Genomic DNA, 144,179 nt, shown 5'->3' with positions numbered 1-144,179 from the left:
CACTGTAACACTTTATTGATTATATACTACAAAACAATTAATACGACGGCCGCTTTTGACGCTCTACTGGCACGCATCGTGATTGGTGGAGTTCTTTGTCTTTGCCGTCTTCCTGGCTTCCATGTCGTAAAATGAGGGTGTGTCTGAAGCGGAGTCTGAATATTTATGGACGTGTTCATTATAATTACGATTGTTTTCACCCACCGCATTTATCAAGGTCACGTCAGGCGTACGCCGGAAATGGGCAGGTGCGCACTGCTTGATACATGTCACAGCAACTTTGGTGTACTTCAAATTTACACCGTAAATTTACGCCACAAGTGCGCAACGTTGATAAATGAGGCCCATTCAGTTCAAATCTGGAGCAAACATTTTTCTTCTTCTTATAAGATGGGCATGGGCATAATCTGGTGAGGGATGGGGGGACATGTTCCCCCCACCTTTTCAACCAGGGGGGACAGAATATGGTATGTCCCCCCGCCTTCTGACATATATGTGTGTACTTGAAACATGCTATGCCAGTCTTGTGTGCAAACCATGTCAGAATAGTATCTTTGTTTCTGCAAGTTTGTATTTTTAGCAGCATTGACTTGTTTACACCTGTTTCTTGTTTGTCACATTTGGAATTTTCTGGGACTGCATTTGCCCAGATTTGAAACCAAAATAGTTGCCTCTAGGGACTAATGTCTACACATAAGTATCAATGGACCATATGCTAATTTACTAAATTCTGAAAGTTAGAAAAGGAAATCAGAAAAGCTATCTGGGACCTCAGAAAGCCCATCTGCAATTATTGCTTGATCTCCAAAATTAGTCTATGCAGTTGAAATTATGTTCAGTATGAGTGTTGTCATTAGTGCCACTTCAAAAATTAAATTCATGATAAGTAATTTATTTTAAACTTATGATCTGCTGTTTTTTCAAACTTATGCAAAAATAAATCTTGAGAAAAAAATACAGTATGCGATAGTTAATAATTATTATTCTTTTTAAATTACTATTCTTTCATATTTATGTATACATTTTACCACATTGCAGTTATTTTTTAATGAAAACTCAACCTATCATTCTTTTTGAGTTCTACACATGTGGTGATACCTTATTTACACCAGGATGTTAATAAATCAATGCTGGCTATTCTCAGAATAAAGTACTTATATCCACAGTTTCAAATTGCATAAGTCAAATGGTGTCCACTTTATGGTTTTCTCAAAACATTAAAATTACTGTTCTGGATGCTAAGAATGCATCTGAGCTTATCTAGAAACCGGTGTCCCCCAGACCCCCGGCCTATGGGCTTCGGCCCTGCGGCCCTCGCATTTTGTCCCCCCCCCCAATTTCTAGTTGTAAATTGCGCCCTTGAAGGTGGATTAGAAGTTTTGTGGTACACAGCACAAACTACTGGACAGGAGGAATCTAGCAGTCAATGTGACTCACTAATTTGAAAATGCAAGTCTTTCAATCAGATGTGTGGTGCTGTGACATGTCAATCATCTGTGTCCAATCAGATTTTAGGAGAGTCCAGTGAAACCTCAGCCACCGTAGTGTGGAGTTCAGTGTGCTCCACCCACGCCAGGAAGTGTTTGACATTTGAACATTTCCTGTTTCACTGTGACTGAGAATTCGGTACTTCCTTGTTTGAGTGTGAGCTTGCCACTGAGTTCCCGTGAGATTTCATGGGATCTCGTCTGTCAATCCAGGAAGTGTTTGACATTTGAACATTTTCTGTTTTACTGTGGATTTGAAAATTGGCACTTCCTGTTTAGGCCGCCCTGTACCATGAGTGAGCTTTGCGCAGCTGCACGACATTTCGCTCATATAAAATAGGTAGTGAAGATATATCTGCTATTTTGCTCATAATTAGCTTTGCATGCTACCAATGATAAAGTTATTAATTTGTATAAAATGTTTTGTGTTTATTATTTTGAAAAAGTAACAAATGTTTAGAAGTATGTGCACCATCCGGTTCTAACGAATTAGGTACTGGATGGATTGAATAAAGTTGATTTTAGGTTTAGGATTTTAGATATTTCTGCCATTCGCCCTATTGACATTTCAAATCCCGCAAAACCTCGGAGAGTTCGCCGCGCTGCGAGATCTCAGTAACACTGAGAATTGCATTGAGATGCTCTGATCACGCTGCACTTTAACTGCTGCACACAGACAACACCATTAACATCGCAACATAAAACTATTTTTATATTGTGCCTAAAATTCTCGTGAATATATTCTCTGGGTTTATAGACGTTGTTATTGCGTTTGTTTTATGTAAACATGCGAGAATCACAGGTTGTCTCTCTGTTATTTTCAATGGGAGCTGCTGTGAGCTACGCTCGCTTCCTGATCATGTCGTTAAAGTTTGCTCTTTAACGTCTTGATTATTGTTCTTTACAACACTGTTTGTCCTCTTTGTTTGAGACTAATATATATAATATGTCTGAAATTCGGTTTGCATTAATAAATTCCACGCAGATTAAACATAACAGATACGGATTATTTGTTCTAATTGTTTTAGCAAGTTTTCAGGGTATCATGCAGCAGTCTCTTATTAACGTGACGAAAAGCATAAAAAATACATTTTTGTAGTATAATATTAATTTACAGCTGTCATTGTGTTGATTCTCTATATGTTGTTGACTGCAGCGACTCTCTGGCATGCAAGGGATTAAGGGATACGTCAATAGGGCGAATAATGTGTTTAAGGGATTTATCATGATGCCAAGTAAATGAAATGTGTATGCTTATGCTTTGATGGGTGTTTAATTGATTTATGATGATTTTGAAATGATACAATATTATATGGTTTGATTAAGGATTGTGATATGTGCTTATGATGAATTGTATTGACCATGCGTAACTGCTGATGTGTTGTTGATTTCCTGTAGGTAAGCCTGGCATTGACCACTTTGAATAAAGTCATTATTTGATGCCAGCATGATGCTTATGCTATAATATGTTTAAGGATCTGATATTTTGCTAAAGCGCACGTAATCTTTTGGAAATGCTTTGGATAATTTATCATGTAGTTGGAATAATGTTTCATCATTATAAACTGTTCAAATGTATTACTGTTGTTGACTGAACTTTGATATGATCTTTTTCTGTTGACTACCTGGAACTGAAACTTTTTTGATCAAATATTTTATTAAATTATATTATTTGAGGCAGAAAGAAAAAACATTGTAATGAGTCAAATCTATTACATTAGCCAATGGTAAATACCTATATATCATCAATTGTCATAATATATACATACATAAAATATATACATACATACATAAAAGAAAACACATCAACCCCCCCCCCCCACAAGGTTTGTTACCTTGCAACAAACACACACCCCATACCGCCCCACCCACCCTAGGACCGTTGAGTGATCTATGCGCGCTCTTTCAATTGCTCAATTGCTAACAACCATAAAGCAATCTTAGACTCCATCACACCAATCACACGGGCAGTGGACACCTCTAGGTAGATGACATCAAGGAATGTGAGAAACGAAATGGTCAGAGAGAGTTTATCTGGGCATTTCCATCTTGAGGCAGCCAGTTTTTTACCCGCTGTAAGCCCAGCCAGAATAAGTTTCTTTTTATGTAGAGGGGCATACATTTTGGATAAGTCATTTAAAGTAGACCTGCATTGAAATAAATGCAGTCAGATCTTTGGACCAAAAAATGACTTATATTTACACATAAGATCCTTCTGAATGTAGTAAAGTAAATCTGCAAGCCTAGATCTGTCATTCAACGGAGAAATCTTAGTTTTAAAATGACAAATTTACAGCTAAAATTTAGCCCTCCGCAAAACTGTCAGCACATCTGGGACGCTGCCGAGACGTCAGAGAGAAGACTCTATCCCAACATGCATTGCGCGTGCCAACTGTAATTTGTGGATTTACGTCAGTTTGCATCTCTTACAAAAGCACCTTTTTATTGTCTTATAGAGGGTTTTCATGTGACGTATCGGTCACGTCATTTTGTGTCCCGTGGCCATTCTGGATTACGATGCAGTGGCCACTGTGATTACCGTATTTTCCGGACTATAAGTCGCACTTTTTTACATGTTTTGGCCGGGGGTGCGACCTATACTCCGGTGCGACTTATAAATGAAAAATATACCGGTAGGATCTCAATTAATTTACTGTAACAAAACAATTTTACGTGACAGAGTCGATCTATGTTTTAAAATGGCCACCGGAAAAGGAAATGCAATGCATCATGGGCACTGTAGTATGACGGCCATCCTATAGTTCACGCTGGTCGCGATAACCAATCAGAGAACAGAACTTTGGATGCGTATTCCTCACCTCACCCACAGCGTGTGAAGCTGACGAACTCTGTGCTTGCTGTTATTCTGGCTTGGCGAACAGAACAGCTTCAACCCTTGGATATCAATGTGAGCAGAGTGTTTAAGTTGACGCTGAGAGCTGCGTGGGAGCATTGGGTGAGCGACGGCGGAGGATTAGCGTGTGCACTTGGAAGGAGCTGGCGTCGATGATTGTGAAAAGCGTTTGAAGCAGACGAACATGGTGTTTATTCCGGGACGGCTAACAAGACAGCTTCAACCCTTGGATATCAGTGTGAGCAGAGTTGATGCTGAGAGCTGCATGGGAGCACTGAGCGACGGCGGAGGATTAGCGTCTCCACTTGGAAGGAGCTGGATCGACACCACTGGGAGGTCATGAGCTGCGCAGGTAGGTGCTGCATGGTTCGGCTCGCAATGTGGTCCGCAAAATACAAACATATCCGTAGGTAAAATGCAGCTCACGAGAGGGCACTCGAGGCTTGTGTGACTGTTCCTGCGACTTCTGACTACCATAGAAAAATAAAAATTTTAACGTTACTGATAACATAACAAGACAACGGAGAAGGCCCGAAAAAATGCCACCAAAAGAAAATCATACTCTGCAGATTACAAGTTGCGACTGGTGAAATATGCATCCGAAAACGGTAGCCGTCACAATATTATCATCTGAACATTTCATGTCAACATACCTGTATGTCCATGGGACTTATAGTCCAGTGGACCTTATTTATGGTTTATTTTTCTTTATAATGGATAAAGTGGCTGGTGCGACTTATACTCCGGTGCGACTTATTTATGGTTTGTTTTTCTTTATAATGGATAAAGTGGCTGGTGCGACTTATACTCCGGTGCGACTTATAGTCCGGAAAATACGGTACACTTCGTGCATTTGGCGAACAATTGCAGAAGTTTCAACGTCGGCGTGAAGAAGCCTCACGGCACCGTGGCGCTATGAGAGATCCGCCGCTAACAGAAATCCACTGCTCCCAGAATTTTATTTTATTTTATTCAGCGATAAAATTATATAACAATACATAAAAATACTGCAGAGGATAACACAAGAACGCTTCCAATACGGATGCTTATTTACACTGTGGTCCTCGAGCACCGAGCTGCTGATCCGCAAGCTGCCCTTCCAGCGCCTGGTCAGAGAAATCGCTCAGGACTTCAAGACCGACCTCCGCTGTCTTGTGGCACGTTTGGTGAGTATACATTTCTTTTATTGTTGCTTGAAAATGATTTTTGGGGACTTTTTCCATACGCCCATTTGATTGAGTGATGTCGCATTGAAAATGTACTGTCTTTAGCCTCCGGTGATACCGTCACGGGGTACGGATGCAGGACCTGCAAAGAATTCAAGTCATTAAAAAGATATAAGCCTCTCTCAGCGGCCACGGAGCTCTGTGGTTCCGATTACCGAGACCGTGCGGCGCTGCGGATTTTTCCGCAAGAAGCCTGTCCTTGCAGGCAACAGGTGTTACTGGCCGCACTGCATCAAAACAGAGAAGAACGGAGAAGAACATCGCCCGCTGTCGATGTCGCCGCTGATCTGAGCACGCAGAGCTGTATCTCGCATTCATTGCAGCTTATTTTTGGATGTTGAAATCTGGACGTGTATAACAGTAACATTAATCAATTTCAATGCGGGATCGGCCTGAAGGCGTTTTTTTTTTTTTTTTTTTTTTTTTTTGATCGGACTGAAGGCGCAAGTGCATCGTCTTCTCCCCGACGTCTTGGAAATGACCCGGATGTACAAAGTGTTTTCACGGAGGGATAAATTTTAGCTACAAATTTGTCATTTTTAAACGAAAATTTCTCCGCTGAATTACAAATTTGGGCTTACAGATTTACTTTACTGCATTCATAAGGGTCTTATAAATACATATCAGCTATTTCTTTCTGAGATCTGACCACATTTATTTCAATGCAGGTCTACTTTAACAGTAAAACAGGTACAGTAGTGTTCAGAATAATAGTAGTGCTATGTTACTAAATGGTAAATGGACTGCATTTATATAGCGCTTATCCATCTGAATCAGACGCTCAAAGCGCTTTACAATTATGCCTCACATTCACCCCAATGTCAGGGTGCTGCCATACAAGGCGCTCACTACACACCGGGAGCAATAGGGGATTAAAGGCCTTGCCCAAGGGCCCTTAGTGATTTTCCAGTCAGGTGGGGATTTAAACCCATGATCTTCTGGACTCAAGCCCAATACCTTAGCCATTAGACCATCACCTCCCCCACTAAAGGGACTAAAAAGATTAATCTAGGTTTTGAGTATATTTCTTATTATTACCTGGGAAACAAGGTACCAGTAGATTCAGTAGATTCTCACAAATCCAACAAGACCAAGCATTCATGATATGCACACTCTTAAGGCTATGAAATTGGGCTATTAGTAAAAAAAAAAAGTAGAAAAGGGGGTGTTCACAATAATAGTAGTGTAGCATTCAGTCAGTGAGTTCGTCAATTTTGTGGAACAAACAGGTGTGTATCAGGTGTCCCCTATTTAAGGATGAAGCCAGCACCTGTTGAACATGCTTTTCTCTTTGAAAGCCTGAGGAAAATGGGACGTTCAAGACATTGTTCAGAAGAACAGCGTAGTTTGATTAACAAGTTGATTGGAGAGGGGAAAACTTATATGCATGTGCAAAAAATGGAACAAACAACCATCAAAATGGATAGAAGAATAACCAGAATGGCAAAGGCTCACCCACTGATCAGCTCCAGGATGATCAAAGACAGTCTGGAGTTACCTGTAAGTGCTGTGACAGTTAGAAGATGCCTGTGTGAAGCTAATTTATTTGCAAGAATCCCCCGCAAAGTCCTCTGTTAAATAAAAAACATGTGCAGAAGAGGTTACAATTTGCCAAAGAACACATCAACTGGCCTAAAGAGAAATGGAGGAATATTTTGTGGACTGATGAGAGTAAAATTGTTCTTTTTGGGTCCAAGGGCCACAGACAGTTTGTGAGACGACCCCCAAACTCTGAATTCAAGCCACAGTTCACAGTGAAGACAGTGAAGCATGGTGGTGCAAGCATCATGATATGGGCATGTTTCTCCTACTATGGTGTTGGGCCTATATATATCGCATAGGCCTACCAGGTATCATGGATCAGTTTGGATATGTCAAAAATACTTGAAGAGGTCATGTTGCCTTATACTGAAGAGGACATGCCCTTGAAATGGGTTTTTCAACAAGACAATGACCCCAAGCACACTAGTAAATGTGCAAAATCTTGGTTCCAAACCAACAAAATTAATGCCTTGCAGATGTGAAGAAATCATGAAAAACTGTGGTTATACAACTAAATACTAGTTTAGTGATTCACAGGATTGCTAAAAAGCAGTTTGAACATAATAGTTTTGAGTTTGTAGCCTCAACAGCAGATGCTACTATTATTGTGAACACCCCCTTTTCTACTTTTTTTTTACTAATAGCCCCATTTCATAGCCTTAAGAGTGTGCATATCATGAATGCTTGGTCTTGTTGGATTTGTGAGAATCTACTGAATCTACTGGTACCTTGTTTCCCATGTAACAATAAGAAATATACTCAAAACCTGGATTAATCTTTTTAGTCACATAGCACTACTATTATTCTGAACACTACTGTATAGATAGAGGAACGTTCAAACCAAATATATCAGATAACTGGTAGGAGACCTTCTTCCAGAAAGATGCTACAGGCGGACACCCCCAGAACATATGAATAAATGTACCAGGCACACCAAGTGGACACAGCAAAAATCTGGTAAAAGACCCATCATGTGCAACCTTCAGGGAGTCAGATAAGTTCTATGAGCAAAACTGAAATGAATTCGTTGGTGATCTGGATTATGTGAGGAGAGCTGTATAATACCAAACCAAATCCCAGTCAAACTCAGGGTGAAGCTCTGGGACATCCCTTCTCCAAACAGAGTCCAGTGGAAAATTGGTATAAGAGGACTCAAGTAATTGACGATAGATCTGAGTGACAAAACCCCTTGACGTATCCTTATCATAAAAAAAAATTATGAAATGGGTGTCGCTGCAACGGTCTATCCCAAGGTACCCCATAAGCTTTCAATGCTGTCCGAAGTTGAAGAAAAAAGAAAAAAGAGGTACCAGGGAGCTCATACCAGCTTGAAAGATCCTGAAAAGACCGCAGACCAGTAGTGTTAAAAATATCACCTAAGGTATGATTGCCTTTCTTTTCCCACTGACGAAAAAAGATAGGCCGATCAGTAGTTTATTTTTAAACAGCGGGGTGTTACAGTGCCACTCACATCTCACAGCACAAGATTTGTGAATGTCACGCCATACCTGAATAACGTGCGTGATCAGGGGGCCAAACCGCAACTGGCATTGCTTAACAGAAATGTTAGCATAAACAATATCTTGGAGCCTATGGGGACACACGAGTGACTCCTCCAAAGACTGCAAAGAAACCTTTGCCTTTGGGTCAAACAAGTGATTAGAGGTCATAGTGAAAATGCATAAAAATATAATTTAAAATTTGGAAACGCCAAACCGCCAGCCTTTTCCATCCTCTGAGCAGTGGACATCTTTAACCTTGACCGCTTATTGTTCCAGATAAATCTGTATGTTGCTGATTGAAGTTTTTGCCAGTAACCAATAGGGGGAGACACAGGGAGCATTGAACTGATAAAATGAACCCTTGGTGATATATTCATTTTAATGATTGAAGACTGGGCCTGTAGTGAGTTAGGTAAACCAGACCATCTGTTGATGTCCCGAAGAACATTTTCATACAATTTAGAGTAATTATACTTTATAATCTGGTTTATAGTGGGAAATATTTCAACACCAAGATATTTGAAATGCTCAATCATGGGGATGTTAGCAGGGAGGGTAGCTGCTCTAGCAACAACATTAAGAGGCAGATAGGCAGATTTCGATCAGCTGACTCTAAAGCCGGAAAGATTCCCAAAGTCCTCCACAGCTCTTAAAGGGTGCGGGACTGAAACAGAAGGATTTTGCAGAAAAAGGAACACATCATTTGCATATAAATTCAAGTGGTGAACTTTACTACTAATAAGAATAGGGGAAATTTTTTGATTGTCTAATAAATTGTGTTAATGTTTCCATGGATAGGGCAAAAAGGCCCGGACTTAAGGGACAGCCGTGTCTAGATTACCTTGAAACAGGAAAAAGCGAAGAGCAGATCTTACCGGTAAGAACCATCGCTGAAGGAGTTGTATAAAGGACTTTGATCATATGAATAAACCTCTCTCCCAGACCCATCCTTCCAAGAACTGACCATAAATATGCCCATTCTAACTTGTCAAAAGCTTTCATGGCATCCAAAGATAAGATAGCTGTGGGAGTTCCACTGTCTTTGCATGCATCAATAATGTGTAGCAAATGCCTAAGATTATCTACTGCCAGATGGGCTTTTATGAAACCAGTTTGATCACAATGAACCAAAGACGTCATATAGTTCTGTAAGTGGTGGGCTAACATCTTGGCATAGATTTTAAGGTCTGCACAGAGCGAAATTAACAGTCTAAAGCTACTACATTCAGTCGGGTTCTTCCCTTTCTTAAGTAACAAAGAGATGAGAGCTAAATTGACGTCCCTAGACAAACAACCTTCCTCCACTGAATGTAGAATCACTGAGTGTAACAGAGGGCCCATCAGATCCCAGAAAGTGAGGTAGAACTCAGGTGGTATACCATCCCATCGAGGTGCCTTACCCTGCCACGCCATGATGTTTTTACATATTCTTGAAGAATAAAGAAAGTTTTTTCCGCATGTTGTCTTTGTTTTTTTTTTTTTACCATAAAATTACACTGAACAAGGATTTAGACATTTCGTTACCCATCTGAGAATTTAAATTTACCAGCCGATGCCACTCATGATCGCGTCTCCTTCTCATATCAGGGTCAGCTTTGCAGGTAAGTTGTCTATGTTATCTCAATAACACCCTAACTTTCAAACAGCATTTTGTTATGTATATAAGCTTTATTATTATTAATTTTGTTTTAACTTCTGTTTTAGGAGTTTGGTGGCAACCCTTCATTTGAATGAAAATGCAGGGAGACAACAAAAGCAGACAAAGCAAGAGAGACCAAGGCTCAGAATATACTTTCTTTAGTGGAAAAGAGGAGGATTCACAGTGAGAAAGTTAGCCACATATCCAACATGTAATATGTGGCAAATGAAAAAAAAAAACAAAACAGATTGTTATTTGTATATTTTACAGTAGTGTTCAGAATAATAGTAGTGCTATGTGACTAAAAAGATTAATCCAGGTTTTGAGTATATTTCTTATTGTTACATGGGAAACAAGGTACCAGTAGATTCAGTAGATTCTCACAAATCCAACAAGACCAAGCATTCATAATATGCACACTCTTAAGGCTATGAAATTGGGCTATTAGTAAAAAAAAAAAGTAGAAAAGGGGGTGTTCACAATAATAGTAGCATCTGCTGTTGACGCTACAAACGCAAAACTATTATGTTCAAATTGCTTTTTTAGCAATCCTGTGAATCACTAAACTAGTATTTAGTTGTATAACCACAGTTTTTCATGATTTCTTCACATCTGCGAGGCATTAATTTTGTTGGTTTGGAACCAAGATTTTGCACATTTACTAGTGTGCTTGAGGTCATTGTCTTGTTGAAACACCCATTTCAAGGGCATGTCCTCTTCAGCATAAGGCAACATGACCTCTTCAAGTATTTTGACATATCCAAACTGATCCATCAAATTTCAAATCAAATTTATTAATTTATATAGCGCCAATTCACGACAATATCGTCTCAAGGCGCTTCACAACATAAAAACAGTTAAAAATTTAAAACACAATAAAAACAACCATAAGAAAAAAAACAGCAGTAAAAAAGTACAAGATTAAAAACACATCATAACACTAATGATAAAACAGGGAAAATAAATGAGTCTTTAAACGTGATTTAAAAGTCTCCACAGTGTCCGACTGCCGAATGTGTGCCGGCAGATCGTTCCACAGAGCTGGGGCACGATAGGGGAAAGCTCTGTGACCGGCAGACTTCTTATTCACCCTGGGAACACACAGAAGTCCTGCACCCTGAGAACGCAGGGCCCGAGCTGGTACATAGGGGATTATCAAGTCAGCCAGATAGGGAGGTGCAAGTCCATGAACAATTTTATAAACTAAAATCAATACTTTAAAATCCGATCTTGCAGAAACAGGAAGCCAGTGCAGGGATGCCAAGATTGGCGTAATGTGGTCAAACTTTCTACTCCGTGTCAAAAGTCTGGCAGCAGCATTCTGAACCAATTGAAGACCCCTGATCCTGGACTGCGGTAAGCCAGAGAATAGAGCATTACAATAGTCCAATCTAGAAGAGACAAACGCATGAATCAAAGTCTCAGCATCAGCCATAGACAGAATAGGACGAATCCTCGCTATATTTCGCAAATGAAAAAAGGCAGTCCTTGTAATGTCTCTAATGTGGAGATCAAAGGACAATGCAGGATCAAATATTACTCCAAGGTTCCTCACTTTATCCGTATGATGTATAACACACGGACCTAAGCTAAATGCTAGCTGATCAAATTGATGCCGATATCTCGCTGGACCAAAAACCATAACGTCAGTCTTATCAGAACTTAAAAGTAGGAAGTTACTAGACATCCAACTTCTCACTGATGCAAGACAATCCTCCAAGGACTTTATGTGAGTAAGATTACCAGCAGTTATTGGCATATACAATTGAGTGTCATCAGCATAGCAATGAAAGGGAATCCCAAAACGCCGCAATATATTCCCGAGGGGTGCTACATAAAGAGAAAAAAGCAAGGGGCCCAAAACGGATCCCTGAGGAACCCCAAACTTCATGTCTCTACGATCGGAGGAGGTTCCATTACACAATACACAGTAGGAACGACTAGACAGGTACGACGTCAACCATGCAAGAGCAGTTCCAGTAATCCCAAAGTGATTCTCCAGCCTATTGAGTAGAATATGGTAATCCACAGTGTCAAATGCAGCACTAAGATCCAGCAGCACCAGGACCGTAGTGATATCCGAGTCCATTGCTCGCAAAAGGTCATTCACTACTTTAGTAAGTGCTGTCTCTGTGGAGTGAAATCTTCTAAAAGCAGACTGCAGTGGCTCAAAAAGATTATTCTCAGTGAGATAGTCCACGAGCTGTCACGAGACCACTTTTCCAGGATTTTAGAACAAAATGACAGATTTGATATCGGTCTATAATTCTTCAATACACTAGGGTCGAGATTAGATTTTTTAAGTAATGGTTTGATCACTGCAGACTTAAAACACCTAGGAACAGATCCAGAAGTCAATGAGAGATTTACAATTTCCAGCACAGTTGGTCCAAGAATGGGCCACAAGTCCTTAAACAATTTCGTTGGTATAGGATCAGTTAAACAGGTTGTGCTTTTAGTAGACATCACGAGCTTTGTCAGTGCGCCTAACGAGATACCGTCAAAATCTGTAGATCTGGATACCACCTCAGTGGACGCATCCACCTCCACAGCAGTATGCAGTGGTTGGGCCAAAGCCTGCTGAGATATACTCAACCTAATATCCTCAATTTTCTTCTCGAAGTAATCCAAGAAGTCCTGTGCTGAGAAAGGAGAGTGAATAACAGGTGGCTGTCCATGAATAAGAAATGCTACAGTTTCAAACAAAAACTTGGAATTATGCTTATTTTTATTAATCAATTCAGAATAATAGGCACGCTTTGTAGCCAGTAGTGCCTGCTTATAATCCAACACAGCATCTCGCCATGCAAGATGGAACACCTCTAACTTAGAACTACGCCATTTCCGTTCAAAACCTCGAGCCTTCTGCCTAAGGTCACGCAGGTAACCATTAAACCAAGGTGAGCATGCCTTGGGAAGGCGTGTCCTCAAGAGAGGAGGCGCAACCTTGTCCAGTGTGGCCTTGAGCGCTGAGTTCAAGCCATCCGCAAGACTATCTACTGATTGAATATTCTCTAACCCTGAGGCCAAAATTTCAGGCAGTCTGGCCTCGAGTTCTATCATAATTAAAGGAGTAATGCGTCGCCGCAAAGAAAGACAAGGCTTTCGATCCACTAGGCGCGGCAACATAAATGCACACTTAACAAATGAGTGGTCAGAGATCACCGAGGCAAGAGGCAAAATGTCAATGTTTGTGACAGCAAGGCCACGTGTGAGTACCAGATCAAGGGTATTTCCACTAATATGTGTTGAATCCTGAATACATTGCTGGAATCCCAGCGCATCCACAAATTCCATAAATGACTTACAAAGGGGATCAGAGGGCTTATTTATGTGAATATTAAAATCACCAATAATCAAAATGTTGTCCACACTAGCTGACAGGCCAGAGATGAATGCACCAAATTCATCTAAAAATTCAGAATATGGGCCAGGAGGCCTATAAACAGTGACAACATGGCATGACTGATTTCCGTACCATATCCATGATACCTCGTATGCGATATATAGGCCCAACACCATAGTAGGAGAAACATGCCCATATCATGATGCTTGCACCACCATGCTTCACTGTCTTCACTGTGAACTGTGGCTTGAATTCAGAGTTTGGGGGTCATCTCACAAACTGTCTGCAGTCCTTGGACCCAAAAAGAACAATTTTACTCTCAGTCCACAAAATATTCCTCCATTTCTCTTTAGGCCAGTTGATGTGTTCTTTGGCAAATTGTAACCTCTTCTGCACATGTCTTTTATTTAACAGAGGGACTTTGCGGGGGATTCTTGCAAATAAATTAGCTTCACACAGGCGTCTTCTGTCACAGCACTTACAGGTAACTCCAGACTGTCTTTGAAAATCCTGGAGCTGATCAATGGGTGAGCCTTTGCCATTCTGGTTATTCTTCTATCCATTTTGATGGTTGTTTTTCATTTTCTTCCACGTGTTTTTTTTTTTTTTTTTGTCCATTTTAAAGCATTGGAGATCATTGTAGATGAACAGCCTATAATTTTTTGCACCTGCGTATAAGTTTTCCCCTCTCCAATCAACTTTTTAATCAAACTACGCTGTTCTTCTGAACAATGTCTTGAACGTCCCATTTTCCTCAGGCTTTCAAAGAGAAAAGCATGTTCAACAGGTGCTGGCTTCATCCTTAAATAGGGGACATCTGATTCACACCTGTTTGTTCCACAAAATTGACGAACTCGTGAACACCCCCTTTTCTACTTTTTTTTACTAATAGCCCAATTTCATAGCCTTAAGAGTGTGCATATCATGAATGCTTGGTCTTGTTGGATTTGTGAGAATCTACTGAATCTACTGGCACCTTGTTTCCCATGTAACAATAAGAAATATACTCAAAACCTGGATTAATCTTTTTAGTCACATAGCACTACTATTATTCTGAACACTACTGTATATAGCATGATAAAATGAATAAAAATACAATTTCACATAAGTTTCACATTGTTTCATTCAAATGAGAAGTGTTTTACAATTTGTTAAAAAAACATTTTATGCAGTCTATATATGAGTGACTTAGCAAAAGAGGTTCTTCAGATCTGCAAAACACCAAGCCGACCAGAAATCCCCACCAATGATCCTCCTCCACTGAGCAGCCAACGTGAACGGACAAAGCTGAGCTGATGCTGCCAAGCGGACCAGGTACCACCGATAAGCCCAACCCCTAACTCCAGAGGAGGAAACTGGAAGCCAGTGTAGTCGGATGATGGTTATAGAAAAGTACTCCTTATTTTGAATACAACACAAGCTGGTAGTAGCAACCTTCTGTGCCTTCCCAAGTGTCCCCAGCACAACCGCACAAATTGCCGATATGCGATATGACAATACTTTCTGCAACAAAAAATAGCATGGATTTATGTTCAAAACACCAGTTCATTCTTTTTATATTTTAATATTTTTTTTACTTTTTCTATAAACCATGTAAATTAAACTTTCTATTTCATGTGCTGTGGAGCATCATGTAGGCATAGTGTGCCACTATGAGGACATCTGCATCCAAACACACTATCGAGAAACTAGCCAGCTGTGTGACACATTGAGGATTTTCGCCACCACACTGCATCTCCGCCAAGACTGCAGAAATTTTGTTCAGACATCTGTTCATTCAAAGTAGATTAGATGTGATACAATTTATGATTTATGATTACAGATGTTCTGTATGTGTATTTTAGACAGGAAAGTCTCAATATTATGCAATATTATACAATACAATATTATGCCTGATAAAATCTGACAACAGACATAGAAGTAAAATTTTCTTTTATTTAGAAATCTTTTTTCCCATCACATGTGGGTCTACAACATTTCAGATAAAGATTTGCGATCATTTGCTTTGAATATAATGTGAAGAATTAGCAATCACAAGAAACTGACTTATAAATGATTAAATATATACAGAATGTACAGAAACTTTATTTTCAGTGATTTTAGAACAAACTCCTGAATTTAAGCACAGTGTGCTCCTCAAATAATTTTTTCATACATAAACACACAGAGCCAGGAATAAATGATCATTTATAAGAAAAGGTGGTGAGTGAACAAACCATTGTGTTTTGTAAGCAGCTAATATCCGACAGTGTTGTTGTCATTCCCTGACAGCTGAGCTTCACATACTCTTTCTGTCGTGTTCGGCTGGAACATACACGGTCTGGAGCCATTATTTTTACCATGGCTTCCTTTCATCAGAAACTTCCTCAGCTTCTTCAAAAACAATCGATATGTCACTTAAATCTTCGCTATAACTGCGCACTATGCCTTCGCTGTCCGTGTCTGTAAACAGAGCCGCGCTGCGACACGTTTACTCGAATGACGTCACATCCGTCACAGCGAAAAACTAGGTCAACTCGGAGGCGGTAAATTCAAATTCTCAGATGGGTAACGACACGTCTAAATCCTTGTTCAGTGTAATTTTATGGTAAAAAAAAAAAAAAAAAAAAAAAGACAACATGTGGAAAAAACTTTTTTTATTCTTCAAGAATATGTAAAAACGTCATGGCGTGGCAGGGACCCTTTAAGCTCAATTAAAGTAATTGGTGCAGCTAATTGCTTAACATCATCTTCTGACAAATGTGGCAAATTAATTCTATCAAAAAGGTTTCAATTTTGCATTTATCAAGGATGACCTCTGAATTATATAATCTGAATAAAAAGAGTAAAAAGTTTAATTAATCTTTTTAGGGTCTGTGGATATCTTCCCCTGTTGGTCTCTGACAGATGGGATATGAGGGAATTGCTCACTGGCACGAATCCTCATAGCCAACAGATGGCTCGGCCTTGAACTATAAAAATAATAATGTTGTCTCGTCCTGTGCATCAAAAACTCAGATTTTTGTTTAAGAATAGAGTTAATTCCTTTTTTAACTACTTTAATCTGAAGATCAACCTGATTACTGTAATTAGCCTGAAGAGAATAGACAAGAGAACTGTAGAGGTTTTCTAGACCTTCCAATTTAGAGAGTCGTTCTTTACGTAAATTGGATGAAAACCACGTTGTGTGGCTCCTGATAAAACCTTTCACTGAGTCCCAGAGTGCCCTAGGGTCCTCAACGGAGCCTGCATTAAACTCTAAAAATTCTGAAAATTTATCCCTAAATTTACAGCAAAAATCCTCATTCGTCAGCAAAGCTGTATTAAAGCACCATCTATGGGCACGGGAAGAGAGCCTACCAAGAGATGCCATGAGAAACACACCTTTATGATCAGACAGAGCTATAGGTAAAAAGGCAACATCAAAGCTATCAAACAGACGGGGGAAACTGTCATGCTTGGCCCTGGCTCGGGTTTTAGGTCTTAGCCCTTGGCATATTTCTTTTGTGATTTTCTGGTTTTACTTTTCATTAGTTCATACTTTATCATGTAAGTCTCAGTTTGATTCTATCATTTTGCTTTCTTTATTATTTAGTCACTGTTTTCATTCAGCACCTCATCATTTAGTTTGTAGTCTTTCAGTTATTTGTTGCTTTTCCTTGTGTTACACTTTCATCACTGGTTCATTCTTTGCTTATCATTTATTGTGCAATTTGTTACTCTGGGTCTTTTATGTTACTTTAGTCTTAATTTAGTTCTGGTTATCACATTTGTTGTATAATGTTTAGTCACAGGTTTTTGTTATTATTTATCTTTGGTGTTGCTCATCAGATTATGTTCCATTTGTTATTCATTGCATTTTCTGTTTATCAGTTATCTTGTTTTATTCTTTGCATTATGCTGTGTTCACTGGGTTTTGTTTATTTGTGGATTAACCGATAGATTGTTTTGCCATTTTATTGTATTCACTTTTCTGTACCGTTCAGTTAGTCCATTCAAGTTTTAGTTTCCTGGTTTTCCCCCTTTTGATTTGTTATGGTAGTTCTTACGTTTGCCCCTTTTGTTTTGTTCACATTCATTTTTGAACACGTCATGTTTCTCAGTTTTTCTGTCACTCACTTCTCTTGTTTTGCACTGCTTTGTTTTGTCCTCTCGCACACTCTTGCCTTTCTTCTCTCCTCTTTGTTCACTTCACCACACCTCTCTCCACACATCTGCTTCACATCAGCCTGATTACTTTGCTCCTCTTTAAAACCCTCACAGTTCCACAGCTCACGCTGCCCGATTGTTGACTCTGCTCACTTTCTCGCCTTTTGTTCTTGTCTCGTTTTTACTCTTCTGTGTTTTTGACCTTGCTTGTATCCTCCGACCTCCGCCTCGCCGTTGCCCTGGACTCAGCCTGTTTTTTTGACTCTGCCACTGTTTTGCCCATATTACTCCTTGACGCCGGTTGTATGAACTTTGCTCGTTCCTGGACCCTGACCCAGCCTGCATCATGTCTGATACCTCTGCCAGTAAGGTTGACTACCTGTGTACCGAATCCTATGCCTGGTCTTCGGATAAAGCTGTTTACCAATCTAAGCCAACCATGCCTGTGAGTCTGCATTGGTCTCCTCCTGTTTCATGTGTCAAGCCATCACCAGTCCTGTCAGAACAATCGGGCCAATACCAGGAGGCCGCAGACTCAGCCCCTGAACAGATTTTGCCCAGAATTAGAGATTTTTGCTGACCTAAAATTTTTTTGTACTTGTTTCCGCCACATCCACACTCCAAGAGAGAAGTTTGACTACTTGGATCAGGCTTGGGAAGTGGTGGAAACGAACACCTGGCTGTATCAATACTTTCCTGAGCTTGAAGAGCTGGACGACTTATTTGCCGCAGAGAGGCTGCCTGATTGGGTAAAACACCCTGAGTCATACCTGCAATACGCTCACCCACCACAAGACAATGAAGATTACTGGATTGACCTGGAAGAAGATGCCTCATCAGAAACGGAGGAATCATCACTCCAGAACAAGGCAGAATTTTTGTTCAAACTTCAGGACTTATTTTTTGAGTACATGGACAGTCCAGGTGAGCGGAGCAAGTGGCACATTCTTTCTACAGTAGATAAACTTCTCCTCGATGCACCAGAAATGGTTACTGCATTTCCTGAGCTAACCAAAATAAAAGCACTGTTTAAGCAAGGTCAGTTACCTACCTGCATTGAGGATCCAATGGACTTCCTGTTTGAAGCAGACATCATTGGTCGTGTTGACACACCCAGCTTCATTACTCTGTCTGCTGAAGCAGTAGCACCTCCACGGCCGTGCGCTCCTCCCTCATGTTGTCTGCCTCCCACACCTGCTCCTCGGAGATCTTCCACAAGAGAACTGACGGAGCAAAATCAGCCTGGGGAATCAGATACACGACCGGGTGCCATTACAGAGCCGGTGCCATTTTGTCAAGGTCCAGTGCCGGTCCCCCGGAAGCTCCGTGCACCTCTGTGCCAACCCACAGCCACCACGATGTCCACACCCACGGGAACCTCAGTCCCCAAGTTGCCCGACCCCTCTGTGCAGGTCATGCCTCTCCCAGGTTTCACAGAGTCACCGGGAATGAGTACGCCTCCTCAGAGCACCGCCACTTCACCCAAGACTTCCACAGTGCTCATGCCTCAGGAGCAAGAGGAACCACTCATGACGTCACAGCTTGTCCCGCCTCCCGCTACATCGTCTGCACATCAGGTGACAGTACTAGCTGAAGCGGCTACAACATGCTGCTTGCTGCCACGACCAGCAGCTGAAACAACTAAAGCACACACCGCTCCTGGGCCAGACTTGAAGCCAGCTGCTTCACCTCGCTCAATAGAAGCACGCACCGCTCCTCCGCCAGCCGCAACGTTGGCAGATTCCGACACCGTGCATAAAAGACCATGTCCCGCAATTACATGCCCCACGCCTCCACTTACAGCCAAGCCAGCAGATTCAGACAGCGCTCCATGCTCTTCTGCTAACCTAGCTGAGATGGCCCCGGCAATTGCCGCACCTCAGTTCTCAGTCCCACCAGCAGAGACTTCCATGGAACGCTCAACGCAGACAATCATCTCATCACATCCGGCACGCACCTGTTCTTCTGTGTTCTTCCCAACTGGAATAGCAACAGCCATAATAAACAGGACAGTGAGTGTATTGTCATTCTATTTTTTGATCTTATGTTTCCAGTTTACATGCTTGGTTGAAAGTCTGTTCTGTGACGTATTTCTGGATTCCACATGGGCCTCGACCTCCTGTTTTGCGAAGTGGTTACCAGTTTTGATATTAATCATTACTTTCGAAGCTTGTTCATTTTTTTCAGTCTCCTCAGAATGTTCATTTTCCTTGGAAACTGGTCAGCACTCCTTTTTATGGTTTAGTAAAATTTTCTTCCCGCTTTACAGATGTGTTTTTGGGACCAGTTAATTTTCCCCACAAGTCACCGGTTTATTTCTCTACTTTGAGCAAGCTGCCCCATGTTATTAGTTCTGTTGTCAAGCATGCAATATTCTTTTTTTGCGTCAATGTGGTAAACTGTTAGGTGATTCCAATCTCAACCAGGCCCAGTCCCTGCTTACATACGTTACCCAGCTAGTGGCAATCAGGTTCCTTGTATGGTGGTTCTGGGAACTTTTGTCTCTCCAGTTCCCACACTGCTTGAGTTTCCAACCTATTGTCCCTCAAGGTCAGTTTGAGGTTGTCTCCACCAGGTCCGATGTGGGATTGTCTATAGCTGATAACTCACCACTCTTATTGGGTAATCTGGATTTTAGTGGTGACCCTTCTCTGCCGCAGGTTGTTACTCGGGGTTTGAAAATTTTCTGTCCTGCCCATGTACTGTCTGCTATTGATCGGGAGAGAGGTCGTCCTACTAGCCTGTCTTATTTTGGTCCTGTTCCCTGTCCCGCCTCTTTTCCCGATGTCACTGCTGGCAGACCCCCTGATGTGTCATTGCACCTGAATTGTCCTGGTGGTAGACCTCCTGACCCTCCCGTGAGCTATGGTGGGGCCCCAGACCGGTCCCCTGGTGTTCGCTTGTCCCCTGGTCAGCCATATAGTCGCCTGTCTGGTAGGTTTCATTCCTTTATTTGCCCATTTGGGTCTGTGTCTCCTGCTCCCCTTATTTTTGTTTGGGGTCCTGCACCGTTAGGTCACCTGCCTTATGGGCATTTTTTAGGGGTCACTGCCAGCTTCCCATGGCCTTGGTGCCCACCTCCGGTCCCCCTCCATCCCTCCCATTGTCAGGTGTGTGCGGGGTTGTTTTGGCAGCCCTCAGTGTTGGCTGCCTTGAGGGGGGGTTCTGTCATGCTTGGCCCCGGCTCGGGTTTTAGGTCTTAGCCCTTGGCATATTTCTTTTGTGATTTTCAATCAATTTCAATCAATTTTATTTATATAGCGCCAAATCACAATAAACAGTTGCCCCAAGGCGCTTTATATTGTAAGGCAAGGCCATACAATAATTACGTAAAAACCCCAATGGTCAAAACGACCCCCTGTGAGCAAGCACTTGGCGACAGTGGGAAGGAAAAACTCCCTTTTAACAGGAAGAAACCTCCAGCAGAACCAGGCTCAGGGAGGGGCAGTCTTCTGCTGGGACTGGTTGGGGCTGAGGGAGAGAACCAGGAAAAAGACATGCTGTGGAGGGGAGCAGAGATCAATCACTAATGATTAAATGCAGAGTGGTGCATACAGAGCAAAAAGAGAAAGAAACACTCAGTGCATTATGGGAACCCCCCAGCAGTCTAAGAAACACTCAGTGCATTATGGGAACCCCCCAGCAGTCTAAGTCTATAGCAGCATAACTAAGGGATGGTTCAGGGTCACCTGATCCAGCCCTAACTATAAGCTTTAGCAAAAAGGAAAGTTTTAAGCCTAATCTTAAAAGTAGAGAGGGTGTCTGTCTCCCTGATCCGAATTGGGAGCTGGTTCCACAGGAGAGGAGCCTGAAAGCTGAAGGCTCTGCCTCCCATTCTACTCTTACAAACCCTAGGAACTACAAGGAAGCCTGCAGACTGAGAGCGAAGCGCTCTATTGGGGTGATATGGTACTATGAGGTCCCTAAGATAAGAAGGGACCTGATTATTCAAAACCTTATAAGTAAGAAGAATTTTAAATTCTATTCTAGAATTAACAGGAAGCCAATGAAGAGAGGCCAATATGGGTGAGATATGCTCTCTCCTTCTAGTCCCCGTCAGTACTCTAGCTGCAGCACTTTGAATTTACTGAAGGCTTTTCAGGGAACTTTTAGGACAACCTGATAATAATGAATTAGAATAGTCCAGCCTAAAGGAAATAAATGCATGAATTATTTTTTCAGCATCACTCTGAGACAAGACCTTTCTAATTTTAGAGATACTGCGTAAATGCAAAAAAGCAGTCTTACATATTTGTTTAATATGCACTTTGAATGACATATCCTGATCAAAAATGACTCCAAGATTTCTCACAGTATTACTAGAGGTCAGGGTAATGCCATCCAGAGTAAGGATCTGGTTAGACACCATGTTTGTAAGATTTGTGGGGCCAAGTACAATAACTTCAGTTTTATGAGTTTAAAAGCAGGAAATTAGAGGTCATCCATGTCCTTATGTCTGTAAGACAATCCTGCAGTTTAGCTAATTGGTGTGTGTCCTCTGGCTTCATGGATAGATAAAGCTGGATATCATCTGCGTAACAATGAAAATTTAAGCAATGCCGTCTAATAATACTGCCTAAGGGAAGCATGTATAAAGTGAATAAAATTGGTCCTAGCACAGAACCTTGTGGAACTCCATAATTAACCTTAGTCTGTGAAGAAGATTCCCCATTTACATGAACAAATTGTAATCTATTAGATAAATATGATTCAAACCACCGCAGCGCAGTGCCTTTAATACCTATGGCATGCTCTAATCTCTGTAATAAAATTTTATGGTCAACAGTATCAAAAGCAGCACTGAGGTCTAACAGAACAAGCACAGAGATGAGTCCACTGTCTGAGGCCATAAGATCATTTGTAACCTTCACTAATGCTGTTTCTGTACTATGATGAATTCTAAAACCTGACTGAAACTCTTCAAATAGACCATTCCTCTGCAGATGATCAGTTAGCTGTTTTGCAACTACCCTTTCAAGACTTTTTGAGAGAAAAGGAAGGTTGGAGATTGGCCTATAATTAGCTAAGATAGCTGGGTCAAGTGATGGCTTTTTAAGTAATGGTTTAATTACTGCCACCTTAAAAGCCTGTGGTACATAGCCGACTAATAAAGATAGATTGATCATATTTAAGATGGAAGCATTAAATAATGGTAGGGCTTCCTTGAGCAGCCTGGTAGGAATGGGGTCTAATAGACATGTTGATGGTTTAGATGAAGTAACTAATGAAAATAACTCAGACAGAACAATCTGAGAGAGAGTCTAACCAAATACCGGCATCACTGAAAGCAGCCAAAGATAACGATACGTCTTTGGGATGGTTATGAGTAATTTTTTCTCTAATAGTTAAAATTTTATTAGCAAAGAAAGTCATGAAGTCATTACTAGTTAAAGGAATACTCGGCTCAATAGAGCTCTGACTCTTTGTCAGCCTGGCTACAGTGCTGAAAAGAAACCTGGGGTTGTTCTTATTTTTTTCAATTAGTGATGAGTAGTAAGATGTCCTAGCTTTACGGAGGGCTTTTTTATAGAGCAACAGACTCTTTTTCCAGGCTAAGTGAAGATCTTCTAAATTAGTGAGACGCCATTTCCTCTCCAACTTACGGCTTATCTGCTTTAAGCTGCGAGTTTGTGAGTTATACCACAGAGTCAGGCACTTCTGATTTAAAGCTCTCTTTTTCAGAGGAGCTACAGCATCCAAAGTTGTCTTCAATGAGGATGTAAAACTATTGACGAGATACTCTATCTCACTTACAGAGTTTAGGTAGCTACTCTGCACTGTGTTGGTATATGGCATTAGAGAACATAAAGAAGGAATCATATCCTTAAACCTAGTTACAGCACTTTCTGAAAGACTTCTAGTGTAATGAAACTTATTCCCCACTGCTGGGTAGTCCATCAGAGTAAATGTAAATGTTATTAAGAAATGATCAGACAGAAGGGAGTTTTCAGGGAATACTGTTAAGTCTTCTATTTCCATACCATAAGTCAGAACAAGATCTAAGATATGATTAAAGTGGTGGGTGGACTCATTTACATTTTGAGCAAAGCCAATTGAGTCTAATAATAGATTAAATGCAGTGTTGAGGCTGTCATTCTCAGCATCTGTGTGGATGTTAAAATCGCCCCCTATAATTATCTTATCTGAGCTAAGCACTAAGTCAGACAAAAGTTCTGAAAATTCAGAGAAACTCACAGTAACGACCAGGAGGACGATAGATAACAACAAATAAAACTGGTTTTTGGGACTTCCAATTTGGATGGACAAGACTAAGAGTCAAGCTTTCAAATGAATTAAAGCTCTGTCTGGGTTTTTGATTAATTAATGAGCTGGAATGGAAGATTGCTGCTAATCCTCCGCCTCGGCCCGTGCTACGAGCGTTCTGGCAGTTAGTGTTACTCGGGGGTGTTGACTCATTTAAACTAACATTCATCCTGCTGTAACCAGGTTTCTGTAAGGCAGAATAAATCAATATGTTGATCAATTATTATATCATTTACTAACAGGGACTTAGAGAGAGACCTAATGTTTAATAGACCACATTTAACTGTTTTAGTCTGTGGTGCAGTTGAAGGTGCTATATTATTTTTTTCTTTTTGAATTTTTTATGCTTAAATAGATTTTTGCTGGTTATTGGTAGTCTGGGAGCAGGCACCGTCTCTACGGGGATGGGGTAATGAGGGGATGGCAGGGGGAGAGAAGCTGCAGAGAGGTGTGTAAGACTACAACTCTGCTTCCTGGTCCCAACCCTGGATAGTCACGGTTTGGAGGATTTAAGAAAATTGGCCAGATTTCTAGAAATGAGAGCTGCTCCATCCAAAGTGGGATGGATGCCGTCACTCCTAACAAGACCAGGTTTTCCCCAGAAGCTTTGCCAATTATCTATGAAGCCCACCTCATTTTTTGGACACCACTCAGACAGCCAGCAATTCAAGGAGAACATGCGGCTAAACCATGTCACTCCCGTGTCAAATCATTTTCTGGTTTTACTTTTCATTAGTTCATACTTTATCATGTAAGTCTCAGTTTGATTCTATCGTTTTGCTTTCTTTATTATTTAGTCACTGTTTTCATTCAGCACCTCATCATTTAGTTTGTAGTCTTTCAGTTATTTGTTGCTTTTCCTTGTTACATTTTTGTCACTGGTTCATTCTTTGCTTATCATTTATTGTGCAGTTTGTATTTGTTACTCTGGGTCTTTTGTTACTTTAGTCTTAATTTAGTTCTGGTTATCACATTTGTTGTATAATGTTTAGTCACAGGTTTTTATTATTTATCTTTGGTGTTGCTCATCAGATTATGTTCCATTTGTTATTCATTGCATTTTCTGTTTATCAGTTATCTTGTTTTATTCTTTGCATTATGCTGTGTTCACTGGGTTTTGTTTATTTGTGGATTAACTGATAGTTTTTGCCATTTTATTGTATTCACTTTTCTGTACCGTTCAGTTAGTCCATTCAAGTTTTAGTTTTCTGGTTTTCCCCTTTTTGATTTGTTATGGTAGTTCTTACGTTTGCCCCTTTTGTTTTGTTCACATTAATTTTTGAACACGTCATGTTTCTCAGTTTTTCTGTCACTCATTTCTCGTTTTGCACCGCTTTGTTTTGCCCTCTCGCACACTCTTGCCTTTCTTCTCTCCTTTGTTCACTTCACCACACCTCTCCACACACCTGCTTCACATCAGCCTGATTACTTTGCTCCTCTTTAAAACCCTCACAGTTCCACAGCTCACGCTGCCCGATTGTTGACTCTGCTCACTTTCTCGCCTTTTGTTCTTGTCTCGTTTTTGCTCTTCTGTGTTTTTGACCTTGCTTGTATCCTCCGACCTCCGCCTCGCCGTTGCCCTGGACTCAGCCTGTTTTTTTGACTCTGCCACTGTTTTGCCCATATTACTCCTTGACGCCGGTTGTATGAACTTTGCTCATTCCTGGACCCTGACCCAGCCTGCATCATGTCTGATACCTCTGCCAGTAAGTTTGACTACCTGTGTACCGAATCCTATGCCTGGTCTTCGGATAAAGCTCTTTACCAATCTAAGCCAACCATGCCTGTGAGTCTGCATTGGTCTCCTCCTGTTTCATGTGTCAAGCCTTCACCAGTCCTGTCAGAAACAAATATATAATCAATCTGAGAAAATTATGTCTTATGTCTCGAGGAATAACAGGTGAAGTCTTTGTGAAGGGGGTTAACTGAACGCCAAAGGTCAATTACACCCGTGTCATGAGACCACATCCTCAGCGCAGCAGTGGTCTGCATCTGGTCAGATGTTTGTTGCCCCCGATCTGTCCAAAACTGGGTCTCAAACGGCATTAAAATCAGCCCCCACAAAGAATGTATATTCAGGCTTAACATTACTGTGATGAAGTCATTGTAAAAAGTTGAATCATGAGAATTGGGGGCATAGATATTAAAGCAGTTTTCTGGAACTGAAACTTTTGACTGTTAAGAGGACAATCAGTTAGCCCCAGACACCACCACACCTCCATATGCAATCTTTCCCCTCCCAATTTCCCGAAGACCATTTATGTCACACCCCGGCCTTGCCCCGGCCTCCAGTCAGAAGATGGTAACACCCCAACTGAACTAAACTGAACTGTATAAAGACTGTGGGTTTCCAGATTTTGGGGTTCTTTGCTGACACACAACCTGTTGGTATCGTTGTTGTGTAATAGTGTTGCATTGAACCCACCCTGTGCTCGGTTGTTGACAATCTGCTGATCTGTTCTGCTGTATTCTTCAATAAACCCTTTAAGGTCTGTATAAGTGTAAATTGAATTCTGAGGTTTTTGTGTCTCATGGTTCACGAACACTCAAGGAACACTTCCAGGTCCTTTGGGACGTGAGGAAAGGTGTTATCCTCAACAAAATTGGTGACCCCGACGTGATTGTGAGTTAGTTATTCGTAAAAGAAATTGTAATTGTGTTTTATCTTTGAGAATTCTAACTGGAGTTACTGCAGAGTCTTCTCTCGGATCAAAGGACGCCCTACTTCCATCATCAGACACCACTCACACCCTTGGGTAGCCATACTTAAAGGTAAGCAGAACCTTTTCTTAATCTGCACACTGGCGATTTCAAAAAGTGTGTGTGTGTGGTGTCCGCAGGAAGGCAGGTATCTGTTTCGTTAACACCAGAACAGATCAAAGTTCTGAGAACGAAAAGTACCATTACAGTATAAAAATACGGAGTTAGAGAAACAGAAAAATAAGAGCAAGTCACAGAGAAATAGAAAAATACAAGTAAGAAGAAATAAAGAAGTAACCGGTATACTGAGAGGAAATATGTCAGAAGTAGTTTAAAAGTTTAGTAGTAAAAATAGTTACCACATAGAAGTAAGACGGCGAAGACAAAAAAGTGCACAGAGATTAACCTTATGGGACAAGGTCACAGTGTTTGGAGTGATGATTGTCGGTTTTATTGTACAAATATATTGTGGGATTGTGAAGTGGGGTGGTTCGGTTCTGGTCAGTAAATCCCCACAGTGAAGAAATTCCGGGTTTGAAAATTCCTGTGATGCTGTTCCACGGATGAAAATTCCAGTTCTGAAGAAAAGTCCATGGCAGTAAAGGGTTTGACCAGTACTTTCTGTGGGGTAGATACGAGTGGGAGGTTTGAATTTTTGATCTACTGGCTTATTTAAAACCAAAGTGAGACTGTGAATTAACACCCTGCATCAGTCCGCCGTGTGAAGAGGTACACCTCGTTGCACTAGCACGGTAGAAGGTTGGCTGGTGGATCTCACATTGGGCCACGTGAGCAATAAGTCAATAAATTCAGCAACTGTGTAATTTTATCGTGTGTTTTCTGTTACATATTCTGTGTTCTCCGTTTCAGTATTTCTATTGACAGTGTCTGAACCAAAGTCAATGATGGACCTCTGGTCCTCATTTAAAACATTCTATCTCAAATCAGTGGATCAGAAAAACCAAAAAGAGGAAAAAATCCTGATGTCAATTTTGACAGAAATGCAGGAGGGCGGAACTCTTAAATGGCCTGATATGAGTGTTATCACCACCAGGCAGAAATTACTTACTGCTCGAGAGGACCAGTACAGGACAGTGTTAGTTGATAAAGCAGAGGCACTTAAAGCCCGAGGACAGGACAAAAGCCTGATCAAAGCTAAAACTGTGAAGGCATTAAAAGATGCTGAGGAAAAAATACGGTCATTACCACCGTGCTGTGATTCAGAAGCGTGCATGTCAAAACTGGGAGGAAATAGTGCAGGAGAGGAAAAACTCAAAAAAAAAAAAAAAGATGCAGATCCAATTAAGGATCAAAGTGTAATATCTGATATAGAACAACCTAATGATGAAATCAAGTTACAAATTAAAAGAAAAATCATTCCTCTGGTAGAAGGGAAAGGCATGTACCCCTCCCTGGAGGAATGTAAACAACCGCCACCTTATAATTACACGGTTGTCCGAAATCCGCCACAGGTGCCACCTGCTCACTCAGAGCCGGCCCAAGGCATACGCCAACTACGCGGTCGCTTAGGGCCTCCACGCCACCAGGGGGGCCCGAGAGCACCAAGACGTTGTGATAAAGTAAATATATACATGAAATTAAAATATTGAAAAATTTAAACGAAATTGTATTACACCCGAAAAAAATTAATTCATTTTGACAAAATACCAATACTAGGTTAACTGATGCCTCCTGTTGGCTGCTGCCACCATTAGGCAAATTTAGATGCACCGCTTGGGTCAGGTGGTCAATGACTAATAGTGAGGAATGAAGTGAGTGCAAGTCATGTCTCAGAAAAGAAATTATACCTCTGGAGCGAAGAAAAGAAAAAAGTTGGAACACGAGAAAAAACAAGACAAAGGTAGGTTTGCATGTCCAATATTACAATTTTTGTTATTATTTGCGAAATGCTCCGTTCGTTTAGTGTAAAGTGCTTTAGGTGTCTTAAAGTCAGAGGCGATTGCTCTAAGACTGCAAGGGAAGCTCAGCTTCCCCAAAAATGTCAAAACTGTTGTGTGTACATATCATTGACTAAATATGCGCTACAACGCGCTCACTTTTGTTCAGAATCAGCTTCTTATCACTGGTAACGACGCTGCTTTCCTCTCACTCAAACCCACAGCTTCACAGTGCTTTAAACAGTGTGGACGCTGAGCGAAGTGCCTGTTGTTAAGCCAAAGCAGAGGTCTCCACCCAAGCTATCATGCAAAGAGAGCGAAAATGTAAATGATGAGGAGGAACTGAAAGATGTAGGACTTTCATGCATTCAAAGGTGACCTTAATGACCCAGATATACTCAGACTTGCACAGCAAACAAATGTTCAGAGACGTCTAGAAAGACAAAGACGACAGGTTATAGAAAGGGCTCAGCGCAGGGCTGACCAATGGTGCAGACACAGGGACACCCATATGTATGATTCAAATAAAAATGATTGGAGGAGTGATGAGCACAGTGACTCTGAACCAGATGACTCTAGCCACGGACAGAATCACTGGATTCGGAGGCTGCTGTTAGAGCAGAAGTTGATGCGGAGCTGAAAAGACTAAGAGAGGGTTTACAGAGACAGAGGGAGAGGCAAAAAGGGGAAGCTACTGAAATGCAGCGCTTTACACAGGAGCTGCTGGTACGTAAACAGGAACAGGCAGAACAGAAGTCCGTACTTCAGAAAACCACAGCACAGGATGGCATACCTGAAGACACATCTGCTGTAATTGATAAATGCATACGCCAAGCCAAAGACATAATTCAGCAGATGAAAGATCTGACATTGCATCAAACCACACCCTGAACAGATTATATGAATCTGGAGGATGAGGAGGTGCCGTATCCGGGAACATCTACTCCTGAACCATACGTTCCACCTGTAACTAGGCGACAGACAAAATTGTATGCCCAACAGGCACTTGGGAATTATCCACTAGTGCAGCATTGGAGCGGGCACCCAGAATGCACTCCCTGGAAAACTAGGGATATGTTTACAATTAGAGACAGGCTTCCACTGTTAACTGATGGTGCTGGACCCTGGATAAGACAACTGGAAGACCTCACAGGAGGCACCCAATTGGCAATGGGGGACATCAGGGCACCTGTAGCTGCTTGTTCAACCAGACTTGACCAGATTGGTATTGAGGAGGCTGCACAGGTGTCCACCGCACCAGATGCAATGCCATTTGACGAATGTAGAGGGCAGTATTATGCAACCCTCAGAGATAGATTTCCGTATTCAATCACAGCAGGAGCAGCGTCATATGCTCCAAAAGAGGGGGAATCCCCTGAAAGTTTCATTCAGCACACTATGTCAAATTGGCTGGACCTGACGGGTAAACATCCAGGCACTGGTGATACCGGTGCACAGATCCTGTTTAAACAGGTTTCCCAGCTGCTGTGAAGGCAAAAATGGATGATACATCAGAAGTGGCGGTTATGCCACTTGACCGCTGGAAATTACATGTGATCCATTTGCTGAAAGGCTACAATGCAAAACTAGCTGAAGATAAGGGTGAAAAAATGAAAATGGAGCTCAGGGTCCTAAAAATGCAGCTCAAAGAAGCTGAAAATAAAGTGAACAATAAGGGATCTAAAAATACTGATCCCTTACAACTGGCTCAAGGTCAGTTTGGAACTCAGTCAGCAAAGCCTTTCTTTCCACCATATGTGCCACCAACTCCCTGGTCTGGACAACCCCAGTGGCCACAAAACCAGTACCCTAATTTCATAAACAGAGGTGGAATGGGCCGAGGCCGCTTCCAACCTCGAACTAGACGGAGGCGTCAGGGTGGACGAGTAAGGGGGAGAGGGTATGGTCCAGGGGGACCACCTGCTGCTGGATGCTTTAACTGCGGTCAGCCTGAACATTGGGTCAAGAACTGCCCTCATGGGGAACTACCACTGCCCACCCAGCAGGGAGCGCCATAAGGAGCACTGCCACCCTCCCAAGGGAAACCCTTTTGGAACCGAGGGGGTCAGTTTCCTCAATAGGGAGGCCTAGAGAACCCCAAGTATGGAGCTTTAGCCCCTCCAATGCTTTCTGGGAAGTGAATGAGCGGACTGTAGATTTCATGGTGGACACTGGTGCTACATACTCCACCCTGACAAAAGCTGACTCCAAGTTACCGCTGTCTGCAAGCTCAGTGACAGTAATGGGGTTCTCTGGGAAACCTGTGGCTATACCATTGACTGTTCCAGTTCCAGTGTGCATGGGGACTCAAAAATTCATGCACCAGTTTCTTGCTTCTCCGGACTGTCCAGGGAACCTGCTGGGACGAGACATCATGGTCAAGTGTGGTGTGGAAGTATCCTGCTCTGACAGAGGAGCTGTGGTTCATTTGAAAGATGGTCAGACTCTGACATGTGATGCCCATCTGGAGAATGGGATGTTCCTACTCCAGCCTGACTCCACACCATCAGCTGCAACAGACCATGCTGAGATTTATTGGGGATTGCTCTGCCCAGAGACTGCAAAGATGCATGGCATCCTCTCTTTCTACACTCAATGGAAGCCCTGGATACAGTCTCTCCAACCCTATATTCATCCACCTGATCCTTTTCATGTCACCCTAAATTACACCAGACAGACTGATTTAGTCTATGATAAAGCTTTCGAGGAAGAGCTTGATCACACACACTGGTTTATTGTGTCCTTGGGTATTTTGTGGGACAGGAAGGTGTGGTTGCAGTGGTGGAATTGGAGGAAGATCAGAGAGTGGTTTGCACTCTCAGAAATTTCTTATCCTCATATTTCACTGGCTTTGCATCCTGGCCATCAAGCCAAGGAACTGGGTTCTATGACCAAAAGACTGAAAGCAGTCACAGATTGGCGACCTACTGGTTTACCCCAGGTGCAGTATTCACCATCGTCTAAGGCGTATTGGATACCTCATGTGTTGCGCGATACAGTCAGCTTGGAGAAACAGTTTTTGGAAAGACATCGTGGTGCAGAACAAACTGACCATGAAAACACTGCCACATTGCTGGAGACTCTGCCCTCAACTTTGGGCAGCCTCTTCAACGGATGTTGGTAGAATTCAAGTACCACCTGTCACATTTGAAGTGACACCAGGACCACCAGTGTGGGTTCCACAGTATCCAATCTTGTCCACAGCAGCTCAAGGGATCAAAAATACAATTGATGGGTTAATACAAGCAGGACTACTTACTGAGATACAATCTGACTGGAACATGCCAATCTTGCCTGTTCTAAAACCAAACTCTGTCAATAACCGTATGGTCCATGACCTACGAAGAATAAATGACAGAAACCAGACCACATGTTTGCCAGTGCCTAATCCTCACACTACACTTTCTTTATTGACACCATAGCACAAGTTTTTCACAGTAATTGACTTGGCTAATGCCTTCTTCTCTGTTCCTCTAGCCCCAGACTTACAACATATTTTTGCATTCACATATTTGGGAAAACAATACACATCACTACCACAAGGCTTTGTTTTGTCTCCAGGTCTAACTATGCCCTCAAACAACTCCTAAAGGATGTAGTACTTCCTCCTGGAGTTTTGTTGGTTCAGTATGTTGATGACATTCTCATAGCTGCGGACACTGTTCACTTATGTCTGGATGCCACAAAAGTGGTTTTGAATGTCATGGCTGAAAAGGCGTTTAAAGTCAGCAAGGCTAAGCTACAAGTGGCTAGGCCTCAAGTCTCATTCCTGGGCAGAGTTGTTTGTGCAGCAGGGAAATCAGTGTCGGCCTCTCATTTGGATTCCATCCTCCATTACAAAAAACCTGAAACAGTAAAAGACATGCTGTCATTTTTGGGTTTAACTGGTTACAGCAGGAAATATGTACCATCTTATACTGAGAACATTGCATTGAACCACTGAAGCAGAAGCTCAATTCATCCTGCTCAAACAACAGCTTGCACAGGAAACCTCACTAGCTGTTCCAAACTACAGTGAATCATTTTTTCTGGATGTTTCTGAAAAAAGAGGAACAATTAATGCTGTCCTTTTTCAGAAAAAGGGGAGAAGACAGAGAGGAAGGTACTGATGTACTACAGTTCAAAACTTGATTCAATCGAACAAGGACAACCACCACACAAAACATGCTGCTGCGGTAGCCAAAGCCATCATGAAAACGGCACATCACATCCATTGACAGTGTTGACCTCACATACGGTGGCATCTTATGTCTCATCAAAAGCATTTACAATGACAAATTTGAGACAAACCAGATTGGAGGCAATTTTGCTACAGCCAAACATCACATTCAGCACAGAGGTGGCAGGTTCCATGGATCCTGTCCCGCCACATAAATGTGAGGAAAAAGTAGAAACTGATGTGAAACTCAGGACTGATGTACAAGCAGAACCACTGCAGGGTCCTGCAAGGATTTTGTTCACAGATGGATGTGGTTTCAGACATCCATCAGAAGGACTGCATCCGGGCAGATTTGCAACAAACCATCTGCACAAAAAGCAGAAATGGTTGCCTTACCTGAAGCCCTAAAGCTAGCTAAGAGGGACAGAGTGACTATCTACACTGACTCAGCATATGCTCACGGTGTAGTTCACTATGAGCTCTCCAGATGGTACAGAACTGACTTTCTGACCGCTAGTGGACAACCATTCAAACATTACGTTATAGTGACACATCTGGCAGAGACATTGATGATGCCTGACCACGTAGCAGTGGTCAAGTGCAAGGGACACTCAAAGGGCCAAGACCCTTTTGTTCATCAGGGATATCATGAACCTGACACTGCAGCTAAGGCAGCTGCAGGATATAAAGGGGAGCTAATAATGGCTATGACAGAAGAAGACAGTGAAGTGGAATTACCTTCCTTGACTAGAGAGGATGTGGTACAGTTGCAGGAAAAAGCAGGTGTGTGAGAACACTGTCTGGAAGGACTATGGTGCAATAAAAAATTAAGGTTTGTGGAGAGCAGTAGACGGGAGAGTAGTGCTACCAGCTAGTTTAGCACATGTTGTCATCTTAGGAGCACATGGACCATCTCATCTGTCTAAGAGACAGACGGAGAAAATGGTCAGTGAACATTGGTGGCACCTGAAGCTGAAAGCAACGATTGCAGAACATATTGAAACATGTGAAACATGTCTAAAATTCAATCCAAGATCAGCTATGACTCCAACAATGGGATCATATCCAGTTCCCACAGCCCCATTTCAGGAAATTGTGATTGACTTTACTGATATGGGTCCAGACAACAGAGCTCAAGGGTACAGGTACTTATTGGTAGTTGTGGATGCATTCACTAAGTGGGTTGAAGCAATTCCAGCAAAAAAGGAAGATGCAGCAACTGTGTGCAAATTTTTTGATTAATCAGTTCATCCCAAGGCATGGGTTCCCATGAGCAGTAAGATCTGATAATGGCTCTCATTTTAAAAATGAAGACTTGGCCAAAGTGGAACAAAGTTTCGGGATTAAGCACAGATTTGGCTCTGTTTATCATCCACAGTCCCAAGGGCTGGTGGAAATGGCAAACAGGATGCTAAAAGAGAAGCTGGCCAAAATTTGCGCTGATTCTAATCTCAGCTGGGTTCAGGCACTGCCAATAGCTTTAATGGCTATTAGAGCCTTGGTGAATAGCTCTGTGGGGTTTACACCGTATGAGCTGTGCACTGGTCATGCATTTCAGAATCCTGCTGCTATTGGCATAAGGGGGACGCCTCTTGATGTCAATGAAATACAACATTCTACGTATTATTCATTGCTAACTGCACTGGTAGCATCGCTCTCCTTGCAGGTCTAGCAACGAGAAGGGGACCCTCCGCTGGGACCAGTGGGGAGCAAAGTCAAACCAGGAGAGTGGGTTTGGCTAAAGGTGGTGAAGCGTAAGTGAACCAAGCCCAGCTGGACAGGTCCATTTCAAGTGGTAAAGGCTAACTCGCATTCTGTACAGGTGGCAACTAAGGAAGGTACTTGGTATCACCTGTCACAGCGTGCGCCAGCTCAGACTCCTGGAAGACATCTGCAACAAGTCAGGCATGATTTAGAGGAGTTAAACCTTGACAAGGGGGAGTTGCAGGACGTTTCTCAAATTGATTGGGGAAAAGATAATAGATTTGTGAGAACACCTCCTGACAGGGAACAACTAGAGAGAGATTTGGAGGATTGCCCTATTGTTGGTCGACATAGTGGTGAGATTCACCTACTGATAGGATGAAAACCTTGGGCCTATTGCTAATAGTCACCTGTTTGGTAGGGGCAGATAAGATGCTGCAACAACAATTGTTAAAAAATAATGCATGGTACCAATTTACTACATATACTGCTAAAGGCATGGGCGCTTCTTTTATGACCGCAATGCAGATGCCGTGCATGCGCAATACAACCGCTGTTTCCGCAACACATGCGCAATGCATTCTCAATACAGCCGTAATACTTCCGTGATCACGGCAATGTGTCCGATCCTTTCCTCAATACATGCATCATACATCTATGATTGTTCATCATATATTTGCTATACATTATTAATATATCCGTAATTCATGCCGAGGTATTTGTCATTTTTGTTGCGAACGACAACGAACGCCCAAAATTTGTATACTCAATTCATGTGCAATTAATCCTCTCCCTAGTGGGACCGGGCTATAAGCAACGCTTGTATAGTGAGTTGGAATGCCGTGTGAGTCCAGAATGTTTTTAGAACTCAACCCTTTTATTTCCTGTTAATTATGTAATGTTGGAATGTTAATTTACTGTCTTAATGTATTTAGAAATTGTTTAGGTTCTTGTTATCATATGCACGCTATTATTATAATCAGCATTTTGTTATTTATTTGTTATACTTCTCTTTTGTCAGAAGGCTCCTCTAGTGGGTAACTCAGACCACCATGTGGAGAACACACAAGATTTTGTGAACAAGATCAAGGACCTGCAGCTGGAGGCAGATGAAACTATGGTGTCATTTGATGCGACTTCGTTGTTCACCTGCATCCCCACCGCTGAGACCATCTCAGCTGTGAGGCAGAGACTGCTGGAGGATGTGTCTCTACCTGAAAGGACCAAACTCACACCAGACCACATCTGCCAACTCTTGGAGATCTGTCTTAACACCACGTAGTTCCTGTTTAGGGGGAATTACTACAGGCAGATCCATGGTTGTGCGATGGGTTCTCCGGTATCTCCCATTGTGGCCGATCTGTACATGGAGCGAGTGGAGAAGACAGCCTTGACGTCGTTCACGGGCATCTCTCCCAGTCGCTGTTTCAGATATGTCGATGACACATGGGTTAAATCAAGCAACAGGAGGTCGAGGACTTTACAGAACACATAAATTCGGTGGATTCCAATATCAAGTTCACACGTGAGGATGCCAGAAACAACCATTTAGCCTTCTTGGACTGTGATGTTACGATTGGAGAGAACAGGCAGCTCCAGACAGAGGTTTACAGAAAACCCACTCACACTGATCAATATCTGCTCTTTGGCTCAAACCACCCCCTTGAACACAAGCTCGGGGTGATCAGGACGCTTCAACACAGAGCCCTACAGGTGCCCACAACTGCAGAGGGAAGGGCTAAAGAACAACAACTTGTACGGAAAGCCTTCACAGTATGTGGGTACCCACGATGGTCCCTGGACAAAGTGCAGAAGTCCCAGAAAACAAAGAGACCAGATAGACAGGAGACAGAGACAAGAAGAATAGTGTCTCTCCCTTATTTAGCAGGAGTAGGGGAAAAACTACAGAGGATCTTCAGACAGCACAAAATCCCAGTTTACTTTAAACCGGTTAACACCTTGAGTCAGAAATTAGTTCACCCTAAGGACAGGATCCCTAGTTACAAACAGCAATGTAGTGTATTATATCAGATGTCAGGAAAACTGTAATGAACACTACATAGGTGAGATTAAGCAACCTTTAAACAAGAGGCTATACCAGCACCGCAGAGAGGTCGCCAGTGGACCTCAGTCTGCAGTTCATCTCCACCTGAAAGATACTAACCACATGTTTGAGGACAAGGAAGTTAAAATCTTAGCCAGAGAGAAGAAATGGTTTGAGAGAGGTGTCAAGGAAGCATTTTTTGTAAAACAGTTGAAACCCAACCTTAACCGGGGGGCGGGTCTCAGACACGCTTTGTCCCCTGTTTACAATGGGGTACTCAGGTCAAAGCAGTTTCAGTCTTTGGTCATGGTAATGAGTCATTCACGTCATCAGGAGAGTCGTCAAGGGAGCCATCAGGGGAGGCTTCCATCCCATCATTAGGAGAGTGCACAATAGGTGCTAATTAGAGCTATTGTTTAGTCACTAGCCTATAGCAGGTGGCCTCTCGGTAGGAGGGGTCTGGTTAGGTTAAAAACTCCAGCTTTTGTTGGCTTCTGGGTTATTCTTCTCTACAAGAGTCAAGACAGAAGTCAGACTACCAGAGCAAGAATTTTAGCTGAGGAAGCTTCTGTGATTTGAAACGAAACATCCTCACGTCAAGCAACCCAGTCCAGTCGAAGATTCAAGCTTCTCTACTATTCTCTTTTGTCATTTGATTATTAAATGGACCACAATGGAAATAAGTGTTTTCACTTGATTGTGTCATCCAGGTATTTTTAATGTATTTACAATCATATCATGTACTTGCATTGAAATTACTAAATAGAATCACACATGCACGCATGCACTCATGCAGTTATGCTTTTAATATAAAGATAATTTACTGCTCCCTGCTGGAATAGCGTGTTAATCCAAAATGTAATTACCAACATTAGCTAATAACCGCAGTTTCTCCAAAAATATTAGTCCCCAATCGTATGCATGCAGAGCTTTTTGGGGTTTTTGTTTCTGCATTCTGCTGCAAGCAAGTGCTTGTAATTTTTACACATGCACAAACAGAGATGATGGTAGAAGACATCAAAAGCAATACTCTTTTCACTCATGGTAATGACAAAATGACACTTAACTAAACTGACTAAACCAAATAAAGTACAAAACCCAATAAATCAATAAAGCTAGAAACACTGTTAAACTAACATGAACCACAATAAAAACATTTAAAACACCAAAACCCCGAACTCCCATTGTGCATTGCAGCGCAATGTCCATTGTTTACTGGTTAGCTAGAATTGGTAATTTCTCCAAAAATATTTGTCCTATCAACTTTTTGTTTTTGCAGCATTCATCCTTGACCCAAAATTCATAAGCATACCAAATGGCAAATGTCAGCTCTCCTCGTTTTCTGCATGATCAAAGCCATATGGACACACGCACACAAGATCAAGGATGGACAAGGGTCAAGGATGAACGCTGTGAAAACAGAAAGTTGATCGGACAATTTTTGGGGGGAGAAATAACCCATTTTAACTAACTATTAACCAATGGACATTGCGCCGCAATGTTACCATGTTACCTGTGTTTGTGAATAAGAGGGTTCCTTCGTGGAGGAAGATGGGAAGAATCACTCTTTTTCATGCTCAGTATTGACAATTTTGAATCAGAATGATATTTTTTCAGTGATCATGTCTATGTATATGTCTAATTTAATGTGAATGATTGAAAATCCTGCAAAAGGCAATGCATGTTTCATGTGACTTTTGATGTATGATAATTCAATACACCACTGGCTCAAAGAGAAAAATCAGTTTATTCATTAATGAGAAAAAAATATATATATTGATTTTATTAACTGTTACGGGTTTTGCATATGTATGAATGTATTTTTGCCAGTGAGTATTCTGTTGGGCCACAATGGAAACAAGCGTTTTGTTTTTGTTTTTTGTTTGTTTTTTGCTTTTTTCTGTTACCCTATATTTTATGTATTTGTAGGTGTTTGGTTAATATATTTTTGTATTATTATTTTTTTTTTTGCATGTTTACATTCCATGCACGTGCTATGTTAAAGATTGGCCAGATGTCGCCATATTTAATTGCTTCAAACACTGAACCATTTCAACATAATTGCTTCATATTGATTTAGTGGTTCAAAACGCTTTAACAATACATCAGCAACCACACGTTTTCAGAGCATGTGCAGACAGACTTACAGTCATTACTTGCTAACCTGGACATTAAATAACGTATGATAATGTTCTTTAAATTACCTAGTCTGTAGCCGACTGTCACAATTAGTCTGATGAGGCCCCGTCTGTACTGGCAAGGGACCCAAAGTTAGGCTTTTGATGGGCTTACCTTGTTATGCAAACTTTTTATGCCGCCTCAGTGGCTGACTCAAAACCAAAAGCTCCGAAGCTTTGCTCGAACTCTCTGTAAAATCTTCACAAGGCAGCTGACGTATCAGTTGACAGGTTTTCAGCGAATCAGTGATCACAGAATACTGCAGTCAGAACACTGTAAGCAGATGTTAACAGCTGCTTCGGGTGCTCGTCTTAATCCTCTCTTTTCATTAACAAATGTGGTCTGGTTTAATTTAGTTATCAACAAAAAATAAACAGGAGATTTTTTATTTTGGTGTGACATTTCTTACTTGAGCATGAGAGCGTGAGACTGATCCTAAAAGCGTGGATGAGAGTTGGCAACCCTGCAGAAGCACGTGCTCCGACCCTCTGTTCAGATCTCCATGCACACGTTCGTGGATCCACCTGCTTTGGTTGCTCCTCCAGAATAAAAGAGGGATCATCTCTTTCAGAACCAGAATCCTGACTGTATGTTTCAGACTCTGATGAGACGCTGCATGCTCCGTCTTCCTCCAGTTCAAAAAATAACTGAAGCGCTTGCTCCACATTCATAAAACGACTAATTTTTTACAAAAAAAAACAAAAAAAAAAACCCAAAACAACAATAAAACACTAACCACACACGCTTTCCATCAGTAATAAAGAAAAAGTGACCACAAAATCAGACCCACTTGGGGTGGGTGGGCTGTGATCAAACACACGTGGAGTTAGTGACTTCTGCCTGGTGGAAAATTCACGAGCCAGCCAACCAATGAGGAAGAAGGAGTCATATTTCTTCCCACCACTGTCACTGCTGCAGTAGAGAAGGAAATTATCCTTTTGGCTGCGTGTGTGTACATAAACGAACAGCTTAAAATGACAATAATATTCATGAAAACGCATGGCGTAAAACTATTCATAAGTAATGTACTAGGCCTATTAACAAAAATTAAAAAGTTCTATAAAGGTTGAAGTCTCCACGTTCAACACGCATTTAAAGGGAGCCTCAGAGTGCAGCAGATTGAGTCACTTAAGTCTGCTTAATTAGGTCATGTGACTTTTTACACAAGGGCGTGCCATTCAACTCCAGAGGGTTAAGTAGCAAATGTTTTGGTCATGTTAAAAACACTTGCCACACCCTGGTGAGTGCCAGCAACTGTGTGACGTGTTTGTGACGGGTAGTGGTGAGTTAGGTGCTGAGTACTTCATGTGCCTCTAAACACCACACACTGACACCTTTTGTGTGAGAGGGGCTTCAGCCTCACTCCACTTCATGAACATGTACAACAAACATGGCTGTCTGATCAGCCCTCACTGCTGATGCAGCTGTAAACCATGTAGAAGTAGCTAGAAGACCAAACAGCACAAAGGGACACACCCAACGCAGTAAACTCAAAAACGGATTGATTAAAGAAAATGTACACGTCATCCCCATTTGTCTTAACAGAAGAGGGAATAATATGAAATTATGATGACCTCAGAGAAGATTTTTCTTCTCTGATCTGATCTGAAATCTGATTGAGTTTCAGTCAGGGTTTAGAATTCATCATAGTACAGAAACAGCATTAGTGAAGGTTACAAATGATCTTCTTATGGCCTCAGACAGTGGACTCATCTCTGTGCTTGTCCTATTAGACCTCAGTGCTGCTTTTGATACTGTTGACCATAAAATTTTATTACAGAGATTAGAGCATGCCATAGGTATTAAAGGCACTGCGCTGCAGTGGTTTGAATCATATTTATCTAATAGATTACAATTTGTTCATGTAAATGGGGAATCTTCTTCACAGACTAAGGTTAATTATGGAGTTCCACAAGGTTCTGTGCTAGGACCAATTTTATTCACTTTATACATGCTTCCCTTAGGCAGTATTATTAGACAGCATTGCTTAAATTTTCATTGTTACGCAGATGATACCCAGCTTTATCTATCCATGAAGCCAGAGGACACACACCAGTTAGCTAAACTGCAGGATTGTCTTACAGACATAAAGACATGGATGACCTCTAATTTCCTGCTTTTACACTCAGATAAAACTGAAGTTATTGTACTTGGCCCCACAAATCTTAGAAACATGGTGTCTAACCAGATCCTTACTCTGGATGGCATTACCCTGACCTCTAGTAATACTGTGAGAAATCTTGGAGTCATTTTTGATCAGGATATGTCATTCAATGCGCATATTAAACAAATATGTAGGACTGCTTTTTTGCATTTGCGCAATATCTCTAAAATTAGAAAGGTCTTGTCTCAGAGTGATGCTGAAAAACTAATTCATGCATTTATTTCCTCTAGGCTGGACTATTGTAATTCATTATTATCAGGTTGTCCTAAAAGTTCCCTGAAAAGCCTTCAGTTAATTCAAAATGCTGCAGCTAGAGTACTGACAGGGACTAGAAGGAGAGAGCATATTTCACCCATATTGGCTTCTCTTCATTGGCTTCCTGTTAATTCTAGAATAGAATTTAAAATTCTTCTTCTTACTTATAAGGTTTTGAATAATCAGGTCACGTCTTATCTTAGGGACCTCATAGTACCATATCACCCCAATAGAGCTCTTCGCTCTCAGACTGCAGGCTTACTTGTAGTTCCTAGGGTTTTTAAGAGTAGAATGGGAGGCAGAGCCTTCAACTTTCACGCTCCTCTCCTCTGGAACCAGCTCCCAATTCGGATCAGGGAGACAGACGCCCTCTCTACTTTTAAGATTAGGCTTAAAACTTTCCTTTTTGCTAAAGCTTATAGTTAGGGCTGGATCAGGTGACCCTGAACCATCCCTTAGTTATGCTGCTTTAGACTTAGACTGCTGGGGGGTTCCCATGATGCACTGAGTGTTTCTTTCTCTTTTTGCTCTGTATGCACCACTCTGCATTTAATCATTAGTGATTGATCTCTGCTCCCCTCCACAGCATGTCTTTTTCCTGATTCTCTCCCTCAGCCCCAACCAGTCCCAGCAGAAGACTGCCCCTCCCTGAGCCTGGTTCTCCTGGTTCTTCCTGTTAAAATGGAATTTTTCCTTCCCACTGTCGCCAAGTGCTTGCTCACAGGGGGTCGTTTTGACCGTTGGGGTTTTTCCGTAATTATTGTATGGTTTTGCCTTACAATATAAAGCGCCTTGGCGCAACTGTTTTTTGTGATTTGGCACTATATAAATAAAATTGATTTGATTTGATTGAATAAAATGGAGCTCTCGTGAAATTATTTAACTGCTAAGAATAAATGTTAACAATTAATAAATAAACAAATTAATAACTGGAATGATTTTTGTAAAATAAAAACATCATGAATTAAAATAAATTTTGAAAGTAAATTTTCTCATTCTAACAAGAATTGGTCTGCCAATATGTAAACCTGTGTTTGCTGATCAAGTTTCAAACACAGGTTTACATATTGGCAGGTTTACAGGTTCACATGATTTCCTTGGACAAGACACTTAATCTACATTGTCTCAGTACACCCCGCTGTAATTGAGTACCAGCGCTGGCTGGGCACAAGTAACTTGTGACAGACTGGCGTCCTGTCCGGGGGGGTTGCAGACACTACCAAATCCGGAACCCTAAGACTGGAAGCACTGTCACCAACAGGCCTCAGGGCCTATATAGGACTTACTTCTTCTAAAGTATCTTGTCACCTTGCCAACTTTGAAAAATTCAAAACCCAGGCGCAATGCTGGCGATGCCCTGCGAGTGAAGCGAGGGAAGAGCGCCACCCAGGAAACACCATGCAAAATCAAGCAATTTCCCCTCGCCGTTTGCAGGTTGTCGCAGCCCAGTGAGATAGGAACCTAAAGGTGCCTTGACACTTGCACGCATTTTGGCTCCCCACTTCAGCGCAATTCATCGTGACAATGCCACCCACTGTGTTCCCAGCTGAATGCTGCACTTTGTGCCGCTGGACTCTGCGTATATAAAATAATTATTGCATAGTGGATTAATCATTTTCTCTGAGTTTGGCTGATGAAAACACATCTAATTGCTTCCGGAATCACAGCGGACTGTTTCAGCAGCAGCATTTTCTCTCTCTCTCTCTCTCTCTCTCTCTCTCTCTCTCTCTCTCTCTCTCTCTCTCTCTCTCTCTCTCTCTCTCTCTCTCTCTCCCTCCTGTGCTTCATGGCGTGGAGAACGCATTTGGAACAGTCTAACTATTTGTAATATTTATATAGCTTGGTAAAACAGTTGCATGTTCATTCCTTCATATGAGTAGCTGTAAAATTATGTTTATGATAGCTTTAAAATCTCATTATAATCGTTCAGATGAGCTGCACTGTGATGCGGTGTGCTGACGCAATCACTCACACTTACAGTGTTTTTTAATTGTTAGTGCAATGTTCACATGAAGTTCCCATAATTAATGCGTGACAGAGATTTTGAACATTTAAAAATTTTCTTTGCACACTTGCACAAAGCCGCGCACAGTTTACAATGGTTTACAATGAGTTTACTGTCCTGTATGGCAGATTGTGTGCAAGTGCGTGCATCAAATTTGTGCAATGCCAAGGTGCCTTAAGACTGGAAGCATGTAAAGACTTAGATCTGAAAAGTTATCAACATACACCGAATGACACTGTGGAGATAAGCAAATCTCTTGACAAGTTTGACACTTTAACTACACACAGACACACTTTTGATGGCTGAGTCCAGGAAGCCACTGAAAGCAGATCCTTATCTTGATCCAAGACAATCACAAAGAACAAGAACAACACATACGAGGTCTGTCAATAAAGTATAGGTCCTTTTTATTTTTTTCAAAAACTATATGGATTTCATTCATATGTTTTTACGTCAGACATGCTTGAACCCTCGTGCGCATGCGTGAGTTTTTCCACGCCTGTCGGTGACGTAATAGTATTAATTTTTCGACCCGTGTCCACTTCGATGTGCCTCACAGGTTTAGAAAAAATTTTGATCAAACAAAGCGCCAGTCTCTCAGCAACTTCTCAGACAAAGGAATTCCGACGAGGGGCTGGACGACTCCTCCCACAAGGAGTGCTCACAGGCGAATGACGTCACCGACAGGCGTGGAAAAACTCACGCATGCGCACGAGGGTTCAAGCATGTCTGACGTAAAAACATATGAATGAAATCCATATAGTTTTTGAAAAAAATAAAAAGGGCCATTACTTTATTGAAAACCCTCGTAAGTTGCTGGCTTCCACAGTTCACAACTCCCAGTTGGTGTGAGCTCAGTGGATAAGTGTTAAAAATGGATTGATGGATGTGGACTTTTTCCCCCAGTCCTTCTCAACAAAGACCCACCACGGGTGCTCTGTAGTGCAACACACGCCCCCTGACCTGAATGCTACTCACACTCCTCAGCAGCAGGTGGTGATAATGAACCAAATGTTGACGCTAGCTCCCAGTATGCTTTAGAATACCAGAAGAAGAACGCCCATTTTGCTCACAGATCCACAAAGTGTGACAGCGAGGACAAAGAGCTACAATGGACGGGTAAATGTGCTCGTTTTTTTTCCTCTGAACATTCGGTTTTTTTTTTTGTCACTGTTCATGTGGTGTACTCAAAATTTGTCTGTCCATTGTGCTTATTTCAAAGGTGTAACTCACGCTTTATTACGTGCCACATGACGTCGCTATTTGTCTAACGTCAAGCAGCCTCCAAATATGCAAATATTTCGAGATAAATGTTTTTTCTCCATGTGATCTTTCTCCTACGTCACTATTTCATAAGGTTTTATAAGAATAGGAATTTCAGATATGTAACATGTGGTTGCTAACGAACGCCCAGAAATTGAATCCTTACATTCACTCGGCCGTAAAATCGATGCTAACGCTAGCTGGGTCCTAAAGGGGAACTCGTGAGAGTTTTAAGAAATTACATTTCCCATCAGTTAAAGTGTATCTGGATATCTTGTACGATGCTTGCTACGTCAAAGGTGTGTTTATTTACTTGCCATATATTTAATGCGAGTGTTGCAAGACGTATTTGTACCTAATATTGTGCTTAAAACTAGTGTTGAATCAAATACACTGACCCATTATGGTTCAGCTCTTATGGAGAAAGATTGTACATTTTGTGGCAAAAGCATGAAAATACGTATATAACCATTTTTTGACATGGTAAATCCAATAACAGCAGTTGGCACGAGATCCATTGAGTGCCATACTAAAATACGAAATGGGGAGCGTAAATGTCACGCATGTCGCCGACCGAACGGTCCCTCCTATATATCCATCCACCATGCCTTCACTGCTCCTGTGTCATTTCGGAGCAGTCAGCACCGTCATTTCTGAGCGTCAGCTGCGGTTCACCAATTATCACCTCCTTTCTACTTAAAACTGGACTCCAATCATCATTTCCACATACATTCAGCATTATCGCATAATAAAATATGGGGGAAGCGATCAGAGCACAGTAGCACATCTGCGTTTGACATGCACTGCTGCTGCGCCTACGTCATTTTGGAGCATCAGTAGCGACTCACTGATTATCGCCTCGTTTCTGCTTAAAACGGCATCATTTCTGATTAAAACTGACTGAATCAATTAAGAGGCTTTTATTTTGTAATCTGATGGTTAATAATCACTTTATTCCCTTTGATTGCTTTGGGTGTAGAGAGTCAGACTCAGATGTGCTGCTGTCGTCTGAAATGACTCAGATTTCTGAAAAAGAATAACGCATTTCAATGTCTTAAGTACAATGTATTGATTTGATTTAAGTGCGTTGTAATGTCCCGTGGTTAATTTTGATATTTTTTTGAGGGGGGGGGGTCTTATTTTTCAGTGGTATATTACAAAATAATATAAATTATAATACAATATTATTATAACATTATGATAGATAATTAATGGTGTTGCATGATTTATAGGCAATTTTAAATGTTTAGTATTTTTAATTTAAGCCAGTATATGGTCGGCGCAGCTCTCCACCTGCACTGTTTACGGTGCGGGTGGGGAGCTGTTGACCCTGACTGGGGATGTTGTCGGGCGGTGGAAGGAGTAGTTCGAGGATCTCCTCAATCCCATCGTCACGTCTTCCGAAGAGGAAGCAGAGACTGGGGACTCAGAGGCGGACTCATCCATTACCCAGGCCAAAGTCACCGAGGTGGTTAGAAAGCTCCTCGGTGGCAAGGCTCCTGGGGTGGATGAAATCCATCCTGAGTACCTTAAGTCTCTGGATGTTGTGGGACTGTCTTGGCTGACACGCCTCTGCAACATCACGTGGCGATCGGGGACAGTGCCTCTGGATTGGCAGACCGGGGTGGTGGTCCCCCTGTTTAAGAAGGGGGACCGGAGGGTGTGTTCCAACTATAGGGGGATCACACTCTTCAGCCTCCCCGGTAAGGTCTATTCCAGAGTACTGGAGAGGAGAATTTGACCAATGGTTGAACCTCGGATTCAGGAGGAGCAGTGTGGTTTTCGTCCTGGTCGCGGCACACTGGGCCAGTTCTACACGCTCCATCGGCTGCTCGAGGGTTCATGGGAGTTCGCCCAACCAGTCCACATGTGTTTTTTGGATCTGGAGAAGGCGTTCGACCGTGTCCCTCGGGGCACCCTGTGGGGAGTGCTCTGGGAGTCCGGGGTCCTTTGCTATGGGCTGTCCGGTCCCTGTACAACCGCAGCAGGAGCTTGGTTCGCATTGCCGGTAGTAAGTCAAACCTGTTTCCAGTGCACATTGGCCTCCGCCAGGGCTGCCCTTTGTCAACAGTTCTGTTCATTATTTTTATGGACAGAATTTCTAGGCACAGCCAGGGTGTAGAGGGGGTCTGGTTTGGGAACCACAGAATCTCGTCTCTGCTGTTTGCGGACGATGTGGTTCTGTTGGCTTCGTCAAATCAGGACCTTCAGCATGCACTGGGGCGTCCCGGATGAAAATCAGCACCTCCAAATCCGAGGCCATGGTTCTCGACCGGAAAAAGGTGCTTTGCCCTCTTCAGGCCGGTGGAGTGTCCTTGCCTCAAGTGGAGGAGTTTAAGTATCTCGGGGTCTTGTTCACGAGTGAGGGACGGATGGAGCGTGAGATCGATAGACGGATCGGTGCAGCATCTGCAGTGATGCGGTTGCTGTATCGGACCGTCGTGGTGAAGAGAGAGCTGAGTAGGGAGGCAAAGCACTCGATTTACCGATCGATCTACGTTCCGATCCTCACCTATGGTCATGAGATTTGGCTCATGACCGAAAGAACGAGATTGCGAGTACAAGCGGCCGAGATGAGTTTCCTCCGCAGGGTGGCTGGGCGCTCCCTTAGAGATAGGATAAGGAGCTCGGTCACTCGGGAGGAGCTTGGAGTCGAGCCGCTGCTCCTCCACGTCGAAAGGAGTCAGTTGAGGTGGCTCGGGCATCTTTTCCGGATGCCCCCTGGACGCCTCGCTGGAGAGGTGTTCCGGGCACGTCCCATTGGGAGGAGGCCCCGGGGAAGACCCAGGACATGCTGGAGGGACTATATCTCTCGGCTGGTTTGGGAACGCCTTGGGGTTCCCCCGGAGGAGCTGGGGGAGGTGTGTGTGGATCGGGAGGTCTGGGCCTCTTTGCTGCTGCCCCGCGACGCGACTCCGGATAAAACGGAAGAAAATGGATGGATATCTGGTCCGTTATAAGTATAATATATGCAATAATGTTGTGTGTGTGTGTGTGTGTATGTGTCTGTATATATATATATATATATATATATATATATATATATATATATAGATATATATATATAGATATTCTCCACTCAGATTGCAATAGCCAATCACAGATTAGCCTTTCTGTCCATCATTTACCTGTATTTTGGCATGCTTGGCACCAGAAAGTTATGTTGGATCCAAAAAGGCTAGGACCAAAAGTTACATTGGATTGGTTCCCACTGACCAATAGCATTAGAGCTTACTGGCAATAGCTAGCCAGCAGACAGATATTGTGACATATTGAGTGTGTGATTCCATCCAATATCCGTGAGGAACAGTTTCCAGTTTGCTGGGAGAATTGCTGTAATCTTAGTGTTTCTTTGTGTGGAAGTCTGTAGTATGATCTCTTGATCCCAAGCACCTTATCTTTCCTATATATGTTGCTGCACAACGGAGCAGCATAAAACTACCTGTATTACTACAAAAACTACCTGTACTACCACTTTACTTCTTTTCAGACCAGTTTTTTGGGTGAATCACTCAAATGGGCATCTTTTGTGCCCACCGTTTCTCGTCTTTACCTGTTATATGCTGATTTTCACTCCAAAATTCATAGTGCATTGTGGGAAAATTACAGTGCATTTATGGAGAAGCAAAGCCATTGGATGAAAAACTGGGTTAACATATTAGAGGTTAAGTGTTTACTAGTTTGTTACTATTTATGTACTTGTTTGAATTCATTACAAATTCTTCGTTTCCAAAATGTCAGTAGTTTGAAAAATTGAGACATCTTTTACATTGATATGTCACATTAATTTGAGGAAAATTATCATTTAGATTGCAAATATTTATTCTGTTTTTCTTTCATTTCTTCCCCACTCATTTTGTAAACCCCTGACAGTGATGTTGCAGTTGGTGTGAAGGTAATCTTGTCTATTCCTGTTACGTAAACCTAGTTGCCATGTCATTTTCAAAAAAATAAAAATAATGTCTAATACAGTATATGATCATTAATTGTGATATGTAGGTAAATTAATTATTTCCCACTCTTCCCCTAAAGAGAGGCTCAGATGAGCTCAACATGTATGGAAACAGCCCCAGCTCAATGGCAGGTGAGTTTATCTTTTACTTGAATGGGATTTGTACATAATTGAATAGCTTCCAAAGATCAGAAACATTTGTCTACTTGGGTTTTTTGTTTGTGGGGGGGGGGGGGGGGGGACACTTGTTTTTCCAAGTTATTGCCTTGATACTATCACAGGAATGGTGTGGTTGCAATGAATATGGAGCATAGTACAGAAATTTTGGGATTTCCTCAGGTTTTGGATGGTTTGTACAGGGATGTTTTGTTTTTGGCCTGTCTGGGAAAAGTGGGTATTGGGTATCAAAAGCCAAATTCTTCATAGGTAAACATAGTGTGTGGTTTAGGCATAAAATTAGTAAAAATTGTGGATTTAAAAAAAATTGCACCTTCATATAAAACTAAATTTAGCATTCCATCTTTAACATGGTTTCCCTTACCAAAAAGTAGTATGCAAGTATGTTTCAAGTGTACTTCTAGTTTACTTTTTATATACTTATCAGTACTATTTTTTGGTAAGGGTTGTTTTGCAAAAATAACAATGACGAGTCGATTATCAAAATAATCGTTTGTGGCAGCCCTAGTCACAGCTCTCTGCTTCACTGGATTAAAGCTACTGTGTGTAAATTTACATTTACACTCTCACTGTGTTAAATCATTTGACATAACTTTGCCTCATGGCATTAAAGCTGTTGTGTGTAAATTTACATTCTGTCTCTCAGTGTTGTTCTCTGACTCGCTGTATTAAAGCCACTGTTTGTCAGTTTTGAAAAAGGGAGCAAATGCTATGTCAATCAAATATAACAGAAATATGTATCATATTAAAGTTAAATTGGCTCAAGTTGTGGCTCTTACATAGGGATGGGTATTGATAAGATTTTATCGATATAGATGCCATCATTGATCTGATTCTTTATCGATTCCCTTATCAATATCTCCTGTGAAGTTTCTGTGTACTAAAAGTAGGCTTTGCAGGTTTTCTATGTCAATAACATTTTATCGAGTCTTAAAGTAAATAAATGTGAAATTGGTCACTGGATCCTTGATCTCTGACATAAATAGAAATAAACAAAACCTGTAGTTTTTGTCAAAAGCATTTCCTTTCAGGTACTGAGACAAATGTAATGCCATAGCCTCTGAGCTGAGCTCTTGCAACCGGCTGCGCTGCATGTCAGGATGTAACATGGTAAATTTATATAGCGCTTTTCCATCTGCATCAGACACTCAAAGGGCTTTACAATAATGCCTCACATTCACCTCCATGTCTGTGCTGCCATACAAGGTGCTCACTACACCCTGGGAGCAACTAGGGGATTTAGGACCTTTCCTAAGGCCCTTAGTGATTTTCCGGTCAGCCTGGGATTTGAACCAAGGAACCTCTGGTCTCAAGCCCAACGCTTTAACCACTGGACCATCACCTTCCCTTTAATGTAATTCATAAAGAATGGAGGACATCTCATTTTGTGAAAAAGGGTTTTTGTCTGTTGTAGTTTGTTGTCTTTATTAGAACATTTGGAAAGAGGTGTCATTTGATTTAAAACAGCGGTTCACTTTGAAGTTATTAATTCTGACCAAAATCGTATCTTTCCAACTTTCTCATCAGAGAGCTGCACAGCATTTGGAGCTGTGCAGTTAGAGCCACAAAACAGAGGATATTATTATTATTTCCTTTACCTGAGCTTCAGTTTATCAACCGGCAAAGCTGGTCCAGCTCACACCAGAGAACCATCGCACTCCGGTGTGGAGAATGATTCTCTTTTCTTGCCTGCAACAAGACTAGAGTCCCAGTTAGTGACTTCAATCAGCACTAAAGTCACTCACGATTAACATCTTTAAATGGCTTTGAGGTTGATGAAGAAATTGCAGACCCACTGCTAGCGCTTCGCTGCTTCAGAGCGCTTCACTGTTGCTTGCGCTGCGACCCGCTGCTTCTCTTCGCAGCTTCTCAGGAACTGCGGATCCGCAATCACTGTTGAAAAATGATCTTTTCTCCGATACACACCCTTGAAAAAATGGCTGCTCCGGCGTGATGTGAACTTAAGAACCGTCAAGTGAATCGTTAAGCAAAAAGGTTATTGATGTCAGTGGATCGAATCACTTCTTACAGATTCTTAATAGGAACGGTTTTCTATACCCATCCCTACTCGTACAGTTGATTACAAAACATTACAAATCTTGAATTACTCTGCTTCACATGGGCCCATTGATGTGTGAGAAAGACCCATTGTATCAGCACTTGGCCTATCAGCACTGAGGGGCTATTAATCCATACCACTTTTTAAAAATATGCATCTCTGCTTTGTGGTTTGTAGGAAAATCCCACCCACAGCACTACTTGATTTGTCAGACATCACGAGTTCAGCCTGTCAGTGCTGAAGCCTGCTGTTCCACAGACTGACATAGAAGAAGATAGCAGTGTGCAGAGTGGAGCTGTGTTAGCTGTATTTATTTGTTCAACTTCCTAATAATGTTATTTGTAGGTCCTTGCACTTTTTGTATGAAGGTCATGTTGAAAGGTTGTGTGAATTTAACGTGCTGTAAAATATTTAAAGAAAATTTTGTGTTAAGAGTGTGTTATACTACATTTTTACACTTTTTACTGCAGACAAATATCGGCCTCAAATATCTCCAACCTATGCCTATAATTGGTATCGGTAAAAATCCACAGCGGGTTGACCCCTATTTTGTGATATGTATTGAATCTGCACCCAATTACTGTAATGTGTGGTGAGATAAGAGTATCAACCCAGCCCTAATTCCTACTACCCCTATCCTATCAAATCTAGTTAAATAAAATTGATTACACTGTGTAAAGTGACTTAAAGTGTTGGTTAAAGGTTTAATTATCTTTGCTTGTATGTTTGCCCATCTGTGTTCAGCAAACGGGAGCGACAGTAAGAAACAGCGTCTGGATGAGTCACCTCCTTCCAGAGTTCTTCACATCCGGAAACTTCCTAATGAAGTGTCTGAAACTGAAGTCATTGCTCTGGGCCTTCCCTTTGGAAAGGTTACCAATATCTTGATGCTGAAGGGAAAAAACCAGGTAAGTGACACATCTGTATAAAGGATATGTGATATTGTACATGTACTAAATTGTGCAGAATAATGCACAAGTTAGTACAGGAGAATCATGTCCTTGCAAGATTTAGGCTCAATCCCATTGTCCCTCCTGAACCTTCACAAGTCTTAAAAGGTCCTACTTGGAAAGTGATTAAGTGCAAGAGCCTGCAAGCATTTTAAATTATATAAATGGTATATTGCAGAAAATCCTGTTACCTTGACAGTATCATGTTGCTTAATATTATGTATTCCAAAAAAAAAGCTAGTCCTTAAAAGTTGTTCCTGAAAAGATGATCTAGTGTGGCATCTAATAGCAGGGAAAATCAGTTATTGCACCTTCAGTGTGAGGCATGTGTGTGTTAATTAAACTGGTTCCTATGCATTTGAAACAAATGAGATTTATTTTAATTATGTAAACCGGGTTATGCATTTTAAATGCATTGAGATTATTAGTAGCCTGGATTACACAAATCTCATTCTTACAGTTTTTTTTATGTTTTACAGACATAAGTAGGCACACACACACACATTTGTGTGTGGATTAGGGCTTTTTTAAATCTTTTGTTTCTTGCTATCTTAGTTTCTTTATGGTGACGGCTTTTGAAACTCTTACCTGACAGAGTTGTTGAGGTTCTTATGATGTAATTGATTTATTTATAAAACAGTAGAAATAACTTTAATATGCCATATGCTTGCATTCCTCTAATTTCATCTTAGTATCTTAAATACTTGTTAAAGTAGTCTTTCTTTGTAAATTTAAGCATACCTGCCACCCAATCTGCCAGGCTTTTAGTTTCTTTTTTTATGCCTCCAGGTAACTTCATGTTTTAAGTCACAATGTTGTCAATCTAAGGTAATTTACCTTAGGCAAAATGTCCAAAAATGCCAACTTGCAGAAAGTGGCCATAAAAGGCTGAAAACCTCTGAGTCTTTGAGTGTGAATGTTGGGATTGGGCCTTTGTGTGATGCAACATAATTCAAAATGCTGCAGGTAGTTTGTTTCAGAGATTTTGATTATTGTTTTTGTTAGGCTTTTCTGGAGCTGGGTACAGAGGAAGCTGCCATTACTATGGTGAACTACTACGCCGCTGTCACCCCCCAGGTTTGAAAGACTCCAATTTGTATTTGTGTTGTGAACATGAGGATTTTCTGTTCTTAATGTTAGGAGATTTTAAATGAGATGTACTGCACGTTTCTTCACCTCTTCAGGTGAGAAATACACCCGTCTTCATCCAGTACTCAAACCATAAGGAACTGAAGACTGACTCTGCTCTGAACCAGGTATATTTATAGATGTGTCCTTATGTCATGGTTCTTTATCTCATACTAGATTGGACTGGATGTTAATGCTTGTGGCTACAAATCCAGGTTGTATAGTTGTCTTAGGACTCATGAGAATGAGACACCTTGAACAAGGCTGTTCTTATTGAAAAGTGGCTGAAGCAGGATTTTCGCTTTGCCTTTTCTTTGTGCTGTGTTATTATTTTTGTTTTTATTTCTCTGATTCAGAGGGCCCAAGCAGTGTTGCAGGCAGTGTCAGCAGTCCAGGATGGAAGCTCTCCCTCCTCAGATCCAGGGGTTTTGGATTTGGCTCCACCCCCCAGTCCCGTCTTGCGCATTATAATTGACAACATGTTTTATCCTGTGACACTAGATGTTCTCCAGCAGGTAAAAGCTGAACGCTATATTTAAATTTTAAGATTAATGTACACCAGGGGTGCCCAAACGTTTTTGAACCAAGATCTAGTTTTAAAGTTAAAAGTGTATCGAGATCTCCCAAGCCATATCAAAAGCCATAGTGTAGCCACAATATATTGTGCACCAATATGATAACACAGTTTTCTGACACAAAGATAAAGTTTTAACAGTAATAATACATTATTGAAGTAAATGTGCATGGTGCAAAGAATAACCACAAGTAGGCTTAAGACTGACCCGTAACAGCACAACAACAAACAACCTAAATAATACAATGCCTAATTCAAGTTGGAAAAGTTGTTCCCTACCTTAGCTGGACCTCTGGCACTGAGAGGAGGTAGATAGTTTCTAGGGCTGGGTATTGATTAAAATTTCAAGAATTGGTTCAGTTCCGAATCTTAAGATTCAGAATTGATTATTCCGATCCAATATTGATTTTGGTTAGTGTTATTAAAACCCTTTTTTGAGCTGTTACCTGATTGTCTAGTTATGCAGCATTTAAAATCAGCGAGTCAAGCTTTTCAACCCAGGACTACTAGTCTGTCATACACTACTAGTCTCTCATAGTTCGGACAGTAGGAGCTGAGTGCCAGTCGTAAGCAGGACGCAACGTGGTCTTCAGTCATGGTGGATCGTTGTGCTTTAGGGTGTATGTCAGAAAAATGACATGCGTTGATTGCAGACCCTGCAGTGGGTCTGTAAGCCAAACACTATAAACCTTATAGTGTTTGGCTGGGACATGAAAAAATTCATTTGATGACCTATTGTTAAAATTGACCATGTTTTTCTGGTATTCTCTTCTCTTTAGATCTTTAGCAAGTTTGGCACAGTGATGAAGATTATAACATTTACCAAGAACAACCAGTTTCAGGCTCTCCTGCAGTTCAGTGACCCCGTCAATGCACAACAAGCCAAGCTGGTAGGATCCCATGCATATCCCATTGATGACTAGCTTGAATATTCCAATTGTTTTGAATAATACTACTTAAAATTATCTATGTGAGAAATTACTAGCTTGTGTTTTCATCTTTTTCTATTCCTGACATATTTCGTGTAGCACATCCATTCTTAATTTAGGTTGTTTGCAGGGTTTGTAATATGATATGTGTCCTATCTGAAGGCATATTCATGGTTCGCCTTTTGCGTATATTTAGATATGTAGGTAATTTATTCTTTTGGGCTCTATCTGTATGTCATATATGTGTGTTATATGTGTTATCTTGATTTGGACAAAATCATTCTTATCCTTTAGCCCACCCTGGCTGAACAATTTTAGGGAAAAAACCTGCAATTTTTCAAACAAATAATCCTATTTGATTTGCAATATATTTTTTAAAATCAAGCTTTTTTCACTCTTCACTATGCATATTTAAAACACAATGAAGCATTGCCAGTTAAGAGAACATTAAAATATTACTCACTTATAGTAATATTAATTTCTAACTGGTGAGCATGCGTCAGACGTGACAGTTGCGACACTTCTGATTGGCGAACATGGCTGTGTCACGCAGGAATGGCACGAATGAATAAGGGATAGGTCAAGCCTTTGAGTACCCTGAAGTTTTCTTTATTGAGTTATCGAGCTGACACGAGCAGTAGACACAATGCACATACAACAGACGACAACCTGACAATCCTGAGAGAGCATAAATTGTCATGCGTTGTCATATTGTGCAGCCACAATGTCTGACTCCATTAAACACATATATGAATACATAGATTTAACCATTGTCTTTTCGTTTGTTAGATTCCAGATCCTGTGGGTCACAGAGCACTGTGCGAGTTTGGTTGCAGAAAATAACTTTTTGTGACCACACAATTCATGTAACCCCCCCCCAACTTGCCTGCCATGAGGGTGTGGGTGTGTGGATAACAGAATTTTTCCTTCTCTTGTTTGGAGTGCAGCTGTCTTGACAACATTAGGTCCACAGGCTGATGAAACTTTTTCCATGTGTCAGGCAGGCTGGTCATGAATAATGTTTGAAAGGTTAAAAATGCAATAATATTGGATGGTCATGGCATTTGTTACCTTTTTCAAAACTTAAAAAGTGTAGCTTTAATCTAGTGGGGCAGAGAGCTGAACTGTGTCAAGCCTGTTTTTCCACCATGTTTTACATAAATCTTTTTGAATTGGATTACATCTCTTGTCATTCACGTTGGATGAAGTTACTGTGCCTACAGCTCAATAAAGTTTTTTATCTTTTTTTTTTTTTTTTTTTTTTTTACTTTGTTTGAACATCATGTCAGTCTGCCTTCAATAATTTGGCACCATTAAGGTTTGTTTGATTTTTGCACAAATGACAGCATTTTATAAAACATCACTCTGTACAGCTTTAAAATCATTGTAGGCAGTGCAGCGATTTGAGGAAGGTCCCATCCATAAAAATCTTTTTTGCCTGATAAGGCAAAAAAGCTTGTTTGCCTTATCAGTATTTCCAAAATGTGGATCGTATGCTTTAAGGTTAATAATTTGGAAGAAAACTGCAAGTTATTGTGATGGGGGGCCTGGGAAATCTAGTGTTGCATTTAAGGACATGCTTTGGAGCTTTTTGGTGCATTATGAACCCCTCGATTAAAAAGACCAAGCAGATTGACTCACCTCTGTGGCATTACCAACCTTTGACTTCCACGTTTGCACACTGTGGGTCAAGTGTTAAGTCGAGATTAAGTCATCAAGCACCTTTTGTTAAATATATGCAAAAAGACAAAGAGTTGAAAAATAATCACAGTCTTTGCAGGAATGTGGGAATGGACCGGTTGTCTGCCTGGGTGGTTGCCATTTAGGACCCAAGGCAGTTCCGTGGTGTTGAGGATGCGGCAGTGCACAACATCAGCGCATGCTCCCAGACTTGACGTGACTTGACTTTGCTGTTTGCTGAGCACATTAGTTTAAATTGCAATTAAGTATAAAACATATACAGTAAAACTCACCTAAACCGTCATTGTATAAACCGGATAGTTGCACTCACCGGACAAAAGCAAAAGTCCCAATGCTTTTGTATGCTTTTCCGTATATGACGGATTCTGTTTTAACAGATTATCACTCACATCAGACAAAACATCCCGTCCGATCGCAATGGATTTTCATTAAAAACTTGTTGCATATACCGGACAGAGAAGTTTGGACGTGCCCAGTAACAGAGGTACGAAATGAATTACTGCCACTCACCGATTCAAGGAAAGTGGACACCATGTTTCCATGATCAAAAGCCTGGCCGTTTATTTTTTCAAACTGTGCCCAGAGCTGATGCCTAAACGAGGCAGGGCATCATTCAGGGCCGGTGATTATTGACAAACTCTTGCTTGTTGCCTGCACTGTAATATGTTGTTAAGTTTCACACATATCCCTGAGTGTGATAAACAAAACTGCTTTAGATCAGAGCCCTCATGGATGAGGCCTCATCCATGGATGAGAACCAGCGCACTTGATAAATCTCAGACTGCAAAGGGCTGTGATTTGTCACTTTTCAGGTTTCACGCCGTCCTCTCCCATCATATTTTAAAAGTTTTTGCAATGCACACACTGATTTCATTTCAATCATGGATTAAATATGTTTGGCAGATAAGTGAGCAAATATGACCAGCTTCAGAACACAGAGGCAGAAAAAGATCCTCAAATGACCAGCAATTCATGAATAAAATTGTACACCTTGCCTTTGGTTTGGAGGTTAATGATTGTATAAAGAAGCTTATTGAGGGACAGATCAATCCATAAAAAGCCACTGTTCCTGTGGCAGATTGCATAAAGACGTGACGGAGAACTTTTTGAAAGATTAATGCGTACATCGACATCATTGCATGGCCACGGATTTCCAGAGTTGCAGAAGCATAGATCAGGCTTTGGGATTTTGAGGTACCACTCCGCAGTGGACTTAGGAAAAAAAGAGTGGCCCGTCCAAATGTAATCTTTTTAATGCACATCATGTCTGACGTTTATTTTTTTCAGACGAGGTTTTGACTCAGTCATTAAATGAAGTAAATCCCAGTTCAGGATTCCCTGTAGATCATTAGGTGCCTCCTGACTGTAACTAATCTGTTACATACATATAACAAATTTTGTCCGTTTTATACGTATAACGGATTTAAATTATAACTGACAAAATTCGCTGGTCCACCTGAATCCATTATATGCACGTTTTACTGTAGATTCAGAAGATATTATGGACAATTAAATACATTCTGTTAATGATGTTTTCTTATTTTCTGCCTGTTTGTACCAAACCATTCAAAGTAGGCCATTGTGTTTTGTTTTTACACTTTTATTCTGGGCATAAATCATTAAAATGTCGATTTTAATTCTGTCTCCTTTTCCCGCAGTCTTTGGATGGACAGAACATCTATAATTCATGCTGTACTCTTCGGATAGATTTCAGTAAACTGGTCAACCTCAATGTTAAGTACAACAATGACAAGAGCCGAGATTACACTAGACCTGACCTTCCTACTGGAGATGGAGACTCAACCACCAAGGATCATTCTTTACTGGGTAAATACACATTTTCATTTGTGTACCTGTAGTGTCTTCTAGGGATAATCATAGAAGTGACTGCTGTAGAAATACAACTATGATGTATGCGTGGCCCTTATCCATCAGCCTTACTCCATAGTTCTTGGGTAGCGTGAAGTAAATATAAAGCATTTTCTCAAGGAAAGACATTCCATTAAGCCTTATCCAGCAAACCCTAAACTTCTCTTAGTCTCCATCTGTGTGTCACTTGTATGGGAATCTTAATTCAGCTGAAGTCATTCAGCCCATCCATCCCCAGCTACATTGCCCACTTAGGAATTACAGGTATTATTATAATCATTCTTCCCTTTTCAGTGGCTGTAATTTGCCATTTGACTGACAAGCAGTTTCATGGCCAGATGTTGCCTGTTCTCATTATTTCACAACAAACTGAGTGGATAAAAGATCTGGTTTTGATTCCAAGTGCTGAAATTTGCATTTGATAACTTCATTGAAACTTTGAACATTATGATCCAAAAAGCAGTTGATGCAACCTAAGAGGACTTAATTTGGTTGAAAATGTGAAAGAAATTTATCAGCCAGATGGCAGAAAGTTGAGTATTTGACCTGGGCTCTGGTCTTTGCATCCTGGATGTTCTTTTGGCCATTTGTTATTGTAAACACTGGACTACATAGAGTTGGTTAGCTGTAATATTTATATCATGCTCTTACTGTTTTGTGTTGTTTTGATAGTGTCTCCAACGCAGATGATCAAACCACTGTCTGGTCTGCTTAATCTGGTTTTAAAAAAGAAGAAGAAAACGTGTCTTGGGCCGTGCCTGAACATGACTTTTCCCACTCTCTCGCTTGATATCATATAAAACAGTACTACTTAATAATCAGACCAGATGCATTTCTAAAAAAATAAATAAAAACACAATTAAGCTTCTTTGTTTTTTTTTGTTTTTTTTCTCTTTCTTAGCTGTGAACGAATGGATCCATATAGATGGTAATTTTTTTTCATAGCTTCTAATTTTCTGCTTTTTTTATTATCCTCTGAGCACTGGCGTGGGCTGCTTGAGATTGATTTTTCATAAAATAATTGGTGGAGGTAATGATTTGGAAGTTGGAGGAGGTGGTGTTTGTTTGTCTGTTCGTGAATAGCCTGGAACCCACAATTTTTCATATATTGTTACAACATTTTTACTGAAGGTTCATATCCTGGTAGGTAAGAACTACTGAATTTTCGCGGTTAAAGGGCAAAGTCAGGAAAATTGGAAGAATTCCTATTTTTAACATTGAATAATTTTCAAAAATTCATAACTGTCAAAAAGATCAAATTTCTTTCATATTTGAGAAGGTTGTGTATGACTGTATCCTTTATCGCCCAACAAAGTTTGAGCCCAATCTGATCCAGATTACAGATTTTGTGGCCATTTAAATTTAACATTGAAAACCCCATTTCATGTATATTTTACATTATATCTTAATCAAGCTTGCCGTAATCACGCTGATGATGAAAGTGAAGTGCAGACTGGCACTCACTATCACCTGACAAAGTTTGATCCAGATATGATCCGGATTGTGGATTTTGTGGACATTTGAATTTAATATTGAACAGCCCATTTGATGTACATTTTGCATTATGCCTCAGTCACTCTCATTTGTGACAGTGAGGTGCTAACTGGCACTCTCAATGAATAGACTAAGTTGGATCCGCATCGTATCCGTAGTGATGATTTAGCAGATATTTGATTCTTTTAACATTGAAAAGCCCTTTAGATCTGTATTTTGTATTTTAGCTTATGGGAAGCCACTTCCAATCTTAAAAGCTTTACTTATCATGGAGGTTGGCTGACATTCAGAATATGAGAAGTATTGCAGTCAAAGATCCTTTGTCTGAAGACTCTCAGCTCTGTGCATGGAAAAACTAGAGGATATACTGTGTAGTAGACAGAGGGGACCACAAAAAAATAAGAAATTTGTAAATGCAGGCTTTACTCTCAATTTCCAGTTAATTCTACAGTACTAAATTGTGTGAATTTTGGATTGCATGAATTAGGGTTTACATCCATGTGCAGTGGTAACAATATTTGCATGAGCTGAAATATGGAAAATGGCCCTGTGATGGACTGGCGTCCTGTCCAGGGTGCACCCTGTCTCTTGCACTATGGCTTTTGGGACAGGCTCCAGAGATTTATTGGGCATTTGTTTTTTATATATATATATATATATATATTAAGTTCACTCAAGTTATTTGTATTTTTGGTTGATTTGAGATAACTGTAAGGTATGCAGCTATGCATGGTATGGCTTGTCCATGTTTTCAATAAATTGTAGCATTTCCTGAAGACATTTTTTCTCGTGTACAGTGAGGTACAGATCTGGGCTATTTGAGCAAACTACCGGCACACGGTGCAGAACTGTATAAAAAAAATTGAATATGTCTAAGTTGTCAACCGACTAAGTCGTAATATTCAATTTTTTTTTATACAGTGCCTAATCATAGCGTAAGTCATCGCTAGGTGCTGTACACAAACAAGGTTTGAATAACCCCCATATTTCATCCACATGCTATGTAATCATTTTAGTAGTGTAAGTAGGTTTGGTAAATCCATACATGAATAGCCCTGACATGGCTACAGAACTGTATGCTGACAGTAAGTTATTTTACTGCTCAGTGTTTTTTGTGTTGTTTTGAACTGAAAGGCACAATGGATTTGGATGTCTCTTGGAAGTGGAGGAATTTAAATGTTTGTGTAACCTATGTAATGACCCTATTACATTTGCATATGGTGTGAAAACATCATTTTTCATGAACTAATTCACCATTACTGTGGATATAAGGTATGTGATGGGATGTAAGCCAAACATATCGTCATCTTATGATCATGTTTCATGTTGAGCGTGAGTGCGTGGGAGGTTGGGTTAAGTCAAGTTCTGTGGCAATTAGGCAGGTGCTTCCAAAAGTTAAAGTAAGTCCCTTTGGCTGCTTCCTTGTTTGCACTCAGGGTCACCACAGCAGATCCAAGGTGGTTCTGCATGTTGATTTGGCACAGGTTTTACACCGGATGCACTTCCTCACACAGTTCCACATTACATGGAGAAATGTGGCAGGGGTGGGGTTTGAACTGGGAATCTTCCACATGGAAACTAAGCACCACCCCTGGGGTTGTATTCTGGTGAGGGTCAGTCCACAGTATTTTACGAGGTCTGTCCGTAAAGTATCGTACCTTTTTATTTTTTTCAAAAACTATATGGATTTCATTCATATGTTTTTACGTCAGACATGCTTGAACCCTCGTGCGCATGCGTGAGTTTTTCCACGCCTGTCGGTGACGTCATTCGCCTGTGAGCACGCCTTGTGGAAGGAGTGGTCCCGCCCCCTCGTCGGATTTTCATTGTCTGGAAATGGCGGAATGAAAAGGACTTTTTTTCCATCAGAATTTTTTCAGAAGCTGTTAGAGACTGGCACCTGGAAACCGTTCGAAAAATTTATCTGGCTTTCAGTGAAAATTTTACGGGCTTCACAGAGAATAAGGACTTTAACTACAGGTTTAAGGACCCCTTTAAAGGATGGTCGGTGCGCCGCGCTGCGAGCTGCGACGACGCGGCACAAACCACTGGATCATTTCTAAGCTGATGGCTCTGTGGATACGAGACCGTCGTGTGCTCTTTCTCTGGTTATCACAAGACCTGGACATCAGCCATTTTCCGGCAGATTTCACTTTTAACAAGAGATTTTGTCATGGAAAGCCGCGCGGAGGCTTCGCGCGTCACAACCGATTCGCTGATGAAGCGAGACAAAGGAACACCTCCGTTTCGGCGTGTTAGAGGACAAGTTGGGACATGTCTATCTCGGCTTTCAGTGCTTACCAGTCGAGTGAGTATAAAAGAACTTGTGGAGAGCTGGACATGTCCCAACTTGTCCTCTAACACGCCGAAACGGAGGTGTTCCTTTGTCTCGCTTCATCAGCGAATCGGTCGTGACGCGCGAAGCCTCCGCGCGGCTTTCCATGACACCAAACTCACATCACACATCAGTGAGCTCCTTCTAGTTGTACTACAGCACTGAGATTGGAAAAAGTTACTATTGTATAATTTCAGCAATTTTGTTTTATTGTAATAAATTTGAATGGTTGTACAACAACACTTATGATGGGAAAAAATAAACTTTTGTAAAATTTTGGGGATTTTTTTTTTCATTCCAATAAATATGAATACAATCTTTAACTTTTTATTTATTGCTTGTAGTGCAACCAAACTCGCATCACACAACACTGAGCTCTCTCTGGTTGTACGAGGTCTGTCAATAAAGTAACGGTCCTTTTTATTTTTTTCAAAAACTATATGGATTTCATTCATATGTTTTTACGTCAGACATGCTTGAACCCTCGTGCACATGCATGAGTTTTTCCATGCCTGTCGGTGACGTCATTCGCCTGTGAGCACGCCTTGGGAAGGAGTGGTCCCGCCCCCTTGTCGGATTTTCATTGTCTGGAAATGGCAGAATGAAAAGGAATTTTTTCAGAAGCTGTTAGAGACTGGCACCTGGAAACCATTCGAAAAATTTATCTGGTTTTCGGTGAAAATTTTACGGGCTTCACAGAGAATGACGTCTGTTACTACAGCTTTAAGGACTCCTTTAAGGACGCTCGGCGCTCCGAGCTGCGACGACGCGGCACAAGCCACTGGACCATTTCTAAACTGATGGCTCTGTGGATACGAGACCGTCGTGTGCTCTTTCTCTGGTTATCACAAGAGCTGGACATCAGCCATTTTCCGGCAGATTTCACTTTTAACAAGAGATTTTGTCATGGAAAGCCGCGCGGAGGCTTCGTGGGTAAAGACCGATTCGCTTTGGAAGCGAGACATAGGAACACCTCCGTTTCGGCATGTCAGAGGACAAGTTTGGACATGTCTATCTCGGCTTTCAATGCTTACCAGTCCAGTAAGTATCAGTGAAATTGTGGAGAGCTGGACATGTCCAAACTTGTCCTCTGACACGCCGAAACGGAGGTGTTCCTTAAAGGGGTCCTTAAAGCTGTAGTAACAGACCTCATTCTCTGTGAAGCCCGTAAAATTTTCACCGAAAGCCAGATAAATTTTTCAAATGGTTTCCAGGTGCCAGTCTCTAACAGCTTCTGAAAAAATTGATGGAAAAAAGTCCTTTTCATTCCGCCTTTTCCACACAATGAAAATCCGACGAGGGGGCGGGACCACTCCTTCCCAAGGCGTGCTCACAGGCGAATGACATCACCGAAAGCCATGGAAAAAAACTCATGCATGCGCACGAGGGTTCAAGCATGTCTGACGTAAAAACATATGAATGAAATCCATATAGTTTTAGAAAAAAATAAAAAGGACCGTTACTTTATTGACAGACCTCGTACTTGGTGGTGGTGGGGGGAGGGGGGTGGTGAGAGGTTTTGGTCAGTTGTAGTTTGTTTTCTGTATTCCATCATTTGGAAAGAGGTGTCATTTGATTTAAAAGGGTGATTTGCTTTGAAGTTATTGATTCCGGAAGGATGATTCTTTGAATAGCTTTCCAACTTTACTTAAATAGCAACAGTAACGTGATGGTGACTACAAGTCATTTGCTAACTCCTCACAAATGAAATTATCCTGGTACTGGTCGCTTTACAAGTGAAAACTCTCAATTTCTGTTGAAGTTTAACTCCCCGACCATGTGAAGAAGGTGATGTCTGTACATCAAGACATTATTCCAAACCTGGCGAAACTAGCCTCAATCATTTCTGTAATTCCTATTTCAACAGCAGGTATTTTGAGTTTCGTAATGATAATTTCTTCATTTACTCTGGTGTTATGTTATATTACACCTGGTGTTTATATACTATTGACTTAAAAAATTTAGGTTGTAGACATGATTAGCATCTTGAAACAAAATGTATTAAATGCATTTATATGGGGCCATTACTGTAGCAAAAGTATTTGCAAATCTGTATTTCGATCTGTGTGTATGTAACCAGATCCACAAATGTGTACAACCCCAATTCCAGTGAAGTTGGGACATTGTGTGAAATGTAAATAAAAACAGAATACAATGATTTGCAAATCCTCTTCAACCTATAGGCAATTGAATATACCACAAAGATAAGATAATTAATGTTCAAACTGAAAAACTTTGTTTTTGTGCAAATCTTTGCTCATTTTGAAATGGATGCCTGCAACACGTTTCAAAAAAGCTGGTACAGTGGTATGTTTACCACTGTATTACATCACCTTTCCTTCTAATAACACTCAATAAGCATTTGGGAACTGAGGACACTAATTGTGAGTGTCATGATTGGGTATAAAATGAGCATCCCCAAAAGTCTCAGCCGTTCACAAGCAAAGATGGGGCGAGGATCACCACTTTGTGAACAACTGCATGAAAAAAAGACCAACAGTTTTAGAATGTTTCTCAATGTTCATTTGCAAGGAATTTAGGGATTCCATCATCTACATTCCATAATATAATCAGAAGATTCAGAGAATCTGGAGAACTTTCTACACATAAGCGCCAAGGCTGAAAACCAACACTGAATACCCGTGACCTTTGATCCCTCAGGTGGCACTGCAATAAAATCCGACATCATTGTGTAAAGGATCTTACCGCGTCAGCTCAGGAACACTTCAGAAAACCATTGTCAGTTAACACAGTTTGTCGCTACATCTACAAGTGCAAGTTAAAACTCTACCATGCAAAGTGAAAGCCATCCATCAACAAGATCCAGAAACGCTGCCGCCTTCTCTGGGCCCAAGCTCATTTGAAATGGAAACGCAAAGTGGAAAAGCGTGCTGTGGTCTGATGAGTCCACATTTCAAATTATTTTTGGAAATCATGGACAAAAGAGGAAAAAAAACATCCAGATTGTTACCAGTGCAAAGATCAAAAGCCATGGGCAGCTTACACATCTGCGATGGCACCATCAATGCTGAAAGGTACATCCACCTTTTGGAGCAACACATGCTGCCATCCAAGCAATGTCTTTTTTTCAGGGACGTCCCTACTTATTTCAGCAAGACAATGCCAAGCCACATTCTTCACGTGTTAAAACAGCGTGGCTTCGCAGTAAAAGAGTGCGGTTGCTAGTCTGGCCTGCCTGCAGTCTAGACCTGTCACCCATTGAAAATGTGTCACGCATTATGAAGCGCAAAATACGACAGTGGAGACCCCGGACTGTTGAACAGCTGAAGTCGTACATCAAGCAAGAATGGGAAAGAATTCCACCTACAAAGCTTCAACAATTAGTGTCCTCAGTTCCCAAATGCTTATTGAGTGTTTGAATGTTAAATATCTTGTCTTTGTGGCCCAACTTCATTGGAATTGGAGTTGTAAGATATATATATATATATATATATATATATATATATATATATATATATATATATATATATATATATATATATATAATATGCACGCACGTACTAGCTGGGGTACCCGGCGCTGCCCGAGTTGACCTGTTTGAGACATAAGCCCAATGCCAATCATTTTAATCAAAACAATTGCCCAACATTTGTTTTTGTAATGCTGATGTGTTATAAATATAATGGTTAATGGGCCAAAGTTTGTCCAGCAGAACTATAAGAGGTGAAGTCCCCAAACTAAGTGGAAATACTTGGTTAAAAAACAAACACATTTGAAGTCCTTCATTCAGACTTTGTTTTGCAGTTAAATTTATAACAAAACGCAAAAATGTACCAGTCTGTCCTTAGATGAATTAGAAATCTCACCGCTTTATCATTTTTGTACACGGGCTTTCTTGATGACATCAAGTAACCATAAAAGATGAATAGATTAAAGCATTGGTTTCCCAGAACTTTAAAAAAAATGGTACCGGTTTGTTCTCCATGTCATGAGGATTCAGAATATATATAGTTTTTAGGGCTACATATTATAGTTTGAGTTTATCCCGGACAGACTGACAGAATTAGCCCGTGTGTGTATGTGTGTGTGTGTGTGTGTGTGTGTGTGTGTGTGTATATATATATATATATATATATATATATATATATATATATATATATATATATACGAGGTCTATTAGAAAAGTACCCGACCTTATTATTTTTTTCAAAAACCGTATGGATTTGAATCACTTGTGATTGTGTCAGACAAGCATGAACCCTCGTGCGCATGCGTGAGTTTTTCCACGCCTGTCGGTTGCGTCATTCGCCTGTGAGTGAGGAGTAGTCCAACCCCCTTGTCGGATTTTCATTGCCAGGAAATGGCGGAATGATTTGGGCTTTTTTTCCATCAGAATTTTTTCAGAAACTGTTAGAGACTGGCAGCTGGAAACCATTAGAAAAATTTATCTGGCTTTCGGTGAAAATGTTACGGGCTTGGTAGAGAATATGGAGTGTTACTGTCGTTTTAAGTACGGCCCCCAGCAGCTGTGGGGCGCGCCGTGCTCCGAAGCCACCATCAACAGGCTGAACGACCATTTCATTTCTAAACGGATGGCTGTCTGGATCCATAACCATCGTGTGCCATTTCTCTGGTTATCACAAGAGCTGGACATCAACCATTTTCCGGCAGATTTCACTTTTAACAAGAGATTTTGTCATGGAAAGCCGAGCGGAGGCTTCGCGCGTCACGACGCGCAGAATTCCTCCGCACATCTGTCTCAATGTGCCGAAAAAGTGCTGATGTCCACGTCTTTTCACAATTCCTGTGCTAGTCAGACGACGTCCCGGATAAAACACAGCGTCGTTTGGAAATGAACGGCACATTCCACTGTTACAGGAGTTTTTTTCATGGAAAGAGGAGTGGAGGCTTCGTGCGTCGCGGTGGTGCCGCATGGCGCAAAGCAGCGCTGTGATGAAGCCTCACGGGACATGTTCTGGCATGTCCATGCACATCCACAATTTCTTGAATAATCACTCGATGGAAAAACCACCGACAGCTGTCTGAACGACATCTCAAAGCCGTCCTGTGAGACCAAAACGGAGGTGGTTTTGTCTCGCTCCAGTAGCGAATCCATCGTGACGCACAAAGCCTCCGCTCGGCTTTCCATGACAAAATCTCTTGTTAAAAGTGAAATCTGCTGGAAAATGGTTGATATCCAGCTCTTGTGATAACCAGAGAAATGGCACGCGATGGTTATGGATCCAGACAGCCATCCGTTTAGAAATGAAATGGTCGTTCAGCGTGTCGATGGCGGCTTCGGAGCGCGGCGTGCCCCACAGCCGCTGGGGGCAGTCCTTAAAGCGACAGTAACGCTCCTTATTCTCTACCAAGCCTGTAACATTTTCACCGAAAGCCAGATAAATTTTTCTAATGGTTTCCAGCTGCCAGTCTCTAACAGTTTCTGAAAAAATTCTGATGGAAAAAAAAGCCCAAATCATTCCGCCATTTCCTGGCAATGAAAATCCGACAGGGGGCTGGACCACTCCTCACTCAAAGCCTGCTCACAGGCGAATGACGCAACCGACAGGCGTGGAAAAACTCACGCATGCGCACAAGGGTTCAAGGTTGTCTGACGCAATCACACGTGATTCAATTCCATATGGTTTTTTAAAAAAATAATAAGGTCGGATACTTTTCTAATAGACCTCGTATGTATATGTATTCATCTTCTAACTGTCACAGCACTTACAGGTAACTCCAGACTGTCTTTGATCATCCTGGAGCTGATCAGTGGGTGAGCCTTTGCCATTCTGGTTATTCTTCTATCCATTTTGATGGTTGTTTTCTGTTTTCTTCCATGCGTCTCTGTTTTTTTTGTCCATTTTAAAGCATTGGAGATCATTGTAGAAGAGCAGCCTATAATTTTTTGCACCTGCATATACGTTTTCCCCTCTCCAATCAACTTTTTAATCAAACTAAGCTGTTCTTCTGAACAATGTCTTGAACGTCCCATTTTCCTCAGGCTTTCAAAGAGAAAAGCATGTTCAACAGGTGCTGGCTTCATCCATAAATAGGGGACACCTGATTCACACCTGTTTGTTCCACAAAATTGACAAACTCACTGACTGAATGTCACACTACCATTATTGTGAACACCCCCGTTTCTACTTATTTTTTACTCCGTAATAGCCCAATTTCATAGCCTTAAGAGTGTGCATATCATGAATGCTTGGTCTTGTTGGATTTGTGAGAATCTACTGGTACCTTGTTTCCCATGTAACAATAAGAAATATACTCAAAACCTGGATTAATCTTTAAAAAAAAATCTGTGTGTGTATTGGGTGTCCTCTTACATGTGACTTTTGCTACACTCCTTCTGTGAAAGATCCACAAATGTGTGCAGCAATTTGTACCTGTGCGTAGACTTCTGTGCCTCTGTGGCTGTACAGCTTCACAACACCAGGGGGCAGAAGCACCAACGATATCGGTCGCACCCACATCCAATACACATGCACAGATTTTTTTTTTTTTTACACATTTGTGGATCTGGTTATGTACACGTAGATTGAAATACACATTTGCAAATACCTTTGCTACAATAATGACCCCGATACATTTTCTTGTAGTGCCTCAGTACACATGCATTGTGATGAGACTGTCAGCCCAAGGCTGAGGTTTCAAGTAATTTATATTTTCAGACTGTGAAAGGGCCTTTTCCACTATGAAGATTGTCAAGGCCTCCTTCTGAAATGGACTGAAAGAAGGAACCCCTGGACAGTAACGTCATGGTTTCTAGGGAGATGAGGCAGAAACATTCAGCTTGCAACAACTGAGCCAAGATGAATAAAAGAATTGCCATTACTGCCCAAGCATTCTTTAAATCTATGATAGAAATGTACATGTTACTTTTAGTTTCAGTAAATGTTATTTTGAACTTACGTACCTGATTGTTCAATATTTTGAAAACATGGTATGTAAAAGGTAAAAATATCATGGTCTAATTAATTTCTTTCCTGAGCTATTTGGTATATTTAAGCAGACAAAGAATGCCCTTTATAAGCCCATAATGGAAAAGCTTCAGGGGGACTTTGCATTTCATGCATTTAAGACTTGAGTGGGTTTTCTGAGGATCTATCTTTGATCTGCTCCAACATTTTGGTCCCTCAAAGACCTCAACAGTAAAATAGCTGAACACAGGTTCAGATAATTTGTATCTGGGTCCCATTTTGGAGCTTTATATTTTTAAATTTTATATTGAATTGTGATTGAATGCTGTCAATATGTCAATATTTAACATTATACTAATCAAGGTTGCTTTGGCATCTGGAATATTTGTACATTTTTAGAGTGAGATTAGATTAGTGATCTGTGGTGTGTAAATGTAGTTGTCATTGTCTTGTAGGTACCCCATCTGGAGCGCTAGCTTCCTACTCTAGTGGAGGAGGTTACTCGTCTTCTCTCTCCCTCTCGCAGAGTGGAGGTACTTATTTCTTATTTGTCTTAATTTTGTCCCTCATTGCACTGTCTGCTTTCTGTCATGCTATCTTTATGCCTCTTATATCCTACTTTAGATTCCTTGAATGTACCACTGCTTAAAAAAAACATATTTGATTAAAAGATGTAGGATGATTAGCTGCTCAAATTTATGGATTTCTTTTTTTTTTTTCTGTATTTATTTTTCCTTGGTATACTAACTTATGTAATTTCTTGTATGTTAGTATGTTGGACTGAGTTTCTTGACATTTTTGATCATTCTTTGTTTAATCTGTGCAATTTTATACATATGTAGGTTATTGGAAAGTAAGGAATTGAGTTCAAATGCAGATGCTGTTCTGATTTTCAGCCATGTATGTTTGGTCAGGTCTCTATAGTCCCATGTGCTGAACCTTAGTTAGGGCCACCTTGTGTATGCAGGGTGTAAGAATAATTGGAAAATGTCTAATCATTTAAACATCTTCAAAAATGCATCAGGTAAAAAAAAAAAATTACCATGTTGGTCCCTACAAAAGTTTTCAGATTTACTAAGATCAAACGTGGTTGTGTTATCCAAATTAAGTTCCCTCAAGCTGTGCAATGGGAGTTGAGAGCCAGTTTATTAATGCAGCCATAGCAGATTTAAGAAGAGGGGCCAAGGGAAGAAAATGACCAATTATCGTTCTGTGATCATTTGCAAGAAGAGGTTGTTGAACAAAAATACATGCTCTGTCCTTCCAACCTTTTTTTCACAACAAAGTGATTGCATGGTTTTGTGGAATAATTTGCATATACACACTTAATGGAGATTATGGAAGTGTTGCAGCCTTGATCAATAGCTACATTTATATGATTGATTCTGATCGATAAATCCACAGGTGTTAACATGGCTGTAATAAAATTAATGATAGCTGCACACATTGGTGTTGCTCATAACAGTTTGGCTATTTGCCATGTGTGCAGGCAGAGCAGCTCCTGTTGACACCTCCCACCTGCCCACCCCAAAGGTGCAATTTTTATAGTATTTTCACTGCTCCAGCTGCAGCAGAAGAGGTTTATGCTTGCTATAAGACAACAGAATTGCATCACGTTGCTGTGCATTGGTGCTTCATGCACATTAAGAAACAACTCTGTTTCTGGCCATTGAAAGAGTCAAAAGATTTTATGAGCTGTTTTATACTTTCTATAGTCTCTTCCTGCATGATTTTACAGGAAAATGTGGAGACATTACATGTGTTTAATCATCTGAAAAAGTTTAAGTATATTGGCAATCTTGAAGATTTTTGTAATTTTTCCCCCCCTCTGAATGCTGTCACAGTGAGGTTGGAATGACACAATCAAGATAAGACGTGGTTTTAATTCAAAGGGTTATCAAAAGTCACATTAAGCAGTTACTCCCAGTTTTACACACAGCCATCCATTTTCAAAAGTAATCAGATCATCTAACATAATTAGAAATCAGGGTTATCTTTTAACACTGCCTGAAGTGAGTAACCCATGGGCTTCACCAAATGTTTCTTCCCTTGAGATTCCTTGCCAAGTCTTTGCTGCTGGCTCCTTCAGTTGCTGCTTGTTTGTCTTTCGAACTTCAGTTTTTTCTGAAGTGAAAAGCATGCTCTATTGGGTTGATAGTAGGCGACTGGCTTGGCTATTGAGGAATTTTTGTTTTTTTGCTTTGACAAGCTCTTGCGTTGCTTTGGCAGCTATGTTTTGAAAGATAATGGGGTATACTCATGAGGTGTGCCTTTCCTTCTCTGTAAGCTTCTCTTGCTATCATTTTGGTACACTGGTACAAAGCTAATCTTTGTTTCAGCTGCCACCACCACCCCCACCAAAAAACCCTCTTGTTACAGAACTGATCAGGCTTTATTTTTTATTTTATTTTATTTTTATTTTTTTTGGTGAAGTCTTGGTTGTGGTTTGCATCTTATTAGAACTCCTCTGTATTTGCATTCATGAAGGTGTCATCATAGACTGATGCATCTATCATCGAGAGTGTTCTTGACTTGGCATCTATCATTGAGAGTGTTCTTGACTTGGCTAAGTGTTGTGAAGGGGATTTTCTTCAATGAAAGAATTTTGCCATCATCCACTTTGTCACATCTTGCATGTGTTTTGGTGTTAATTAGTTTACCTGTGCATTCCATATTTTTTAAGAATGTACCGATTTGTTGATGTGGCACTCCTAAACGTTCTGCTGTCTGAGGTTACCCCCACCTCCTTTTGCTTTTTAAAGACCTCCTTCGCTTGCATCATCACCTCTTTGGTCCTCACATTGAGAGTTCCATTTAACAGCTACCAAACACAAATTCAACACATGGAGACAAATCCAGGCTTATCTGCTTAATTTGATATGAAACAACGCTGAATGGCCAGGAATGAAACCTTGTCAGTCAAATATCCAGTTATTTTTGGCCTTTGAAACTGGGGTGTAAGTGGCTGTAATTCTTAAATATATGGTGTATTAGTTTTGTTGAACCCTTTTGAACTGATGCTAAAAGTCTGCAGTACAAGCACATCTTCCTTGCTTCATTTCAAACCAGTTGAGGTATATACAGAGGTGAGCAAAAAAAAGTCTCTTTTCAAATTCTTCTGTACACGGGGAGGTGATGGTCTAATGTTTAAGTGTTGGGCTTGAGACCAGAGGATTCTTGGTTCAAATCCCAGCCTGACTGGAAAATCACGAAGGGCCCTTAGGCAAGGTCCTTAATCCCCTACTTGCTCCCGATGTGTAGTGAGTGTGTTGTATGGCAGCATCCTGACATTGGGGTGAAATTGAGGCATTATTGTAAAGCGCTTTGAGAATCTGATTCAGATGGAAAAGTGATAAATAAATGCAGTCCATTTACCATTTTACATGACACATCTGTCAGAAACAGACTTGGTGTATACATCCCCAATTCCAATGAAGTTGGGATGTTGTGTGAAATGTAAATAAAAGCAAAATACAATGATTTGCAAATCATCTTCAATTGAATACACCACAAAGACAAGATATTTAATGTTCAAACTGATAAACCTTATTGTTTTTGTACAAATATTTGCTCATTTTTAAATGGATGCCTGTAACACATTTCAAAAAAGCTGGGACAGAGGTAACAAAAGACTGGGAAAGTAGATGAATGCTCAAAGAACACCTGTTTGGAACATTCCACAGGTGAACAGGTTAATTGGAAACAGGTGAGTGTCATGATTGGGTATTACAGGAGCATCCCCAAAAGGCTCAGCCATTCACAAGCAAAGATGGGGCGAGGATCACCACTTTGTGAACAACTGCGTGAAAAAATAGTCCAGCAGTTTAAGAACAATGTTTCTCAACGTTCAATTGCAAGGAATTTAGGGATTCCATCATCTACAGTCCATAATGTAATCAGAAGAGAATCTGGAGAACTTTTTACATGTAAGCGGAAAGGCCAAAAGCCAACATTGAATGCCCGTGACCTTCGATCCCTCAGACGGAAGTGCATTAAAAGCTGACATCATTGTGTAAAGGATCTTGCTGCGTGGGCTCAGGAACACTTCAGAAAACCACTATCCATTAACACAGTTTGTCGCTACATCTACAAGTACAAGTTAAAACTCTACCATCCAAAGCGAAAGCCATACATCAACAACATCCAGAAATGCAGCCGCCTTCTCTGGGCCTGAGCTCATTTGAAATGGACAGACGCAAAGTGGTCTAGGCGCTAATTAAAGCAATTGTTTAGTCACTAGCCAATAGCAGTCTGCCTCTTGGTAGGAGGGGTCTGGTTAGGTTTAAAACTCCAGCTTTTGTGGCTTCTGTTTGTTCTTCTCTACAAGGGTCAAGACAGAAGTCAGACTACCAAAGCAAGAATTTTAGCTGAGGAAGCTTCTGCGATTTGAAGCAAAACGTCCTCGCGTCAAGCAACCCAGTCCAGTCGAAGATTCAAGCTTCTCTACTATGGAAACCACCTGGACAACTGAGAGCCTACACAGAAACATTCTGCGCATGTTACAACAGCGTGGCTTCGTAGTAAAAGAGTGCGGGTACTAGACTGGCCTGCCTGCATTTCAGACCTGTCGCCCACTGAAAATGTGTGGCACATTATGAAGCGCAAAATACGACAACAGAGACCCCGGACTGTTGAACAACTGACGTTGTACATCAAGCAAGAATGGGAAAGAATTCCACCTACAAAGCTTCAACAATTAGTGTCCTCCGTTCCCAAATGCTTATTGAGTGTTGTTAGAAGGAAAGCTGATGTAACACAGTGGTAAACATACCACTGTCCCAGCTTTTTTTGAAACGTGTTGCAGGCATCTATTTGAAAATGAGCAAATATTTGCACAACAACAATAAAGTTCATCAGGTTGAACATTAAATATCTTGTCTTTGTGGTTTATTCAATTGAATATAGGTTGAAGAGGATTTGCAAATCATTGTATTCATTGAATTGGGGTTGTACATATTGCAGCCCCAATTTGAGTTGTGTAATTTTGTGTCAGGTTCCACGTAGTGCACCTTTAATACCACTTTTGTTGTAGTGTATGTAAAGTTGTAGCAGTAGAAATGGAACAGATTTCATTTGAATATATAGTAATTCTTGTATTTTTAAGATGTGATGTTTTATGGAATGCTATTCAACCCTGTGAGCATTGTGTTCATAAACTGAACTGTTTTTTTTTCCTCACAGTATTGCTAATTTGACTTGTAATTTATTTTATCTTGTTCTTTCATAACAGGGGCCATTAGTCCTCTGAGTGCTGCCGCAGCAGCGGCAGCAGCTGCCGGCCGCATTGCTCTGTCCGGGTCTGGTGTGTCAGGAGTCCTGTTGGCCTCAAACCTAAATGAAGAGGTACATCAGCTATGACAATAACTGTTCCATGAATAATTAGCTTGGGTTTGGCTTACTTCACTTAAAGACTTTGGGGTTTTTTGTTTTTTTTTTTCCCTGTCAATTTTATGTGTGTGTGCGCGTGTGTATGTGTGTATATGTGCGTCATATACCAAGTGAAGTTCCAACAAGTATTTCTATGTTTCTTCCACCAAATATAAGGGTGATCTGCAGGGTTTATGCTTACGCCATACTGACGCAAAATCAACAAGGCTAGATGCAATATATAATATGTACCAGGTCCCCAGGATGCACATTCCAGAATGTGTGAGGGCATCCCAAGCATGTCTCGTACATTTAAATTGTTCAAAAAATAAATAAAATAAAATAACGTCTCTGTTTTTGTTGTTTCTCTGCACTGTTGTAAACTCAGTTGCCAACATTTCAGTCAGTCACTGCCATCCTCTCCTGCTGTGAGGTCAGCCTGCTCTGTATGTGAGCGCAGACTGTGAGAGGTGCTTAGAGTGGACAGCATACACTAGTGAACCAGCCTGCATCACCCCATCCAGAAAGTTTGGAAGACTTAATGTAATTGGTTATTTTTTCTTCCAAATTAGCAACCAGCAAGCTGCGTACGATCCAGATTAGTGTTGAATCACTGTCCCCCTGTGCGATCAGACTGCGCTGCATGCATGTTTAAGAAGACACCACCATCAACATATTACATTTCTTGTGATTAATTTGACATTTTACATGAATTGGTGTGAGATTTCACAGATGGAATGTTCGCAGAATAGCAACACTGCCTATGGTGATTTTTAATCTGTACAGAATGATGATATGCTATAATTTTTACAAAAATCAAATAAACCTAAAATTGACAAAATGTTGATGGTCTGGTGCATCACGTCATGGGACTTGTCAAAAAAAGTGCACTGTATTTGTTTTCCCTCCACTTGTCCTTTTGACCTTAAATCCTATAATTTTACACTTTTTATACCCATGTACCGCTCCTCCTTTTCTTTCTCATAACAAAAAAGTAAAACTTGAATGGTAGGATAAAAATCTATAATTTCATTCAGTTTTATTCTTCCTTGGACTCAGATAATGTGTAACTTTCAAATGCTGTTGAATTACAAGTTGTCTGTTCATTGTGTTGGTATAAATGTACACCTATTCTGTTGTACGTATTTTGGAAGTGTGGAAAAACAGTTTGACAGACCTGCAGATGCTCCTGCTGAAGGAAGCTGTGGAGGCGAGTTCACTGTGAAAGCATGAAGTTGTATTTCCTCACTGGTGTGTGTGTGTGTGTGTGTGTGTGTGTGTGTGTGTGTGTGTGTGTGTGTGTGTGTGTGTGTGTGTGTGTGTGTGTGTGTGTGTGTGTGTGTGTGTGTGTGTGTGTGTGTGTGTGTCCTCGGAGAGAAAAAGAGAGAAACAAGCAGGTGCGTGGGGGGGGTCAGAGCAAGCGATCGCACATGCCAGACAGGCAGATAGCGAGTGAGATCCGCCTGAACTAAACTCTCTTCTCTGTATTTCTGGATTGCTGTTTTTCTTGCCATGGATTGCATAAAAACAAATGTCCACAGTTTTGTGACATGTACTCCCGCGTTGTAGGGGGAGCTCTGTAGAGAAAAATGTGACCAAAAGCAGACGAAACAGCAAAAACCTGACCAAAATTATGTAGTTGTGCTTTAAATATAGTCCTACTGGCATTCATTCCACCTCTGCAGGCTCGTCTCACCTCCTTACTCCCACTAGAGATGTCAGTGTTATATATAAATATCATAGCACTTGGAGACTCCTGTCTGATCTCGTACATCAACCTGCTAGTGTTGGGCATCAGAGTTGTTGTCCTTGCTCGTGCTCGGTATTTTATTCGATTTAGTTATCGAGGCTACACGAGCAGTTAATGCATATATTGCAGGCAGGCTCGCAGTCGACATAGTGTGAATTTTTGTGGTGGGTGCAATGTCTGACACCAATAACAAATATGTATTCCCAAATATATTGATGTGGGTTCAGTTTAAGACAGAATTAAATGCAGATTTTCTTTTTTAAAAATTGACCAAAGCGGTGGATAGTCGCACCTCAGTGAATCTGAGGTGTGAATCTGCTACATCATCAGGAGATGATGTAGCCATGACTGCAGTGTGTCTGTTAATTAGGATTTCTTAGTGTGATAAACCTCATATCATTTTTAAATTTTGTAATCAGGATGGAGTAACTGCTAAAATAGGAATTTGACTATTCTAGTGATTGTGAATGCTTTGAAATTATGTACAATTGGGGCGGCGTTTCTTCTTCCTGTGCAAATGTCTTTGACTTTGAACTTTGACTTTATGGACATGTTTAATGATTCTTTCATTTAATGTTAAAATATAAAAGGAAACATTTGTGCCTTGATACTTTTTCACAAAATTCAGAAATATGCAAAGTAGGTCGACATGAACTAGTCTCTGGATTTTTGACACAAAGGCCAGATTGGTGTCAAAATGTTCTCTGCTTCATGACTGAAAAATTGGAGTAGAAGCTTCCAATTTTTTTAATCTGTTTGCAAGTTGTTTTGCTTTGTTTTTGAACATGTGCACAGCTGTTTCATTTATGATTGGTTTACAAAAAATTATTTCATATTTTTAATTTTAGAACAGCTTAAATAACTTGAAATCCACTCACACTAATGGATGTGCCAAATGTCAAATTTGCCAGTTTCATCCAGGGTACTGTTAATGTTTCTAATGCTCGATTTGGTAAAAATGTGCCACAAGGTGTCCTTAAATGTTGTTCAGGTGTCCACAATGAATAAGACATGTATCCAGATTTGTAAAGATCACATTTTGAAGAACCATAAGGTTGAAAACATGGCGTTCCGCTGTCGCCAGTATCTGGATGTGGTTTCAGCAAACGTGGATTCTTCTTCTATTTTGGTAGAAGGCCAGTCATCTGCATTGCTGCCACCATCTGGTGGGAAATCCATCACCGCCCCGGAATACAGAGGAGTATATTTTGGGCTCAAAGAAATGTGCAATTTGTGTCACCACTTGCTTCTCCATGGTCCCTGTTTGGGGCAGTCCTGGATCCATGGTGGCACGGGGGTGCTTCGACTCTTACTATTTGCTAGCAAATCTACAACCCCAGTTCCAATGAAGTTGGGATATTGTGTAAAATGTAAATAAAAACAGAATACAATGATTTGCAAATCCTCTTCAACCCTATCTTTATTTGAATACACCACAAAGACAAGATATTTAATGTTCAAACAGTGGTATGTTTACAACTGTTACATCACCTTTCCTTCTAACAACACTCAATAAGCATTAACAGTAAGCTCAAGACTCAAGCTGGGACAGTGGTATACATACCACTGTCCCAGCTTTTTGAAACGTGTTGCAGGCATCCATTTCAAAATGAGCAAATATTTGCACAAAAACAAAGTTTCAGTTTGAACATTAAATAGCTTGTCTTTGTGGTGTATTCAATTGAATATAGGTTGAAGAGGATTTGCAAATCATTGTATTCTGTTTTATTTACATTTTACACAACGTCCAACTTCACTGGAATTGGGGTTGTAGTTTTAAATTAGAATTATTTATTTTATTAAGCTGGTGTGTGTGTGTGTGTGTGTGTGTGTGTGTGTGTGTGTGTGTGTGTGTGTGTGTGTGTGTGTGTGTGTGTGTGTGTGTGTGTGTGTGTGTGTGTGTACATAAAATACAGTAAATTTTGTACTATTTAAATATTTTCTAGCCTTTTCAGCTTATCTTTGTCTCATAAGCTCCTTTCACACCAGGCTTGCATACAGTTGCATTGTGATGCTTGGGTATTCTTGAGAGAACTGGTGGAGGTGAAAGCAAAGCGGAGCTGCAGCGATGGCGTGCGCGATCTGTGCATGAGACGTGAACAGTGGACCTGTCCTCTCGCTGGTGATCTATCCATGAGGAGTGGATGTGGAAGTGTCCTCTTGCATCCAGTGTGCTATGCCCCCCAAAAAATTAAACTTTTATTTTCATGCATCCGCCTCACATAGCCCTCAGCATACTGCTGCGTTGGGGAACAAAAACTCGGCGTAGGGCTGCTTACTCGGTACACCACAATACGCAACTCTACGTTGGCCCCAGTGTGAAAGGGGCTGTAGCGGAACACTGACTCCAGTACAGCACCTCAACCCAAATCCTCTTCCTATAGCCATGCTAATGACATTAGTTGTTTTAAGTATGAGGCAAATCTGAGATGATCAGTCGGAGCCCTTTGGTAATATCACATGGATTGATTGACTCCGAAGCAAAAGGAATAAACTGCATTTCTCTGCTGTTTATTAGCATCATCATAACCAGCGAGCAAAACTAACGGCAATGTTTGCAACGATTTGAACTCTCATTAACTCTTGTAGCGTCAAAGGTGTAGTGTGTTAACTTGTTCTCAACTTTGAAGTGGATTATTTTCATATCACAGAAGCCTTTTATATCAGCATTTTATCTGAAAAACACTCACTCATGAAAAGAAGCTGACACAGATGCACAACTGAAGGAAAAACATTGTTGCTCTTTATTTCAATGATGACTCATTCAGTTCTGCTGATGGTAAGTCTTTGCTTTATTTAATGTGACTCTGCTATGGTTTCTTAACGTTAGAACTTAGCAATTGAAACTCTCTTTGGTATTTATTTTGCATATGTGAGATGCTTGTCAGATTTTGTAAAGTTTTGTAGTGGAGTTTCTTGTTTACAAAAGTAAACAAGAAACTCCACTACAAAACTTTCAAAATTCCAAAAAAATCTCTGTAGGGTTTTCGTTGAAAATTGATGGTCACCTAATGGTCTGCTTGTATTGTTTTGTCTAAATGAACAAGAAAATAACAAAAACAAATTGTGTAATTTATGGATAAATGTGAAAATTGTGACAGTCACCTTGAAAAATTGCATTAAAAAAATGGGTTATAAAACTAGGTTTTAGGTGGTTTTAGGATTTTAGATATTTTAGGTGGTTACCTGCCGTATAAGAAAGAGTTGTAATAAGCATCGTAGTCATTTGATTATTGAGTAGGTGTTTGCTGTTTTTATATAATTAGGTTTGTAATTTGTCCTTTCTTTCCTGTGAAATTGGCAGCGGCTGGTGCTCAGACATTGAGGGTTTTTGTTGTTTTTTTTTGTTTTGTTTGTTTGTTTTTTTGCCTTTTGTTTCTAAGTTATTTATTTTGTATGTGTGTACACTTTTTCTGCACCTCCCATCATGTCCCACCCCTTGCTGACAAATGCACCCAACAGGGACTATTGTGTTTTAAGTGTGTGTGTGTGTGTGTGTGGGGGGGTGTGTGTGTGTGTTGGAGCGGCAATCATTCAGATTCGGTTGATGTTGCATTGATGCTGTTTACTGACCTCTGCTTTGGTTTTTGTCCTCCTCTCCTCCTTCCTCCCTTCCCCACCTCCTTTCTTCCTTCCTGTGCTCCTCTTGTATCAAATTTGTATTCCCTCCACTTGTCCTCCTTTTGACCTTAAATCCTATAATTTGGTGCACTTTCTTTTTAAATAAATATATCCATGCACCTCCCCTCTTTTTATTTCTAATTTTATCCTTTTGTATTTTTTTGTAAACTGGCTTAACCCAATTTGGCTTTACTGTTTTGACTCCTCTACCTGCCTCCTTGCCCTTCATCTTTCTTCCACCCCTCCATCGTCCTGGAAACTGCCTCCTTCCCTCTTGTCCATCGCTGGGCGGTCTGATCTCTACCTTCGTCTCTCCTCTTCCTCCTCTTCTGCTCCTCCTCTTCCTGTTCTCTACTCTGCGGTCTCTCTCTCTAAAGATGGTCACGCCTCAAAGTCTCTTTACCCTCTTCGGTATGTTCAACCTCTACTATTCTATCTGTATATCTCTCTCTGTTAATCGAGTTTTGCTCACTCTCTTCAGTGATGTCATGGACACTTTCCTTCATTATCTCTATGCCTCCTATTTCTAACTTAAATGAGAAGGGAATTGGATTGTCTCATTTTTGGTCTTCTTATCTCATGAGAACAAAGACACCAAAAACTTTCCTGTGTCCTACTTTCTGCTGTTTTTATCAACACTTAAGACAAAGCTTGGCTGGCATTGAGCGTTGTCTTTCACATAAAACTGATCTGCCTGCACTAATGAGAGCCACTTGAACGCTCAAGCTGTAATCTGTTTTGAGGAATTAGTTTATTACTAATCTCATTTTACAATAAGAGACTTTGATGGAGCAAGAGACATCATTGCCATCATTTTCTCAAAACAAATGATTCAATTAATTCAAAGTTGGTAGTATTTATGATTCATAATTCCGATTTAGAAATGTCTTGTACTTATTATATACTAGTTTATACATGCAATCACCCACATAATCTGTTAAGATTTGTTGTGGAACACAGAACCTGCGCATTTATGATGCTGTGGGTATTTTTGGTGTTTATGCTCTCATTATGTAGCTGTTGGGTTGATCATAATCCACTGAAGTTCAATGTGCTCAGACGTGTTCTAGCTTTTAAAGCTTCTACATTTCTTACCTTTCTCTGTGTTGTTCTCTTCTCTGTACTTTGTTTCAATCAACTGCACTCATGGTGCACTTAGTAAGTTTTAACATGATTATACTTTGCAGACAGTCACTGAGATTGTACATTCATTTATTTATTTTTCGGACTGTAATAAAATGTTACTCTATGATGTTCACAAAATATCCACATGTAAGGCCTTGGTTTGAATTTCTGAGATGAGTTTTTTGTAAATTCTGTGCATTTTATACACCTTGCATATTATTTTAGTAACTTTAGCCCCCCCCAAAAAAAAAACAATTTCCATCAATTTGGCCTTTAGACATTTTCAGTTTAGACAAACACATCTGTCGGCCACACCAACTTTTCAGACAGACAACATAGCAGTTGCCAAATAACTCGTTCAAAAACGAGTTATTTCCCCCTTTTTTTTAAATTGGCTTCTATTCAAAGAAAAAAGGAAGAATCCATCTTTCATTTTCATTAGTTTTTTTTCCACCACTAACTTTATTCCTTCCATCCTTCACACCTCTCCTTTGTCTTTGTCGGCTCCATCTCTCCTGCTCTGTCTATCCTGTCGTCCTCCTCATTGCCTCCACCTGTTCTATTTCTCCCTCTTTTGCTCGCACTCTCTCTCTCTGTCTCCAGGGGTCTATGGTGATGTCCAGAGGGTGAAGATCTTGTATAACAAAAAGGATAGTGCTCTGATTCAGTTATCAGATGGCAACCAGGCCCAGCTAGGTGAGATTTGGTTGAATTATTGTTGTCTAGGATGATTAAAATGGTTTTATGTTTGTTAAATTCAAAATAAAAGATTAGGAATTTGAATACTTTCATTGCTACTTAGTTTTATTAGATTGGGCAGAGGACTGCATTAAATGAGACAAAAGTTTACAGTTGGACAAAGTCTGAGCCTGTTGATTGTTGTAATACTTCTTCCTTGGTTAACAACTTTTCATGACGTAGTGGTGAGTGCTCTCTTCAACAGGGATGAGAATTCTCCTGGATTTCTGGGGCATTTCTGAGCAAGCTACAACAGCATACTTTCAGCCAATCAGAATCTCTGTAATATCGAAAGTCACTGAAAGTACTCGGTCATGGACATTGGTCTGTCGAGCTGCGTCTTTAACATGGCCAAAATTACAGAGAGAGAGAATGAAGATAGTTAAAGATAAAGATCGATGGTGATGAAAAAAATAGGTTTACATGAACATGGTTGGAGCGGGAGGTGGATGGGACAAAGGCAAGACTCGCTGAATCGTCCACAAGGTTGAGCTCCCCAGTAAAGCTCTCTGCCCATTATGTTTAGATTTAATCAACTAAACCTTGGAAGAACACTGCAAGACGAAGAGCCATATCACCAAAGTTAATATTAAACGGACTAATCTGCTCGGGCGCAGAAGAGACACACCAAGCGCCAAAGCCCACAACACTTGTACCGGTGTCACAGACCGAAACCCCCCCCCCCCCCCCCCCCCAAAAAAAAATTTGGTCCGCCCTGCCTTGCACATGCATCATTTCAGACCACAGCAGCACATCTGAGACGGAGTCTCTTCACCCAAAGTGATCAAATCGATTAATGGGATTATTAACCATCAGATGATAAAGGTAAAACCTCTTAAATCATTCTAAAGTCGGTTTTAAGCAGAAACTAGGCCGTTTTAAGCAGAAACTCAGTGAAACTCCGTGACTCTTTGAAATGACTGACGCGCAGTGAACGCATCAGCTAGCAGCTCGTTTAGCTGCGGAACTCTGATCACTTCATCCGTCTTTTATGATGAAATAATGCTGAATTTTTGTGGAAATGATTGTTGTACAAAAGCTTCAGATATATGTCGCTGAGATATATGATGACTGGTGTGCAGTTTTAAGCAAAAACGAGGTGATAATCGATGAAATGTGGCTAATGACGCACGCGCATGGAAAGCAGGGTGGACCGATTTTTAGGGGGGACCATTCGGTTGGCCACACAGGTCACCGATCAAACATCCAGTGCTCAGGTGGGTGTGGGGCCTACGGTGGCCCCCAGACCCCTGCCCATTAACAGGTTTTTTGTTTGTTTTTTTTTATCATTTTCATCCCTGGTTAAAGGTTTGTGTTCAATGCCTCCAACTCCATCAAGTTCTTAGTATAAAACCTGAGGTTCTGGTTGATCTTGACAAATATTTAATCACTTGTAATTAATTTGGGTCTCCTTCCTTAATGATTTAAAGTCTTTATGGTCCCAAGCATCTGATAATTTTGTATAATAGAACATATAGCTTTGTGGTGGCATAACTCTTTACAAGGTTGCTCCTAAGGAGGACCCTGGAAACCTCTCGCATTCTACAGGGAGAAAACTGATTTGAATAGTCAGATATCAGCCAAAAACCACTCTCACAAATAAACAACAACAGGACTGCCATGAAACAAAAATTACCTCTATTGTCACAATGACCAGATGTACACTCAACAAAAATATAAACGCAACACTTTTGGTTTTGCTCCCATTTTGTATGAGATGAACTCAAAGATCTAAAACTTTTTCCACATACACAATATCACCATTTCCCTCAAATATTGTTCACAAAGCAGTCTAAATCTGTGACAGTGAGCACTTCTCCTTTGCTGAGATAATCCATCCCACCTCACAGGTGTGCCATATCAAGATGCTGATTAGACACCATGATTAGTGCACAGGTGTGCCTCAGACTGTCCACAATAAAAGGCCACTCTGAAAGGTGCAGTTTTATCACACAGCACAATGCCACAGATGTCGCAAGATTTGAGGGAGCGTGCAATTGGCATGCTGACAGCAGGAATGTCAACCAGAGCTGTTGCTCGTGTATTGAATGTTCATTTCTCTACCATAAGCCGTCTCCAAAGGCGTTTCAGAGAATTTGGCAGTACATCCAACCAGCCTCACAACCGCAGACCACATGTAACAACACCAGCCCAGGACCTCCACATCCAGCATGTTCACCTCCAAGATCGTCTGAGACCAGCCACTCGGACAGCTGCTGAAACAATCGGTTTGCATAACCAAAGAATTTCTGCACAAACTGTCAGAAACCGTCTCAGGGAAGCTCATCTGCATGCTCGTCGTCCTCATCGGGGTCTGACTCCAGTTCGTCATCGTAACCGACTTGAGTGGGCAAATGCTCACATTCACTGGCGTTTGGCACGTTGGAGAGGTGTTCTCTTCACGGATGAATCCCGGTTCACACTGTTCAGGGCAGATGGCAGACAGCGTGTGTGACGTCGTGTGGGTGAGCGGTTTTCTGATGTCAATGTTGTGGATCGAGTGGCCCATGGTGGCGGTGGGGTTATGGTATGGGCAGGTGTCTGTTATGGATGAAGAACACAGGTGATGATGGCATTTTGAATGCACAGAGATACCGTGACGAGATCCTGAGGCCCATTGTTGTGCCATCCAAGAACATCACCTCATGTTGCAGCAGGATAATGCACGGCCCCATGTTGCAAGGATCTGTACACAATTCTTGGAAGCAGAAAATGTCCCAGTTCTTGCATGGCCGGCATACTCACCGGACATGTCACCCATTGAGCATGTTTGGGATGCTCTGGACCGGCGTATACGACAGCGTGTACCAGTTCCTGCCAATATCCAGCAACTTCGCACAGCCATTGAAGAGGAGTGGACCAACATTCCACAGGCCACAATTGACAACCTGATCACCTCTATGCGAAGGAGATGTGTTGCACTGCATGAGGCAAATGGTGGTCACACCAGATACTGACTGGTATCCCCCCCAATAAAACAAAACTGCACCTTTCAGAGTGGCCTTTTATTGTGGACAGTCTAAGGCACACCTGTGCACTAATCATGGTGTCTAATCAGCATCTTGATATGGCACACCTGTGAGGTGGGATGGATTATCTCAGCAAAGGAGAAGTGCTCACTATCACAGATTTAGACTGGTTTGTGAACAATATTTGAGGGAAATGGTGATATTGTGTATGTGGAAAAAGTTTTAGATCTTTGAGTTCATCTCATACAAAAAGGGAGCAAAACCAAAAGTGTTGCGTTTATATTTTTGTTGAGTGTATGTTTAAAGTAGACCTGCATTGAAATAAATGCAGTCAGATCTTTGGACCAAAAATGACTTATATTTACACATAAGATCCTTCTGAATGTAGTAAAGTAAATCTGCAAGCCCAGATCTGTCATTCAACGGAGAAATCTTCATTTAAAAATGACACATTTACAGCTAAAATTTAGCCCTCCGCAAAACTGTATCACATCCGGGACACTGCCGAGATGTCAGGGAAAAGACCCTCTCCCAGCATGCATTGCGCGCGCCAACTGTAATTTGTGGATTTACGTCAGTTTGCATCTGCACCTTTTTCTTGTCTTATACGGAAGGATCTACTTTTTTTAAAACTTCATATTGTCTTGCGGCGCGTTTGGTGAGTACACATTTCTTTTATTTGTGCTTGAAAATTATTTTGGGGGACTTTTTCATACGCCCGTTTGAGTGGTGTCGCATTGAAAATCTACTGTCTTTCGCCTCCGGTACTGTCGCGGGGTACGGAGGCAGGACCCGCAAAGAATTCAAGTCATTAAAAAGATATAAACCTCTCTCAGCGGCCATGGAGCTCTGTGGCTCCAATTACCGAGACGCGCGGCGCTGCGGAAAGTCTGTCCTTGCAGCAACAGGTGTTACCGGCTGCTCGCATCAAAACAGCGAGCGTAGTCTCTGGACTTGTGCCAAGTTGGCTGCACCTCCATTCAGTAGACAGAGAGGTGATGCCGGCTGCAAAGCAGACACGGGGGCGGTGTGAGTGGCCGGCTTCGGCGGTTACCGAGCACGACTCGGTAAGCGCAGCGGAGGCAGAGAGCGAGGCGTTGGGGAAGAACAGCGCCCGCTGTCGATGTCACTCGCCGCTGATCTGAGCATGCAGAGCTGTATCTCACATTCATTGCAGCTTACTTTTGGATGCTGAAACCAGGACGTGTATAACAGTAACATTACTAACAGATAAAATCAATTTTAATGCGGGATCGGACTGAAGGCGGGAGCGCGCCGTCTTCTGCCGAACGTCACTGCAATGACCTGGATGTACAAACAGTTTTCGCTGAGGGCCAAATTTTAGCTGCAAATTTGTCATTTTTAAACGAAGATTTCTCCGCTGAATTACAAATTTGGGCTTGCAGACTTACTTTACTGCATTCATAAGGGTCTTATAAATACATATCAGCTATTTCTTTCTGAGATCTGACCACATTTATTTCAATGCAGGTCTACTTTAATAACACTCAGCCACCCAAAAAATCATTACACCCACTATTACGTGTGCTTTTAATGCCAGTTGAACTGGCACATTGAAGACAGTGGCTGGAAGAGTGGAGGACATTCGGCTCAGAATTCTTAAGCGCACCTTTAAACCATCAGGTGGAAGCTTGAAACTTGGTCAAAGGTGGACGTCCCAACAGGTCAATAATTCAGAACCAAAACCAAAAATTTTAAATGGGTGAAATTAAGGCTTCAGTATAGCCTCTCCATAGTTCTGAACTCAACCCTCCTGAGACTAGAGAACAGGGTATTGCATTGCTACAATAGTTGCTTCCATGTACAGTTGTGTTCAGAATAATAGTAGTGCTATGTGACTAAAAAGATTAATCCAGGTTTTGAGTATATTTCTTATTGTTACATGGGAAACAAGGTACCAGTAGATTCAGTAGATTCTCACAAATCCAACAAGACCAAGCATTCATGATATGCACACTGTTAAGACTTTGAAATTTGGCTATTAGTAAAAAAAAAAGTAGAAAAGGGGGTGTTCACAATAATAGTAGCATCTGCTGTTGACGCTACAAACTCAAAACTATTATGTTCAAACTGCTTTTTTAGCAATCCTGTGAATCACTAAACTAGTATTTAGTTGTATAACCACAGTTTTTCATGATTTCTTCACATCTGCAAGGCATTAATTTTGTTGGTTTGGAACCAAGAGTTTGCTTGTTTACTAGTGTGCTTGGGGTCACTGTCTTGTTGAAACACCCATTTCAAGGGCATGTCCTCTTCAGCATAAGGCAACATGACCTCTTCAAGTATTCTGACATATCCCTACTGATCCATGATACCTGGTATGCGATATATAGGCCCAACACCATAGTAGGTGAAACATGCCCATATCATGATGCTTGCACCACCATGTTTCACTGTCTTTACTGTGAACTGTGGCTTGAATTCAGAGTTTGGGGGTCATCTCACAAACTGTCTGCGGCCCTTGGACCCAAAAAGAACAATTTTACTCTCATCAGTCCACAAAATATTCCTCCATTTCTCTTTAGGCCAGTTGATGTGTTCTTTGGCAAATTGTAACCTCTTCTGCACATGTCTTTTATTTAACAGAGGGACTTTGCGGGGGATTCTTGCAAATAAATTAGCTTCACACACACACACACACGTCTCTTGTTGTTTTTTGTCCATTTTAAAGCATTGGAGATCATTGTAGATGAACTGACTATAATTTTTTGCACCTGCATATAAGTTTTCCCCTCTCAATCAACTTTTTAATCAAACTACGCTGTTCTTCCGAACAATGTCTTGAACGTCCCATTTTCCTCAGGCTTTCAAAGAGAAAAGCATGTTCAACAGGTGCTGGCTTCATCCTTACATAGGGGACACCTGATTCACACCTGTTTGTTCCACAAAATTGACAAACTCACTGACTGAATGTCACACTACCATTATTGTGAACACCCCCGTTTCTACTTTTTTTACTCCGTAATAGCCCAATTTCATAGCCTTAAGAGTGTGCATATCATGAATGCTTGGTCTTGTTGGATTTGTGAGAATCTACTGGTACCTTGTTTCCCATGTAACAATAAGAAATATACTCAAAACCTGGATTAATCTTTTTAGTCACATAGCACTGCTATTATTCTGAACACTACTGTATTATATATTTGTGGTAGTAAATGATTTCTGATTTTAAAAAAAATGGTGATTTGGGGCAGAGTAGTCAACATCTGTATTGAAGAACCTAACAGGTTTGTTTATACATATAATTGACAAAAATGCAGTAAACAAAAGTCTGTGGTCTCTCCTTGAAGGTGCCAGTCCGGAATTATTTTCCTTCATGCAGATCTTCGTATGAGGTGCTGCCTTTTTGTGAAGTTTGGTTGAAATCTGTAAACCACAAACACTGTTGTCAGTGAAGTTGGCACTTAATACTTCAGTGATGGATATATGTGGTCTTTTATACGGTGACTGTAATGCCGCTTTCACACCGGACGCCACGCCACAAATTCGCATCCTGCACCTGGCAATGGATGCGCCACCATTGCCCAGTGTGTCGCTCTGCTTTCGCTGTGAAAATTCGCCCCAATGCGTCATCAGATAGGAAGAGCTTCCATTTCGCTCGCCGTCGAGTCGAAATGACACACCTCGATCACACAGGCTGGCTGCCAGAGACAGGACATGTCCACATCAAGTATTAACTCCAGACATCTCCACGTCACTACATATCCAGTCCCTGATTGGCCATCGCGACGCGACAAGACGAAATGGTTCAGATTTTTCAACTTGGGGAGGAGGGCAACGTGACGCAATATTGCGCCACAAACACGCCGATCACTCAGAATCCCTTCATTCGCATCGCTTTGTTTGTGTCCATCGCGTCGCATTGCAGGGCTTGGACTTTTGTGTAGCCACAACGCGCCCTTCCATTTTTACATGGCAACCTGTCGCCGCCGTTGCTTACGTGTCGTCCGGTGTGAACGCGGCATAAGTAGGCACATACTACTCATCCCCACTCTAAAGATATGCACAAGTCAAAATTGTCCACTTTTATCTTGGTGGCTGTTAATTATGTGTATGAACTGATGCCCACTGTGTTGTGCATCATAGCAGTTGATGCTTACTTTCTGTGCACATCAAAGAGCCTCGTGTATATCTTTAGAAAGGTGAAAGATAAATGTGCCGACCTGTATCATCAACCTTTAGTTTATATTAAATGCATAATAAAATAATTTTTGTGATTAGGTCCGGTGAAGATTTGTCTTGCCATTACTCTGATGTCTAACCTACGCTGTCTTCCTTTTGTTCATTTCTGTGTCTCACCTGAAGCCATGAGTCATCTCAATGGACAAAAGGTGTTTGGGAAGGTGATGAGAGTGACGCTCTCCAAACATCAAACTGTGGCTCTGCCAAGAGAAGGACTGGATGACCAACTGCTAACTAAAGGCAAGAACAGATCTGTGTCCTGAGCATAGTCACAGGCTTTTTTTTTTTCTTTTTTTTTTAACATTTGGGTTATGAGGACCCCAAACTCTATAAGCAATAATTCCACATTTCAAAATAAATCCAGAATTTTTGTTTAGAGTCATGATTGTTTTGTTGGTCACTACACCTGCTTTTAAAACAAAATGTTTCCAGTTCAAGACCATACTCAAAGTAATGTGGAGTTGCATCAAGAAGGGCATCCGGCATAAAACGTGTGCCAAAAAAACGTGGATCCATATTGGATCTGCTGTGGTGATCTTGAGTAAAGAATACATTAATAAAGAAGCCTAAAGATCTTACTGTTTTGTTGTTATTGGACAGACTTTGCCGGCTCCTCACTCCATCGCTTTAAGAAGCCAGGATCAAAGAACTTCCAGAATATCTTTCCTCCCTCGGCAACACTTCACCTTTCAAATATCCGGTAAAGCCAAGACACACACATAACTTGTATAGGGACAGGGCTTTTATTCTTTTGGGGGGGGGGGCATGAACCTCAAAACTGTTTTTCTCAGTATAACAGATTTTTTAGCTTTGGTGTAAGATAGTCATTTGTATTTCCAGGGAAGGAGTTGGAGAAGATGATCTACGCCTTCTCTTCTCCAACAGTGGAGGAACAGTCAAGGCTTTCAAATTTTTCCAGTAAGCAGCGTTTTAGTATGAAATTTTTGTTCTGAAAAACACCAATCTTAAAAATATTACTCTATAGATAGGTACGGTGCATCCAGAAAGTATTCACAACACTTCAATTTTTCCACATTTTGTTATGGTACAGCCTTATTCTAAAATGGATCAAATTTATTTATTTTTCTCTTAAGCTTCTACACACAATACCCAATAATGGCAATGTAAGAAGTGTTTTGTTTTGGGTTTTTTTGTGGATTTTTGCAAAATTATTACAAATAATAATAAAAAAAGGAAATCACCTAAGTATTCACAGCCTTTACCGTGAAGCTCAAAATTGGGCTCAGGTGCATCCTGTTTCCATCTTGTTTCTACAGCTTAATTGGAGTCCCCCTGGTTAAATTCACTTGATTGGACATGATTTAGAAAGACACACACCTGTCTACATTTAAGGTCCATCAGTTGACAGTGCATGTCGGAGCACAAACCAAGCATGAAGTCAAAGGAATTGTCTGTAGGTGTCCAAGACAGAATTGTCTCAGGGCACAAATCTGGGGAAGGGTACAGAAACATTTCCGTTGCTTTGAAGGTCCCAATGAGCACAGTGGGCTCCTTCATCAGTAAATGGAAGAAGTTCAGATCCACTAGGACTCTTCCTAGAGCTTACTGCCCATCTAAACTAAACGATCACGGGAAGAAGGGCCTTAGTTAGGGAGGTGACCAAGAACCTGATGGGCACTCTGTCGGAGCTCCAACATTCCTCTGTGGAGAGAGGAGAACCTTCCAGAATAACAAACATCTCTGCAGCAATTCAGCAATCAGGCCTGCATGGCGAGTGGCCAGACGGAAGCCACTCCTTTGTAAAAGGCACATGGCAGTCCACCTGGAGTTTGGCAAAATGCAGCTGAAGGACTCTGAGACCATGAGAAACAAAATTCTCTGGTCTGATGAATGCCAGGCGTCATGTTTGGAGGAAACCAGGCACTGTCCCTACAGTGAAGCATGGTGGTGGCAGCATCATACTGTGGGGATGTTTTTCAGCAGCAGGAACTGGGAGACTAGTCAAGATTGAGGGAAAGATGAATGCAACAATGTACAGAGACATCCTGGATGAAAACCTACTCCAAAGTACTCTTCACTGTGGCAACGGTTCATCTTTCAGCAGGACAATGACCCTAAGCACACAGCCAAGATATCAAAGGAGTGGCTTCAGGACAACTTTATGAATATCTTTGAGTGGCCCAGCCAGAGCCCAGACCTGAATCTGATTGAACATCTCTGCAGACATTTGAAAGTGGCTGTGCACCGACGCTCCACATCCAACCTGATGGAGCTTTTTGAGGTGCTCCAAACAGGGCCCCTTCACACATAGCACAAATACGTACAAATCACAGTGAAACAGCCCAAATGAGTGAACCACGAAAACATCGAGCAGATGTTGGGAGGGACACATGGTCAAGCAGGCGTGAATGATCTTGCATGCATGTCCGACCCAACATGCGTATCCTATGAGCAGCGCACCACAGGAGAAAAGACGTGTCATGTGGAACATAGCTCATGTGGTTGATGTGACATCCATGCAAAAGCGATATATGTTTTTATGTATTTCCACGTGAGGACAGCAAGTAAGGTCATGTCCTTGAAAACACGGTAGGTGTTCCCCAGCTACTGGAGAGCTCAACAACTGCTGCTGTTGGCAGACACGCCCCCTGTCCGTTCTGCACAAAGACCAAAGTGTCACTCTCTGTTTCTGTGTTATGTGATCATTTTATTTAGTTATTTTGGCGTGTAATTGTGTATGTTGTTATTGTAGTACTTACTTATATACCTGTCCTGGCTGTGGTCTCTATGTTGTTAATGTGACACGTCGTGTGCACTGAGCTTCCATTTCCAGCTGTCAGTGAGGCTCTGGCCGGCGATCAGCTGAGAGGTGCCTTGCCGTGTTGTTTATGCTCAGATGTGGCTGGCCGGTACCCATCTGTACATACATATCAGCATTTCATATAAGCGTGCCACGTGTTGCTGGGGTAGCCGACACTCTAGCATGCCACCTGTGTTGCTTGGCAATGCCACACTCATGGCCACTTACATCAATTTCACAGCCAGTTCCAAAGTGGTCGTGTGGTCGTGAAGGGGCCCAACGATAGGTGCACCAAGCTTGAATATTTACGAGGTCTGTTAGAAAAGTATCGGACCTTTTTATTTTTTGCAAAAATCATATGGATTTGAATCACGTGTGATTGCATCAGCCAAGCTTGAACCTTTGTGCGCATGCGTGAGTTTTTTCACGCCTGTCGGTTGCGTCATTCACCTGTGAGCAGGCTTTGTGTGAGCACTGGTCCACCCCTCTCGTTGGATTTTTATTGCGAATAAATGTCTGAACGATTTGGAGCTTTGCTGCATCAATTTTTTTCCAGAAACTGTGAGAGACCTCCAAGTGGACACCGTTCGGAAAATTAATATGGCTTTCAGGGACGATTTTATGGGGATTATACAGATTAAGGAGTGTTACTGCCGCTTTAAGGACGGCCCACAACTGCTGAGAGCGCAGCGCCCTCCCAGCGCCGATCGACATGCTCAGACCCCGCTGAAACAACCAGATCATTTCCAATGTGAAGGCTTTGTTGATCCGGGACCTCATCTGACTTTCACAAAAAGGCAGGAGACGTGGACATCAGCACTTTTTCGGCACATTCCACTGTTACAGGAGTTTTTTTCATGGAAAGAAAAGCGGAGGGACGCGCCACGGAGCCGTTCATTACGCGGGACAAAACCACCTCGGTGTTGGTCTGACAGGACGGCTTTCAGGTGGATTTCAGATGGATTCCGGTTGCTTTTCAGTCGTGTGATTATCCGATTGTGATTGTGCATGAGCTGGACATGCCCCAACATTTCCTGGAAGGCTTCATCACGGCGTTGCTTTGCGCCATGCAGTTGTGGGCCGTCCTTAAAGCGGCAGTAACACTCCTTAATCTGTATAATCCCCATAAAATCGTCCCTGAAAGCCATATTAATTTTCCGAACGGTGTCCACCTGGAGGTCTCTCACAGTTTCTGGAAAAAAATTGATGCAGCAAAGCTCCAAATTGTTCAGACATTTATTTGCAATAAAAAAACGACGAGAGGGTGGTCCAGTGCTCACACAAAGCCTGCTCACAGGCGAATGACGCAACCGACAGGCGTGAAAAAACTCACGCATGCGCACGAAGGTTCAAGCTTGTCTGATGCAATCACACGTGATTCAAATCCAATCAATCAATCAATTTTTTTTATATAGCGCCAAATCACAACAAACAGTTGCCCCAAGGCGCTTTATATTGTAAGGCAAGGCCATACAATAATTATGTAAAACCCCAACGGTCAAAACGACCCCCTGTGAGCAAGCACTTGGCTACAGTGGGAAGGAAAAACTCCCTTTTAACAGGAAGAAACCTCCAGCAGAACCAGGCTCAGGGAGGGGCAGTCTTCTGCTGGGACTGGTTGGGGCTGAGGGAGAGAACCAGGAAAAAGACATGCTGTGGAGGGGAGCAGAGATCGATCACTAATGATTAAATGCAGAGTGGTGCATACAGAGCAAAAAGAGAAAGAAACAGTGCATCATGGGAACCCCCCAGCAGTCTACGTCTATAGCAGCATAACTAAGGGATGGTTCAGGGTCACCTGATCCAGCCCTAACTATAAGCTTTAGCAAAAGGAAAGTTTTAAGCCTAATCTTAAAAGTAGAGAGGGTGTCTGTCTCCCTGATCTGAATTGGGAGCTGGTTCCACAGGAGAGGAGCCTGAAAGCTGAAGGCTCTGCCTCCCATTCTACTCTTACAAACCCTAGGAACTACAAGTAAGCCTGCAGTCTGAGAGCGAAGCGCTCTATTGGGGTGATATGGTACTATGAGGTCCCTAAGATAAGATGGGACCTGATTATTCAAAACCTTATAAGTAAGAAGAAGAATTTTAAATTCTATTCTAGAATTAACAGGAAGCCAATGAAGAGAGGCCAATATGGGTGAGATATGCTCTCTCCTTCTAGTCCCCGTCGGTACTCTAGCTGCAGCATTTTGAATTAACTGAAGGCTTTTTAGGGAACTTTTAGGACAACCTGATAATAATGAATTACAATAGTCCAGCCTAGAGGAAATAAATGCATGAATTAGTTTTTCAGCATCACTCTGAGACAAGACCTTTCTGATTTTAGAGATATTGCGTAAATGCAAAAAAGCAGTCCTACATATTTGTTTAATATGCACTTTGAATGACATATCCTGATCAAAAATGACTCCAAGATTTCTCACAGTATTACTAGAGGTCAGGGTAATGCCATCCAGAGTAAGGATCTGGTTAGACACCATGTTTCTAAGATTTGTGGGGCCAAGTACAATAACTTCAATTTTATCTGAGTTTAAAAGCAGGAAATTAGAGGTCATCCATGTCTTTATGTCTGTAAGACAATCCTGCAGTTTAGCTAATTGGTGTGTGTCCTCTGGCTTCATGGATAGATAAAGCTGGGTATCATCTGCGTAACAATGAAAATTTAAGCAATACCGTCTAATAATACTGCCTAAGGGAAGCATGTATAAAGTGAATAAAATTGGTCCTAGCACAGAACCTTGTGGAACTCCATAATTAACTTTAGTCTGTGAAGAAGATTCCCCATTTACATGAACAAATTGTAATCTATTAGACAAATATGATTCAAACCACCGCAGCGCAGTGCCTTTAATACCTATGGCATGCTCTAATCTCTGTAATAAAATTTTATGGTCAACAGTATCAAAAGCAGCACTGAGGTCTAACAGAACAAGCACAGAGATGAGTCCACTGTCCGAGGCCATAAGAAGATCATTTGTAACCTTCACTAATGCTGTTTCTGTACTATGATGAATTCTAAAACCTGACTGAAACTCTTCAAATAGACCATTCCTCTGCAGATGATCAGTTAGCTGTTTTACAACTACCCTTTCAAGAATTTTTGAGAGAAAAGGAAGGTTGGAGATTGGCCTATAATTAGCTAAGATAGCTGGGTCAAGTGATGGCTTTTTAAGTAATGGTTTAATTACTGCCACCTTAAAAGCCTGTGGTACATAGCCAACTAACAAAGATAGATTGATCATATTTAAGATCGAAGCATTAAATAATGGTAGGACTTCCTTGAGCAGCCTGGTGGGAATGGGGTCTAATAAACATGTTGATGGTTTGGATGAAGTAACTAATGAAAATAACTCAGAACAATCGGAGAGAAAGAGTCTAACCAAATACCGGCATCACTGAAAGCAGCCAAAGATAACGATACGTCTTTGGGATGGTTATGAGTAATTTTTTCTCTGATAGTTAAAATTTTGTTAGCAAAGAAAGTCATGAAGTCATTACTAGTTAAAGTTAATGGAATACTCAGCTCAATAGAGCTCTGACTCTTTGTCAGCCTGGCTACAGTGCTGAAAAGAAACCTGGGGTTGTTCTTATTTTCTTCAATTAGTGATGAGTAGAAAGATGTCCTAGCTTTACGGAGGGCTTTTTTATAGAGCAACAGACTCTTTTTCCAGGCTAAGTGAAGATCTTCTAAATTAGTGAGACGCCATTTCCTCTCCAACTTACGGGTTATCTGCTTTAAGCTACGAGTTTGTGAGTTATACCACGGAGTCAGGCACTTCTGATTTAAAGCTCTCTTTTTTAGAGGAGCTACAGCATCCAAAGTTGTCTTCAATGAGGATGTAAAACTATTGACGAGATACTCTATCTCACTTACAGAGTTTAGGTAGCTACTCTGCACTGTGTTGGTATATGGCATTAGAGAACATAAAGAAGGAATCATATCCTTAAACCTAGTTACAGCGCTTTCTGAAAGACTTCTAGTGTAATGAAACTTATTCCCCACTGCTGGGTAGTCCATCAGAGTAAATGTAAATGTTATTAAGAAATGATCAGACAGAAGGGAGTTTTCAGGGAATACTGTTAAGTCTTCTATTTCCATACCATAAGTCAGAACAAGATCTAAGATATGATTAAAGTGGTGGGTGGACTCATTTACTTTTTGAGCAAAGCCAATAGAGTCTAATAATAGATTAAATGCAGTGTTGAGGCTGTCATTCTCAGCATCTGTGTGGATGTTAAAATCGCCCACTATAATTATCTTATCTGAGCTAAGCACTAAGTCAGACAAAAGGTCTGAAAATTCACAGAGAAACTCACAGTAACAACCAGGTGGACGATAGATAATAACAAATAAAACTGGTTTTTGGGACTTCCAATTTGGATGGACAAGACTAAGAGTCAAGCTTTCAAATGAATTAAGCTCTGTCTGGGTTTTTGATTAATTAATAAGCTGGAATGGAAGATTGCTGCTAATCCTCCGCCCCGGCCCGTGCTACGAGCATTCTGACAGTTAGTGTGACTCGGGGGTGTTGACTCATTTAAACTAACATATTCATCCTGCTGTAACCAGGTTTCTGTAAGGCAGAATAAATCAATATGTTGATCAATTATTATATCATTTACCAACAGGGACTTAGAAGAGAGAGACCTAATGTTTAATAGACCACATTTAACTGTTTTAGTCTATGGTGCAGTTGAAGGTGCTATATTTTTTCTTTTTGAATTTTTATGCTTAAATAGATTTTTGCTGGTTATTGGTAGTCTGGGAGCAGGCACCGTCTCTACGGGGATGGGGTAATGAGGGGATGGCAGGGGGAGAGAAGCTGCAGAGAGGTGTGTAAGACTACAACTCTGCTTCCTGGTCCCAACCCTGGATAGTCACGGTTTGGAGGATTTAAGAAAATTGGCCAGATTTCTAGAAATGAGAGCTGCTCCATCCAAAGTGGGATGGATGCCGTCTCTCCTAACAAGACCAGGTTTTCCCCAGAAGCTTTGCCAATTATCTATGAAGCCCACCTCATTTTTTGGACACCACTCAGACAGCCAGCAATTCAAGGAGAACATGCGGCTAAACATGTCACTCCCGGTCTGATTGGGGAGGGGCCCAGAGAAAACTACAGAGTCCGACATTGTTTTTGCAAAGTTACACACCGATTTAATGTTAATTTTAGTGACCTCCGATTGGCGTAACCGGGTGTCATTACTGCCGACGTGAATTACAATCTTACCAAATTTACGCTTAGCCTTAGCCAGCAGTTTCAAATTTCCTTCAATGTCGCCTGCTCTGGCCCCCGGAAGACAATTGACTATGGTTGCTGGTGTCACTAACTTCACATTTCGCAAAACAGAGTCGCCAATAACCAGAGTTTGATCCTCGGCGGGTGTGTCGTTGAGTGGGGAAAAACGGTTAGAGATGTGAACGGGTTGGCGGTGTACATGGGGCTTCTGTTTAGGGCTACGCTTCCTCCTCACAGTCACCCAGTCAGCCTGCTTTCCCGGCTGCTCGGGATCTGCCAGGGGGAAACTAACGGCGGCTAAGCTACCTTGGTCCGCACCGACTACAGGGGCCTGGCTAGCTGTAGAATTTTCCATGGTGCGGAGCCGAGTCTCCAATTCGCCCAGCCTGGCCTCCAAAGCTACAAATAAGCTACACTTATTACAAGTACCGTTACTGCTAAAGGAGGCCGAGGAATAACTAAACATTTCACACCCAGAGCAGAAAAGTGACAGGAGAAGCCGCCATGCTAAATCGGCTAAGAGCTAGTAGCTATGCTAAGCTAGCGGATTCCTAAAAACACGCAAAGTGAATAATGTGTAAATAATTTAGAGGTGATTCAGCAGAAGGAGTGCTTTAGTTAAGGCACGTAAAGATTACACTGGGAAACAAATCGTAATCTAGATAACTAGATCAATCTAACTGCGCAGATTAAACAGCTAACAGATACAGAAAAACACCGCTGTGCTCCGGAACAGGAAGTGATACAATACCGCAGTGAGAGCCAACCACCAGTCCCCCTAGTGGTGCTTAATGGATCCATATGGTTTTTGATAAAATCCATATGGTTTTTGAAAAAAATAAAAAGATTCGATACTTTTCTAACAGATCTTGTATGTACATGTGATTTCTTAGTTTTTGCTTTTAATAAATTTAATTAAATGTATTTTTAATAAATTTAGAAAAAAAAACTTTTTGCATGTTGTCATTGTGGGGTGTTATGAGTCAAATTTGAGGGGAAAATGAATTTACCCTATTTTGGAATAAGGCTGTACAATAAAAAAAAATGTGGAAAAAGTGAAGCACTGTGAATATTTTCTGGATGCACTGTATTTCTTTTGAAGGCACAAATGGGCAAAATTGCTTTTCATGTTTAATTTAGCAGCTTTTTCTCAGTTGGGCTTCTGAAGTGATGGAAAAGCTACTTAAACTTCAGTGTCTTGAGTTTTGCTCATTGTGACTATATTCAAAGTGCTTTTGCTCTTTGACCATCAGAGATCGTAAGATGGCCCTGATCCAGATGTCGTCGGTCGAAGAAGCGATCCAGGCATTGATAGATCTTCACAACTATGACATGGGAGCAAATCACCATCTTAAAGTTTCCTTCTCAAAGTCTACCATATAACTCCCACACCCGATTCCTCAACCTTGTACAAGTTGAAGGCCACGCCCACATCCTGTGTTTGAAATAGTTTTCCTCACCTCTTTTTCTGTATCCACAAAATCTTACACCCTTTTTTTCCCTCTCTCTCTGAGGAGCAACAGACTGTGACAGAGATGATCTCAGATTTTGTTCAGATATAAGTCAGAGGGTACCTACCGCCTAATCAACACACACCAACTGTTTTAGACAAAATTTCACATTGATAATCGAACATCACTGAAGGTCAGACCCAAAATTACCCAGATATGAAATTTGGTTGAATAGTGCACTTTTGCTCACCTTGAACACCCCCTAGTGCAAGCCACCTTCAATGTTTTGGTTGTGATCTTTGGTGACCTCTGTTGAGGAAACCTTGTCCAAAATGTGTTGTAACTGGTTTTTTGATATTTGCAGTGGTTTGAATGAAATCTGAGGTGGTCATTGTGACAGCTGGGTGCAAAATGTCTGATACTTTAATCTTAATCATTGAAACCTGAGTCAGTATCTCGAATTCGGAATTCAAACTAGAACATTGCTTTTTCATTAAGTCCCTTAATTTTGTGCCTACTGGCAGCTCTCACATTCACAACGTTTCATTTAGGGTGCTTTTTACACCTGATCACTTTGGTTTGATACAAATGTGCATTTGCCTGCATGTGTTTTTGTTTGTTTTGGGTTTTTTTTGGGGGGGGGGTCCACATTTGAAACTGAACTTTGTTGTTAACCAAACAGATGCACTGAGAATACAGTCTTGCTGTGAATTCTGGTGCAGTTTGTACTCCACTCTGGACAAGTCGCCCATGTGGAAACACGTGCAAACAGCCGTTCACTTCTATGGTCAGTTTAGTTACCAGTTGGCCCGGTCTGTGTGTTTGGACTGTGGGAGGAAGCCAGCGGACCCAGAGAGTAAACGCCCCAGCTCGTGTTCCAATCCCAAATCCAAAACTCTGCTTTAAAGAACAAGTTCACGTTTTAAAGGATATAATTTTAGGAATACATTGAAAAAACATCGGAGACAAGTGAATGATTATTACAATGCAGTGACATTTAAAAGAAGATTAAAACAAAAGAAGCTTTTCCTTAGTTATGAGGCGCTACTGTGATCATTGTGTGCGTAAAGATGCAGCATGTGCATGTTTGTGCTGTGTGCTCAGACCGGGTTTCTTCATGTGATTATGGTCTTTGTGGCGTTGCTCTGACATTTGAGATTGAGGACCAAAGTACACATGCCTTTAGTCTTCAGTCTGATTTTACTGTGGAGGGCTTAAGTGTGTCTTACGATTGTATTACTGTTTGTTGAATTCTTATTGTAACCTTGTAGGAATTTTTGTTAATGTAAATTTCTCTGCCCTCTGTTTTCATTTGCTGCGGTAGAATGGTGAAAATCCGGCTTTCTGTTTCCACAGAGGCAGTTGTTTAAAACTTTATTTTATCGACATTAACAGTTTTTTTTATGCACGTCTGGTGCTTCTGCAGTTATTTTTGAGAATATTGTAATTTTTGTACTTGAGTTGATTTTTGTTTGTGATTACAGTTTCAGATTAGCACAAATTAAAAATGCCCTTTTTTTTACAGACAAGCCCAAGTTAAATTGTGTCTGTGTGTTGAACTGGGTTCAGATCTCTGCTCTGTATCTCACTCTAAAATAAACCTCTCTCTGTTCATGTCTGTCTCTGCTCTGACTTTTCTTTCTGTTTTTCTTACTATTTCTCTGTTCGATGTCTGGAAGCTGAGTAGATGATGACAAACATGTAGTTTTATTCAGATAGGATAATGTGATTGTGTTGTGGATTCTGTTAACCCCCAAAACGTGAATCGGCTGTAAATCGTGAATTATCTGAAAAACATGAATGCTGAAAAAATATCCCAAAACGTGAATATCATTCATGATATACAACCCCTGGCAAAAATTATGGAATCACCGGTCTCGGAGGATGTTCATTCAGTTGTTTAATTTTGTAGAAAAAAGCAGATCACAGACATAGTAGAGAAGCTTGAATCTTCGACTGGACTGGGTTGCTTGACGTGAGGACGTTTCGCTTCAAATCACAGAAGCTTCCTCAGCTAAAATTCTTGCTCTGGTAGTCTGACTTCTGTCTTGACTCTTGTAGAGAAGAATAAACCAGAAGCCAACAAAAGCTGGAGTTTTTTTAACCTAACCAGACCCCACCTACCGAGAGGCTGACTGCTATAGGCTAGTGACTAAACAATAGCTCTAATTAGCACCTATTGTGCTCTAGTTAGCACTCTCCTAATGACAGGACGGAAGCCTCCCCTGATGGCTCCCTTGACGACTCTCTCCTGATGACGTGAATGACTCATTACCATGAACAAAAGACTGAAACTGCTTTGACCTGAGTACCACATTGTAAACGGGACAAAGTGTGTCTGAGACATGCTCCGCTGTTAAGGCTGGGTTTCAACTGTTTTACAAAGAATGCTTCCTTGACACCTCTCTCAAACCATTTCTTCTCTCTGGCTAAGATTTTAACTTCCTTGTCTTCAAACGTGTGGTTAGTGTCTTTCAGGTGGAGATGAACTGCAGACTGAGGTCCACTGGCGACCTCTCTGCTGTGCTGGTATAGCCTCTTGTGTAAAAGTTGCTTCATCTCACCCATGTAGTGTTCATTACAGTTTTCCTGACATCTGATATGATACACTACATTGCTCTGTTTGTAACTAGGGATCCTGTCCTTAGGGTGAACTAATTTCTGTCTCAGGGTGTTGACTGGTTTAAAGTACACTGGGATTTTGTGCTGTCTGAAGATCTTCTGTAGTTTTTCCCTTACTCCTGCTAAATAAGGGAGAGACACTCTTCTTCTTGTCTCCGTCTCCTGTCTGTCTGGTCTCTTTGTTTTCTGGGACTTCTGTACTTTGTCCAGGGACCAACGTGGGTACCCACATACTGTGAGGGCTTTCCATACAAGTTGTTGCTCTTTAGCCCTTCTCTCTGCAGTTGTGGGCACCTGTAGGGCTCTGTGTTGAAGCGTCCTGATCACCCCGAGCTTGTGTTCAAGGGGGTGGTTTGAGCCAAAGAGCAGATATTGGTCAGTGTGAGTGGGTTTCCTGTAAACCTCTGTCTGGAGCTGCCTGTTCTCTCCAATCGTAACATCACAGTCCAAGAAGGCTAAATGGTTGTTTCTGGCATCCTCACATGTGAACTTGATATTGGAGTCCACCGAATTGATGTGTTCTGTAAAGTCCTCGACCTCCTGTTGCTTGATTTTAACCCATGTGTCATCGACATACCTGAACCAGTGACTGGGAGAGATGCCCGTGAACGACGTCAAGGCTGTCTTCTCCACTCGCTCCATGTACAGATTGGCCACAATGGGGGATACCGGAGACCCCATCGCACAACCATGGATCTGCCTGTAGTAATTCCCCCTAAACAGGAAATACGTGGTGTTAAGACAGATCTCCAAGAGTTGGCAGATGTGGTCTGGTGTGAGTTTGGTCCTTTCAGGTAGAGACACATCTTCCAGCAGTCTCTGCCTCACAGCTGAGATGGCCTCAGCGGTGCGGATGCAGGTGAACAACGAAGTCACATCAAATGACACCATAGTTTCATCTGCCTCCAGCTGCAGGTCCTTGATTTTGTTCACAAAATCTTGTGTGTTCTCCACATTGTGGTCTGAGTTACCCACTAGGGGAGCCAAAATCCACTTGAGGTGCTTGGCCAGATTGTATGTGATGGAATCTGTGCTACATACAATAGGCCTGAGTGGCACGTCCTGTTTGTGGATTTTGAGCAGTCCATAGATGCATGGAGACATCAAAGCATCAAGACAGAAAACTTAAAGCAATATGTCTCAAAAATCGAAAATGCACAACAAAACAATGCATGAAGACATCAAAGCGTCAAGACAGAAAACTTAAAGCAGTATGTCTCAAAAATCGAAAATGCACAACAAAACAATGCATGAAGACATCAAAGCGTCAAGACAGAAAACTTAAAGCAATATGTCTCAAAAATCGAAAATGCACAGCTAAACAATGCATGAAGACATCAAAGCGTCAAGACATAAAAAGACAGAAAACTTAAAGCAATATGTCTCAAAAATAGAAAATGCACAACAAAACAAATGAGGAACGAATGGGAGGAAACTGGAGTCAACATCTGTGACCGAACTGTAAGAAACCGCCTAAAGGAAATGGGATTTACATACAGAAAAGCTAAACGAAAGCCATCATTAACACCTAAACAGAAAAAAAACAAGGTTACAATGGGCTAAGGAAAAGCAATCGTGGACTGTGGATGACTGGATGAAAGTCATATTCAGCGATGAATCTCGAATCTGCATTGGGCAAGGTGATGATGCTGGAACTGTTGTTTGGTGCCGTTCCAGTGAGATTTATAAAGATGACTGCCTGAAGAGAACATGTAAATTTCCACAGTCATTGATGATATGGGGCTGCATGTCAGGTAAAGGCACTGGGGAGATGGCTGCCATTACATCATCAATAAATGCACAAGTTTACGTTGATATTTTGGAGCCTTTTCTTATCCCATCAATTGAAAGGATGTTTGGGGATGATGAAATCATTTTTCAAGATGATAATGCATCTTGCCATAGAGCAAAAACTGAAAACATTCCTTGCAAAAAGACACATAGGGTCAATGTCATGGCCTGCAAATAGTCCGGATCTTAATCCAATTGAAAATCTTTGGTGGAAGTTGAAGAAAATGGTCCATGACAAGGCTCCAACCTGCAAAGCTGATCTGGCAACAGCAATCAGAGAAAGTTGGAGCCAGATTGATGAAGAGTACTGTTTGTCACTCATGTCCATGCCTCAGAGACTGCAAGCTGTTATAAAAGCCAGAGGTGGTGCAACAAAATACTAGTGATGTGTTGGAGCGTTCTTTTGTTTTTCATGATTCCATCATTTTTTCCTCAGACTTGAGTGATTCCATATTTTTTCCCTCTGCTTGGTCTAAAAAGTAACCGTTACTGACTGCCACAATTTTTTTTTCCTGATTTCTTAGTTTCTTAAAGCCAGAAAGTTGCCATTTGAAATGACTTTAGTTTTGTGTCATGTCTGTGATCTGCTTTTTTTCTACAAAATTAAACAACTGAATGAACATCCTCCGAGGCCGGTGATTCCATAATTTTTGCCAGGGGTTGTAGAAATGTCAGCATTAACTTTGTCAGCCTTCTCATCAGACATGTTTTCAGAAATACCCTTGCATTCCCCACAAGCTGGATTGCACAAAACTCAGAGTTGCCTACAGCCACAATGGTTCCGCAGCCAGATTTGCACCTGTATCGAAGTAACCTTTGCAGTTCTTTTGGGGCATAGTCCATATCAGTTGGTATTGGAACTAATGTCTCCCCTTGCACCTTCTAGCCCCATTCCTGAGTATTTAATTCAAGACCCTACCAAGTCTGTACCTGGTGATACACCCTCAGAGAATGGTACTTGGCCACGGCTTGTGTTGGTGGGAACGATTTGGGGTGCATAACTTGTTTTCTGGTGGCTAAAAGTTCTATATATTTTGTGTGTCAGAGTTTGTTTAAGTTGTCCTTTCCCTTGTATATTGAAAATAGTGCCTTTTCTCCAGCTGCGACTGTGTGAGATTAGGAAGCTCCCACTGTTTTGAAAGCCTCAGCTACCTCAAGAAGTGATTTGTTCTTCACCAGTGAAAGACCCAGAGCCTTTCCTTGTCCAAATAACCTTGACGTCGTGTCACATCCAAGGATTGCGTGCAGAAACAGGATATTACTGCAAACCTTGTCACATAGGACTTCTTGCACTCTGTGGATGTCAAGGAAACGAGCAGGAGATCCGGATTTGGGTGGTGGCATGAAATATATTTTCTTATGTTTTTTGTTGTGTAATGGATTAGCAATACTAGGAGGTCAGTTTCACTGCCAACTAATATGGTGTCTCTTTTCCTTGCCACATCCAGCACAGTCTTAACAATCAGAACTTCAGCATCTCCTTTTGCATGTAAGATCTCACACCCTGCCATTTTTAGATGTTTCCCAAGAATGTAAATAAAGAGCTGCCTGTTCTTCTTGTTTGCCAAGAATTCATCCTTTTTCATTTGGAGAGGCATGTTTGCACTGAACTGAACGCTCAAAGCTGACTTGGTAGCTGTGCGTCGGGTTTGCGTGCCATCCTTTGGAGTTGGTTCACTCTGGTAACCATCAAACACTATCACTGGTGTCCCGTACTTTTTAACATGGGAGACATAGCTTTGGCAGATAGCATTGTATGTCTTGCCTACATCCCATGGGATTTTATGCAGGAGAGCACCTCCATCAAGAACATACGTGGGTTTTCCAGTTTCAGTCTGTTTCAGCTCATCATCAGATACATTTCCAGCCTTATCCGAGATGGCATTAGCAAGAACGGGCTTATTTGCTTTCAGGAGGACATTTATTTTTTCAAAAAGAGCCAGAGGATAGCCACAGAGTTCATAGCTGAATGCTTCCTCGAGACTTTCTTTCTGAGTGCTAACCATGACCAATCTTTGGAAGAGGAGAAGAGGGTCAGTGGTTACATCATCACCATCAATTGCAATCTTTGACTTCGAGTCCATTGTTACAGCTTGGTCCTTTTTCCTAAATGTGTATTTCATGACCTGTTTCCCCTGCATTCTCTCCAAGATCTTGCACCCAACATCCTCTGCTTTCTCAACATTCACATTTTCTGTTGCTACCACACCATTCACTAAGTTTCGGAGATTTTAATCATTTCCAAAAACGTCCTGAATGAATGTGACAAGCTTATTCACATTATCTGCATCTCTTTTCTGGCGTGCCACTGACAAGTCCTTATGGCGTTCACTTGTTGTGTAGGCAACCGGCGTCAGATTCTGCATCGCCTGATTGACCTCAGCACAGACAGGACTGGATAAGGCCCATACGAGCCTTTGGGTTTCAGTCCTCCTGTTGTCTTCAAACGTCGCATGAGGACCTGTTCGATCACCAGGTCTGGGGAAAGACCAGCCCAATTACCTGTCTGACCTCCTCACTGCATGTAATCCATTGGTGAAATGTTCATAGACCACAGGGTTTGTGTCCAGTAGATCACACATTTTCTGTAAATAAATGTGGACAGATTTTGTGTACAGACTATGACCTGCTGCAGCTAGGTAAGGCAGCATTTCACGCATTAGTTCCAAGTGTAAAGCCCAGTTACTCGTTCTTTCCAAGGTAATGAACTTTCTAATGATAGAAATCATCCTCATGTACATTAGCCATAATTGAGTTGTTATTTCTGTTCCACGGCTCACTTTTTCATTTATCAGATCTCTGATAGTGGCAATGGTTGCTGAGAATTCAGTATCTTCTGGGGCTATATGACCTGCAACCAACTGGTCAAACATGTAAGCAAGTTTTGTCAATACCAGATGGTGGAACTCTGATTCTGTACTCCCAGCCTTCAAGGCAGATGGAGTAGTGTTGCGCTTGTGAACAGATATCTTGATCAATATCATCGTTGTCATCATATTTACGGTATTTTCTTCATATCCCATACACGATTGAAAAGGCCAGACAATGAAATCAATCTCAAAATTCACCATGTTCCACTCCTTGGATTTTTTGGGGATTTTGAGTCAGAGGTAAGGCAGGCTCAGAGGAAAAGAATACAAGTGGTTTAATTTCTCTTGCAATTAGTGTGAGGTTTGGCCCTTTTTTGGCTTAGATTGACTGGACTAAAAGGACACTTTGAAGATAGTGGAGAAACCGCATATTATGGTGTCGGGTCTATTTATCACATACCAGGGATCATGGATCAGGTTGAATACATCAAAATACTTGAAGCGGTCATGTTTTATTCCTAAGAGGAAATGCCTTTGAAATAGGTGTTTCAACAAGACAATGACCCCAAACACACCAGCAAGCAAGCAGCATCTTGGTCCCCGACCAACAAGATTAACATTATGGAGTGGCCAACCCAATCCCAGGACCTTAATCCAATAGAAAACTTGCGGGGTGACATCAAAAATGTTTCTGAGACAAAACCAAGAAATGCAGAGGAGTTTGTGGAATGTAGTTCAATCGTCCTGGGCTAGAATACCTGTTCACAGGTACCAGAAGTTGGTCGACTCCATGCAACACAGATGTGAAGGACAATGAATGCAATATGCTTCCGTATGTGCCTAATAAATTCAAAATTTAATTAAAAAAATTCAATTAAATTCTAGTACATTGTTCTAACTACACATCTAGTAAAAAAAAAAAAAAAAAATTAACAAAATTTTTATTTAATTAAAACGTCGCAAGTTTATAAACAAGATCCTCCCCAAAACATTTTGCTACGTTTCGTGGTGTAAGCATTGACCATGTTATTTTGTGTGATGCCATTCAATCGCTCTCAAAGATGTTACCAAAGATGTTTTTTCTATCCTCCTGTTTGAAAATCCTGTAGTCAAATGACTTCCTGCACAGTCGACCACATGGACAGGGTCCTCAGGATTCAGCTTCAGAAGCCTCCAACTCCACAAACTGCTAATCTGAACCCAACCAACAGGAAGAACGACACGTTTCACCTTTCTGCATATTTTCAAATAAAAGCTTCAGCTACTGTGATCCTGCTGCTTGATTCTATCCTGATTCATGGTCCAGTTATCAGTACAAATCTTGTCTTGGAGGGTGCACTGGTGCATGTCCATCATAAATCGCATCAGTTGTGCTGTCTCTCTCTTTGTGGAGAAACAGTTGATCTAATGTTGCAGAGAAAGACTAAATGAAACCATATGAAGAAGGTTATTTTTCAAAATGTGACTTACAGAAAGCACGTTTCACCATGTCCACATCCTGTGATGCTCTTTTTCTTTTCATTTTAATTGGGTCTGGTCTGTGGTGCTTCTCATCTGAGTATCAGTAACTGCTCAATTGATGCATCATCACTCCAGCAGTACCCAAGGATCTTTTGAAGAGACCAAGGACACTGTGCTGTAAGCTTACGTTTCTGGTTATCACCCAAGTCTGACAACCATACAATAAGACAAGAAGGAGCAGGACCTTCAAAACTTGGATTTTCATTCTTCTGTTACAGATGTTAGACGTCTCTGGGGTTTTAAAGAATTAAGTCATAAAAAAAATTATTTGGCACCACTATAATTTGATTATTTTATTTCCTTTCTTCGCAGCCGGTCTGCTCTGTGTCAGCGTCAGATCTCAGAAGCTAAGCAGTGCAGCATCTGGTTAGTACTTGGATGGGAGACTTCTTCGGAACACCAGCGGCTGTGTGTGTTTCTCCAGGTGAAACAGGAGTTGCGTCAGGAAGGGTATCCGGCGTAAAACTTGTGCCAAATACCAATGCGGATCTGTCTGTATTGCTGTGGCGACCCTGAACATTAACAGGAGCAGCCAAAGTGACGACATTTTATTTCCTTTCTTCACGCTGTCTGGGTACAATGTCGAATTTCGATCCCTGAAGGAGAGAAATTCAAGCAATAAGACGCCATGATCTACATTTGGTAATGATGCCAGAGATCCCATGGGGGCTCTCACTGATCAGTGCGAGGATGCTGGGAAGAACACAGTGACTGCCAATCAGAGCAAAGAAAGGCAGCGTGACATCAGCTTACTGCTCACTTGAACAAAATCAACCAAGATACAACAGCTTGCTCAGGGGTGCACACCTGAAACATTTTGACTGAACCTGTGTCACGGAGATCATAACCGGGTTGCGACCACCGGCAACCTCCAGTGTGACTGGACTTCAACAGTTTAATCCAATCATATGTTTTAAGGACATCAGATGAATCTGCCCACCATAAAGGTTTATTTTTCAGGATCAGAGGTCATAAAGTCAGTAAAAAATAAAAACATTGAAAACAGAATACAGACACATAAAAACAGAATAAAAGTTGGCTTGTTATTATCTGGTATATTACAGTATGTGGTGTCTGAGTGCTGTTCCGGTTTTTAGATTGAATGAATTTTCACAAAACATGAATCGTCTCTGTTCTTTCCATGAATCGAGTAGAACTAAATGAGTCATTTACACTTTTCTCTCTTTTATTATAAATAACATTAATGTTTCATGTTTTTATTTGCTCCACTGGAACGGAATTTATTTGATCAAAAATGATCTTTTATGACTTTAAGATTCTGCAACATCCTCTTTGTAACATGAAGCTGTGATGTCCACCTCATGACCACAATGTGTGCACGGCTTAACACATAAACATCATATTAATTTAAGCTCTCATGAATTCTGGAATTATTTCTGCCACAAACCTCAAAGAGAGAAGTCAGAAACACAAGAGCATAAATTTAAAACTGTGAACACTCCACCAAGGTGAGACTTTACATTTAACAATGTTTCAAAATAAAATATACAGACAAAATATTACTGCAAAATGATAATGAAGTTGATGCACTGTAATGTGTATTTTGTGTAATTTTGGGTTTGTTTGTTAAAACAAATTATTTGAATCAAATGTGTTAAAGACATCAGATTAATCAGCTCATCATAAAGGCTGATTTAGAAAACAATTTTCATGATCAGAGGTTCTTCTAGTTTTAATATTTTCATGAATTTTCTAAATATATCATAAAACCTTTGAGTTCTTTTCATAAACCATAAGGGAATCAATTGAACTTTGATAAAGTTTCTCTTTATTTCAAAAATGTTACAATCATAAAAGTTAAACTGTTTCATCTTTTATTTTTTCCCCATTTAAACTGACTCATTTTAGTTAAAATTTATTGTCTCAAAAATGATTGATTGTGACCACTGATCTCTGTATAATACTGGATTGCTCACTGGCCAATATTTTTGAAGCAAACCGGCCGGCATATTACCACTCTGATATTCCGCTCCTGATCGCTCTTTTCTGTTGATCTTTAATGAGGCACACGCAACTTTATTCTTTGTAATTTTGCACCTAAAACCTGCGCAAATCGCCAGATCAAAGGCTGTGGACAAACATTTCAACTGTGACTATGATGAAATGGGAAGTAATGAACAACAATTTGAATAGTTCTATCCCTTATTCCAGCATATAGGCAAATATAATAATAATAATAAGTGGCTTATTAACACAACATGTGTAGCCACATGTTGTGTTTTGTGTTGGATGAAATATTTTAAGACATTTATTAGGTCTGCTTGTGCATAGTTTTGGAGCTTTACGCGTTGTTGCTACGAGCTTTATTACTTATATTAGGCTGAAGCTCATAGCTGTAATAAAAGTTGTCATTGCAGGGAAAACTAACTGTCCTGTAACTGGTTAAGTGGTGTTTTATTCTTTTAGTGCAACTATATATATATATATATATATATATATATATATAATAGTTGCACTAAAAGAATAAAACATATATATATATATGAAGCAGCAGGACCTTCGTGGCCGGGACGACGGTGGGGGATCGAACCCACGCGGATATAAAAACTTACATAAACTTTGATTAAAGAATGATATTTTTAGAACTGAGTATTTGTCCCTGTGAGATATAAGTAATTAAGAATAGATGGGAAGAAAGTGTCAAAGTAAGAAAAGATAGAAAGATTGAAAATAAATGAAATAGCTAATCATGGCAGACATAGATTAGAAGGGATCAATCTTTCATTATCCGAAGAACAACAATAAGTAAATGAGAGAATCAGATCAGTTGTGACTTGAAATTGTTGACGTTCTGATAAGCTATGTGCGGTCCGCATAAGTTGGGAGTGGCAAGATGGCCGCCAGTTTGCTTCAGCGGATTGCACGAAGTGTGTGGACCAATGAGCGATCCCGTAACATCAGTGATTCTCATAAGCTTTCTATGTGCGGTCTGCATAAATTGGGAGTGGCAAGATGGCCGCCAGTTGTTTTCCCCAGATTGTACGGAGTGTGTGGGCCAATGAGCGATCCAGTAACATCCAGTCAGAGATTGTGAATGATGTTTTTTCTGCCATCTTTGAAACATAAAACCCCGCCCGCCACGAAGTGGGCGGGGCTTAACGCTCCGACGTCACCTCTTAACTTACTAACTGAAGCTTTCATTAACTGTAAAATCACTTCTGCCATAACCCCAAAGAGAGAAGACAGAAACACAGGAGCAGAAGTTTTAATCTGTTAACACACCACAGAGGTGGGATTCTTTACATTTAACAGTGTTTTAAAATAAAATATATACATGTTACTGTTAATATCAGAGTGTATTTTGTGTAAATTGTGGGTTTGTTTGTAAAAACTGTGTCTAAAGTTTGTTGCTGTTTTTGTTAAAAACAAATGAAAATAAAAATAATTCATAGTATACAGATTATTTGGAGGGACTGAGACATTAATTAAACGGAACATTAAGAATATTTCAAACAGTAAACTGTCAGTTGACCTGACCCAGAACACTTTATTTCAGTGTTTCACCCACAACAAAGTTAAGATTTCATTCAGCTGAACTACTTATTGAAACTTGATACAAGCTTCGGGCTGTCACTGCTGTTCGTTTTTAGTAAAAGAATGGATTTTTAGCACAAAAAAAAACAAACTGATTTTAGCTAACTTTCTGTGCTGTCAAGTTAGACTCATTGTCATTGAACAATGACGCTGTGACTTTCACAGTAAAAGTCTTCCACAGGATTTTGGTTTTCAAACTTTTATTTGAAGTGTTGGAGACACGATCTTATTTAACTTCCTGCCAGTAACACCAGAGAGTGATTCTTAGTGCTGTTATATTTAGAAACATCAATCATGGAAACAATTGTTTTGATTTCTAATCTTTCTGTTTGATGCTTTTATTGTGTAAAGCACTTTGTAATTTTCTATTAATTAAGTGATTATTATTTTTAATGTCTCCATGTTACAGCAAATGGATAGACAACGTTATCTGGACGACATTAACTGCGGATTTATTCAGATGGAAGAAGAGGCTTATTTAATGCAGAGATCGGCCTTGGAGGACCCTTACGTCGACACCACGTTGGATGACTGGTTCCAGAGATATCTGGACCAGGAATCTCCTACTCCTGCACCTCCTGAGAAAAAACCTGAGGAGGCACAGGTGAGGCTGGGCACAACACGCTCTCAGCAGGAGTGTTACTCTATTACATCATTTGTGAATATTTATTCTTTCAGATGAAGCAACAATTCAAAATGTCATCAAAGCAAGAAGTTTGTCTTCAGTTTAATCAAAAGCAACAAATAAAATCATTCATTTCATTGTCACATAAAACATGAATATAGGTTTGACAGAAGATCAGCCACAAGAGAAAAAAAAAAACTTACGAGTACTAATACTCCTCAGTACTCCGAATGATATTTACTCACTCATCTTCAACCGCTTACTCCAATAGGGCAGCACAGTCCCGTTTGAACCCCTGTGTGCAACCTGGTCTCACGGCAAGTCGTGATTCAGCAGCATGAAATATACATTCATCTATTGGTTTGTGATATTGTGACAAAAAGCACCTCATTTTCATCACGGCAACACGAATTCATTCTAATTCATTCCGTGATGGCTGCACAAAATTAAAAGTGAAGCGGGGGGGGGGGGGGGGGGGGGGTCAAGGTGGTTATGATTAGGGTTGGGGGTAGGAGTAGGGTTAGTAATAGTGAGTTAAAAAAAACAAACTCATGAAAGTTTGACTCATTTTGTGACAGGAGCACGAAAAAAAAAGGCTGCTGTGTGATATCGTGGGATTTGACCATTTCTGGGGACAGCCTCCCATTGTGCAATACAAACACAGCATAACTTCACACGGGTAAATGGCGTACTGTTTTGTTTTGTTTTTTTTTTTTGGCTGCAATCACTGAAGCAGTCGCAAAAAGTGTTTTGTTTTTTTTTTTCACTTTGTTTGCTGTGTAATTTGCCCAGACACACACAGACGGCTGTCCCAGGATGTGGGATTATTGCATCATATGTGTCATATTTTAACGCTTTAGCGCTGCCCTCAAACGAGACTGCGCTGCCCAATTAAGGGTCACGGGGGGCTGGAGCCTAACCCAGCAGTCATAGGGCGTGAGGTGGGGTACACCCTGGACAGGAGGCCAGAGTGTCGCAGCGCCTACTTATACTTTACTTTGTAAATGAAAGAAGCAGCTGTTGTAATGAACAGTTTTAATTAAAGGAGAGGCAGATTTAGGACATTTTGTCATAACTGGTTGTGTTTGCTTGTTTCTCCAGGATTGGTATGATTGTCAGATCCCAGACTTGATCTGTCCTGAGTACACAGCTGAGCCTGTGGAAGTCCCTCCAGACTCTCCAGTCCTGGCCACATGTAGCGTTCCTCCCATGGTCCCTCCCGACACCGATGATCCTCCCACCTGCAAGGCCCCTCCTCCCAATCCTTCTCTGCAACCATCCTTCATCCCCACAATCGCTGACGCTCCTCCACCAGTCGGTCCCCGCACTCCTTCCCCACCCAGACCTCACATTAAAAAACCCCCCAACTCCTTCATGCTGTTTCGCCAGGAGCAGCGCCCCTTTGTGGTGGCACAGAAGAATATCACTGACTGTGCCACCGTGAACAAAATTCTGGGACAGATGGTGAGTGTTGTGTGCACACTCTTGCACGTGCACAATCTTGTCGTTGTGTCAGTGAGCGTGTTGACTGATGGTGTGTTTGCGTCTGTCGTCTGTTTGCAGTGGAAATCACTTCCTGAAACAGAAAAAGAAAAATATCGCCAACAACAGAAGAATTTGAGCAACCAACACTATGAGCTCCACCCAGGGTGGATGCCCAGCAAGACTGTGAGTAAACAGATCGAACATGTTGTCAATGATAAATGCCACGTGTTTTTATCAGTTCATCCATGCAGAAAGTCTCAGGTGTCTTTTTTTTTTTTGCAGGGCACAAAGAGAAAGTGTGACAACCAGACCGGGACTGAAGGTGAGAAGATTTCCCCTAAAGACAGATTAAAGTCCTTTCATATTTAAATGAATAAATGCAGTTTTAATAAAATAGTGAAATGAAGTGAGATTGTTGATGTTCTTGTTTGTGTTGCAGAACCAAAGAAAAGACGAAAGAGAAGGAAGCAGGCAGAAGAGACCAAGAAAAAGGGGAAAGAGGATGACGACGACAGTCAGGTTATTCACATTACAGTCAGGATGCCAACAAAAAGCTTCTCTGCTTTTTGGGAGGAGCAGCGCAGCTGTGGAATCGAAGAAGACACCTTCCAAAACAGCCTCTGCAAAAAGATGGAGCAGATGGTGAGCGTGCATGCTCCTGCATGTGCGCAATCTTGTCGTGTCACTGAGCGTCAGTTAACTGATGGTGTGCTGTTTGTTGTCTGTCTGCAGTGGGATTCTCTAACTGTCCAGCAAAAACACGTCTTTTATCGTCTGGGTCACGAGTTGGCTGTCAGGAAGGTGAGAAACACTCAGATCATACATGTATGTTGACGTCACTCACATGTGACTCTTGTTTTTAACAGCTGACATCATGTAAAAAGTCTGAATGTGTTTTTTTCTTCCTTTTTTGTGCAGGTTGGAAAAGACAGAATGTCCTGATGCTGACAGTCAGCAAACGAACAACATGCACATGCACTTTATGTTTGATTTGTTTTATATTGTCACAATAATAAATTATCTTTACAAAATAAAATGTTTTATTACATTCAATGTTTTCCCTTAAAAACCAGTATGTCAGAGATAGATAGATACATAGATAGGTAGTATAATATGAGCGAAGCGTCGCAAAGCTCGCTCATGGTACAGGGCGTCCTAAACAGGAAGTGCCAATTTTCAAATCCACAGTAAAACAGGAAATGTTCAAATGTCAAACACTTCCTGGATTGACAGACGAGATCCCATGGAATCTCGCGGGAACTCAGTGGCAAGGTCACACTCAAACAGGAAGTGCCAACTTTTCAGTCACAGTGAAATAGGAAATGTTGAACACTTCCTGGCATGGGTGGAGCTAGATTGGAGACCGGGGTTTCACTGGACTCCCCTGAAATCTGATTGGACACAGATGACTGACATGTCACGGCAGCACACGTCTGGTTGAAAGAGCTGCATTTTGAAATCAGTGAGTCACATTGACTGCTAGGTTCCTCCTATCCAGTAGTTTGTGCTGTGTACCACAAAAAGTTCTAATCCACCGTAGTAGAAGAAGAAAAATGTTTGCTCCAGATTTGAACTGAACACGTCGTTTGAACTATGGACTTCAAATCATACCAAATTTATATTGGTGAGTAAACGACAGTATTTTATGCCGGAAATGAGGTCCAGGTTGTTAAAAGCAGTATTTCTCCTTTAATCTGGGTTGGCTTATGTACACATCTTTAAACTAACAGACCGCAGCTGGTTCATGCTCTGTTGGCTTATTAGTGCACCAGATAAATGAAACAATCCTTCAAATGGTGATACAAGCATCAAATTCACAAATACAGCTGGAGCAAAATTAATGGAGCAACTTTAACTTTTGACCCCTGTACAAACTGAAACTGACCTTTGTCACCATTCTTGCTTCTTTTACCTCATAACTCCATAACATTCAGTCACAGACTGTCCAAACTATACCTTTTTGGAATCTTTATGATCAGACAAATAATGTGGTATAGTTTTCTATGTGATTGGAGCATCTTTTAATTTAGAACAGGAGTGGGCAACTCTTTCCAGAAAGGGCCAAGAGGGTGCAGGTTTTCTTTGCAGACACTGACTCCACCAGGTGACTACAGGAGGATCACACTCCTCAGCCTCCCCTGTAAGGTCTATTTCAGAGTACTGGAGAAGAGAATTTGACCGATAGTCGAATCTCAGATTCAGGAGGAGCAGTGTGGTTTTTGTCCTGGTCGTGGCACACTGGACCAGCTCTACACCCTCCATTGGGTGCTCGAACGTTCATGGGAGTTTGCCCAACCAGTCCACATGTGTTTTGTCAATCTGGACAAGGCGTTCGACCATGTCCCTCGAGGCACCCTGTAGGGGGTGCTCTGGGAGTACGGGGTCCGGGGTCCTTTGCTAAGGGCTATCCGGTCCCTGTATGACCGCAGCAGGAGTTTGGTCCGCATTGCTGGTAGTAAGTCAAGCCTGTTTCCTGTGCACTTTGGCCTCCACTAGGGCTGCCCTTTGTCACCGGTTCTGTTCATTACCTTTACGGACAGAATTTCTAGGCACAGTCAGGGTGTCGAGGGCGTCCGTTTTTGGGAACCACAGAATCTTGTCTCTGCTGTTTGCGGATGATGTGGTTCTGTTGGCTTCGTCAAATCAGGACCTTCAGCGTGCACTGGAGCAGTTTGCAACCGAGTGTTAAGTGTCCGTGATGAAAATCAGCACCTCCAAATCTGAGGCCATGGTTCTCGACCGGAAAAAGGTGCTTTGCCCTCTTCAGGTCAGTGGAGTGTCCTTGCCTCAATTGGAGGAGTTTAAGTATCTCGAGGTCTTGTTCATGAGAGAGGGATGGATGGAGCGTGAGATCGACAGATGGATCGGTGTAGCATCTGCAGTGATGCGGTCGCTGTATCGGACCGTCGTGGTGAAGAGAGAGCTGAGCAGGGGGGCAAAGCAATCGATTTACTGATCGATCTACATTCTGACCCTCACCTATGGTCATGAGATTTGGCTCGACCGAAAAAACAAGATCGTGAGTACAAGCGGCCGAGATGAGTTTCCTCCGCAGGATGGCTGGGCGCTCCCTTAGAGACAAGGTGAGGAGCTCGGTTACTCGGGAGGAGCTCGGAGTCGAGCCGCTGCTCCTCCACGTCGAAAGGAGCCAGCTGAAGTGGCTTGGGCATCTTTTTCGGATGCCCCCTGGACGCCTCGCTGGAGAGGTGTTCTGAGCACGTCCCATCGGGAGGAGGCCACAGAGAAGACACCCAAGACACACTGGAGGGACTACGTCTCGCAGCAGGCTTGGGAACACCTCGGGGGTTCCACCGGAGGAGCTGGGGGAGGTGTGTGTGGATCAGGAGGTCTGGGCGGCTTTCCTTGAGCTGCTGCCCCCGCGACCCAACCTCGGATGAAGCGGAAGAAAAGGATGGATGAATGTTCCGACAAGTCTAATACTTCTGCTGCTTTTTCAGTGTAACTGCTGTAAATTTTAATTCATTTATTTATGTGTGTGTGAATCCTGTGTGAGCCTTAAGAGTGGTTAGCTTATCCATTATTGGTTAGCTTGTGCTTGCTTAACTATACGCTTGAATTTCTTAGTGCACAAAGTACACTACTTTACACCCCCTTTAAATCCTGCGTGATGTTGAAAGACAGGGTGGCTCTCTTAGAGAGCTGTGTCCATAAGTTAGAGCAGCTTCTTAGCTTAGATGTTACAGGCACTCCAGATGAGGTTAGTGTTGGGCCGGCTAGCGAGCCAATCAGCATCAGCCTTGAAATGCCGGCTGTAGAGGATGGCTTTCGGACTGTGGCTAGGCGGAGGAAGCCCCGTAGGGCTTGGTACCCGGTTGTGGTACCCCAATCACACTTGCCAATGTGAACTGTGAATCGGTTCTCCCCCTTGGAATTGCCTGATGTGAATTCTCTGAGCCCACAAGTGACTTCCACTCCTGTGTCCAGGCCGAAACACCGGACTTTAGTGATAGGGGATTCCATCACCCGCAAAGTCAGGTTTCAGACGCCGGCTGATGTTAAATGTATTCCTGGGGCCAGAGCTCCCGACACTGCATCCCATCTTAGGGTGCTGACACTGCAGAAGGGAAGACAGACTAAGGAACATGACATGAGATATAGTCACATAGTTATAGTCACATAGTTACCACACTCATTTAGCACTCATTATCAGGTTAGGGTACTGTGCCCTCCAAAAGTATTGGAACACTTAGAATTTCACACATTTTAATTTGTTTCTGCCATTTTAAATACAAGAAATAAAAAAAATAAAAAAAAAAAAGAATAAAAATGCCTAAAATTATCTTCCTCATACTCAAACTGAAAGCAAATCTTTAAAACTTGATAAAACCTGTAAATAATAATCCATTTTATTGCCAGTTTTCTTTAGACAAGTCAGGTGATGGAAACATGAACATTTCCAAGTCACTGAATATGTCTTGGACTTTATTTACATCAATTATGAAGAAATACAAAAGTTTCTTTCACCAAAACATCAAATCTAGGCTTTCATCTCAAATGTACTTTCTGTCAAATTGTAGCTGAACTTTCAGGTCTTTTTTTAAAAAAATCCTCCTCTACACCACTTCATCAGGAAGCTGGATTTTATATTTTTAATTAATTTATATCAAGTTGTAGAGATTTGCTTTCAAGGAAGATAATTTTAGAAAAAAATGTATTTGAAATGGAATAAACAAATTAAAATGTGTGAAATACCAAGTGTTCCTATACTTTTGAGGGCAATTGAGAAACACTGAGGAGCAGCATCTTACATCTCATATATAGTGCAGCAGATAAGTTTCTGTGTAGGCTCTCAGTTGTCCAGGTGGTTTCCATAGTAGAGAAGCTTGAATCTTCGACTGGACTGGGTTGCTTGACGCGAGGACGTTTCACTTCAAATCGCAGAAGCTTCCTCAGCTAAAATTATTGCTCTGGGAGTCTGATTCTGTCCGGAGACCCCATCGCACAACCTCTCCGGTTCTCGCAAAAGTCTCCGGTATCCCCCATTGTGGCCAATCTGTACATGGAGTGAGTGGAGAAGACAGCCTTAACATCTTTCACGGGCATCTCTCCCAGTCACTGGTTCAGATATGTTGATGACACATGGGTTAAAATCAAGCAACAGCAAGTTGAGGACTTTACAGAACACATCAACTCGGTGGACGCCAATATCAAGTTCACACGTGAGGATGCCAGAAACAACCATTTAGCCTTCTTGGACTGTGATGTTATGATTGGAGAGAACAGGCAGCTCCAGACAGGGGTTTACAGAAAACCAACTCACACTGACCAATATCTGCTCTTTGGCTCAAACCACCCCCTTGAACACAAGCTCGGGGTGATCAGAACGCTTCAACACAGAGCCCTACAGGTGCCCACAACTGCACAGGGAAGAGCTAAAGAACAACAACGTGTCCGGAAAGCCCTCACAGTATGTGGGTACCCACGATGGTCCCTGGACAAAGTGCAGAAGTCCCAGAAAACAAAGAGACCAGATAGACAGGAGACAGAGATAAGAAGAAGAGAAGTGTCTCTCCCTTATTTAGCAGGAGTAGGGGAAAAACTACAGAGGATCTTCAGACAGCACAAAATCCCAGTTTACTTTAAACCGGTTAACACCTTGAGACAGAAATTAGTTCACCCTAAGGACATGATCCCTAGTTACAAACAGAGCAATGTAGTGTATTCTATCAGATGTCAGGAAAACTGTAACGAACACTACATAGGTGAAACGAAGCAACCTTTACACAAAAGGCTATACCAGCACCGCAGAGAGGGCGCCAGTGGACCTCAGTCTGCGGTTCATCTCCACCTTAAAGACAGTAACCACATGTTTGAGGACAAGGAAGTTAAAATATTAGCCAGAGAGAAGAAATGGTTTGAGAGAGGGGTCAAGGAGGCATTCATTGTGAAACGTTTGAAACCCAGCCTTAACCGGGGAGGGGGTCTGAGACACACTTTATCCCCTGTTTACAATGGGGTACTCAGGTCAAAGGAGTTTCAGTCTTTTGTTCATGGTAATGAGTCATTCACGTCATCAAGGGAGCCATCAGAAAGGCATCCATCCCATCATTAGAGGGACAGCTGTCCTATCATTAGGTGTGCTAACTAGAGCACAATAGTTGCTAATTAGAGCTATTGTTTAGTCACTAGCCTATAGCAGTCTGCCTCTCAGTAGGAGGGGTCTGGTTAGGTTTAAAACTCCAGCGTTTATTGGCTTCTGTTTTATTCTTCTCTACAAGAGTCAGACAGAAGTCAGCCTTCCAGAGCAAGAATTTTAGTTCAGGAAGCTTCTGCGATTTGAAGCGAAACGTCCTCGCGTCAAGCAACCCAGTCCAGTCGAAGATTCAAGCTTCTCTACTATGAATGAATGAATGAATGAAAATGAATGAATGAATGAAAACTGTTTATTTCGAACATTTGATACAACAATTACAAGATAGATCAGTGAAGACAACAACAAAAAAGTTCCTACTGTGCACCTAACATGTCCGAAAAGGGGTAGGGTGAAGCATCAGCTTATTTTTCCCTACCCCTTCTTCCCCACAACCAGTAATACCCTTTGCCACATATACACATAGATTCCTACACACCTAAACCGATAGCAATATATATATATATATATATATACACACACACACCTACACATACCTACTTACATACAAAATACTATATATTTACAAGCCGAAGCAAAAAACAAAAACACCCTAACCCTCATTACCCTTCCTCCTCCCTATACCTAGAAAAAAAACATATTTTTGTACCGCTGTTTGAACTGGTTCATGCTTGGACATTGCTTGAGCCCCACTCCCAATCTGTTCCACATCCTCACCCCACAGACAGAAATACAGAAAGCTTTTAATGTTGTTCGTGCCCACTGATGCTTTAAATTACATTTCCCCCTCAGACTGCAATCCCCTGATCTGTTAAAAAACATATTTTTAATATTTGCTGGAAGTAAATTGTTTATTGCTTTATACATGATTTGTACTGTTTGAAAATGAACCAAGTCTGTGAATTTTAAGAATTTGGATTGTAAAAATAGTGGATTTGTATGATCTCTATAGCCAGTATTATGAATAATTCTTATAGCTCTTTTCTGCATTACTGACAGTGATTGTGTTGTACCTTTATAAGTATTACCCCATACCTCTGCACAGTACTGTAAATATGGTAAAACCAGTAAGCAGTAAAGAATGCGGAGTGAGTTGTGGTCCAGAATATGTTTCGCTTTGTTTAGAACTGAAATGCTTCTTGACAGTTTACTTTGTATGTTTTATATGAGTCTTCCAGTTTATCTTATCATCTATTATCACCCCCAGAAACTTATTTTCATGTACCCTTTCAATATCTACCCCCTCGACTTGTAACTGAACCTGTATGTCTGTATTACAATAGCCAAATAACATGTATTTTGTTTTACTTAAGTTTAATAATTTGTTTCTGTCAAACCATATTTTCAATTTTCCCATTTCTATACTGATCCTCCTCAGTAACTCCTGCAAATCTCCCCCTGAACAAAAAATGCTTGTGTCATCTGCAAATAATACTAATTTTAATATTTTGGAACCATTGACAATATCATTTATATAAATTAGAAACAGTTTTGGACCCAATACTGACCCCTGTGGGACGCCACAAGCATTGTCCAAGCATGATGATGTATATTCCCCCAACTTCACAAACTGTTTTCTGTTACTTAAGTAGCTTCTCACTCAGTGCAACACCAACCCCCTAATCCCATACTGTTTAAGTTTATTGATTAATATGTCATGATTGATTGTATCAAAAGGTCTATCTTTTAGGTCTATAAATATTCCAACTGAATGTAATTTGTGGTCTATGGCGTTTGTAATCTCCTCAACTGATTCTACTAATGCAAGTGATGTTGAACTATGTGCTCTGAATCCATATTGACTATCAGTAAGTAATTTATATTTATTTATGAATTTGTCTAATCTATTATTGAATAACTTTTCTAATAATTTGGAAAATTGTGGAAGCAAAGAAACAGGTCTATAATTTGTGAAGTGGTGTCTATCCCCAGTCTTATACAGCGGCACAACCTTAGCTATTTTCATTTTATTGGGAAATTTACTGGTTTGAAATGATAAGTTACAGATGTATGTTAATGGTTCTACAATCCATTCAATGACCTGTTTTACCACCACCATATCAATTTCATTTAAATCGGTAGATGTTTTATATTTACAATTATTCACAATGTCTATAATTTCTTTTCCATCCACTGCTGTGAGGAACATTGAACAGGGATTTCTTTCTATGAGATTATTATCCCAATCCTCAGGTTGGGAATCGGGAATTTTTTCTGCCAAGCTTGGTCCAATATTTACAAAAAAATTATTAAAACCGTTAACTACCTCATCCTTATTTTCCTTCTTGACATTATTATCAATGAAATACTGAGGGTAACTCTGTTTTTATTACCATTTTTGATAATGCTATTTAATATATCCCATATTCCTTTAATATTGTTTTTGTTATTATATAATGTTACTATAATATTCCTTCATACATACCCGTATAATATTAGTTAATCTATTTTTGTATTTCTTATATCTATTTTCTGTCTCTTTAGTCTTTAGTTTTATGAATTCTCTATACAGTGTATTTTTCTTATTACATGCATTTCGTAACCCTTTCGTCATCCATGGTCGATCTTGGATTTTTTGTTTTCTGTAGTCTTGTTTAATTGGACAATTTTTATCGTATAATGATTTAAATATTTGTAAAAAGGTTTCATATGCACTATCAACATCACTTTCACTGTATACCTTTTCCCAGTTTTGCTCCTGTAAATCCTTCTTTAGTGTGTTCATGTTTTCCTCTGTCCGCACTCGCCTGTATTTTATTTTCTCCTCTGGCTGATTCCGCCGATGGTTTCTATTATAAACGATGAAAACTGGTAGATGATCACTAATGTCATTGATTAATAATCCACTCACAGTGTTATTCTCAATATCATTGCTGAATATATTATCAATTAAGGTAGCACTATGCGATGTAATTCTGCTTGGCCTGGTGATTTTTGGATATAAACTCATACTGTACATTATACTGATAAATTCATCTGTTATTTTATGCTTATTTGGATTGAGCAGATCAATATTTAAGTCACCACAAATGAACACAGTTTTTTGATTAGTTTTTGAGAACGTTTTTTCCATACAGTCAGTGAATGTTTCAATACTAGATCCTAGTGCTCTATATATACAGCTGACTAATACATTTTTGCTTTTTTCTTCACATATTTCAATAGTTATACATTCTAATAAGTTATCGATCACAGTTGTCATATTGTCTACTATTTTATAATCCATGTTCTTATCCACATACACAGCCACTCCTCCTCCACTCTTATTCTTTCTGTTTACACAGTTAAATTCATATCCATCCAGTTCAAAATCCATTCCTTTATCTTCATTGATCCATGTTTCTGATATAGCAATTATGTTAAATATTTTTTTAAATTGACTTAAATATTCTTTAATGTTGTTAAAGTTTGCTTATAGACTTCTGCTGTTGAAATGGATTATTGATAATTTGTTATCCGTTTTAATGATCCGATTAAACTGTTCATCTGTATAATAGCAACAACTGTCATTGATATTTGAGAAGAAATTATTGTCCGGGTCTATATCGTGCTCCAAGTCCAGTACATTGTGGTCTGTGTATTTAAATGTTCTCAGTTCTAGTTTCCCATGATCAGCAATCCTTTGAGTTATATCCTTCTTGTCTCCAGATGTAGATGATGTAGTAGATGAATAGGTTCCTCTGGTCTGTGTCATGGTGTTGTGATGTGTTTGTGTCCTCATACCTTATTGGTCGTATTTGTCCAGTTCCTCGATGTTCCTGATTACCATAACCTTCGCTTGTTCTGGTGTTCCATTCAGTTTGATAAATGTTTTGCAGTTGGATGTCCATGTCTGTTGAATTTTTCCCTGCTTTTTTAAGAGATGAGCTTTCCTGGCGATGTCTGCGTTTCTTTTGGTCAGATGTTCATTGATGAATACGTTTGTTCCTTTAAGTTTCCGTCCCTGTTTTAACAATGCCATTTTATGTTTTCTGTTGACAAACCTCATTATAACTGCTCGCTTGTCTCATCCTCTCTCCTGGGCAGGGGGTGGCACGCTTCAATGTTATTACAGTCCATTTGAATACCTTTAGATTGCAGGAAGTCAGCCACCTGTTGTTCCACTAAGCTGGCCTCCTGCTCACTGGCCTCCCCTCCGCTGTCTTCTGACACCGCCCGTGCGTAGGATCGAGGTTTAATATGAATTCCTGTAATAATAACGTCGTTCATCCTTGTGTACTGTTCCAACTCCGCAACACGGTTCTCCAGGTACACCAGACGCCGGTCTTTCTCGGCATTCTGGATCCGGAGAGCCTTCACTTCTTCCACCAGCTCCATAATGGATTTCTGCTGCATTTTAACCACAGAGATTTCCTCAGACAAAAAGTCCAGGGACTTCTTGATATCGTCTCCCTCCTCCGCCGTCAGTGCCTTCTTCGGACCCATGGTCAGATAACTCCGCGCTGACGCCTCGGGCCTCGGTAAAGCCGCGCCGGTGGATGTGCGCTGACGCCTTGGGCCTCGGTGGAGCCGCGCCGGTGGTAAACAATCCCGAACTTCACACTAATAATGTGATTATTAACTGTCAGATGACAATGTAAAACCTCTTAATCATTCTAAAGTTGATTGTAAGCAGAAACAAGGCAGTTTAAGCGCAAACGGGGCGATAATCTCTTAATTGCTGCTAGCGCTCCGCCATTTGGTGTAACACCTCAAGTCCTATGCAGCAGATAAGAGAATATTTAGAGTGGAATCCTGCAAATGGTGATACAAGCATCAAATTTGGCACAAATAATCCATAGATATGAACTCTTAAAAAAAAAGATTGGCCACTTGAATTTTCAATAGGCAGCCAGGTTGGGGTCAACTGAAGAATTACACAGGGGTCAAAATTAAAAGATGCTCAAATCATATAGAAAACTACACCACATTATTTGCCTGATCATAAAGATTCCAAAAAAGGTATAGTTTATCTGTGACTGAATGTTATGGAGTTATGAGGTAAAAACAGCAAGAATGGTGACAAAGGTCAGTTTCAGTTTGTACAGGGGTCAAAAGTTAAAGTTGCTCCATTAATTTTGAACCAACTGCTGTCTGTTAGTTTAAAGATGTGTACATAAGCCAACCCAAATTAAAGGAGAAACACTGCTTTTAACAACCTGGACCTCATTTCTGGCATAAAATACTGTCATTTACTCACCAGTATAAGTTTGGTGTCATTAGAAGTCCATAGTTCAAACGACATGTTCAGTTCAAATCTGAAGCAAACATTTTTTATTTTTTTTCTACTAAGGTGGATTAGAACTTTTTGTGGTACACAGCACAAACTACTGGACAGGAGGAACCTTGCAGTCGATGTGACTCACTGATTTGAAAATGCAGCTCTTTCAACCAGATGTGTGGTGCCATGACATGTCAATCATCTGTGTCCAATCAGGTTTCAGGGGAGTCCAGTGAAACCCCGACCTCCACTCTAGCTCCACCAGGAAGTGTTTAACATTTCCTGTTTCACTGTTAATGAAAAGCTGGCGCTTCCTGTTTGAGTGTGAGCTTGCCACTAAGTTCCTGCGAGATTCCATGGGATCTCGTCTGTCAATCCAGGAAGTGTTTGACATTTGAACATTACCTGTTTTACTGTGGATTTGAAAATTGGCACTTCCTGTTTAGGCCGCCCTGAACCATGAGTGAACTTCGCACCGCTGCGCGATGCTTTGCTCATATTATTTATAGGTATTATCACGTTTTAGAGATTTGCTTTCAGTTTGAGTTTGAGGAAGATAATTCTTCATATATTAGTATTTTCATATGCATTTGAAATGGCATAAACAAATTAAAATGTGTGAAATTCCAAGTGTTCCAATACTTTTGGAGGACACTGTATCCTAACCTTATGATGAGTGTAAAATGAGTGTGGCATTATTCCTGTTTTGTTTAAGAATATTTAATTTTCACTGTTGCTGCACTTTGTGTGAAATCATAGTCATATTGTATATCATACTGATATGACAATAATGAGATATGATAATTTGGCCATATTGTACAGCCCTACTGTCAACTCACTGAAAACTTTGAGTATTAATTTACATCTACATTTTTAAAAATGCTTAAAGTGGCAGGGGGTTAAGAGGGCTGTAATTAGGGGGGGGGGGGTCTGTGGGGTGGAGCCCCCCCTCCCCAGAAGCTGAAAGGCAAAAAAGAAAAATGCTCAAAAAGGTGGGGGGCAGCTGGAGAAGGCCAAAGGTACACCTGATTTACACCTGGTAGCTACAGGTAGATGATGGTTTTTGAGAGGTGGGGAAGGACCAGTTTGTGTGCCCAGATATTTGCTATGAGAGGCCTGGAGCAGTTCCCTAGTGTGGTGGATGCAGCACACCAGTTCATGCTCCTAGACTTGATAGTCAGTTGTGTTTAGACAAGGCAGGGGATGGCTATACAGTAGTGTTCAGAATAATAGTAGTGCTATGTGACTAAAAAGATTAATCCAGATTTTGAGTATATTTCTTATTGTTACATGGGAAACAAGGTACCAGTATATTCAGTAGATTCTCACAAATCCAACAAGACCAAGCATTCATGATATGCACACTGTTAAGGCTTTGAAATTGGGCTATTAGTAAAAAAAAAAAAACAGTAGAAAAGGGGGTGTTCACAATAATAGTAGCATCTGCTGTTGACGCTACAAACTCAAAACTGTTATGTTCAAACTGCTTTTTTAGCAATCCTGTGAATCACTAAACTAGTATTTAGTTGTATAACCACAGTTTTTCATGATTTCTTCACATCTGCGAGGCATTAATTTTGTTGGTTTGGAACCAAGATTTTGCTCATTTACTAGTGTGCTTGGGGTTCATTGTCTTGTTGAAACACCCATTTCAAGAGCATGTCCTCTTCAGCATAAGGCAACATGACCTCTTCAAGTATTTTGACATATCCAAACTGATCCATGATACCTGGTATGCGATATATAGGCCCAACACCATAGTAGGACCATGCCCATATCATGATGCTTGCACCACCATGCTTCACTGTCTTCACTGTGAACTGTGGCTTGAATTCGGAGTTTGGGGGTCATCTCACAAACTGTCTGTGGCCCTTGGACCCAAAAAGAACAGTTTTACTCTCATCAGTCCACAAAATATTCCTCCATTTCTCTTTAGGCCAGTTGATGTGTTCTTTGGCAAATTGTAACCTCTTCTGCATGTCTTTTATTTAACAGAGGGACTTTGCGGGGGATTCTTGCAAATAAATTAGCTTCACACAGGCGTCTTCTAACTGTCACAGCACTTACAGGTAACTCCAGACTGTCTTTGATCATACTGGAGCTGATCAATGGGTGAGCCTTTGCCATTCTGGTTATTCTTCTGTCCATTTTGATGGTAGTTTTCCGTTTTCTTCCACGCGTCTGTTTTCTTTTTTTTTTTTGTCCATTTTAAAGCATTGGAGATCATTGTAGATGAACAGCCTATAATTTTTTGCACCTGCGTATAAGTTTTCCCCTCTCCAATCTACTTTTTAATCAAACTACGCTGTTCTTCTGAACAATGTCTTGAATGTCCCATTTTCCTCAGGCTTTCAAAGAGAAAAGCATGTTCAACAGGTGCCGGCTTCATCCTTACATGGGGGACACCTGATTCACACCTGTTTTTTCCACAAAATTGACAAACTCACTGACTGAATGCCACACTACTGTTATTGTGAACACCCCCTTTTCTACTTTTTTTTTTTACTAATAGCCCAATTTCATAGCCTTAAGAGTGTGCATATCATGAATGCTTGGTCTTGTTGGATTTGTGAGAATCTACTGAATCTACTGGTACCTTGTTTCCCATGTAACAATAAGAAATATACTCAAAACCTGGATTAATCTTTTTAGTCACATAGCACGACTATTATTCTGAACACTACTGTAATACCATACCACATACAGACAATACAAACAACAGATTTACCATAAAATGCCAGTTAATTAAGATGCAGGTCTTGCATGCTCCACCAGAGGTCAGTGTGGACCTGAGGTTCAGCCCTTGGGGCTGTCAGAGGAACAGTGAACATGTACAAAATGGCATCATACTAAACTTACAAAATATTACAGTACTTTCTCAGCAACATAAAGTATTACTACAGGAATATCATTGCAGACTATAAAGAAAAGTGAATACCTTTTATGTATTGCTTTTCCACCCTATCAGTGAGTGTAACTGAAAACAAAGCATTTCTAAAGAGAAGGTGATACTGTGAATGTGATCTTGAGTTTGAATGGTGATCCTGTCTGTCTGTGTGTGGTATTAAGGCCTCTGTACAGTAAAGCAGAATGAGTGTGAGTGTGTGAGAATAAAGGATACAGTGTGTGACAGACACAACATCTAGGATGAGATCATGACGCTGATGTTGGTGTGTACGGAGCTTTTTCAGCCACATGCTGCTCTTCTGAAAGATACAAACAATGGTGATGTAACCATCATCTGGCAGCAATAATGGAGGACTTTCTGAACTGTTGTTACCAAAAATAATAGCATTATATACAGTGAGGCATATACGTATTTGATCCACTGTCGATTTTGCAAGTTTTACCACCTACAAAGAATGGAGAGGTCTGTAATTTGTATCATAGGTACACTTCAACTGTGAGAGACAGAATAAAAAAAATAAAAAAAAATCAGAAAATCACATTGTATGATTTTTAAATACTTAATATGCATTTTATTGCATGAAATGAGTATTTGATCACCTACCAACCAGTAAGAATTCTGGCTCTCACAGACCTGTTAGTTTTTCTTTCAGAAGTTCTCCTATTCTGCACTCGTTACCTGTATTAATTGCACCTGTTTGAACTTGTCACCTGTATAAAAGACACCTGTTCACACACTCAATCAATCACACTCCAACTTATCCACCATGGCCAAGACCAAAGAGCTTTCTAAGGACACCAGGGACAAAACTGTAGACCTGCACAAGGTTGGGATGGGCTACAGGACAACAGGCAAGCAGCTTGATGAGAAGGCAACAACTGCTGGCATAATTATTAGAAAATGGAAGAAACAAAAAATGACTGTGAATCTTCCTCAGTCTGGAGCTCCATGAAAGATCTCACCTTGTGGGGGTAAGGATGATTTTGAGATAGCCCAGAGCTACACGGGATGACCTGAAGAGAGCTGGGACCACAGTCACAACTCAACCTTTATTTCTAAAGCACGCTTAAAACAACAGCAGTCGACCAAAGTGCTGTACATAATTAAAAAATGGGCACCAAGTTACCCCCAGTCGTAAATAAATTAAAAATTACAATAAAATTGCAACAGGCAATAAAACAACTAAAAGCTAAAGTAAACCAAAGAGTAAAAAGTAGCAAGAAACAATTTAATTGAATTTATTTCAACAAAGCTGCCTCAAGGCACATCGCATAAGTAAGGTCGAACCTTACCAACCCCTAGAGCAAGCACACAGGCAACAGTGGTAAGGAAAATCTCCCTCTGATGATATTGAGGAAGAACCCTCAAACAGACCAGACTCAAAAGGGTGACCCTCTGCTTTGGCCATGCTACCGACCCACTAGACAAATATACAGGAAATTTTGGGAGTCCATGCTGGTGTCCAGGACGGGAGGCCTGCAGAAGAATACACCCACTTCCACTTCTGAATGGAGCCGCACCTCAAACAGAGAGGGAAAACAGAAGCAGACGGCAGAAAGACTATAAATAAGGTATACGAGGTCTGTCCATAAAGTATCGTACCTTTTTATTTTTTTTTAAACTATATGGATTTGATTCATATGTTTTCACGTCAGACAAGCTTGAACCCTTGTGCGCATGCGTGAGTTTTTCCACGCCTGTCGGTGACGTCATTCGCCTGTGAGCACGCCTTGTGGAAGGAGTGGTCCCGCCCCGTCGTCGGATTTTCATTGTCTGGAAATGGCGGAATGATTTGGGGGTTTTTTTTCCATCAGAATTTTTTCAGAAGCTGTTAGAGACTGGCACCTGGAAACTATTCGAAAAATTTATCTGGCTTTCGGTGAAAATTTTACGGGCTTCACAGACATGTCCAGCTCTCCACAATTTCACTGATACTTACTGGACTGGTAAGCATTGAAAGCCAAGATAGACATGTCCAAACTTGTCCTCTGACACGCCGAAACGGAGGTGTTCCTTTGTCTCGCTTCCAAAGCGAATCGGTCGTGACGCACGAAGCCTCCGCGCGGCTTTCCATGACAAAATTTCTTGTTAAAAGTGAAATCTGCCAGAAAATGGCTGATGTCCAGCTCTTGTGATAACCAGAGAAAGAGCACACGACGGTCTCGTATCCACAGAGCCATCAGCTTAGAAATGGTCCAGTGGCTTGTGCCGTGTCGTCGCAGCTCGGAGCGCGTCGCAGCTCGGAGCGCGGCGCGCTGAGCGTCCTTAAAGGGGTCCTTAAAGCTGTACTAACAGACCTTATTCTCTGTGAAGCCCGTAAAATTTTCACCGAAAGCCAGATAAATTTTTCGAATAGTTTCCAGGTGCCAGTCTCTAACAGCTTCTGAAAAAATTCTGATGGAAAAAAAACCCCAAATCATTCCGCCATTTCCAGACAATGAAAATCCGACGACGGGGCGGGACCACTCCTTCCACAAGGCGTGCTCACAGGCAAATGACGTCACCGACAGGCGTGGAAAAACTCACGCATGCGGACAAGGGTTCAAGCATGTCTGACGTGAAAACATATGAATCAAATCCATATAGTTTAAAAAAAATAAAAAGGTACGATACTTTATGGACAGACCTCGTACTTGTGAGCATTAAGCAACAGAAAAAACAGAAGAAATTGTTGTGTGTTGTGGGGGTGTGGCTGGACATTTTGGTGTTCTTTGCTTTGCTCTCCAGGTGGTATGAAAACTGATTTGTCTGTGGAGAAGGTGCTGGCTGAAGAGTCCTTCACCCTCATCAACATCATGTGCGGCACCTGTGAGTGGTGCTCGCGTGCAGCCTTGAAGACTTTCAGCTGGGGCGGATGATGGGATGGCGTTCTGCATTTGGGCCGTGTGTGATTCAAGCGGAGTTGCCGGGAACTCGACCTTGTGATGTTCGTTTGTGAGACGCTGAGGACCGCGCCTGGGTTTGACACATCGTGCCTGTGAAGCAGGAGGGGTGAGGGACACATGCTGTCAGCACACATCAGAGGTGATTAATTGTTTGACTACTTGTTGATAGTAACTTGGTATTTTGTTACGCAGTATATTTGAATTGTGATGAGAATTGTGCAGCTTGCTTCTCACTGCTGTGGCGTGCGGACAAGTGATCCTCCACCTGTTGTGAGAAGCTGCTCATTTGCATAAAGCTTAAAATACAGACCTGAATGTGTTGCTGATGGTGTGTGTCTTTTGAAGGATATTGGTTGTAACTGCTGACTTACCTCACCTCTTCTATCCTTCGCAGAGAGTCGGTTTGTCGTGTCCACCTGGGGGGTGTTTGGCGGTAACAGTGAGTCCAGAAGCGCCGGGCTTCGATCCTTTTGGGTGCTGGAGAGCGTGCCAGCCTTCACTCCACCAGAATGACGCTGTTTTAGTTTCTGCACTTTATTATGCACCAGAGGGTGACAAAATAAATTGTTTTTGTTATTGGAACCGCTTTCTGGTTATTTTAGCGCTGGGTTCCGTCAGACGCAGGTCCGCTCCTCAAACCGCGTCGACACATAACAGAAATACTAAGGTGAAACAGAGATGTAATTGCTCATTTAGGAAACATCAGAGAAAAGAAATACGTTTTTAAAGAGACTTCAAAAGTCTCTAGGGACAGGGATGATCTAATATTAAAGGGGAGACTATTCCAGAGCCTGGGGGCAGCCGCTCCGCTGCAAAGCCTCTGTCACCTCTCATCTTTAATCTGGTTTTAGGTAGCTCCAGCAACAGCTGGTCAGAAGACCTTAAGGCTCTGGTTGGGGTGTAAGGACAAAAAAGCTCCAAAAGATACACTGGGGCCAGGCCACTGAGGGCTTTAAAAACAATTAAAAGAAGTTTAAAATTGACACAGTCATGGACTAAAAGCCACTGAAGAGTAGCCAAGACCAGCATAATGTGGCTGGACTTTTTCTTTCCCAAAAGAAGACGAGCAGCAGCGTTCTGAATAAGCTGGAGGCAGTTTAGAGAGGTCTGATCCAAACCAACGTACAGAGAGTTACAATACTTGTGACAAAGGCATGGATAACTTTCTCAAGGTCAGTCCTCAAGAAATATGGCTTGGACTTGGTTAAGTGCCCCTTCACAGATAGTACAATTAAGTACAAATCTGTGCGACTCATGACGGAACAACGAAAACTGGCAGGTGGGCACGAATCCAGTGCGACAGTGTTATGCATGCGACAGTGTCATGCGACAGGAACCAGGTGTGACCAGAGCAGTTGCAAAGATTACATTAGTAACACACTACGCTGTCATGGTTTAAATTTCTACAGGGCACACAAGGTCCCCCGTGCTCAAACCAGCACATGTCCAAGCCCATTTGAAGTTCAACAGTGACCATCTGGATGATCCAGAGAAGGCATGGGAGAAGGTCATGTGGTCAGATGAGACCAAAATAGAAGCGCAGAAATGATAAGATCTGAATGCTTACTTGTCTAGCAATGTACAACCCCTGGCAATAATTATGGAATCACCGGCCTCGGAGGATGTTCATTCAGTTGTTTAATTTTGTAGAAAAAAAGCAAATCACAGACATGACACAAAACTAAAGTCATTTCAAATGGCAACTTTCTGGCTATAAGAAACACTATAAGAAATCAGGAAAAAAAATTGTGGCAGTCAGTAACGGTTACTTTTTTAGACCAAGCAGAGGGAAAAAATATGGACTCACTCAATTCTGAGGAATAAATTATGGAATCACCCTGTAAATTTTCATCCCCAAAACTAACACCTGCATCAAATCAGATCTGCTTGTTAATCTGCATCTAAAAAGGAGTGATCACACCTTGGAGAGCTGTTGCACCAAGTGGACTGACATGAATCATGGCTCCAACACGAGAGATGTCAATTGAAACAAAGGAGAGGATTATCAAACTCTTAAAAGAGGGTAAATCATCACGCAATGTTGCAAAAGATGTTGGTTGTTCACAGTCAGCTGTGTCTAAACTCTGGACCAAACAACATGGGAAGGCTGTTAAAGGCAAACATACTGGTAGACCAAGGAAGACATCAAAGCGTCAAAACAAATAAATGCACAAGTTTACGTTGATATTTTGGACACTTTTCTTATCCCATCAATTGAAAGGATGTTTGGGGATGATGAAATCATTTTTCAAGATGATAATGCATCTTGCCATAGAGCAAAAACTGTGAAAACATTCCTTGCAAAAAGACACATAGGGTCAATGTCATGGTCTGCAAATAGTCCGGATCTTAATCCAATTGAAAATCTTTGGTAGAAGTTGAAGAAAATGGTCCATGACAAGGCTCCAACCTGCAAAGCTGATCTGGCAACAGCAATCAGAGAAAGTTAGAGCCAGATTGATGAAGAGTACTGTTTGTCACTCATTAAGTCCGTGCCTCAGAGACTGCAAGCTGTTATAAAAGCCAGAGGTGGTGCAACAAAATACTAGTGATGTATTGGAGTGTTCTTTTGTTTTTCATGATTCCATATTTTTTTTTTCCTCAGAATTGAGTGATTCCATATTTTTTCCCTCTGCTTGGTCTAAAAAAGTAACCGTTACTGACTGCCACAATTTTTTTTCCTGATTTCTTATAGTGTTTCTTAAAGCCAGAAAGTTGCCATTTGAAATGACTTTAGTTTTGTGTCATGTCTGTGATCTGCTTTTTTTCTACAAAATTAAACAACTGAATGAACATCCTCCGAGGTCGGTGATTCCATCATTTTTGCCAGGGGTTGTATATACAGGCTGTGAGTGATGTATTAGTGAACATTAACTTAGATTACACTTGGGAGTGTGTCTTTCACCCACTGCAAAGGGGGTTGTTATGACCGTTGGGGTTTTTACGTAATTATTGTATGGCCTTGCCTTACAATATAAGGCGCCTTGGGGCAACTGTTTGTTGTGATTTGGCGCTATATAAATAAAATTGATTGAAATTGATTGATTGCAAAGAAGCTACGGTGTAACTGTCTTTGTTAGTTTCCAACATGATTTGTGTCCAGTGTCGTCCTTCTTTAATTACCTCCGCCAAAGTGTAGCATAACTGCATTTCCAAAGGGGCTTCAGGTGGATGCTGCTCCCCTAAATGTTTTGCTGCTGTGTGCAGAGCCGTTTCTCTGCCAGAAAGCATCTCACTTCAGTCACCCGCTAAGTTAGCCATCTAAATATAAATGCACACAAGCCACTTAAAGGAAATGACAGATGACTATCAGATTATTAAATTCATGTTACCCTTAAACACTCATGTGATTAATTAAGAGACTAAATATAACCCTACTTTATACTCCGATATCATGCGGTGTAAATAGCAAAGTGGTGGTGGATACACTCCTAATGCACTTGGGCTCTGTGCTTTACAACAAGGGCTATATGTGACCATAGGACCTTTGTGGCCAGGATGACGGTGGGATCGAACTCTGGACTGCTCACACTAAAGACCAGAACTCTACCAGGTCCTACTGGCCGCAAAGGTCCTACCGTCACAGTTGGCGTTGTCGGCAGGATGTGGGTAGTCACAGAACATGTTTAAATGCACCTGTGACTTCGGGACGAAGTCAAAAATGGTGGGGAGATGTGTAGCAAGATGAAGTGCGGATTGAACAGACGTTCCTGCTAACTTGGATTACGGGGAATTCCCCTTTGGCTGACCTGGTAGAGTTCTGGTCTTTAGTTCGAGTAGTCTGGAGTTCAATCCCACCGCCGTCCCGGGCATAAAACTACAGCTCCTAGTGTTTGATCATGTTATGTTAAAACTGAACAAGCTCATGAGCCAAATAGAATTTTCCTGATTTAAAGTTGCCTAGGAAATGCCTGAAGAACATTACAAGCAGTTATAGCACAAAACTGGGCAGGATGGAAGTGTTTTTACAAGTTTCTTGTGATCAACAAAGTAAATCTGAAACAGCACTGAGTATGTGATGTATTAAAGCACTGTTGTCTAGTTTCCATTCGATGGGTAAATGATGATAATAATAATGTTAAGTGTCATGTGGTTGCATTGACTTGAGTTGGCTGACTGAACTCACAAATGCTTGCAGGGGGTCACATTCTCGCTCCATTTGTAACTTTAGTCTGTTGCTGCTGACTTTGTCCATCTGAATAAGTTATGCAGTGTCAGGTGCCCTGCAGATCTTAATTCATCCTGTGATATGTGTCATTCTCTGTCAGCACTGCCTTTAAACGGTCAAGGACAGACAGGCAACCAGACGGACAGATGCATAGATTTATAATCTCTCATCTGACCGTGCAGCCTCCCTGATGCCCGCACAGACTCTCCCCTGTGTGTGCTGCAGTCAGTGATGCAGATGATCCATAGATCTGTGATCTGGTTTTCCCCTCCCCCTCCATACCTCCATTTTCCTCTCCTTGGTGATGTGGGGGAAGGGAGAGAGACAGAAGGGAGGGGTGAGGTCATTAGTGCTCTGGGTGAGGAGAGCTGGAGATGAACAGCACTTAAAGGACACAAGACTGCAACACGTATCACAGTTTTAGGATTTATAGACCATGTTAATTTGACAGTGGAAGGTCAGATCGGTTTCAGGAGTCCACGCTGTTTGCATGTTGCCACGCCCCCACGTGGATGACACTTTAGTGACCCTCATGTGGTTTCAAACTTTGTGGAGATGTTTACAGTAGCCGGAATGCCAATTTTGCCAGCATGGGGAGAACATCTAAACATGTAGGACATCGAAAATGTTCAAAGAAAGTCACCACTTGGTCACCTCTTCTGCACCACAGCGATGATGATGATGATGATGATGATCTCTCACAGATCTCATCCAGTTTATGCCATTCATCTAGTTGCATCGTAGAAGTGATGCACAGACGTGGAATCAAATCAAGGTCTATAATACAGTAGTCCAATTCCTAACGCACATGTGACGGAGGCCAGCAGGAGTCACTGTGTATATGGTCATTAAACCTCACTCCCCTGACAGAGTCAGCTAAAACCAGAGCCCAGGTTTTACCTGACTGGTCAGAGCTAGGGTCCCTTTATTCAGAGAGTAGTGTCAACTTAGAACATGGCGCCATTTTGGGGCCAAATGTGCTGAACTACTGAACGAACCTTTTATGTTTTCAATGTTTTTTTTTTGTTTTTTTTTACCAGTTAACCACATACAGCAACACATCCAGGTACAAGTGCTATCAAAATAAATATAAAAATAGTTAAGCTATCAAATTTACAATTATGATGACTTATTTAATGAATTTAAACCCTGATTTAAGCTTCTGCAGCTGTAACTTTGTGTCATGATGCCAACGTGCGTGACAGTTTTAAAGTTCTCTGTCTCTGGATTATGCTTTATTCTGGACTAATTTCACCCTCAACAAGTTTTTCTTTCTACAAACATCACCTCCAATTCAAAGGTAAGCTGTACAATTTTCTATTTTTCCATGCTGTAAATTTGCGGACTTTTCTGCCAAATCTACGTGATCCTGAAATGTAATCAGCGTGCGAACTGAAAAAACTATTAAAATATGATGGGAGACTAAGAAGTGAAAGCAGAAAAGTATCAAATCACAGCCTTTTGTGTCTGATTTAACAGGTGCATGTCAGACTGCGGGTCCGAGTCTGAGCACAGTGTGAAAAAAATAAACAGCTGTTTTTTTTAATCACAGCAATGACTACAGTCCCACCTGCGAGGGATTTTCAGATTCATTGAGATCGGACGGTACATTTTATCTGATGTGAGCGAAAAACCCGTTATACAAAATCCGTTATAGATGATGTTTATTACATGGAAAACAATACAAAAACTGGTGACTGTGAATATCCGGCTTATACGGATGACGGTTTCAGTGAGTTTTACTGTACATGGGACTGAACAATAAATTTACCTTGCAAAGTTTTAATGAAGTCACTTCCATCCCACACGGCTGACTTTATTTTCCCAAGTTTTTCTTCTGTTTGGATCTGAAGGAAATCTGTACATCTTGAAGCCCTTGTTGTGTCTATCTGTGCCTACAAATGCACAACAACCCAGCATTTTCAGCAAATAAATAAATATAATAGATGGATTGACATACAGACAGATTAACAGTGAACGCTATTTTGGCCCCAAGATGGCACAGTTTTTTTTTTCCAACTCGTCGTGTTGCTACTCTCTGAATTAAGGAACCCTAGTCAGACCGTCCCCCTCCCATGCTGTCAATCGTGAGTTTGCATCCTGAGGGGAGTGAGTGGGAGGAGTCACAACAGAAAGACAACACAGGTGAGAGAGAGTACAGCTGCTACACACAGAGTTACCTGACCTGAAGACATATACCTACTTTAAGTCCCATATAAGCCCGAGGCCCAGATTTGTTAGGGTGAAGCAGTAGAGAGTCCATGACTCCCCTCTGGATCGGACGCCAGTCCATCCCATGTAACTTTCCCAGCACTCATTTACAGCTGGGAGGACTGGGACGATGCAGATGAAGTGTCTTGTCTAAGGACTGAGACAGGTAGTGTGACCGGGGAATTGAACCCAGGGTTATATATTGGCAGGCAAACTCCTTATCCCACTGAGCTACCTGCTATGAATATACGTATAACTCACAGAATACAGAGCAAACTAAATATGACACTAACAAAACACAACCTCACACTTAGTGGGAAAAACTAACTGAATGGAAAGTCAAACAGAAGGTTTAACTGGAAATTAGATGAGTAATGTTCTTAAGTTGACAAAAAAAAAAAAAAAACACCTCAGAACAATTCCCTTTATTCCTGACAGCAGTGAAGTGTGCAGAAGACATCTTTGATCTGTGAGACAATGGAGAGACAGAGAAGACAACTCTCATCTCTGAGTCATTGTGTTGTGATGCTTTGTCAGATATATTGGTGTCATTTAAGAACTTCAAAGGTACGTGTGTGACAAGTGGGTAAACAGGTGGGCAGCCGAGAACAAATGTGTGTGACAATCCGGCCGTCACTGAAAAGTGAAACTGAGCAGCAGACTGGCCCTGTGACAGTTTCATCCGCAGTCACACAGTCATTCAACACCTGTCAAACCCACAAGCTACAACACACAATAACCAGCATGCTACGGTGACACCCAGGTGGACCTCACTGCCAAAGCTGTCCGGTCAGTTTGAAGTACATCATCTAAAATGTGATATATTTAATGTACTTCCTCTGTCACCATTTTTTTTTAACCCCAACAACTTCCAAATATGTGGATAAATGTGTCATTATTCTGTTGCTATGTCAAACACTAAAACCAGGACAGTGCTGCTTGTTTTCACTATGCTGCTCATGCTAAGGTGCAGACTGACACCCGCTTCACCACGGCTCCCTGTGTGAATGATCTCATTCTGTCAAATCTCATGACTCTGACAGCTGGAACAATGACGACTAGTAACGTGGAAATTGCCACAGCTCCTGTTAACGCTGGAACAAGATGGCAGCACTCAGTAGAAGTACCACAAGAGGACATGTAGATTAAATGTTGTGGATTTGTTTCGCTCATATCCAAGCTGCACCTGCACACATCAGACATCACAGTGCAGATGAATGTGAGACGGTCTTCATCAATATTTGGTCATCTTCAGGTCAAGTCTGCTGCACCTGAGCCCGCTTCAGCTCCTCAGCTCTGGCTGAAGTGTACAAACACAGCGGTTCAGTCAGTCCACCTCCCTCATAACAGTTCTGTTTCTCCTGTACCAGAGGGGTATATGAGGATATCTCTTTGAATTATAAAGTACAACGCTGTGACTGTCCTCATTTGTATCGTTTTTGCATCTAGATATCAGGTGCCAACTTCAGGAATCTAAACTTTACATCAGTGATTCTCGGCCTATAAACATGTATACGTTACCTTCCTCTGGAAACATGTTTGTCAAGTTTCCTATTTTCTCTCAGGATATATACAGTATTAACATGTTTGTAATAATGCAAGACAAACACAAAAAAGGTTGCTGTCTACCACACTAAGTATTGTTATTATCTCCATGGTACCTAAGGGACGTCAGGTTACAGTAACTGAGCAATTCATTACACGTTAACATAAGAGTATTTGACAGTAACTGAGTACCTATAACTGAGCACCTTAAATAAAACTCTGATCTGAGCTGGTCTTTGAGCCTTATTACTGAAATTAGATCCACACTGATTCAGCCCAGTAATTGGGATAAAGATCAATGGCATGATCTGCCCCTTGATGTTGGCTCTTTTGATCCTCATTACAGTATCAAAGCAAGACAGACAGATGGAAATGAAAAAAATAACATCTTTAGCAAGGATTAAAAATCAGTGATCAGGATCAAACACTACCAATCAGGATCAAAGGCCAGTAATCAAAGATAAAAAATGAGGACACAAGAGGATCACAGCACAGAGATCAGGATCAAACATCAGCAATCAGGATCAAAGATCAGTAATCAAAGATGAGTAATGAGGATGAAAGCTGAGGCTCACAGTTCAGTGATCAGGATCAAACATCACCAATCAGGATCAAAGATCTGAATCAAAGGTCAGTAATCAAAGATGAGTAATGAGGATGAAAGCTCTGAGTACACTTTGAGTTAGTATTTTTCATGAAGGCCAGGTACTTTATTAAACTAAAAATGCGGTTTCTGAAGATTTTTCGCGGGTGCGACAGGCTACTAACATGTAGCCATAGAGCGCCATAATTTAACAGTGCCTCCTTGAGTCCATGGAGGAGTAATGCAATCAGTCAACATGCAGTTATGATGCATTGTGAAATTAATTTTAACAGCAACAGTTTCGTGAAGAGTTTGGCTGTTTGTTGCATTCAAAGTTCATATTAGGTGTTCAGGTGTCCAACCATCCATCGGTCCAACCGTCCATCCATCTCTAAGCCATCCAATCGATACTGGGTGTCAGGATGAGGTAAGTGATGACTTCAGAGTCATTAAACGATATGATAGGCTGACAAGGCCATCAGCAGCTGCTGCTGGAAATGGATGGACTCCAGACAGCCTGGGTCATATTTCACTGATCTCATGTGAGTGTGCATGTACGCACGTACGCACACACAGAGACACATACACACATGCAGAGTGCAGACACACACACACACACACACACACACACACACACACACACACACACACACACACACACACACACACACACACACACACACACACAGAGGAGCGTCTTATATCTCCTACCATACAAATGGATTTTTTTCCTCCAGCCCACAGAGAGCTGATTCATATCTCTATTGATTTAGATGAGCAGATGAACTGAATGGGATGAAATGAGACTGGTCTTGGAAATAAATTAGAAATTAATCAAATTAATCTATCCAAGATACACACACAGGAACGTTACTTACATATATGCAGCTGGAGTCTATATCTCTGAAGTGAAATGAATTATGTGTTAATACAGCTCAGATTGTCCTGAGTCACCTCAGTGAGCTGAAGGTCATCAAGAAAAATGTGATAAAACACAGCAAAGCAGCAGCTGGAGATTTCCAGCAAATTACAGTTTCCACTGCTGACTAGTTTGGCTGCTCGTCTTCCCAAAAGGTACTCGATTTACTCCATTCAGAAAATATGGTGCATCCAGAAAGCATTCACAAGCACTTCACTTTTTCCACATTTTGTTATGTTACAGCCTTATTCCAAAATGAATGAAATTCATTTTTTCCTCAAAATTCTACACACAATACCCCATAATGACAATATGAAAAGTTGTTTTTTTTTAGATTTTTGCAAATTTATTAAATAATAAAAAAAACAACTAAGAAATTGCATGTACATAAGTATTCACAGCCTTTGCCATGAAGCTCAAAATCGAGCTCAGATGCATCCTGTTTCCACCGATCATCCTTGAGTTGTTTCTACAGCTTAATTGGAGTCCCCTTGGGGTCAATTCTGTTGATTGGACATGATTTGGAAAGGGACACACCTGTCTACATATAAGGTCCCACAGTTGACAGTGCATGGTAGGGCACAAACCAAGCATGAAGTCAAAGAAATTGTCTGTAGACCTTCGAGACAGGATTGCCTCAAGGCATAAATCTGGGGAAAAGGGTACTGTCAGGGTTTGAGGTTTTGCTTGCTTGTCTGTTTTTTTGTTTGTTTGTTTTTTTTGTCTGGTCTGTTTTATTATTTTCATTGTTTGTTTATTCTCTTCGTGGGGTTTTCTGCTTGGGTCTATCTGTCTCTATCTCTCTTATCTATCTCTGGGTTCTTGGTGGTGGGTGTTTCTCTTTCTCTGGCCACGCCTTTGTTCTGGTGCTTTCCACGCACACCTGTTCCTAAATTGCAGCTCGTCACCTGGGGTTATATAAGCTCACTGGGTGCGTTTGTTCCTCACCAGATTGATGCACCCTGTGCCTTCTTTTCAGCTCTTGTGCTCGTGCTTCATAGTCCTGCCTGTCTCAGTGTGTTTTTCAACCTCCTGCCCGTTTTTTAGACCTCACCATTGCCTGATGATTTTTGTACTTCTGCTGTGTATTTTGGACTGCCTTTCTGTATACCGACTGACCAGAGCTGTTTGTGTGAGCCTCACATTTGTGTCCAAACATCCTTGACCAACCTGCCTGTCAGGTACAGAAACATTTCTGTTGCTTTGAAGGTTCCAATGAGCACAGTGGCCTCCATCATATGTAAATGGAAGACCAGGACTCTTTTTAGAGCTGGCCGCCCATCTAAAATGAGCGATCGGGGGATAAGGGCCTTAGTCAGGGAGGTGACCAAGAACCGGATGCTCACTCTATCAGAGCTCCAGCATTCCTCTGTGGAGAGAGGAGAACCTTCCAGAAGGACAACCATCTCTTCAGCAATCCACCAATCAGGCCTGTATGGTAGAGTGGCCAGATGGAAGCTACTCCTTTGTAAAAGACACACGGCAACCTGCCTGGAGTTTGCCAAAAAGCACCTGAAGGACTCTCTGACCATAAGAAACAAAATTCTCTGCTCTGATGAGACAAAAATTTATCTCTTTGGTGTGAATGCCAGGTGTCATGTTTGGAGGAAACCAGGCTGTGGGGATGTCTGTCAGCGGCAGGAACTGGGAGACTAGTCAAGAATGAGGGAAAGATGAATGCAGCAATGCACAGAGACATCCTGGATGAAAACCTGCTCCAGAGCGCTCTTGACCTCACGCTGGGGCGATGCTTCATCTTTCACCAGGACAATGACCCTAAGCACACAGCCAAGATATCAAAGAAATGGCTTCAGGGCAACTCTGTGAATGTCCTTGAGTGACCCAGCCAGAGCCCAGACCTGAATCTGATTGAACATCTCTGGAGAGATCTGAAAAGGGCTGTGCACCGACGCTCCCCATCCAACCTGATGGAGCTTCAGAGGTGCTACAAAGAGGAATGGACAAAACTGCCCAAAGATAGGTGCACCAAGCTTGTGGCATCATATTCAAGAAGACTTGAGGCTGTAATTGTTGCCAAAGGTGCATCAACAAAGTACTGAGCAAAGGGTGTGAATATTTACATACATGGGATTTCTTAGTTTTTATTTTTAATAAATTTGCAAAAATAAAAAAAGCTTTGTCATGTTGTCACTACGGGTGTTGTGAGTAAAATTTTGAGGGAAAAAATTAATTTAGTCAATTTTCAAATAAGGCTGTAACATAACAAAATGTGGAAAAGCAAAGTACTGTGAATACACTCTGGATGCACTTTAAACTGGATCAAATTTAAGAAGAAATCAGAGCAACACACCACTGTTCAACACATGAAACCTAAATGCAAATGTGTCCACATCTGATGGAGGCGTCCCACAGGAATATTTGAAGCTCCATGATGTCTCGTGGCTAATACTAAAGACCATCAACTGCAGAGCGGTATTTGGTAGCATTTGCCAGTAGGATTTGTAATGTTGCCTCTGTGCATCACCACAATGAAGTGAATGAAAGTGAAGTAAGATGTGCTTAACTGTTCACACTAGCTACAAAGAACAGAGGCAAAATGACAACTTGCCGTTCACTTTCAAACAGAGTGGGCATTTTGCAACGACAAGAGACAACAGTCGCTCTGCTGCTAACTAGGCGGGGCCAAAATACACTTGAAGTCTAATTTATGGAAATACTGAGCAACATGACACTGTGACTGCCAATCAGAGTGAAGATGCAGAGTGACGTCATCTGGTTGTTCCCTTGAAAGAAAAATCCAAGATGGAGGCTCTGAAACTGTGTTTCTGTCTAAATCTAATAGTGATCTGTCTCAGTCTAATAAAACTAAGGCAAAGCCTTGGAACGAATATCGACATAAGTTGATGTAAATATATCATGTCGATTGTATGTGATACACAGAGTTCAAAATTGCTTGGGTGCATGAAATAGACTGACACCATTTGTTAATGATAAACTATTGTAAGCTTCAATGATACATACATATGTGTTTGTTAAAGGTATTCATGAAAAATATGTTTCATGTCGCCAACATTAATGACCATGTCATTTAGGTCCTGCAGACTTTTTTCATTCAAATGGTTCTGGGGAGCATTAGCATGGCTAAAACCCTTCAGTTTCTGGGGGGAGCTCTGCCCACCCAGACCCTCCGCCTTTTTAAGCATTTTTCTTTATTTGCCTGTCACATGCCTGGAGGATCCTCACCAAGTCATTTAGGTCCTTCAGACTTTTTTCAGTAATTGGTTCTGGGGAGCATGAGCATGGCTAAAACCCAACAGCTTCTGTATTGGAATGGGCAGGGACATCGGCAATCGGAACTTGATCACAAGTTATGATTCAGATTTGATTCAGAGAAATAAATTGGCAGGAAACATGGTCTAGAATAAAATATTTTTAATTCTGTATGTTATTTTCACACTTACGCGAATATACTGCCTCTAATTTAAAGAATATCACCAATTCTCGATCAATTTTGATGTTGTTGCAGACGACACATGACATAAATCTGAGTGGCGCACTAAGTGGCCAGTTTCAGTCAATCAATCAATCAACATTTATTTTAGGACTGAAACGATTAGTCGAGTAACTCGAATAATTTGATTGCAAAAAAATGTTCAAAGCAAATTCTGTGCCTCGGAGCTCTGTTTAACGTTGTAGTACATATACCAGGCCTGTATGTGATGCTGTACTGTACCATCCCCAGAAAAAAACAGAAGTTGTTTAAAAATGCAAAAGTACTTCTTATCTGAATACTCAATTACAAAAATATTCAATAGCTGCAGGCCTAATTTGTGCTGCAGCCAGAGAGTGTCCAAAGTGCTTTACAGTAAAATCACAGATTCACAAAAATAAAACACACATACAATAAAGTTAAACCTGTTAAACAAAACATGTCACCACACCGCTTTGTATTAACAGCCAGCTGAATTATTTTTTTGTTTTTGCTTAAATTTAAATTGCTTGGGCACTACGCACTACTTACTTTGAAATCCAATATGTGTTTTTGGTCTGGGACTCAGTCGCACCTCCGGAACTCTGTCAGGTTTTAGCAGTGTCGGAGGTTGAACTAACGCAGAAGCAAACCGGAAGTGACGTAGCCATGACAGGTTCTTCATCACGGACAAGACCACCCTGCTCAGCGTGCCGCTCCCGTTGGAGTGACAACATACAGAATGTGTCTCTTCCCAGATAGATCTCTTTCAGTGCAGCTTCTTTGTTCTGACTTTAACACAAATTTAACACCCAAGTCTTTCATCAACAACTGTAAATGGTAATCAAAATATTCCAATCGTATCTTTCTGAACTCTTCCCCATCAAACTCCATCGTGTCAATGTTTACAATGTGCTTGAGCAATAACAGGTGAAGTTGCTCATAAACTTTTGAGTTTCTTAAATATTTATTACGGCCACTCTTAAAACTTCAGTTCTCTTTATAATTTTAGAACTGGTAAATTTTAGAATTAATTTAGATGAGATATACTCATTATCTCACAGGAATAAATCACAATTATCTGGGAACTACTTTTTGCGCAGGAATTCATCAAACACATCAGCCGTGGGCATGTACTGACACAGAATACCCAGAAACTGGACAGTTGTTTGGCCAAAACGAGAGTGTCCACTTTTAGCTTGTCATAAGCTAAGTTAGTGGCGTGCGTGAGAGTGTGGGGTACTTTGAGGCGGACACTAACCTGACACGGAAGTTCTTAGGGGGCCTCTTGACGGACGAAGCTGATGGCCTATTGGATTTATTTTTATTTATTTATTGTTTTTGTTGTTTTTTTTTTGTCATCACTCGAACATCTCGTTCAGCTTTCGGCCTTGCTCGATGTTCGGTAACAGTAATCTGTAATGATTTATAAGACATCATATAAAGATGTTGGGGGCACGCCCCGGGAACACCCATCATGCATCAAAACTACGTGTTGCCACCATTTGCAGCAAATGTGACCGTAACAGTCTACAACCGCTTATAACTGGATTAGCCATAATGTGCAAATACATCTAACTTTTTGTCAAAGGTCTGTGAAGGTCTTTGAAACTTTAATGTGTCTTGTGAAATAATAGTTTGCTGTCCAAATAAGTGTTTGCTTTTAGTTTAACCACATAGAGCATTTATGTGATTGTGGTGGGTTATACGATAGTATTAATTCTGATATTTATGTACAATACCCTCATTTGCGGCTTGCAGTCCATTTCTGGCTTTTTGGCACATCGCCGGCCTGTAAGCAGCCTCAGTTTGTTCTGCAAATTGTCACTTCAGCAACGACTTCTCAACAAACCAGAGGTATAAATCCTGAAAAGAGGCTTTGTTTGACGCTCATCACGGCGCAAACCTGCTTCCTGTTGGAGGAGGACGTGAACAAGCGTCGTTACGATCTGTGCGGTTACAACTGACCCATAATGTCACGTTTTTGCCATTTGTATCCCATGGAAACGGAAAGGGGGAGAAAGAGAGGGGGAGGGGAGAGAAGTGGGGGTGTGGTCCTCCAGGAGGAGGGGGAGGAGGAAAAGCAGCCTTGCTGTGTGCTCTCCAGGGTTGTAGGTCTCTCCCCCCCTCCCCTCCCGGTGGCCCTGATGGCGGCCGGCCTGTAGGTGGTT

At 41.2% G+C, this 144,179-nt stretch overlaps 1 protein-coding gene and 1 long non-coding RNA gene across 3 annotated transcripts; both read left to right on the top strand.

Annotated features, from left to right (window-relative positions):
• Positions 1-44,110: 44,110 nt before the first annotated feature.
• Positions 44,111-99,252, top strand: LOC117521244 (polypyrimidine tract-binding protein 2-like). 2 transcript variants are annotated; one of them, XM_034182577.1, is made up of 17 exons: positions 44,111-44,214; positions 48,232-48,253; positions 48,391-48,442; positions 51,291-51,454; positions 52,502-52,573; positions 52,681-52,752; positions 52,981-53,139; positions 53,978-54,088; positions 57,487-57,655; positions 68,872-68,949; positions 73,647-73,759; positions 79,532-79,565; positions 80,883-80,975; positions 88,313-88,429; positions 88,790-88,889; positions 89,030-89,107; positions 97,441-99,252. In XM_034182577.1, the coding sequence occupies exons 1-17, from the start codon at positions 44,207-44,209 to the stop codon at positions 97,568-97,570; spliced, it is 1,572 nt and encodes a 523-aa protein (XP_034038468.1). In that variant the 5' UTR covers positions 44,111-44,206; the 3' UTR covers positions 97,571-99,252. The 2 variants fall into 2 exon arrangements, with proteins under 2 accessions (XP_034038468.1, XP_034038469.1); XM_034182578.1 differs by lacking the exon at positions 68,872-68,949.
• Positions 99,253-127,333: 28,081 nt separating this feature from the next.
• LOC117522155 lies at positions 127,334-141,236 on the top strand. The gene is made up of 3 exons (XR_004564156.1): positions 127,334-127,347; positions 129,636-129,638; positions 141,124-141,236. It is a non-coding gene; the product is annotated as an uncharacterized LOC117522155 (long non-coding RNA).
• The last annotated feature ends 2,943 nt before the right edge of the window (positions 141,237-144,179 follow it).

The sequence above is a fragment of the Thalassophryne amazonica genome, chromosome 12 (assembly GCF_902500255.1).
Source record: "Thalassophryne amazonica chromosome 12, fThaAma1.1, whole genome shotgun sequence".
Taxonomy (NCBI): Eukaryota; Metazoa; Chordata; class Actinopteri; order Batrachoidiformes; family Batrachoididae; genus Thalassophryne; species Thalassophryne amazonica.
This window is presented reverse-complemented; position numbering and strand designations above follow the sequence as displayed.

Coding starts and splice junctions, on each gene's coding strand:
- LOC117521244 (XM_034182577.1), top strand. Junction 79,566..80,882: donor AAGTCTCTTTACCCTCTTCG/GTATGTTCAACC, acceptor CTCTGTCTCCAG/GGGTCTATGGTGATGTCCAG. Junction 88,890..89,029: donor CTTCACCTTTCAAATATCCG/GTAAAGCCAAGA, acceptor TTGTATTTCCAG/GGAAGGAGTTGGAGAAGATG.